Source organism: Halichondria panicea, chromosome 1, assembly GCF_963675165.1.
Source record: "Halichondria panicea chromosome 1, odHalPani1.1, whole genome shotgun sequence".
Lineage (NCBI taxonomy): Eukaryota > Metazoa > Porifera > Demospongiae > Suberitida > Halichondriidae > Halichondria > Halichondria panicea.
The window spans coordinates 14076501-14204150 of record NC_087377.1 but is presented as its reverse complement, the minus strand read 5'-3'; the positions used below and the strand labels follow the sequence as shown (position 1 = coordinate 14204150).

Sequence of the window (127650 nt, the reverse complement as noted above, 5' to 3'; positions counted from 1 at the left end):
GAATACAGTGAAGGCTGTTGCGTTCAGAATTGTTGTAGAATCAGTTCACCGACATAAAGTTTTGTATGAGTTAGCCCTTGCATAAAAGTACTAGCTATTTGGGAGCTACAAACGCAAAGAAAATGTACTGCCAGAGCAACAGCCTTCACTTGCACTTTAATTTTTACCTCTCGGTATTTTACTGATGAAAAATTATCATCATGCAGGGGAGAAAGCTATATAGCAGTAAGCACTCAGGTGCTTGTGGGGTTTTGTTATAATATTATTATATCCTGTTTTCATGCGGTTGCTAGGATATGGTCATGCCAGGGGATAACTAGGATAATTCCCTCTGATATTTCCCCAGACATGTTTGGATGATAGTGAGGCACTTGATAAGAGATTCTCAAACTAGAGAGCTAGTGCAGTCCAAGTGCTAGTGGAGCCTGAGAGCCTTGGCACCACTCTGCCTGCGCCTTGGCACTGTATGCACTGCACTGCGCACTGTCTGGCTCTAGCTCTGTGGGTATGGGTGGCTTTAGCAGTTTGTGAGGCTTTAGTCATGGAGGAGGAGTCAGGGCGGGGCTCAGAGTGTTAGCTGACAGCGTGGCAAGAACTTAGTCGGGCGCCGCCACCCTCTACCGTTGCCCGGAAGGAGGTCGGGAATCAAGCCTATCCACAGTTTTGTTCTGTTGTTGGAAATCCAACAATTCCACCAGCTCCAATCAGATTGCAGTATCTCAAGGGGATTGATCACACCCACTCAACTGTACCACGTGTGAATTTTGCACACGTTGGATTGACTGAGAAGCGTGGCCAACACCCACTTTAATAAATGATATTCATCGCTATTGGTTAGCACCCACATAGAATGAATGATATTCATGATACTATTGCGTAACAGGCCAGAACAAAACTGTGGATAGGCTTGATTCCCGACCTCCTTCAAGGAGGGCGGCGGCGCTCGACTAGCAAGAACTCTGGTGTCGAACGGTAAGCAATAGTACCTGTAGCTAGCTAGCTATTGACAGAGCAAGCTTCTTCTCAATGCTTTCTTTTTGCTTTCTGATAGTTTGAACGTGAGTTACAATGGTAGAGGAGTAAATGCGCAATTATAGCTAGCCAATCACATAGGATATGTAACACTCATACTATGGTTGCTAGGGATTTATGGCAACGTAAACCACACCTCGCCCTCGGGCTCCGCACTCGTGCTTGGTGGGTTTACTACCATAAATCCCTAGCAACCATAGTATAACTATAACTTTAACTATAAAACACATTTGAGCATGAATCACATAGTTATTTATTGGTTATCATGATACCTTAATTGTCATTATTTTTTGACACTGGATACTCTTCTTTAGGCTTCTGACTTTTGTTACAGTGCTATAGAAAAGGGTAAGCAATCGTGTTAAGGGCTAAGTAATAGAACTGACCATGCATTAATTGTAATTAATTTTATACAGAGTAACGGGGTGGCTGTAATTCAGAGTGAGTTTTAATCATTATAGCAATTCGTGCAAAACAAAATGGCTTGTCAATGAAGTGCAATTAAGTGCATGCATGGGTGACAGAGAGCCGGCCATAATAACAAGAGTCATAATAACAAGACTCTTGTTATTATGGCCGGCTCTCTTAACAGACACACTCAAAAGTATATGCGTTTTTACCTTAATTCCAACAACAAAAAGGCACATTATAATAATTGACACCGTCATCAACACCACAACAATAATTGATGTGAAAAGGACGACAAATATTGTATCGATATCAGCGTCATTCGTTTTTCTCTCACAGGTACCTGTATGTACATGTTACGAATGTCAATCATCATGCATGCACAAAGTTATTATGCATGCATGTTACCTGAAATACTCGTCTCTTTGATGACATTTATTCTTAAAATGTGATCAACCATCAACGAGAAAACGAATAAGTGTGACACTACAGCTGACTGAAGTTCATTTAAAACACGTAATTTTGTGTTTGTGTTAAGTAGAAAAGTGACAGTGCTGGCATTCATACCATATAACACAGAACATGTAGCATTGTTTAGACTTGTATCTGTTGACACACATCGAACAAATATTTCGCAGCTTGTAGAATTCAAGATTTCAGGAGTGAAGTATTGATCACTTTGTTGCTCTATGCAGTTACATAAACATGAAAATAATCACATCTATAAATTAAAGTAACTTACGTATTGTGTTTTGATATGTAGAGTCTTCGCTTAATCCCATGTCATTTCCAGCACTCAGTGACAGAATGTACTCCTCTACATTCTCTGAAATATTTGAAAATAGTCCAACGCACATTCCGCCTCTGCAACTAATTCGGTCAACCACAATGACAGTGGGTGGTAATAGTTGACTAGTTAGATTCAGCATGTATACAAACGAGGCCTTGAATTCCAGGCAAACTTCTTCCTGTAAAAGACTGTCATTGCATATAATTATGTGATAATGTACTAACCAACTCCATCCATGATACTTCAAGGGTCATCAAAAGGCCAAACTTATAGGTAGCAGTCACAGCAGTTATCGTGGGACTAGTGGGAACAGACGGTTGGAGAGTAATCACGTTAACTGGTTTGGAATCAATTGTTAAAGGGTCCCCACAATTGATACTTGCTATATTTTGAGCTTGAAGTTGAGCAATATCCACGATTAGAACTGAAGTAAACTGTCCGAATCTTGGATCATTTGGAGTTTGTGTGACATTAATTAACTCTACGGACACAAAAGCAGGACTAGACAGAATTGAGATCATTGGCAAGTCAGTGGTTGATGAGTAGATTTCATTTCCACCATTATATCTCCATCTTAAAATAGAGAGATCTACACCCTTACAGAAGAGTTTGACTTTTCCTGGACATTGTTCACCAACCAGACTCCCTCCTCCATCAACTGTGAGAGACACAAAAGGTGTTATACCTATACATGTATATATACACATAATTATCATGATGAGTATAACAATGTACATGCATACAACTATAGCCTGGTATCGATTGCTTGTGCATGCGCTAACCATCTGGCGGATCCGGATAACAACGTTTATGGTCAGTAAAACAATGACGTCATGCAGGAAGTAGATTGAAGGAAGTAGATAGAAAGTTCGATTGAAGGGTTTCTAGCCCATCCGATGGTAGTCTGACAGCTATATATATACCCTTAGCCTACTATGCTAAGAAAAGACTCACAGCCAGCAACAGTTTGTGAACGAAGCCGGTGAAAGCTGACAACTCTATTCAACAGGCCACCCCCATCAGACACTAACTTTGGGAAAAGTCTATCAGAGAAAATAGCTGTACAACAAACCTATACAGCTCTCTCTAGCTATATATAGCTAGCTAAAATAGCTCTGTGTATGACTTTCAATTGTCAGGATATTTCTGTGATAAATTCTGTATTACAGGACATTTTACAGGCAATAATTTTGCGCATGCGCAAGCAGTCAGTAGCAGGCATTTTATTCAGGGGAGGCTAGCATGCAACATGCATAGCAGCTGAGAGATAAGAATGAGGTAAAAACAGCGAGGTAATGAATTCCAAGCTTTACGTACACTCCCTCCTATATGTAAGTCAATTGTATAATGATTATAACTGACCTTCAACTATAAGAAGGCATAGGATCAGCAGGTGTAATACACTCTGGACGTGCACAGCAGTCTGTAAATGGCACATTAGTCAACAATTATGTATACTAATTGATCTATCTATATAATTATATATACTATCTAGAAAAAGCTCACACCGAAAATAGCCTCGATCCCAGGCCGAGTTTTCGCTTTTATAACGGTTAGGTGAACTAGGCCTGGTTGTCTGCGCATGCGTCAGTCGTTAGTCAGATTCTAACTAATGGATATTCTCATTCACTTTTGTGACATTTATATTTGTGTACTATATCCAGTATACATGCACGATAGTATAGTATCGTGTAATAGAAGTCTATATATAGTCAGTATCCCGTTTATCATTATTGGAATCGATTGGAATGGCTCTTAGCTGAAGCTTTTATCTTCCCTGAAGCTTTGAAAACGTTATTCTGAAGACAGAAGAACAAGTGAAGAGGCTATAGCTAGCTTTGTCAAGGTCAGATATTTTTGTGCGGTTCTATCATATCAAGTCATTTTTGTTTAGCAAGATCTAATCCACCATTGATATATCTAAGGGTGGATCAAGTGAAGAGTGTGAGCTATAGGACTTGCATGGTGCTGCCATTATCAGCTTGAACAGAGGGATCGAAAATGATACTATAACCTGTTTAATACGAGAAATGTAATGTACATTGTACACATAATTATTATAGAATGTCTACTTTTCTGCACATGCAGGAGCAATGGCTATTAAATATCTAGCTATCCCAACAGTTCTCCTCTTGGCTATACCAGGAGCCCATAAAAAAGAGAATGAGCGGCTAACTTCAACGTATACTCGGGGATCACGTTTCGTAATTGTCGGTGAAACCGCACTTCCTTGTATGGAATCGACTATAAGTGCTTGCAAACCGCAGCCCTGTGTTGCGTATAACACGTGTAGGGATTCAACCACTTAAGTGACTCTGGAAATGCGGTCATAACCACTTACGAAATGTGATCCCGTAGTCAGCCGCTCCTTATTATTTATGGGCTCCTGGCTATACTAACGGACAAGACTGGACAGTGTGAGGTAAGAGTTTAAACCTATCTTTTTGTCTTTTAATCTTTTCTTACTCACAGGACTGGAGTGTATATACCTGACTGTTCGAGCGTTGTTTCTGTTAGCTCAGAGGCATCAAGAGAATCTATGTTACTCAAACAAGATTTATCTGAGACGAATAAGGGCCTAGAATCAGAGGGGTCTAGCAGCCTACTAAACCTTCTTGAAAAGTAATTTGAGCCATTCAATCATCCTCAAGTTTCCCTGGGTCACTATAATCATGCTGCAGCACAACCGGCAACTCCCTTTGTGAAGCAGCTCCCTATGTGCATCTTTTGTACTCACTTTTAATGTCAATTATTGATTAAATATCTTTGCTGACCACACATACAATGAAAATTTGACGCATGCGCAGACAACTAGTAAACAGCGTGTGTACTTAGGCCGGTATGTTAAGCCATGCATAATTCATTACTCCGAGAAACATATGCTAAGTGCATGCCTTGCACTTTGCCCTAACTATATATATACACATAATTATACAAGAACATGACGCATAAAGTACAACTCTAAACATATACCCATTTAATACCGCAACGCTCCACGAGCCGGACCATATATAACTGATGACTTTAATGCAGTCTATTATAAAGAATAATTAGGCATTTCTAATATCTCCCTTAATTAAGTATACTTGGGAATAAAGATGTGGCCTATAGCCACCAGTCATAGCCTCGTCACAGTCTTGCCGTAACGATCGACAAAGAAATTTATAGAAACCAAGGGAGGGTTGGATTTTACTCAGGATAGCACAGGCAGATATCTCAGTACGAGGTAGTAAGCTGAGAGCACATGCGCATGCATATAAGATGGCGAGGTCTTTATGTAAATGATAATAGGCAGGGCTGCATGGGAGATACCTCGGTTAACCTTGTATTCTGAGAAAATAACAGTCATCAGTCATGGTACGGCATGCATAATAGCACCTTTATGAGAATAATAGGCAGGTTTTAGAAATACAAGTCAGTACGAATCATAGTAAAAACATTTGTAGGCGTGATCAAAGTATACTGGTGGTTGATTATCTCCTTGGAATTCTGTATAGTTTTGATATTACTTGTGCGACGAAATGGGATCTATATTTATATGTTGTGCTTTAGAGGAATAATAATAATAAAACGCGCCTCAGGTATAAAATAGTATAAAGGCTAATTATAGCTGTTAACTTGAGCATAAAAAATAGCATATTATAATAGGTAGCATAATCTACCATGCAACCCCTATATATATTATATATAATAATATATAATTATATCTCTCTCTCTCTCTCTCTCCCTCGACGCTTTTTGGTAGTTCCCACGGGCAATCCTCACATATTGCATGTATTATTTAAACATGTTTTTTTCATAGGAGTATATTGATTAAGTGGAAATTCAAGAAGTGATAAAGAGAAGACAGGATAGGAATGAGCCTGATAGTTTGCGAGTAAGTCGCGTGATAAAATGACAGCCATGCAGCTTACGTATACTACATTCAGGAGATCTAAATTGTGTAAATTGAAGGTCATCTGCCTCATGAAAGTATTCGCAAATCTGAGCAAAAAACCCTTAATCCAGGCTGTATAGTCATTTGGAAAGTGTGTGCAGAAAGTCCTGAAGATGTCTGCAAAAAGAATGATTTTCTATAGTCGAGAGAGAAACGCCTTATATATATACTTACACATCTTACATGTATAGCGAGCCGCGTGAAATGCCGGTATTAGTGAATGTTTCTGCATGCATGTGAACATTAATTTACATAGCACACAGGAACAACTAAACTATAGCTGTGCTGTCAGTTTCCAGATATTTTATGGACCGTCCCTGCATGCAAAGATATAAGTCAGTGACAGTTTGAAAGTTGCATGCTAAGCTCTGCTAATCTGAGTCTTGTGATAGTGGGTTCTCATTAGTAGTGCATGTGGGAGAGAGAGAACTGTCTGGTTACTCTGGGCATATTTAGTCTGCATGGCCACGCCATCCCCAATTCGTATTGGTGCTGCTGCAAATTGCGCCCCTCGAGAAAAATTTTGCACTCTCGAGGTGACCTCACACAAAGGTCGCTGCTCTGTCACGTCAAACTGACCTTTGACTTTTAGACCGTACTGTAGAGCAAATACCATATAGTGGGTAATTTTAGTGGGGTAAAATATTCGTGGTTTTCGTGGTTGGATGGAGGTCTAACCACGAATATTTTACCTGACGCAACCTTGTCTACCTTTACCTGCAGTGCAAGCAGCTACCACGAAAATATTACCCACGAAATATCTCAATATTGCTGAACTACGAATATTTTGTCCCCTGAAAATTACCCACTATACGGTATAATTATAGCTCAGCTATGTCATCATCTAAGTATAATTTTATACTCTTGTTCGGAAAAGGTGGCCAGATATATTCACTGGCCTTATACTGGCTAGAAAAGAGCTTGGTACAAGTAGGTTCAAGGTTCAAGTATTTCATAAAGATGACGTCATTATTAACTTTTTGGCTTCGTGACCAACCTCCTCTGAAATAGAACAGTCAGTCTGCCCTAAGACCCCTAGGTTTTCAGCATTTGCAAGACAAGACAGGAATTACATACCACAAGTATTTTAATGGTTTCATAAGGATAGATTTCCAAAGCTCATAACACAGACCATTAGAACTTGTTACTAGGATATAAATTAGTTCAATATATTGACTCAGCAAGTTTGGACTAGATTGAGATAGTGTGAACAGCTTGCGCAAAAAGTCAAAGTTAGCTAATTCTGAATAATCTCTGTGGTTAGTGGAACTCATGGCTGCATATATCTCCATGCAGATGTGAATGGAACCAGTGACTGTCTGAAGTATTAACTAGTGTATCTGATGGACGTACATGCTTTGCAGCAAGCTATAGAAGGCTTGAAGTCATTTTCCTGATGTATTCTATGCTAGGCCCTGATAAATTATTTTTTTTATCCATTATCCTATTTTATTCTCATAAAAAATCCGATTATTCTCTGATTATTCCCAAAAAATGTGAAATAATAATTATAAGACGTAGACATAAACACAGCACACAACTGACACAACATAATTAATAATCATATCACATGGTTCCAAGTGTTATCTTGCTGACTGATGCATAATATTCACCTTACAGCTATTTTGGAGAACATAGTTATGCAAAACTTAATGTAATGATCTTTACCAAAAATGAACATTGATGCCCAATTTATTCTTTAGACACCCATTATGCTAAAATTATTCCGAGCATAATTTATCAGGGCCTATTCTATGCTATTGCCAAGTTTTGTATTAATGTTAAAGTTTGTGTGACTGCTTTGCAAAAACCCTGTATGGCATTTATGTGGTTATTTAGTTAATTGTTCAACCAATGTTTAGCTTGCTACGTCGATGGTGAACAGCTTGCTCAAAAATTCAAACTTTTAGCAATCATTTTACACAACTTTATGCTAGTTTGACCTAAATTCATAATTTAAAGTGCTTATCATAAACTGTCTTCTTCAAAAAACCTTTATTTATCAGAAACAAATTTATTCATGAGGCAACTTGTAGCACTTCCTGTCTTACATTTGTGGAGTTTTAGGAGTTGGTTGTATTCTAGCCTCGAATCCTAGGTCGATTAAAATACGGCCTGGTATCTGTGTAATTAATCATAGGCGTGGCCGTCCACGCCCATGTACTATGTACTATTGCACTTGTCAATCTAATGCCCCACCCCCCCCCTACCGGGGATAGGTGGGGATTAGACCAATCACCTGATCTAATACCCCTACCTTTGGGCATGTTATTTGGTCTAATCCCCTGGTAGCCCCAAGTACAACATGGGGGTGATGTGGGGATTAGACCTGTATCACACTATAGGTATTTCTTTGTGGTTTCTAGCGAGAATGATAAACAGATTATTTGAAGTATCAGAATTACTATATAAATATTGACAGCTATACTCCTATAGCTAGTGAAGTCAAGAAGGCAGAGATTGCTCAGGGATTAAGGAACAGTAAATTTTGCTCTCACTGTACTCAGCATGTGTTGGAAGGACATCATGTGATCTTTAATTGACCTTTGACCCAATGTATGCATCAGGTGATCTGTCTAATTCCCCTAGGCAGATCACCAACTAATCCCCAACTAATCCCCACTTATCCCCGGTAGGGGGGAGGTGAGGCATTACTTTGACAAGTGCATATTATATGAAGCTTTTTATAGCCTAGCTAGCTAGCTAGCTGCATGTGGCCTTCTCTATATGGTGTTGTGTTGAGAATGCTTGCACACAAAGCCAGAAGAGGCTCTCATCTACCTCTAGTCTATGATGGTTGGATTGTCGTGATGTTTTGATTTGGGTTTTTGACAGACTATGGTAAGTCTTTGACTGTGCTTCCAACTGCAACCATAGGACCATCGTAGAGAGCCTCTTGTAAGCCTTCTTGACAACACAATAGAGGCCAGGCCGTATTTAATCGGCCTGGTCTCGAGGCTAGTTGTATTCTTGAAAGCAGGAGTACATTAAGAGGAGTATCCAACTCCCACACACAATCCATTCTACATCTAGGACTGAATATACGTCAGTAACACTTGTTTGTAAACTGTTAGCCCAGAGTTACAAGATGGTTCTCTCCCTTCCACACTGGCTGGTATCATGATACTAGAAAATAACTTTCACTTTCACTTTCACTTTCCACTGCTAATTAAATACAGTATAGATTTAGCTAATTGTTATAAGTGCACCACTGCACCTGAACCCACCCATGCACTTTCCACTTAATAGTGTGCTATGACCACTAATAGTCTTTAGCCAGAGGAGGTACGACATCCGCGTGTCTTAAACAAACACATTCCGAACTTTGACCTAAGGAATGTGTGTCTAAAACGTTTCCTTTGACACGCGGATGTCGTACCTCCTCTGGTCTTTAGTCCAAGGTTTATCACTTTATATGGATGTTGAATGTGATTCATGCGGGATTTTCCCAGGGAAGACCCCTTTTGCTACTTGCGTACTCAGTGTTATCACTATAATAAGCTAATAATCACAACATAAATACAACAATCACCTATATATAGGAATCTATATATATATAGATGCAGTTTCTCAGGTATAATTATGTCTAGCCTCGAGACCAGGCCGATTAAAATACGGCCTGGTCTCTATTGCATGGGTGATAGTGCACATGCGCAAACTGAGTTCCCCAGAATCTGGGGAATTCGTTCACGTTAGTAAACCTTTGTAAAATTATACCGTAAACTAGTTTGTTTACTAGTTTCTTTCCGTATTATTTTTAACAAATACTTGTCTCCTGTGGCTTTATGCCCTCTATTGTGTTGTCAAGAAGGCTTACACACTTGTCTAAAGCCAGAAGAGACTCTCTAAGATGGTCCTATGGTGACAGTAGGAAGCACAAAGTCAAGACTTGCCATAGTCTGTCAGAAACACTTTAAACTCTCTCTCCTGTGAAGCTGTTGCTTATATTCTCTATTGTGTTGTCGAGAAGGTTTGCACACTATTATGAAACCAGAAGAGGCTCACATCTACCTCTACGATGGTCCTATGGTTGCAGTTGGAAGCACAAAGTCAAAGACTTGTCATAGTCTGTCAGAAACCCAGTTCAAAACATCACGACCATCCAACCATCATAGAGGTAGATGAGAGCCTCTTCTGGCTTCGTGTGAAAGCCTTCTCAACACAACACCATAGAGAAGGCCACAGCTAGCTTGCTAGCTAGGCTATAAAAAGCTTCATTTAATAGTAGATAGTACATGGGCGTGGACGGCCACGCCTATAATTAATTAACTGCAATAGGCCGTATTTTAATCGGCCTGGATTCGAGGCTAAATTTTGTCATGAATTTATGACTAAATCAAATTTTACACTTTCGCTTATTGGGATGTGTTTTCAATTGAATATCATTATCATCAATATCATCAGGGGTGTAGCCAGGATTTTGAGAAAGGGGGTGCTATCGTAGAAGAAAGAGGGCCCAAAGCCCTCGAGTTTTAGCCGCGCAGCGCCGAAATTTGGTTAACCGGAAGCCACACCTCATATTAAAACGTTATAATTAATAGTTGGGCGTGTCCTAATCTTCTATTTGCATAGAGAAACCGCTATCGCAAGAGAACTAGTCTATAGATCTAAGCCAGAATAGCTCACAGTTTAAGACCAATTTATTTTGCCCGGCTTGCCTACTAGCTAGCTAACTGCAGCAAGATCTGGAAGAGAAGAGGGTGCTCAGCTAGACAATCAGGTACACTTTGTGTACAATCTCAGATAGAAAAAGGGGGTGCTTGAGCACCATGAGCCCCCCCTGGCTACGGCCCTGATCATTATAATTTTATCATTGCCTCATTCCGCTTGCTATTTTAGGAATATAGTATAGCCTGAAACTACAAATTGACTTTGCATATGATAATCATGTGATAATCATGTGATATATAGTTGCATGTGTATTAATATCTACACCATTAATTTGTTATTATTAAAGTGTCAGCTTACGAAAATAGATCTATAGATATCTATAGCTGTATATATAATTATTAATATAGCATTGACAATCTGAGTAACTGCATGTGCATGTGATAACTTTACCGGATTTAGCGCAGTATAAACAATGCATGCTGCCGGTCAGAGTGGTTGAGAATGGGCCCATGCAAGAATATATTTAATATACCGATGCTAGCCATACTAAATTATTATGCCTGGTATTTTCGCGAAAACAGCTGTCAAATAGGTCTCTTGAAGTGTGTCACTTAATTTATGACCATCAGTCTTCAATGCCTACTGTTGTTTTTATTAGGTAGTTTAAAGGCATCTTCATGTCTTGCTAGTATTGCAGTAGTCTCATTGTGGCTACAGAAATCAACAAAATGTACTAGATGTTTTCACCTTCAATGAACTGAAGTATAGCTAGCTATAGAGATTTTATGTTACAATGTCATGTTAGGCCACTCCAAATGAGACTGTAGTTTCCCGTCCTACTCGCGCTTCCTGCTTTAGCTACCGCATTAATAGTCATTATGGCCATTATTTCTCTAATTATCCAATGAAATATTGAAATTACTTCTTTTATTGATCTTTGTTTACTGTTTGTGGTTATATGTGTGCATGGTTACATTTTTGTGGATGATTAATTAAATTCATTGATGATGTAACACATTTATAATGAGATTCATAGTAATGAATAATGATAATACTGCTCACACCCGCATATAATTTACTAGAGTCTCTGACGGGAAACTACAGTCTCATTTGGAGTGGCCTAATATTGACTTTATTTATGTTTTCTTTTACAGCCAGACTACGCCTCACAAAAAGAAAAAAGTTGGCGATATTAAGAAAGAAAGATAACCATTCATTGACCGGCAAAAGAACGACATGAGAAAGTGATATCCACTGTCCATGTCGTTTGAGTTCAAAGCCTCTACTCCATATCAACAATCACGACAGCCAAGAATACTCGTTATTTATTCATGTATAATAAAATTAATAAATACTATATTAAATTCTGAGATCTAAAATGCATCCTTGTCATGGCTCAAGGCTATAAAATTATCTCAGACCCTCTATCATCATTATTACAGGGCGGTAAAAAAGGTGGCAACTCTTTACCGCTCGCGGTATTAGTTAATTGGCGGCAAGCGGAGGCAGGTGACCCCTATCGGCCATCGTATTTATCTGATTGGTCAGGTCGGAATTCCAACCTGGCCAAAAAAGTTCTGTAAAGTGCTTGGATGGTCTCTCCACACAGGTATATGTATCTATATTATAATATAGCTTCGATTATTAAGGATAAAACTGGACTTGTGTGTGAGTTTAGCGTTTAGCTTTAGAAAACTGACGGTAGGAAACAGTAACACTGATTGTAGATCGTATCATTGACTATGTAGTCTTCTATTTCAAGATTGTGTATATACCTTCATTTCCACAGTCAGATATCTTGTTGTGGTGATTCTGTGGTGGCTCACATGTAGATATAATATTATATCACTCAGCTCGATCTGAGCTCATATAATATAGTATATATAGTGCATGCACTGCAGGGAAATTACAGTTTTATCATCAGCCCGCGCTTGTAGGACCAGAAAGCCAGAAATCGGAAAAAGCGGAAGTGAAGAGTAAATGAGTGGGCGTAGCAGGGCAATGCATTCCAAGGTTAACCCTTGATTTTGCACAGAGATAATATCCTCTTGCCTGATCACTCTACTAGTCTATGTAAGTAAGTAGAAAGCTAGCCTCGATCCCAGGCCGATCCGTCTCTAATTGAACGCTAGGTCTCCTCCTCGGCCTGGTATTGATTGTATCTGGGCGTGTATCTGGGCATGTGCTGTGGTTGCTGTGGTTGCTCAGGTATTCGCTAAAAAAGAGCGAATACCTGAGCAAGGTGGAGCGAATAGAAACACTAATAGTGTATGTAAGCATACTTACTCCGTAAAATCACCGTTAAATCACAAAGAACTCCGTGTCATAGGTCTATTCTTTGCAAGTTTAGTTTGTCATAGATATAGGCTTAGCTAGCTAGAGTGTGAGGAGCTGTCTTGTGCGAAGGAAGAAGGAGCATCACTCTTGTGAAAGAACAGACCTAGGTTCTCAAGTTTCTGCTATCAGTGGCTACTTTTGATTGACTACACAATTTCATACAAGTAGACCATTGATCGCCAGATACACTTGATAGAGTCTATCCTCAGACTCTGGCCATCGATCTCTTGTATACTATGCTCAGGGGTGTCCACAAGTGGCTGGGCCTGGGATGTATTGTCAAGGTGAGCGATATAAATCAATAATACCCTTTCATCATTGGAAATTGTACACTATAGCCTATAGCCCAATCCTTGGTATCTGGATCAAGATATGACATTACGGCACTGGCACTGGTGTTGTGTTAGCCTCCTTCACCGGCCTTCAAGGAAGTGCGGCCTGGGATCGTGGCTAGTTTTGTGTCGACCATCACTGTGAGTTACAAAATGTATAGTGGAATGGTGAATTTAAGTTCATACTAATTTGTATACAGGAGCAAAATGGAACCTACCCCTCCAACCCCCGTCGTACTCCTCCTAGCTGATGGGTGTGAACTCATTGAAAGAGGATGCCCCAGTGCCACTCGTGTCCTTCCCAAGGGTCCGATCTTATAGAACTACCTGCACTAAAACTACTGACGTGGAATGGCTCTTTCAACACTTGTGGTTGCTATCCTGACCAGTGACGTCAGGATTCTACTGTCTGATTCTACTGTCTCTTGATGCACTGTGAACACACAATCTTTGTTATGCCACCTGAAGGCGCAGTAATTATTAAGTCTTTCTGGAAGCTCTTGTTTGAGATCTTCGCTTCTAAACATCTGCATTTATTATGGACGCAGTACTGCTGTGCACAGTATTAATTTCTAGTGTCATTATATCATTATATCGCTCTATTTTTAGCCAACTGATGAACTGAAGATTTTACAGTACATATAGCTGATACTTACCAGTTTCCGGTCACGCCCAGATACAATCAATACCAGGCCAAGGAGGCGACCTAGCGTTCAATTAGAGACGGATCGGCCTGGGATCGAGGCTAGTAGAAAGCTGGCCAACCTAGTTTTAAGTAGACTCTCCATTGTCTGCAGTATAGACTTGATATAATAGCTAGCTACTTGCACATGTCTGCAGTAGACTCTAGCTAGCTACATGCACAATGACTGAATTAATTATGTCTGTACACTGAGCTAGATTTAGTATGAATTTAACATTATCATTTTTAATTCATCCAGTCACCTAACTCCTACTTATACTCCCCAATTTATTGTCCAGAGGTTATTTGGCTCTATACTGAAACACGCCGAGCCACTTTTCTGACTTTCTGAGAGCCATGATTATAGAACGGGAACTGGAATAATTATGTTCAACCATGGTCTATATACAAGCAATTAAGTATATCAGCCAATAAGTTATGTTGATATACTCAAGTTACTACTTGCTGAGCAACTTTTCTGACTTTCCGAGAGCAGTGGTTCGTTAACGGGAACCCAGAAAAATAATATATTCAGTGCTGGTCTATAGACATGCATGCAGATATCAGCCAGTATGTTGATATAATTATACTCAAGTTTACAATTCCTAGGTTACTTTAATCGACTGGAACTTGCTGAGCAACTTTTCTGACTTTCCGAGAGCAGTGGTTCGTTAACGGGAATCCTGAAAAATAATATATTCAGTGCTGGTCTAGACATGCATGCAGATATCAGCCAGTATGTTGATATAATTATACTCTTCTGAGGTTATTTGAATCGACTGGAACTTGCTGAGCAACTTTTCTGACTTTCCGAGAGCAGTGGTTCGTTAACGGGAATCCAGAAAAATAACATATTCAGTGCTGGTCTAGACATGCATGCAGATATCAGCCAGTATGTTGATATATACTCAAGTTTACAATTCTGAGGTTACTTTAATCGACTGGAACTTGCTAAGCAACTTTTCTGACTTTCCGAGAGCAGTGGTTCGTTAACGGGAATCCAGAAAAATAACATATTCAGTGTTGGTCTATATAGACATGCATGCAGATATCAGCCAGTATGTTGATATATACTCAAGTTTACAATTCTGAGGTTACTTTAATCGACTGGAACTTGCTAAGCAACTTTTCTGACTTTCCGAGAGTAGTGGTTCGTTAACGGGAATCCAGAAAAATAACATATTCAGTGCTGGTCTATAGACTTGCATGCAGATATCAGCCAGTATGTTGATATATACTCAAGTTTACAATTCTGAGGTTACTTTAATCGACTGGAACTTGCTAAGCAACGTTTCTGACTTTCCGAGAGCAGTGGTTCGTTAACGGGAATCCAGAAAAATAACATATTCAGTGCTGGTCTATATAGACATGCATGCAGATATCAGCCAGTATGTTGATATATACTCAAGTTTACAATTCTGAGGTTACTTTAATCGACTGGAACTTGCTAAGCAACTTTTCTGACTTTCCGAGAGCTGTGCTTCGTAAACGGAAACCCAGAAAATATATTTAGTGCTGGTCTTATAGACAAGCAGGTAGCAGCCAATACGTTGATACACTCTTCTGAGGTTACTTTAATCGACTGGGAACTTGCTGAGAAACTTTTCTGACTTTCCGAGAGCAGTGCTTCGTAAACGGAACCCAGAAAATATGTTTAGTGCATGCTGGTCTTAGACAAGCAGGTAGCAGCCAATACGTTGATACACTCTTCTGAGGTTACTTTAATCGACTGGGAACTTGCTGAGAAGCTTTTCTGACTTTCCGAGAGCAGTGATTCGTAAACAGAAACCCAGAAAATATATTCAGTGCTGGTCCTATATAGACAAACAGGTATCAGCCAATAATTATGTTGATATACCTAAGTTTACAATTCTGAGGCTATACTTTAATCGACTGCATGGAACTTCCTGGAGCAACTTTTCAGACTTTCCGTGAGTAGTGATTCAACTGTAATTCATAAAAAGCATTTCTCGGACAAGCAATGCAGGCAGTCAGTCCATCCATACCTCCAGTTATTGTTACTTTACTCAACTATAGAACGACTCTTGACGTTCCATGGGCAGTAATTCAAATGTTAATTACAATTTCACTAGATGCAAGATTATTATTCACGGCTCAGTGCAAAGATAGCCTTTTGAGTAAGTTCTTGACAGAAGATTCAATCATGAGAAACTATATTGAGTTCTGACTATAGAGATTGAATCAAAGTGTACGGACTATACGTAGACTCTATATACTATATAATTTCATTTTGCTGGGCTGATAGACTGGTGTGTACCTGGTTTGTTGCATGACCATGCATGCATCTATATATAGTGTGTTGTCAGCAGCTAATTACTTAAACCCTTGGCTTTGCGCAGATGTAATGCATGAGATGCTTGCACGCTGTTGCCAGATCACCCTACTAGTATCAGTGTAAGTAAGTAGAAAGCTGGCCAGCCTAGTTTTAAGAGTCAGGTAAGTAGACTCTTCATTCTCTTCATTGTCTGCAGTATAGACTCTATAATATGGCTAGCTACTTGCACATGTCTGCAGTAGACTCTAGCTAGCTACATGCACAATGACTGAATGAATTATGTCTGTACACTGAGCTAGATTTTGTATGAATTTAACATTTTTTAAGGTGTGTTAATTCAGCCAGTCACCTAACTCCTACTTATACTCCCCAATTTATTGTCCTGAGGTTATTTGGCTCTACTGAAACACGCCGAGCCACTTTTCTGACTTTCTGAGAGCCATGATTCGAGAACGGGAACTGGAATAATTATGTTCAGTCCTGATATAATATAGACAAGCACGTATCAGCCAATAAGTTATGTTGAAATACTCAAGTTACTTTAATCGACTGGAACTTGCTAAGAAGCTTTTCTGACTTTCCGAGAGCAGTGATTCGTTAACGGGAACCCTGAAAAATAATATATTCAGTGCTGGTCTAGACATGCATGCATGCAGATATCAGCCAGTATGTTGATATATACTCTTCTGAGGTTACTTTAATCGACTGGGAGTTGCTGAGAAACTTTTCTGACTTTCTGAGAGCAGTGCTTAGTAAACAGAAACCCAGAAAATATATTTAGTGCTGGTCTTAGACAAGCAGGTAGCAGCCAATACGTTGATACACTCTTCTGAGGTTACTTTAATCGACTGGGAACTTGCTGAGCAACTTTTCTGACTTTCCGAGAGCTATGGTTCGTTAACGGGAACCCTGAAAAATAACATATTCAGTGCTGGTCTAGACATGCATGCAGATATCAGCCAGTATTTGATATAATTATACTCAAGTTTACAATTCTGAGGTTACTTTAATCGACTGGAACTTGCTGAGCAAGAACTAGCTGAGAAACTTTTCAGACTTTCCGAGAGCAGTGCTTCGTAAACGGAAACCCAGAAAGTATATTTAGTGCTGGTTTTAGACCAGCAGGTATCAACCAATACGTTGATACACTCTTCTCGGGTTAATTTAATCGACTGGGAACTTACTGAGCAACTTTTTAGACTTTCCGAGAGCATGCAGTGATTCGTAAACAGAACTTGACCCTGAAAATGTTCAGTACTGTTCTTAGACAAGCATGTATCAACTAATACCTATAATTATATACCAATTCTGAGGTTACTTTAATTGACTAGAACTTGTTGACTTTCCAAGAGCAGTGATTCGTAAATAGAAACCCTGAAAATTAATTTTGTTGAACACCCCATAATAACATTAAGGTAAATTCTATACCAGGATCCAACACAGTAATGATACACAAACAATCTTCATTATGCCTCGGTGCGCATGCGCAAGCGAGGTATACAGTAGTGTGTCTGTGTGTGTGTGTGTGTGTGTGTGTAGACCGCTACAGCTGCTCAAGGATGAATCAAGTGCAAGTAAGAGTTTCTATAGGCTTCTAGTCATGTTTACTTGGATTTAAATTCGTGGATTTGCAAAATAATGCTTCGTTCTCGAGTTATACCTAGTTTTGCTTACTTGGAATGCCATTGCAGCCTTTTCAGAAGAGCACGTAGCCAAACTTGTTTACCGAGTGTTACTACTCTACTTAGTAGTTAGCTCTGTACTAGAACGCTAGCTATATTGGTAGCTGCAAGAGTGAGGATGAGAGCTGCAAGGCTCTGCTGATGGCAGCCATTAATTTTAGAATTGAACTTTTGGCATCGATCGTTTTTAACAACAATCATGGTCGATCATTACCCATTCTTTGAGTTTGCATGCAGCAAAATAATTATTGCAAAAATGTTCATCAGCTATTAGTAGCTTTATGTTATGTAGCTTTGGCATCTCCACCGAGGCATCAGCACCTGCGGTGCTTTCATTATAATTATAGTCAAGTCCTGTTGTGTATAATTATATTATAGTCTACAGCTATACAATATAGATGTAGGTATATGGATAAGCAGGACGATATCATGAAGTAGGCAGATGATGCTGCAATACTAGAGATTGAAGAAGATATGAGAGTGAGTGAGGAATACTCAGAATGTGCTGAATCAGAGGTATATACAGGCATATATAGTTACAACATAAACTGTCGATGTGTACAATGTGTTAATTACGTAATGGTTTTATGCAATGTTTACTACGTTTATAGTTTTAGTTTTGTGGTAATACGTGCCAGGCCAGTTTCTTAAAATAATCGTCCCCATATTGGAAGGCAAGCATATCCCTATACCAACGATCAGAGCGCCCCAATGATAAAGGCTTACTACCATACACATATACCGTGAAATCTGTCAGTGGGTGAAATTGAAACCCATTAACCAACCAGAAAGAAAAGCGCATGTGTTACGTACAGAAGAAAAAGGATGCCATCAAAGGGAGATTAAAAAGAAATTCGAGCATTAGAGGTGCAAAAATAATTATATCAATAGTTCCTGACTCAACCAGAAAATCAAATTAAAGGAAGATTTGAGAAAACCATGCTTTAATAATTACGTCCAGTGCAATCCTTAGCATCAAGTTCTAATGAGCATGATAGACTATCCTGCATGTAGACATATAATTTAGGTACAATTGCAAGTGGATAATGTCTTGCGCATTGATGTCTTTTCGAAGTATCTCATTTTGCACAAAGCAACAAAGCAATCAGCAGTTGCGTCTCCAGATTTTTTTCGCTGATTTTCGATTTTTGTTGATTTTGGATTTCTGGTTCGGCTTGAGTGTGAAAGACGTTCTGAGTTGTGTGTGTCAGTATGACGCTGAAAGTGAAAATTATTCGAAGCAGTGCTATATAATTATACTGAGACATCTGAATCCCAGCTAGGGCAAGGTAACTGCATGCCTAAATTGTTTTATGCTGTAATAATTAACAATGTGCATTCTATATATATAATTATATAGATCTGCTATAACTGCAATGCTGTTTAATTTAGGAACCAATAGATTCTGTGAGTGTCAGTTGGTTGTATCTGTACACATTGATGGTGTCCTGCATGCATGCATGCATGTGTCCTATGAGCATTATTTATAGAAGAATGGAGTTTGATAATGTCTTCGTTCTTGATGTAATCTGCTGAAGATGTCATGATCAGGTCATTTATGCATATTATATGGGAACATGCAGATAAAAAATTCCAGTAGTTTTAAGCATCTAATAGTGTCACACAATTTGTCTCACTTTTTTCAAAACTCAGCTAGTGTATTTAAATAATTATATAGGGCATACTCTTTCAAACTGGAAAAGCTCTGTTACCTGTACTGTGTGCATGCATGTGAATAGCATTACACACTATTGGTGAACTGATAATTATATGAAAATTATGGCTGAGTGCATGTTATACATGTATACCCATGGCTATAACTATGCCATGGTATTATGTGAGATACCGTATATACGTATTGTGCTAGAAATAATATTGGTTACTATAGATATCATTAATATAGCACTATACGTTAACGGCAAGAGTATAAATAATAATTATAAGAAGAGAAGAGTGTCGAACTACCAATACCTCTATACACAAAACTGTGCACGATATCCTGTCAATTGCACAAGCTTGCGCACACATTACGCAACGCACAGAATTTGTTAGCAGTGAGTAAAGAGTGGAAGTGAAGAGGATCAACCCGACTATTGTCTCTATTTATGATTTTTGTGAAAAGATCGTCTTCTATCAGTGTGCAGTGAGCAGCTCTGAACGTTGAACGCAAACGAATATAGCTAGAATCAGATGTCATTGTACATGCACCCCTAAAAACGTCACGGTTAACATTTTCTAGGAGATTACTAGTAAGTTGACAGTATACTTCATCACGTGCGCGAGTCATGTTACTTTGTGTATGATGCCGCTGAGTATATAAAACACATAATTGTAATGGACAAACACATAACATTATAGGCAGATTGTTAACGCTAGCTATACAGTTCTGGTAAGTTCTTATGCATGCAGTTCACGATACATCTGTTACAAGGGCATGCATAGGTATAGTGGATTTAGAGAACAGCTTTTTGGGGTTGGCTGCTAGAGTTTGTGCTATAGATTTGTGTCATAATCAATTTTAGGATCAGGGATTGGTTTTGTAATTGCAGTTCCTCTAGTTTGCATAGCTTGATAGTACTGTATATTTCCTTAATCCATGCAAGTTTTTAACGTTATGTCTTATTCCTTGGTGAACCAGTTAAGGACGCTGTTGTGGCCGTTGCATGTCTGTATATACAATAGCTGATGTTGTCTGTTTTTAGTTCTATATAAATAGGCAGTTTTAACATAATTATTGGGAGGCTTAGGGAGATGATTGGGTGGAAGTACTGCTGAAGTTATAATTATAGCTTGAATTGTAAAAAAAAAGTTACTTGTGGATCAAATAGGTGGATTATAACTATATAGTTGGCTGTGAGAGAGAATAAAACTAAGAAGTGGTCGGAGTATAGTTATATATGATTGATCCACTATACCGGCCTCTCTTGGTGTATCTGTTAAAATATATAAATCTAGAATATTGCCCTATATATGTGTGAGGGAGGCTATCAGTTGGATAATTAAGTTTCAACGACACAACATTATTTTAACAGCCCCGGCCATATTAATTAAAGCCTGTCTGGTATGTACGTTATATTATTATCTTGCTTTGTATGTCTACGGGATAGTCCATGCATAATGCTTATTATGAACTTGATGCTATAATTATAATATAAGGATTGCTTGAATGCATTGGATGGTTTATTCTCAAATCTTCCTTTGATTTTCTGGTTGAGTCGAGAACTATTGATATAATTATTTTTGCACCTCATCTTCGCTAATGCCAGAACACTTCATGGAATCTCTTTCTTTGACAGACTTTTCGTCAATGGTTGAAACACCTGTGGCTTGGTGTATTTAATTATAATTATGGTGTAAAAAAATTATTGACATAATTATTCATTTTACATACTGACAGATTAATTGTCACGGTATGGTCACGGTATGGTCACGGTACGGCCACGACAGTAGTAAGTCTTTTTTATTGGGGCGCTCCAATCTTTGGTAGAGATATAATTACGCTTGCCTTCTATAAAATGTAAGCAACATAAATTATTGTGTCAGGAAGTGCTTTGGATGCACCAGAATCACCTGCATGGGGGGCTTCAGCCTCACCCCCATTTTCCTATCGCCTATATAATTATATAGGCTTTGCATTACAGCTATATAGGACATATATATCTAGAGACGATGGTGTACAATCTACAAGCTTAACTATAGCAATCATCATCTACTTGCAATGTAGTTTATGTTGTAACTATATATACGCCTGTATTTATCCAGTGAGAGTTTTCCTCACTCTCTCTCATAACTGTCTTTCAATCGCAGCATCATCACTGCCTACTTCATTGTCACTGCTCGTCTATATACCTATTGTATATAGGACTGGTGTAGACTACGTATATATACACTGCCAGGACTTGACTATAATGAGGATTGTTTGTGTATACTGCATGTGTTGCATGGATCCTGGTATAGAATTTAGTATACACCCATGACACACACTATATTATATCAAATTATCAAGACAATACACAGTAATACATCTATTCAAGCAAAATCTATAGTAATTAGCTGCTGACAACACACTATATATATAGATGCATGCATGGTCATGCAACAAACCAGGTACACACCAGTCTATCAGCCCAGCAAAATGAAATTATATAGTATATAGAGTCTACGTATAGTCCGTACACTTTGATTCAATCTCTATAGTCAGAACTCAATATAGTTTCTCATGATTGAATCTTCTGTCAAGAACTTACTCAAAAGGCTATCTTTGCACTGAGCCGTGAATAATAATCTTGCATCTAGTGAAATTGTAATCAACATTTGAATTACTGCCCATGGAACGTCAAGAGTCGTTCTATAGTTGAGTAAAGTAACAATAACTGAAGGTATGGATGGACTGACTGCCTGCATTGCTTGTCCGAGAAATGCTTTTTATCAATTACAGTTGAATCACTACTCATGCATGAAAAGTCTGAAAAGTTGCTCCAGGAAGTTCCATGCAGTCGATTAAAGTATAGCCTCAGAATTGTAAACTTAGGTATATCAACATAATTATTGGCTGATACCTGTTTGTCTATAGGACCAGCACTGAATATATTTTCTGGGTTTCCGTTTACGAATCACTGCTCTCGGAAAGTCAGAAAAGTTTCTCAGCAAGTTCCCAGTCGATTAAAGTAACCTCAGAAGAGTGTATCAACGTATTGGCTGCTACCTGCTTGTCTAAGACCAGCACTAAATATATTTTCTGGGTCCGTTTACGAAGCACAGCTCTCGGAAAGTCAGAAAAGTTGCTTAGCAAGTTCCAGTCGATTAAAGTAACCTCAGAATTGTAAACTTGAGTATATATCAACATACTGGCTGATATCTGCATGCATGTCTATATATAGACCAGCACTGAATATGTTATTTTTCTGGATTCCCGTTAACGAACCACTACTCTCGGAAAGTCAGAAAAGTTGCTTAGCAAGTTCCAGTCGATTAAAGTAACCTCATGCAGAATTGTAAACTTGAGTATATATCAACATACTGGCTGATATCTGCATGCATGTCTAGACCCAGCACTGAATATGTTATTTTTCTGGATTCCCGTTAACGAACCACTGCTCTCGGAAAGTCAGAAAAGTTGCTTAGCAAGTTCCAGTCGATTAAAGTAACCTCAGAATTGTAAACTTGAGTATAATTATATCAACATACTGGCTGATATCTGCATGCATGTCTAGACCAGCACTGAATATGTTATTTTTCTGGATTCCCGTTAAACGAACCACTGCTCTCGGAAAGTCAGAAAAGTTGCTTAGCAAGTTCCAGTCGATTAAAGTAACCTCAGAATTGTAAACTTGAGTATAATTATATCAACATACTGGCTGATATCTGCATGCATGTCTAGACCAGCACTGAATATGTTATTTTTCAGGGTTCCCGTTAACGAACCACTGCTCTCGGAAAGTCAGAAAAGTTGCTCAGCAAGTTCCAGTCGATTCAAAAAACCTCAGAAGAGTATAATTATATCAACATACTAGCTGATATCTGCATGCATGTCTAGACCAGCACTGAATATATTATTTTTCAGGGTTCCCGTTAACGAACCACTGCTCTCGGAAAGTCAGAAAAGTTGCTCAGCAAGTTCCAGTCGATTGAAGTAACCTCAGAATTGTAAACTTGAGTATAATTATATCAACATACTGGCTGATATCTGCATGCATGTCTATAGACCAGCACTGAATATATTATTTTTCTGGGTTCCCGTTAACGAACCACTGCTCTCGGAAAGTCAGAAAAGTTGCTCAGCAAGTAGTAACTTGAGTATATCAACATAACTTATTGGCTGATATACTTAATTGCTTGTATATAGACCATGGTTGAACATAATTATTCCAGTTCCCGTTCTATAATCATGGCTCTCAGAAAGTCAGAAAAGTGGCTCGGCGTGTTTCAGTATAGAGCCAAATAACCTCTGGACAATAAATTGGGGAGTATAAGTAGGAGTTAGGTGACTGGCTGAATTAAAAATGATAATGTTAAATTTATACTAAATCTAGCTCAGTGTACAGACATAATTAATTCAGTCATTGTGCATGTAGATCTAGCTAGCTAGAGTCTACTGCAGACATGTGCAAGTAGCTAGCTATTATATCAAGTCTATACTGCAGACAATGGAGAGGCTACTTAAATCTAGGCTGGCCAGCTTTCTACTTACTTAGATAGACTAGTGAAGTGATCAGGCAAGAGGATATGTCTGTGCAAAATCAAGGGTTAACCTTGGAATGCATTGCCCTGCTACGCCCACTCATTTACCTTTCACTTCCGCCTTTTCCGATTTCTGGCTTTCTGGTCCTACATGCGCGCAGACTGGTTAAAAGTTCATGTTGCAAGACTCTGCAAAACCCTGCAGTAGTGTGATAATGATTTCATTTGCAAAATAATGAGATTCATAAGGTGAAATTGGACATAATGAGAAAAGCCGCCTGCCCGCATGCAATTAGAAAAACTTCAGGACCAGAAACCAGAGTGTCACTTGGAGTGGCCTAATTATAAAAGCCTAGACCCATGTATAATATCAGGAGTAAACTCCTGATAATATACTAGTAGACGTATATAGCAGGGAAATTACAAAACATGATTAGTGTTGATCTAGTGACTCAATGCGCATGACTGAATGTGCCAGCTAGAGCTGTTTCCTTAAAACAGAGATCTAACAACTACTGTAGAATCTACTCACAGATTGAGAGCTAGGCCTAAACACTAAGAGCATATGATATGACACTGTACAAGCCAATTGCAAGTGCAATAGATCTGCTAGTCATACTATTTTCAATAATCAATGGAGAGGTGTACTCATCATCAGTGTCTCTGACTGTTGAGGGAGGAGTGAGTCTGGTTGGTGAACACTGTCCTGGAACTGTCAGACTGTTCTGTGAAGGAGTGGACCTCACACTGTTAGAATGGAGGTTCTACCATGATGACAATATGTATTTGCTCAAACGCTTTGATACTGATAGTGTGAATGAGACCACAAAAGTCTTTAATGACTCAACATTGGTGTCTGCATCTGTCGAACTTGTTGAGTTCTCCCAGGACAAAATTTTGAGAATCTTTGCAAATTTCTCATCAGTTCTTTCTTTAGACATTTCTCAAATAGCCATTGGGATACAGAAGGTTTTCAAGATCAGATGTGGTGATGCACGAAATTTCAATGAAACCTTAGTGAACATCTCATTAGTAAAAGAGACAGTACCCAATGTCTATAATTTCAGTGTGAGCATCAATACTTCTATACTGACAGTCACTTGGAATCAATACGTAAGCTCATAAAAATATGCCGCAAGTCAACTGCATTTTAATACTTTGTAGGCTGAATGTTCACAATACCAAGAGGAGATCCTTTACAATGTTTCCCTAATTCTCTTTGATGGTACAAATGACAATAAAATTGTGAACAGTAGAGTATGCACACCAACTTGCTCTGTATCCTTTGAAGTTTTGGAAACTGGGATCTATGTTGTAAAAACAACATAGGGACTAGTAATATCACTACATACAGTGGCATCATACCAGGTATATAATTATTAAATTATATATTTAATTGCATGGGTCCTCGTTTTCTCCCCAAACTGGTTCAGAATCTATTGTGTGTGATCCTTCTACTCTTATCAACGGGAGTCATAGAATTTTATCGACTGAGTCTGATTTCACGGAGGGGTCAGAAATAGTGCTCCAGTGTGACAATGGTCTACTTCCCAGTCACCCAAGAACAGCAATGTGTGTTAAAGTTTCAGGAAGAGGAGAGTGGGTGCCAAATCCTGCTGACCTACTTTGTGAAGAAGGTAATGTTAACTACATAACAGTAATAAAATTGAAGACATGCTGAGTGGCCAACACAAAATAAAATGCTGCACATAATCCTCCAAAAAATAATAGGAAAATAGTCTTTGAAATTATCCTCCTGTATATAATACTGGTTTTGTGGGTTGGATCACTCTCCCCTCAATTATAAATACATAGTATAGTGTTTTTTAAAATAACGTGTATGCTATATATACTTGTATAATTTATGCAGAGAAATGCAGTGCTCTTCCAAAAAAGCTAACCAACAACTTATTACTCAAATATTCCTACACAAGCACTGGTGAACATTTAACTATCAGATTTTGGTGTGAAGAAGGATACAAGCTCATTGGACAGAATATCTTTGCCTGTAATAGTACGTACCGGTGGAGTCTCGACCTTGAAGTGCTAAAGTGCTTACGACAAGGTAAATATTCCAAGTCAGTCACTGCATAGCATTGTTTTATAACGAATTAAGCACTAATTATTTGTATAATTATAGTTCAAAAACAGCGCTTTAATGATTTAGAACAAGCACGGTATTACTGCTGTTACATGGCCTAACATGCATGCATGGGGCTCTGCGATTCCCTAAAAGCCTGCTATAAATTATATGTGCCGGATTTTAAATCACCCAAAACAGCACTTATAGAGTATGAACCATTCATTGAGCCCTATACTGTTTACACAACAGTTGATTTAGCTATAAATAATAAATGCGCTTGTTTATCATTGCAGTTTACATCTACAGGATAATGATACTTATGTACATTGCTTGCTGTTTGTTTTCATGCAGGGAGCAATTAACTCATACTTATAAGATATATGTGCATGTAAGGGTTAGGGTTAGTACATATATGAATTGCTAGAATACTTTGCTGGTGAAAAACCTTTGCGAATGAGCCAAATCAGCAGAAAATTGACCCTTTGCGATTTAACTATTGTGTTTTGATCAACCCTTGCATATTTCACTTATTTGATTCTCGTAAAACATTCTAGTATACGGTATATTGACTGTAATGAGGTGATCTTAGTCTACATGTTTGACAATGTTTTGACATGATTTACAGATTCCAAAGAAGTTTCTCTGACCATCAATGAAGTTGCTGTGATTTCCACCATTGTAACATTTATTGTGGCAATGGTTTCTGGTTGTGCTTGTGGTGCTCTCTTGACATACTGGGTCATGCGGAAGAAGGCAGTGTTCTCCCCAGCAGCTGATGGACAAGCTATTAACGTAGGACCCACTATACCAGCTGGTCCTATTTATGAGGAGGTGTCACCCAAAGAGGAGATTGAACTCAACATTAACCAGGCGTATGGACCAGTATAGACTGTGTTAGTGCATGTACATGTAACAATCCAGCCATTATTATTATGGTTATAGCTAACGTTTTACATAACAATGCATGTGCATAAATTACAGATGAGAAGTATAACTGACCTTATTATATAATCATGGTGTCTTGACTGTTTTTGAGTTGATGGAAATCAGAAAGTTCATCTTATGGGGAGGTGTATAATTATAACAAGTCACTATAATATATATGCATGTGTGAGCTGCTAAGTGCAATTTCTCATAGCTTTCTTATTCTACGTTCAAGCATTGTGCTTAGGTACATTCATTCCGGATTATATATACGGTAACCGTATTAGCGGGTTGTTTTCGTATGGTATAAATATTCGATTGAAGAGCATCGTACAAAAGTTAAAACTATGAACACAAATAGATTCAACGTCTCTAATCCGAGCTGTAGGAATATTAAAAATACTAAATATTTAAATGACGAAAATTACCAACTAGAACACTTCACACACTTAGAACACTTCTTCTACACGGTATACAATATCCTGACCATTTGACAGGTCTGCCACGTTGAGTATAAGTATAATAGTGTCTCTCTGCATGGCTGTCGAGTTTGATTGTGAGTCTGGTTGGTGAACACTGCATGTCCTGGAACTATCAGACTGTTCTGTGACGGAGAGGACCTCACCATTTGACAAGTTATATACAATGGAGATGGCACTCAATGTGATCCATTTATTTGAACCAAATAATACTGTCCTATACATCTGAGCCTTGAGTCCCCTTTCCAATTTATCCACCTAATACATGTATCACAAAACTTGGCAGAACAGCAATTTGGTAACTTCTCTTCTGTTCTCGGAGTTATCACAGCTACAGGAACATGATGTAACTGTGGAGATCATTAAAGAACAAGAATTCCAGAAGAACTTCAATTGATAGTAAACATGATACAGTAAGGAGATCACACAGTGTGATGAACCAACGGACGTTACTGTATACGGTGAACATCCTGAATTAAGAGTATATAATTATAAGGCAGAAAAAGCAGTTTTGCTATAGCACATGCATTGCACATGTCACATTATACCCTCAATGATGATGAAGACATGTTTTCTTATCACCGTAATACTAATTCATATTCCTGCCATAATCAAAAATTGACCTCCCCCAATCTCAAAAAGTGGGTTCAGTTTTAGTGTGTTGCTGGAAACATACAAAACTGGTCACAAGGTCCACTTTACACCTAAGTTTACTGTTACTGCATGCACTTCCCAGTTAGTCAACCACGCTTAATTCGATTGACCAGTGAAATATCCCTCTTGCCTTAGTGGCTTTTCAAAACATCTATATTGTTGGCGAACAATATGCCAAAACCACAACCTTCTCAGACTAAGGGTATATATACCATGCAACTATAGTCTATAATTATTATGTATCATCAATTGATGATACATAATAATGATGTCTTGATGCAGTTGACTCAGTTCAAAATGAGATTGGGAAGGCTCCTATATAATTATATGATATCTTAAGCTTGCATGAAGTGCGTAGGACAAGAACAGCTTGTTAACTTGGTTATAGAAATATGAAACAGATGTGAGTTGCTCAACCATGCATGCATAAACGATAATTATGTACAGATAATTATACACATTCCATCAATATTCAGACTATATTGAGTGGGTCAGGTTGCATTCCAATTGAGCTCACTTTTGATGACATGCCAGTTTGAGACTGCGTCAGTCTGTATATACACAAGCATGGTATTTTGGTTCCCTCTTCTTCTGAGTAAATACCTTGCTATTAATTGGTATCCTTGAACCCATACCACAGCAGTTATCTAGATCACTGATCTCCCACTTGAATGGTAAATATCCACTGCTCTTCACCTGCGTTCATTAAAATTATAGATCTCTTGCTCCTCGCCCGATTCACGTGCAGATTGGTGCAACAAGCTTTTACCGTCTCAATTTTGGTTCCTTTTCCTCATTTGTACAACCAAACTCAGCCATACCCAATACCTTGTGAACCTCTTCCCTTTTGCAAATATCGATTGGAATGTGAAGGGGATCCTTGTTTTCGACAGCCTCGAAGTACTATCGTAACTGCAGGTAAAAAGTGTATAGCATATAGTTTATATAGCCTATGACAAATCACCTGATTTGAATCTGAAATGAATCTTTGTTGCCAAAAACTGCATGCAATTTACTAACATTAGTTTACCCAGGTTGTATAGAAAAGAATAATGGGCACTGTACATTACTTTGTTCTTCTTCTAATTTTCTCGACATTTACTGGTAAGATTACTGTTTAATGTATACTGTTATATTAGCTATGAACATAAGCTGACAAAATCATTATAGGCCTAGCGTTTACAAGTGTCTCTCTGACTGTTGAAGGAGGAGAGAGTCTGGTTGGTGAACACTGTCCTGGGACTGTCAGACTGTTCTGTGAGGGAGTGGACCTCACACTGCTACAGTGGAGGTTGTACTACAATGATAGCACATATTCTTCTGAGAAGTTTGTGTCGGATAGTGTGAATGGTACCAAAAAAGTTTTTATCAATTCATCATTGGGCTCTGCATCTGTCGAACTTGTTCAAGTATCACAGCACAGTTCTAAAGTTTTTGCAAATTTCTCATTAATTCTTATTTTAGAACTTTCTCAAATAGCCACTGAAATACACAGAATCAGCTGTGGTGATCCAGTAAACAACAATGACACTTCGGTGAACATCTCAATAGTAAAAGAAACACTGCCCGATGTCTCCAACTTCAGTGTAAGAATCAATACATCATCTGTCCCCTCTATGGTTATACTGGCTGTCACTTGGAAACAATACGTAAGTTTGTAATGCATTGGTTTTGTCGCAAGTCAACTGCATCATATTTGCTTTGCAGGCTGAATGTTCTCAATATCAGGAGGAGATCCTTTACAATCTTTCCCTTCTCTATGAAAATACAAGCTATAGCAAAAGTGTGAGCAGTAGTGTATGTACACCAACTTGCTTTGTCCCCTTTGAAGTATTGGTGACTGGAAATAACAGGATCTATGTTGCCACCCTTCAAGCTAGAAACAGCATAGGGACTAGTAATATCACTACATACAGTGGCGTCATACCAGGTATTAGATCTACTTTATAATTATAACCCATATTTAATTAGGTCCCCATACATTTATCCCCAAGCTGGTGCTATCGTGTGTGATACTCCTTCTACTCCTATCAACGAGAGCCTTAGAATTTTATCTGCTGAATCTGGTTTAATGGAGGGGTCAAAGATTGTGCTCCAGTGTGACGATAGTCTACTTCCCAGTCACCCAAGAACAGCAACTTGTGTTCAAGTTTTAGGAAGAGGAGAGTGGGTGCCTAATCTTGCTGACCTGCATTGCGAAGGTGTCTTACACAAGATAGCTTCTGAATTATTATAATTTTGTCCTCAATGTACAGCACCCATTACTAACGAATCAGTTCATATCAATACGTCTTGTGTATCAGAGAAAGATGGCCACTCGTTATCAATTGCTGAGATTACAGGAATGAGCACAGGAATAACATTCTTAATGGCAACACTCCTTGGATTCCTCTCTGGACTCTTAGTGATGCACCTTTCCTCTCGTAAGAAGGCAGTGTTTTCCCCGGCAGCTGAAGGACAAGCTAACGTAGGACCCATTGCATCAGCTGGTCCTGTTTATGAAGAGGTGTTACCTAAAGAGGAGATTGAACTGAACACTAACCAGGCGTATGGACCATTAGGAGTATGAAAAACATGACTGTGTTACACTAATATTCCAGCCAATTATTATTATTGTGATACATTTGACGAGTCAGATACAGGGGCGTAGCCAGGATTTGAGAGAGGGGGGTGCTGGATGAATGGATTGTCTGAATTACCAGTGCGCTCCAGCGGTGCAAAATACGCATAGAAAATTTTTGTTGTTACATGCTCTGAGATTGATTCTAACGCAATCTGGCTAAAAAAATGAGGGTACTGCTGCTTTGAGGGTACTGGTGGTTAAGCCACATCTTCATCTGAATTATGTCCTATAAAATGCATTGTTTTGAGTTGTGACAATTAATTAAATCATGCAGCTGCTAACCAGGTTCTGCTTGTGAATTAGCAGGACAGGGTGGCAAGCCACTTGCAGTTTTGCAGTGCTGCTCTGTGAACTGGGCTCAACTGAAAGAGTGACATGATGATGATGGTGATAGCTGCTGAATAGTCTGCAACTCTGTGGGGGACCTTGGTCTGCTCAGCCCACGTGGCTTTGCGCATGTGCACTGGCTGGAATGAAATTTGGAGGTGGAGCTAGCTAGTTGGAGGTGGAGTTTTGAGTTGATCGCGGCTCTAGTTTTCTCATATAACCCTTTCCTTGCCATTCGTGAAATCTGGAACAGGAGCGTCTTTAGGTCGATCAATTAGTGTGGATCCGGCCTCACCACGCCTCCATGTCATTCTATTAGTCTAGATCCGGCTAGCAATTCTAGCTGGGACTCCCAGTTCTAGCTCCTTTTGTTTAGCGTGTCAGAGACTGGGAGAAGATGATTGGCACTCCCTGGCTCCTTTGGATGTACAGCTGTCCAGATCCCTAGAACATACCCTCCATTCTGACGAGTTATCAGTGCATAGGGTGCTTACTAGATTCTTGCCAGCCAGTACAGTTCAAGCTACACACAGCACCGCTCAACTATTCTCTACCCCATTATCTAGCTAAATCTGGTCCAACTAGACAGCAGACACAGCTAGTTAATTCAGTAAAGCCAGGGGTAGCCCTACTTCTACGGTTGTTCAGTACCCACGGTAACAATTCCTCTGGGCTGGGCTAACTAGTTGAGCCACGCCTCACAATTCTCAAGGCTAGGTACATGTCTCTGTCTAGCTGCTTCTTCAGCTTCTTGCTCAGTTTTGTGGCTTAGAGAAAGGCCAGCTACTCAGGGGGAAGAGTCCAGATGAAAGTCTGGCAGCCAGGTGACGTCCAAACGGTCAGTTATTCTTTCCACCAACTTTTTAATCTAGTCTAGTCCTGCTTGCACTGCTACTACTGCTACTGCTACTCTTCCTACTACTACTGCTGCTACTCTTCCTAGCTAGTCAAAGGTTTCTTTTTTTTTTTTTTTTTTATAACTACATATGCACAAAGAGACATCAAAGCTTACATCAAAGGACACAGATTTTTAGCCTACTTGACTGATAAGGCGGTTACCTAGACTACAGTTTGTTTGTCAGGAGGAGCTCACATACAACTTCATCTAATTCATCATAACGATTCCTTACCCATTGTTGTAATTTCTACAACAGATTGCCAAGGAAAGAGATAAGCTAGCTAGCTACATGTAGCTTAGCTAAGGAACTTGTGGAGCAGAGTCTGAGGCCAGAGGGGGGTGCTGGAGCACCCTCTGCCCCCCTCTGGCTACGCCACTGAGATAGTATTCCATCCACTGATTTGAGCTGAATTGACCATTATCTGAATCACAGTGCAATCATGCACATACACTGAAACTAATTGTTGCCATTAACAAGAATTGTCACAAACTTTCCATACACTGAAACTAATTGTTGCCATTATTTATGAGAATTGTCACTAACTTTCAATAGCCAGAGATACCCCAATAGAAAACTTTGCTATGAGAGGCTGGCTTTACATGTGATACAGTGCAGGATTGGCTATTTATACCATTTATACTTTAGGATGTTATACACACAGAGGTTTTACATGGTTCTATACACATTATACACATGTTATATTGCATAGAGTGATGTATAAAGTCACAAATTACCACCATAATCTAGTATAAATAAGTATAATGTGAATCAGTTTCGTGCATTGTCTTACTATTTCAGTTATGATGTCATTGTTTTGATAGTCAGTATTCTTTCAATACCAGTATAATGTGCATAACATGCATAATTATACCACGTTATACACATGTTATACACATGTTAGACTTCGCTTTCTAAGACAGTAGTATTTACAAACAGTTCATACACTGAAACTAAATATATGTATATTATTGTTACGAGAATTGTCATCATAATTATTAAATAAGAATAATAATAGCAAGAGACAGTTTGAATAGAAAACTTATACTTTCATAGAATTAGGCAGCTGAAGGACAAGGACCCACTGTACCAGCTGTTCCTATTTATGAGGAGGTGTCACCCAAAGAAATAATTGAAATGAACTCTAACCAAGCTTATGGACCATGCAGTGTTAACTTATAAATACAAATCAAGGACATGCTGTGTGTTGTTGCTTACTAGTGTGTATACTTTATATATAATTCATCATAACCGTGTAGAAAGCAATTGAAGTTTGTGCAACTGTTATTTCTTCAGCTATTCACTCATAAATATAACTCACATCAGTAATTGATAGGTGCATGAATTAAAATAAACTGCATGCACCTGTGAATTGAATCACATGTTTTTGGGAAACTCTCATGAATTTTGGAACATCCAGTTAGCAAGTTAAGTATAGTCTACCTCAAGTAAGATGGGAGTACTTCAGTTGTTAATGCATATTGTTTTATTGTCCTTCACTGTTGGAAAAAGCAGAGCAATGAGTAAGATCCCTTGTTTATTGTGATCAGCTACATGCAATCATGTTGCAGGTGTTTCTCTGACTGTTGAGGGAGGAGCAAGTCTAATTGGTGAGCACTGTCCTGGAACTGTCAGACTGTTCTGTGAAGGAGTGCAGCTCACTACTTTGCGTTGGAGTTACAATGTCACTAACAAAGAAATTCATTCATTTTACCCTGACAGCGTGACCTCCACTCAAATTGAATTGAATTCAGCCTTCATTTCTGTTGCGTTGAGAGCAGTTTCACAAAATGGAGCTAACCCAATTTACGGAAACTTTTCTTCCACTCTTACTCTCGACATCTCACCGATTGTGGATCAGCACATTAATGAAATCAGATGCGGAGATCCAGCAAACTACCAGATGATCCCTATTGATATTCAGATAAGACAACAGTCACAACCAAAAGACCCTCAACAATTCAATATTCAAACATCTGTTGACTTTTCTGCTTATATTCTGCTACTAATTTCATGGGAACCACCAGTAAGCTATTGATTTTACTATGCATGCATTTCATTATAGCACTGAGTCACTGGCCAGGGCACTATACACATCCATATATTTCCTTGTAGGTTTCGGTATGCCCTCATTATGGACAGCAAATCCGCTATGAGATCACCTTAACTGGGAGTGATGATCGTCAAATCTTAACAACTAGTGGTGGTGACTGTACAATGGTGTGCAGGGTCACATTCACTGTCCCTCACTCCGGAGATGGTAACTACGTGTTGGAGCTATTAACGACGTGGGGAGAAGTGATCCTGTCACAGAAAATGTTTTTATTGGTGAGTTCTATTAATGCATGAGCCTTTAACATCAGTTGTACTTTCAGTGACAGACAGCAGTTCCAATGGAGTTGTATCTATCGGAGTGACCGTAGCAACTACAATTGTTGTATTCATATTCTCTTCTGTACTCGGTTTCGTCATGGGAGTTGGTGTATACTATATTCTGCTGAAAAAATTAAAATTGAAAACAAAAACGGAGACTGAAGTGCAACCGAGAGAGACTGCACCGGAAATACGAATACAAGAGTCAAGGGAAATTGATCAGGAGGTTGTCTATTCGAATCAAGAAACACAACAGCAAAATGAAGACCTGACTCACTCCTATTGTGAGGCCGATGATCCAATAAAACGAACTAGTGTTTTTACAAAACCGAGTGAAAAGTTATTTCCTAACGAGTCTTATGTAGAGTCAAAGAAGCAACGTTCACGACCAGATGAAGAGATGAAATTGAAAGCTAACTTGTCGTATGGTGAAGTGAGAAGTAGTGGAGCTACAAAGGTGAAAATGGAAACGAATCATTCGTATGGTTTGGCAAGAGAAACTTCTGACCTGGATAAGAGAGTGGAGTATGATTACGTTGACAATGAACTGTTCGGACATTGTAAATAGAGTCTCATAAGTAAACCTCTTAACACATAATTATCAGCACATGCATGCAGTGTCACAAACTCTCCAAGTTAACAATGAACCAGTTATATCAATAGTTATTGTATAGTACCTCACGCTTTGTCAATTTTGAACAACACACTTGCATACATAGTAACAATGCTTGTTCAATACACATCTCATAAGTTTTATACTCAAAATTCTCTTTTAAAATTTATTTAATGGTTTATAATTCATTAACAATCTTCTTCAATGCGAGCTCTTGAATTGATCCCAGACAGGCAGACACTATAATTATAGAGAAATAACAAAACGTAAGATTATGCTCACTGTTAACGTTATTTTAAATAATATACATGTACTCGAAAGTGTGATGAAACTGTTAGCGTCCAGCAGGATGTTTTCAAGCTTTAGATTCCAATAGATATTGAATGTGTGTATATATAGGTACCCGAGGGCAGAGGTGATCTTAGCAGCATAGAATCTAATGGGTAACACATGTTTAAGGAATGGTACGCGTATAGGGACATGGTCTATATAATCTGTATAATTATTTACAGCTTGAAGGACAGACTTAATTGTTCAAAGCCTTAATTTTAAGCTGATGAGAATAATACATAGGACCGGCTGCAAATGTGCCTTTTTATACTAATTAAGTCCGATTCAAATCCAATTTGGTTTGTGTATGCTGATGCTTAACCTTTACGGCATGAAGCTAGAGTATAGCTTATCAATAATCGACTGTCTCTAAAAATCAGACGCTCACAAAATAACCTGCACAGTCAACTTTTGTACATCATAATGAAGGCCTGCTTGTTCTACAGCTGTACACCAAAGTTGAATAAAAAAACAAAAACCAACTGCAGCAGAGATACCAGCTACTAAAATAGGTTTGACGATAATCCAGAATAATTATTGGCCATGAATTGTCAGACAGACTTCGGACGGTCATAATTATATATAGACACTAGTGTATATATATCGCTCTAGTAGCAAAAAAGTGATATAGGTAGCGGTATTGCTGCAGCTGGATCTTTTTCCATCAATTTTGGTGTAGCTGTATATATATATAGGACTGGTACAGACGTTCATCGTGTGATGTACATGGTGCAATGAAGGCCTGCACCAGAAAATTGAAAAGTCTGCAGTGCATTATTTTGTGAGGGACTGATGGCTGAATATTGATATAATCATACTCTGACTAACTAGCAGACAACAATATTCATTATTAAGTGAATATACAATATTTTCATGCATGCAGGGAACGGTGCAAAAGAGTGGGAAATGATGGGTTGTGACATTTCTCCTGGCCATAATGTATTTGACCTTCTTTTCGCAAGCCATTAATGCCTTAGAAAACAATATGCCACGTTTCCTTGGGTCGACATGTGAGGGTGTGTGTGTTGTCGTGTTTGTGTGGTGAAGGTATGGCAGGGGTGAGGGTATATGATGCATGTGGGTGTTTGAAACGGACAAATAATTACTGTACTGTATAATTAGTTAATTCTAGCTATTCTATAGTATTATTTTATGTGGCATATTCATAATCTAAAACTTATATCAACGTGATCGGAACTATACCCAATAATAATAATTATTATCATAAAACGCAATGCACTCAAATATGTTACAGTTTGCTACATGGCAGTTATTTAGGGAATTGTCTTGTGAGTTACTAGGGGTCCACGTATATATAGTCGTACTCGTGCAGTGGTTCACATCCCCCTATCTGACCAACAGCACTTGTTAGCTGACCATATGACTGATTAGACTTCAACTCTATCTGCTCTTGCTCAATAGTACTTTGCTTAGGATGCTCGTTCTTTGGTGTCACTTTGAGATCGCTGTACTGATGATTTAATGACAAATCTTGCTGGATTTTGCTGCCTGGAGACAAACATAGTGGACAAGCAGCCACGTTGCTCTTGGCAGTTGAAAACCTTTTGACTGTGTGCCCGTAAGACTCGTTAGCTTTCAACTCAACTTCTTTCATATCCGAGACATTGCCTTTGATTTTCGCTAAACCAACCTCATCGTACAAAACAGTGTTGGAATGCTGACCTGACTTTCTTTGTTTGGGAAGTGTAGAGGGTGGACATTTCCTACTAGGTGTCGTCATTAGCTGGCTGCCATTCGAAGGCTTCTTCTGCATTGGAACCATTTTCTCAACGACATCAGGATGCATATTTTCCAAATGCTGGCATTCTTGAGAACCAGGTGTCTTCTGAATAGCAAATGCAAATGTATAAATTAAATTCTGTCTAGATTATCACCTTGGATGACTCTTGACCGTTATATTGAACTGTTTTTGAATTGATGTTCAGGCTAAGAGCATAGTTACAATGAGATTTGTTTTCAAGCTTGTTTTTAGTTCCTATATACACAAAATAAAAAAGCATGAAAAATAAAACATTGGTCCATGATTTGCTCACTCTCCAAATTACCTTTAGTGCGCTGTTTATATACTTTGTATGTTATGAAGACCCAATAGAGGAGAAGGATTCCTATCCCAACACATGAAATTACTAACATTGCATCAAGCAAACTGTTGGGAACTTGTTGGTTTGTGAAACACACATCTGTAATGAAATAAACACAGAAAGTATTGCAAATGAGAGTTGATCTTCCATGCAATACGTACCATTTGAAATAATGGCAAAGGCTGTCAACAGAGTGCTACATCCAATAAACAGCATGAAGAGGATCAGTGTTATCGAGATTTGAATGCGTTTGTTAGTAATGATGAACACATTCAATCGGGATATTGTATGAACACCTGTGCATGAAGAGGGTGGCCTTAGCTTCATGTAGTGACGATATGTACTCACCGTTAGCATTCCAAGCTATTAACAGGCACAGTGTCATTGTAGTGTGCACAATAAAGCATCCTAAGAATGATGATACAATAGTAAGGATAGCACCCTCTCTTACACCCAGCTGGAATAACTCTGTAGGCCGGTAAGAGGTGAGAATTAATTCTCAATAGTAATCGGAATTTAGTATACAATTGCAAATAATTATTTGTCATTATAATTATACGACTCTTGCTCACAAAAGCAGTTGCTACTTTATATACTCATACCTCCCGATCCTGTAATCATGTACTCCATTCTTTCCACAATCAACAAGGTATCATTCATCAACACAGAGAACTCAAAGTAGTACACAGTACCAGGAGTAGTAAGTGAAAGTGAGACAGGTGCTGTGCCAACTAGAGTTGTGATAGGATTTGATAGATTACCATAATCCGGATCTGTAGTGTATCGAATGGTACACGTTTGATTCCCTCTAAAATATCTAATAGTTGAGCACTGAACACGAATTTGGCATCTTGAAGACTGATTAACAGCAGGTCGGAAATATTGATTATAGTAATCTGTAAAAACGGTTGAAATACATACTATACCAAGTTATAGCTCTCACCTACAGATGTGGAATAGACTACTTGTTTACTCTCAATGTCAGCGATCTTGGTTTGTAGTGTAATTTCTCTCACATACTTTGTGCAATTACTGAAAACTGATGAGCAAATAGTATCTTGACAGGTGCTGTGGTTGGTCCATGTCCACCCACATCCAGTGACATTCATGAGGTATTCTTGAGAATTTTCATATTCAGGACAATCTGGTTGCTATACAACCCATATAGTGCATGGAATGAACATCTATATTTATTAATTATCTATACCACCTACCTGAAATTTCCTCCATAATACATCTACACTAGATACAAGTCCAGACTCATAACGTATGATCACAGCTGTATAAACTTGGGAGCTAACAGAAGGAAATGTTGGCTGCAAGATGCTGATATTCACTGGTACTGCCTTATTTACAGCAGAACCACAAGAAAGTAATTTAATATTCTGGTTGTAGAGCTCTGAGAGATCAACAGTGAGAATAGTTGAAGCATTAATCTGCGACTTATTGTTTTGGTTTTTATATACATTGAACTGTGTTAGCTGGACAAGTGGAAATGCTAAAAAATCAGTCGTGATCGGGTCGAAAGTTACTTTATGATCAGGTTGAAAATCGAAAATTATCATGTCCACTTTACTGCCATTATTGTAACTCCATAGCAAATTAGCAACATTCGTAACATTGCAGATAAGTTTAACAGTTGTTGGACAGTACGGACCAGAAAGTGTATCTTTTCCATTGTCTGTAATTAAACTTACTGACGTTCCTATTAAGAATCCATAAATGCAAGTTATTTTAAGGAGCCAACAATACAGCATTTTACATACCTTGGCAGTAGTAGAGCCAATTTAGAAAACAGATTACAAAGCCTCTTGTACAGTATAGTTTCACCAGCATCATAAACTAATCTTCTGCTTGCAACAACGTTAGGGTAACTATACTTTTTGTGCTTCCTGTTATACTTATAGTGGATTGATTGTTTTCCCAAATTTCAGTTTCATAATCATTCACATAATTATTAGGTACATGTTCAAGTTTAGAGTTCAAATTTAGAGCAAAAATAATCTCCCATGCAATAATAGACGTACTACACGAAATTAATGGACTACTTAAAATACACAAACAATGACTGAAACTCGTAAACGTTAAGACTGATGATATATATACACAGTCGTTAGAACATACAAATACTTTCTAGTTTGTTACATTAAAAGTGTCGTCAGCAATTCTCACATTTGGCACCACCTCTGTCCCGCGTTTCTGTGCATTAAGCTCGGTGCCAAAATGTCCGAGTTGGAGGACATCTTTTACATGTATATCGATCGTTTTTACAGATTACTGTAATCAATATTTCCGACCTGCTGTTAATCAGTCTTCAAGATGCCAAGTTTGTGTTCAGTGCTCAACTATTAGATATTTTAGAGGGAATCAAACGTAATAATCCGGATCTGTAGTGTATCGAATGGTACACATTTGATGCTCACTAACATCTCCTCTCATGGGTAAACACTGCACATGAATTTGGCATCTAGATGACTGGTTAACAGCAGCTCTAAAGTAGCGATTATTGGAATCTGTAAAAAATGTAAAAACTACCAGATTGTTGCCCTCACCTACAGATGTGGGAAAAACTTCTTGTTCGCTCTCAATGTCAGCGATCTTGGCTTGGAGGGTAATTTTACTCACGTTCTCCGTACAATTACTGAAAACGAACGAGCAAATAGTATCTTGACAGGTACTGTGGTTGAGCCACGTCCACCCACATCCACTGACATTGATGAGGTATTCTTGGGAATTTTCATATTCAGGACAATCTGGTTGCTTATAGCAGCAATGCAGTGTGCATTCAAACATTTTGATTCGAAGTACAGTCTACTATAATAATTATACGTACCTGAAATTTTTTCCATGATACATCTACACTTGATATAAGTCCAGACTCATAGCGTACAATCACAGCTGAATAAACTTGGGGGCTAACAGAAGGAAATGTTGGCTGTAAAATGCTGATATTCACTGGCACTGTCTTGTCCAGAAAAGAAGAACCGCAAGAAATAATTTCAATATTTTGTTTGTTCAGATCTGACAGATCAACAGTGAGAATTGTTGAAGCATTAAGCAGAGTCCGATTCAATTGATTTTTGTATACATTAAACTGTGTTAACTGGTAAAATGGAAATGCTGCAATTGCATGGGTAGCGTCGTACTTTATCCGATTCAAAAATAACAATTATGTTTTTGCTGGCATTGTACGTCCATCGCAAATGAGGAACATTCGTAACATTGCAGATAAGCTTAACAGTAGTAGGACAGTAAGAACCAGAAAGTGTATCTTTTCCATTATCTGTAATTACACTTACTGAGGTTCCTATCATTGTTCACAAATTAATGGTATAATGTTTCTAGAATATCTCTATCACATACCTTGGCAGTAGTGTAACCAGCTTAGCAGAAAGAGTACAAAGCATCTTCCATAACATTGCATCATACCTCTTGTAAGTAATCCTCTTCTTTGCAGCAACAACTGTATGACTATTATAATCTCTCATGTTGTTCATTAATTGTTGGTGCATGTTTATAAAGTACATGCTTCCTGTTGCAATAATAATTTACTCTATCAAAACGTACATGCACATGTTTAGTAAATGGTGGTGAGACAAATAATTATGAGAAATCGCTATATATAATTATTGTGGTGCATAGAAATGCTCATTGTCCTGTGTTTCAATTGCATGGTAGCTAGATGTCAGGGTTAGCTGTAGCGATAAACTCGAAGTCAATTTCTCAGTGATGATTCGGATAAATGATGGGGAATTTAAGTGATCATTAATAAACTTTTAATTATAAAAATTTAGACGGTATGCCGGATTGATTACATGATCACTGTAATTATAACCAACTCCACAGTAACAAAGTGGGTCAATGGTACGACTTGCTCCATGAAGTGCATGCCAAACAGTAGTGGAGCTCCCGGTTTCAAGAGGAGAGACAAGTTGCTATTTCCTCACTATTAAGGGTATAAGAATTCAAAGGGAGACAGTATCTCTGTCTTCCACGATTACCTTTTATCAGGTGATGTCATGTTAAAATGAATGTAATACACATGAGGGTGCTTGCTAATCAGTTACAGAAGATTTGATGCTCTGTGATACTCCTGAGTCAACAACCAATGGCAGATTAATCGATTACGATAACTCTTCATCAAACTCTCTCAGGTTGGGTACTAACGTCAGATATCAGTGCAATGATGGACTGATTCCTAACGAGGAGAAAATAAGCACCTGTATAGCAATGTTCTGGGAGAAGCAAAGTGGACTCCAGATCCTTCCCAGTTTGTGTGTAGAAAAGGAGAAGGTATGTACTGCCCAGTATAATTATGTAACATGATAACTGTTTGTTTTACTGCATCCACAGATTCTGTAAAAGAATTTTCTCTTACTATCAATCAGGTTGCTGTGATATGTACAACTGTAACATTCATTGTGGCAATGGTTTCTGGTTGTGCTCTCTTGATGTACTGGGTCATGCGTAAAAAGACAGTATTCTCCCCAGCAGCTGTTGCAATTCAGGCAACCAAAAATGGGTTATTTCAACCCATTTGTTTTTACAGTGTGAAGGACAAGCAAATGTAGGACCCACTGTACCAGCTGTTCCTGTTTATGAGGAGGTGTCACCCAAAGAAGATATTGAAATGAACTCTAACCAAGCTTATGGACATGCAGTGTTAACTTATAAATACAAATCAAAGACATGCTGTGTGTTGTTTCTTACTATAGTGTGTATACTTATATAATTCATCATAACCTTGTAGAAGCAATTGAAGTTTGTGCAACTGTTATTTCTTCAGCTATTCACTCATAAATATAACTCACATCAGTTAATTGATAGGTGCATGAATTAAAATAAACTGCATGCACCTGTGAATTGTATCACATGTTTTTGGGAAACTCTCATAAAGTTTGGAATAACCAGTTAGCAAGTTAAGTATAGTCTACCTCAAGTAAGATGGGAGTACTTCAGTTGTTAATGAATATTGTTTTATTGTCCTTCACTGTCGGAAAAAGCAGAGCAATGAGTAAGATCCCTTGTTTTAATATTGTGATCAGCTACATGCAATCATGTTGCAGGTGTTTCTCTGACTGTTGAGGGAGGAGCGAGTCTGATTGGTGAACACTGTCTTGAAACTGTCAGACTGTTCTGTGAGGGAGTGCAGCTCACTACTTTGCGTTGGAGTTACAATGTCACAAACAAAGAAATTCATTCATTTTACCCTGACAGTGTGACCTCTACTCAAATTGAATTGAATTCAGCCTTCATTTCTGTTGCGTTGAGAGCAGTTTCACAAAATGGAGCTAACCCAATTTACGGAAACTTTTCTTCCACTCTTACTCTCGACATCTCACAGATTGTGGATCAGCACATCAGATGCGGAGATCCAGCAAACTACCAGATGATCCCTGTTGATATTCAGATAAGACAACAGTCACAACCAAAAGACCCTCAACAATTCAATATTCAAACATCTGTTGACTTTTCTGCTTATGAATCACTGGCCAGGGCACTATACACATCCTTATAGGTTTCGGTATGCCCTCATTATGGACAGCAAATCCGCTATGAGATCACCTTAACTGGGAGTGATGATCGTCAAATCTTAACAACTAGTGGTGGTGACTGTACAATGGTGTGCAGGGTCACATTTACTGTCCCTCACTCCGGAGATGTTAACTACGTGTTGGAGCTCCAAGCCATTAACGACGTGGGGAGAAGTGATCCTGTCACAGAAAATGTTAATGTTTTTATTGGTGAGTTCTATTAATGCATGAGCCTTTAACATCAGCTGTACTTTCAGTGACAGACAGCAGTTCCAATGGAGTTGTATCTATCAGAGTGACCCTAGCAACTACAATTGTTGTATTCATATTCTCTTCTGTACTCGGTTTCGTCATAGGAGTTAGTGTATACTATATTCTGCTGAAAAAATTAAAATTGAAAACAAAAACGGAGACTGGAGTGCAACCGAGAGAGACTGCACCGGAAATACGAATACAAGAGTCAAGGGAAATTGATCAGGAGGTTGTTTATTCGAATCAAGAAACATAACAGCGAAATGAAGACCTGACTCACTCCTATTGTGAGGCCGATGATCCAATAAAAGGAACTAGTGTTTTTACAAAGTTGAGTGGAAAGTTATTTCCTAACGAGTCTTATGTATAGAGTCAAAGAAGCAACGTTCACGACCAGATGAGGAAATGAGATTGAAAGCTAACTTGTCGTATGGTGAAGTGAGAAGTAGTGGGGCTACAAAGGTGAAAATGGAAACGAATCATTCGTATGGTTTGGCAAGAGAAACCGCTGACCTGGATAAGAGAGTGGAGTATGATTACGTTGACAATGAACTGTTCGGACATTACAAATAGAGTCTCATAATTAAACCTCTTAACACATAATTATCAGCACATGCATGCAGTGTCACAAACTCTCCAAGTTAACAATGAACCAGTTATATCAATAGTTATTATAGTACCTCACGCTTTGTCAATTTTGAACAATACATTTGCATACATAGTAACAATGCTTGTTCAATACACATCTCATAAGTTTTATACTCAAAATTCTCTTTTAAAATTTATTTAATGGTTTATAATTCATTAACAATCTTCTTCAATGCGAGCTCTTGAATTGATCCCAGACAGGCAGACACTATAATTATAGAGAAATAACAAAACGCAAGATTATGCTCACTGTTACGTTATTTTAAATAATAATACATGTACTCGAAAGTGTTATGAAACTGTTAGCGTCCAGCAGGATGTTTTCAAGCTTTAGACTCCAATAGATATTGAATGTGTGTATATATAGGTACCCGAGTGCAGAGGTGATCTCAGCAGCATAGAATCTAATGGGTAACACATGTTTAAGGAATGGTGCGCATATAGGGACATGGTCTATAATCTGTATAATTATTTACAGCTTGAAGGACAGACTTAATTGTTCAAAGCCTTAATTTTGAGCTGATCAGAATAATACATAGGACCGGCTGCAAATGTGCCTTTTTTTTACTAATCAAGTCCAATTCAAATCCAATTTGGTTTGTATATGCTGATGCTAAACCTTTACGGCATGAAGCTAGAGTATAGCTTATCAATAATCAACCGTCTCTAAAAATCAGACACTCACAAAACAACCTGCACAGTCAACTTTTGTACATCATAATGAAGGCCTGCTTGTTCTACAGCTATACACCAACGTTGAACAAAAAAACAAAAACCAACTGCAGCAGAGATACCAGCTACTAAAAGAGGTTTGACGATAATCCAGAATATTGGCCATGAATTGTCAGACAGACTTCGGACGGTTATGATTATATATAGACGCTAGTGTATATATATCGCTCTAGTAGCAAAAAAGTGACCCTTTATCAATTGAGTCGAGGTAAACGGCCGACATTCTGGATTATCAGTCAAACCTTTCAGTGGGTAGCGGTATTGCTGCAGCTGGATCTTTTTCCATTAATTTTGGTGTAGCTGTATATATATATAGGACTGGTACAGACGTTCATCGTATGATGTATACATGGTGCAATGAAGGCCTGCACCAGAAAATTGAAAAGTCTGCAGTGCATTATTTTGTGAGGGACTGATGGCTGAATATTGATATAATCATACTCTGACTAACTAGCAGACAACAATTATTATTATTAACGTGAATATATTTGCATGCATGCAGGGAACGGTGCAAAAGAGTGGGAAATGATGGGTTGTGACATTTCTCCTGGCCATGATGTATTTGACCTTCTTTTCGCAAGCCATTAATGCCTTAGAAAACAACATGCACGTTTCCTTGGGTCGACATGTGAGGGTGTGTGTGTTGTTGTGTTTGTGTGGTGAAGGTATATGGCAGGGTGAGGGTATATGATGCATGTGGGTGTTTAATTAGTTACTATTCTAGTATTATTTTATGTGGCATATTCATAATCTAAAACTTGTATCAACATGATCGAAACTATACCCAATAATAATAATTATTATGATAAAAACGCAATGCACTCAAATGTTACAGTTTGCTACATGGACATTCTTTAGGGAATTGTCTTGTGAGTTACTAGGGGTCCACATATATATGTCGTACTCGTGCAGTGGTTCACATCCCCCTATCTGACCAACAGCACTTGTTAGCTGACCATATGACTGATTAGACTTCAACTCTATCTGCTCTTGCTCAATAGTACTTTGCTTAGGATGCTCGTTCTTTGGTGTCACTTTGAGATCGCTGTACTGATGATTTAATGACAAATCTTGCTGGATTTTGCTGCCTGGAGACAAACATAGTGGACAAGCAGCCACGTTGCTCTTGGCAGTTGAAAACCTTTTGACTGTGTGCCCGTAAGACTCGTTAGCTTTCAACTCAACTTCTTTCATATCCGAGACATTGCCTTTGATTTTCGCTAAACCAACCTCATCGTACAAAACAGTGTTGGAATGCTGACCTGACTTTCTTTGTTTGGGAAGTGTAGAGGGTGGACATTTCCTACTAGGTGTCGTCATTAGCTGGCTGCCATTCGAAGGCTTCTTCTGCATTGGAACCATTTTCTCAACGACATCAGGATGCATATCTTCCAAATACTGGCATTTTTGAGAATCAGGTGGCTTCTGAATAGCAAATGCAAATGTATAAATTAAATTCTGTCTAGATTAAAACAATTTATCACCTCAGATGACTCTTGAGCGTTATATTGAACTGTTTTTGAATTAATGTTCATGCTAAGAGCATAGTCACAATGAGATTCGTTTTCAAGCTTGTTTTTAGTTCCTATATACACAAAATAAGAAAGCATGAAAAATAAAACATTGATCCATGATTTGTTCACTCTCCAAATAACCTTTAGTGCGCTGTTTATATACTTTATATGTTATGAAGACCCAATAGAGGAGAAGGATTCCTATCCCAACACATGAAATTACTAACATTGCATCAAGCAAACTGTTGGGAACTTGTTGGTTTGTGAAACACACATCTGTAATGAAATAAACACAGAAAGTATTGCAAATGAGAGTTGAATCTTCCATGCAATATGTACCGTTTGAAATAATGGCAAAGGCTGTCAACAGAGTGCTACATCCAATAAACAGCATGAAGAGGATCAGTGTTATCGAGATTTGAATGCGTTTGTTAGTAATGATGAACACATTCAATCGGGATATTGTATGAACACCTGTGCATGCATGAAGTGGGTGGCCTTTGCTTCATGTAGTGACGATAATATACTCACCGTTAGCATTCCGAGCTATTAACAGGTACAGTATCATTGTAATGTGCACAATAAAGCATCCTAAGAATGATGATACAATAGTAAGGTTAGCACCCTCTTTTACACCCAGCTGGAAAAACTCTGTAGGCCGGTGAGAGGTGAGAATTAATTCTCAATAGTAATCGGAGTTTAGTATACAATTGCAAATAATTATTTGTCATTATAATTATACGACTCTTGCTCACAAAAGCAGTTGCTACTTTATATACTCATACCTCCCGATCCTGTAATCATGTACTCCATTCTTTCCACAATCAACAAGGTATCATTCATCAACACAGAGAACTCAAAGTAGTACACAGTACCAGGAGTAGTAAGTGAAAGTGAGACAGGTGCTGTGCCAACTAGAGTTGTGATAGGATTTGATAGATTTCCATAATCCAGATCTGTAGTGTATAGAATGGTACACATTCGATGCTCACTAACATCTCCTTGAATGGGTAAACACTGAACATGAATTTGGCTCCCTGACGACTGGGTAACAATAGGTCAGAAGTAATGATTATTGTAATCTGTAAAAAATCAGGTTATTAATGAATTTATGTATCCTTAACAACACACACCAAAGCTCTCACCTACAGACGTAGGGTAGACTACTTGCTCACTCTCAATGTCAGCGATCTTGGCTTGTAACCTAATGTCTCTCACGTTCTCTGTACAACTGTTGAAAACTGACGAGCAAGTAGTATCTTGACAAGTTCTGTGGTTGATCCACGTCCACCCACATCCAGTGACATTAATCAGGTACTCATGTGAATTTTCATATTCAGGACACTCTGGTTGCTACATGCAAGCCGCGCCATGCGTGTAATGATTCAACTAACTTATTGCCTATACTTACTTGAAATTTCCTCCATGACACATCTATACTCGACAGAAGTCCAGACTCTTACCGTACAAGCACACTCGTATAAATGTTGGGACTAACAGAATGAAAAGATGGCTGCAAGATGCTGATATTCACTGAGATTGTCTTAATCACACTAACAGAACCACCACAAGAAATAATTTCAATGTTTTGCTTGTACAGCTCTGAGAGATTAGTATTCAGAATAGCTGAAGCATTAATCCGTTGCTGATTCTCCTGGTTTTGGTACACATTGAACTGTGTTAGCTGGACAAATGGAAATGCAGTATGATCAGTCATTATCAAGTCAACATTTTTTTCATTGTCGGTTTGAAAACTAGTTATGTAGATAGGGTTATTGTATGTCCACCGGAGAAAGTGAACATCCACAGCATTGCAGATTAGTTTAATAGTTGCAGGACAGTGTGAACCAGAAAGTTTATCTTTTCCATCCTCTGTAAATAAATTTACAGACATCCCTATAATTATAGAGTCCACCTAATGATTATAATTATCACAATACATCTCTCTTACCTTGGCAGCAGTGCAGCCAGCTTAGCAGACATACAAATCATGTTGTATAGTATTTCACCATCAGAAAATAGAGTGGCTATAATAGTGTAACAAACCTCTAATCTTGAGATTGTATAATACTTATGCTGATATAATTATAGCATGCTTCCTGTCAGATTTTACTTTTGTTGCAGTAAATCAATCAATGTGACAATTCCATAACTATAATTATAGCAAAACACACAATTTATAGTTTATAGTCAGAACTCAAAAAACATTCATAATAATTTATAAAAAATGGTCGTTGTTTGTGTTCTAATTGGAGAAACGGTTGATATTAATGCAACAATTAATAGTTAATATTATGACTTACTTCGAAATCAACAAGAAGAAAACCTTCTTCAACACAATATCTTGAATTGATCCCTGATGGTTTCAGCTTGATTATTCACCTAAATGGAACAAAAGCAGCATTGTACATAATAAATTATAATAATAGTTAACAAAATCCTCACTGTAACAGCGGATATTGAGTGAGCATAATTATAGAGCACTAAAGTGCTAACCCTCGACTGTTAACATAGTTTACTTGAATAATAAGAGTTAGAGGAGCGTTATACAATAAATGCAGTAGAATGTAATCATGGTGAGCATGCATGGTAGCTGACTAGAGGCATGCTGATACTTTTGAGAACAGAGTTTTAGTGGAGCGTGAGACATGTATGCAGGTGGACTATAGGATCACAGCAAAGTCAAGAAGCTTAGAAATATGGCTCCTGTGGGGCTATAGGATATAGCAAAGAAGCAACAAACCCCAATCATAATTTTTGACTATTTTCCACTGTTCCTACTTCAGCTGTAAATGTGCCTCGAATAAAGGCTGCATGCTGGTAGATCTAGCTAGCCAATGCAGCCAACGTGCAAGTTTAAGCTTCTTATAGCTTTTATTCGACAGCGGAAGCTTTAACATCAAAATCTGAAACTATATACTAGTGTCCATGCTGTAAACGTATAGTGCTATGAATCCAGGTGAGTAGACTCATGTGTGAAAAATAAACAAACCAGACGACTACTATACACGCTGGCCACGGCAAAGCGTCAGGTAACAATGCTAATATCATATTCTATACCTACCCTAATTGCACGCTATATACACATGCAGCAGCTATAATTATAGGCTTAATTCGAAATGGTAGTTTTGTCTCAAAATTAACTGTTCTGAGGCGCAAGCATGCCCCCCCATGCATGGCTTGAATGGTCAATATACAACAAAAGCAATATACGTCAGAGACTTGTCTTTATTCGTTGACAGCGTTGTCTGAGCTTGCACATGCGCTAATCTCACCCCAGCATCTGGTGGCTTTTTGGATATCAACCTTATAATTTTATACTCAGTAAACAATGCAGTGGCGTAGGAAGGTGGGAGGGGCATATTTCTAGGATATTAAGTAGAGATGACTTATCCAAGCTGCACTATATAGAGACAGCCTTACTCTTTTTTCCATTCAAAAAATTAGAGCCCCGGGGCCCCTCATTGAGAAATTGCTTCCTACGCCACTGCAATGACGTCACAAGGAACGGAAGTGGATTGGATAGAGAGTTCGATTGAAGGTTTCTAGCCCACTTGATAGCATTCTAATTATTAGAATGCTATCAAGTACAGGGCCATAGCCACCAACTTTAGAGTGGTCAGGTTGTTATGAAATCGGCGCGCGTAGAATTTTTAGGTCACGCCCATTTCCGGTATTGTTGGTAACGCCCCTTCTCTACTGGCTATCTGCTGGACTAGATTCTGTTCAGCTTTAAAGCTTAGCCCTAACACAAATGTTACAGAACACAACATCTTGATTCTTATCATGATGGAGAAACAGCAAAGTTGTAATGGCAAGACCACAGAACTGGTTTGGACTTTCCAAATGATCGCTTGGGGAACAAAAAATGGTTAGCTGGATGGTGAGCTTGATTTGAAAGACTTGGAAGGGATTCTCTCTCGCCATAGCAATGATAGCATGTAGACTAATAGTCTTGATCACTTATAGTTCTAGCATGCTTCAATGCTTTGCACTGCAGAAGAAGTTCACTGCATTTTTTTCCATTATGTGTTTATTGTAGTGACGACCATTGCCTATTCACCTCAGAAAAAGTGGTCAGGTTGAAACCTGACTAACCTGACTGGTGGCTACGGCCCTGATAATTAATAGCTACTTTTAGACTGCTGCTTGTGGATGACAATCATCTGAATGGAGTGAAAGCTGACAATAGCCTATATGGACAGGCCACGCCCATCCAAAATAATAACACATTAATTTTGATGAATACTAACATCTCCTCTCATGGGTAAACACTGCACATGAATTTGGCATCTAGATGACTGGTTAACAGCAGCTCTAAAGTAGCGATTATTGGAATCTGTAAAAAAGTCGATAAATGTAAAAACTACCAGATTGTTGCCCTCACCTACAGATGTGGGAAAAACTACTTGTTCGCTCTCAATGTCAGCGATCTTGGCTTGGAGGGTAATTTTACCACGTTCTCCGTACAATTACTGAAAACAGACGAGCAAATAGTATCTTGACAGGTACTGTGGTTGAGCCATGTCCACCCACATCCACTAACATTGATGAGGTATTCTTGGGAATTTTCATATTCAGGACAATCTGGTTGCTATAGCAGCAATGCAGTGTGCATTCAAACATTTTGATTCGAAGTACAGTACTATAATTATACGTACCTTAAATTTCTCCATGATACATCTACACTAGATACAAGCCCAGACTCATAACGTATGATCACAGCTGTATAAACTTGGGGGCTAACAAAAGGAAATGTTGGCTGCAAAATGCTGATATTCACTGGCACTGTCTTGTCAATAAAAGAAGAACCACACGAGATAATTTCAATATTCTGTTTGTTCAGATCTGACAGATCAACAGTGAGAATTGTTAAAGCATTAATCCGAGTCAGATTCATATGATTTTTGTATACATTAAAATGTTTGCAAAGGAGGCTACATCATTGTTCACAAATATAGTGTATAACGTCTCTAGAATAATTATCTCTATCACATACCTTGGCAGTAGTGTAACCAGCTTAGCAGAAAGAGTACAAAGCATCTTGCATAACATTGCATCATATAATTATCTCTTGTAAGTAATCCTCTTCTTTGCAGCAACAACTGTATATGACATAATAACCTCTCATGTTGTTCATTAATTGTTGGTGCATGTTTATAACTCTTTCCTTGGCAATCTGTTGTAGTGTAATGACTTTGCTAGTTAGTTATTCACTTAGTCATTTCCTGTTCTTAATGTTTCCTGTGTTGTAATGTTTACTGTTTAATTGTACATGCGCATGAGTTCTTATTACTAGTTAACACTTCTTTTGTATAGGTCTATCTTATTGCTTTGTGCTCTAGCCCGGCGGCCTGCTCCTAGCGGCGCCCTTTGTGTATGGGAGCCTCTGCTCCACTGTCTTTGTTGTCTTAGTATTTACCGTCTATGTTTTGTGCATACAGTTGATCCATGGTTGAATGTTTTAAATCTTATCTTGAACTGCCGCACGCTGCTCGGTGCACGAACTCAACATGTATAAATTACAACACAACGGTAACGAATCGTTATGATGAATTAGATGAAGTTGTATGTGAGCTCCTCCCTGACAAACAAACTGTAGTCTAGGTAACGGCCTTATCAGTCAAGTAGGCTAAAAATCTGTGTCCTTTGATGTAAGCTTTGATGTCTCTTTGTGCATATGTAGTTATAAAAAAAAAAAAAAAACCTTTGACTAGCTAGGAAGAGTAGCAGTAGTAGTAGTAGTAGGAAGAGTAGCAGTAGTAGTAGCAGTGCAAGCAGGACTAGACTAGATTAAAAAGTTGGTGGAAAGAATAACTGACCGTTTGGACGTCACCTGGCTGCCAGACTTTCATCTCGACTCTTCCCCCTGAGTAGCTGGCCTTTCTCTAAGCCACAAAACTGAGCAAGAAGCTGAAGAAGCAGCTAGACAGAGACATGTACCTAGCCTTGAGAATTGGGAGGCGTGGCTCAACTAGTTAGCCCCCAGCCCAGAGGAATTGTTACCGTGGGTACTGAACAACCGTAGAAGTAGGGCTACCCTAGTTGGGCGGAGCCCGACCGTCCCTGACGGGAGGTCGGGTTGCAAGCCTATCTGGGATTTGTTCTGCGCATTATGTAGTACTGCTATGAATATTATTATTCTCAAGTGGGTGTTAACCGACTTGATGACGTGTAAACCACAAGGATGGCACAGCAATACTGCATGCGGTTTTGCAACTAGATGCGTAACCAAGCCACGTGAAAAATGCTGCAATCTGATAGGGCGCCACTATAGTGGCGCTAGAACAAATCCCAGATAGGCTTGCAACCCGACCTCCCGTCAGGGACGGTCGGGCTCCGCCCAACTAGGGCTACCCCTGGCTTTACTGAATTAACTAGCTGTGTCTGCTGTCTAGTTGGACCAGATTTAGCTAGATAATGGGGTAGAGAATAGTTGAGCGGTGCTGTGTGTAGCTTGAACTGTACTGGCTGGCAAGAATCTAGTAAGCACCCTATGCACTGATAACTCATCAGAATGGAGGGTATGTTCTAGGGATCTGGACAGCTGTACATCCAAAGGAGCCAAGGAGTGCCAATCATCTTCTCCCAGTCTCTGACACGCTAAACAAAACGAGCTAGAACTGGGAGTCCCAGCTAGAATTGCTAGCCGGATCTAGACTAATAGAATGACATGGAGGCGTGGTGAGGCCGGATCCACACTAATTGATCGACCTAAAGACGCTCCTGTTCCAGATTTCACGAATGGCAAGGAAAGGGATAAAGTACATGCTTCCTGTTGCAATAATAATTGGTATTGTTTATAATTATGTGTAACCAGATTTAATTGTTATTACTCTATTCAGAATTTAGTACATGCGAATAGATCACTTAAACACAATCATAATAACTATTACACCAACAGTGAGAATTTTGAAAAATAAAATTAAGCGGATAGCTAGTCTACATTTTCGTTAGAACTGATTCTCGTCAATTACAATCAAATTATACACACAAATAATTTACTATATCAGAACGAACACACATGCAGGGAGTTTAGTAACTTGGTGGTGAGGCAAATAATTATGAGAAACCAGCAAAATCTATAATAATTATTGGGTGCATAGAAATGCTCATTGTCACGTGTTTAGATGTCAGGTGTTAGCTGCATGTAGCGATAAACTCGAAGTCAATTTCTCAGTGATGATTCAGATAAATGATAGGGAATATTTTACCAGTTGCTCTTATAGAGCAAATCATCTACCAGCAAAATGCTAAATAGGATTGGCCAGAAAAACCACCAAATATATCACTTCTGATCATGAGTATAATTATTATAATTATTTAATATACCTTGGTATATCCTTGAAATACAAACTCATACCACTCCACTAGAATGTGAAATGCTCCGGATAATAATTTTCGTAATCTCTACTATACCTCACCCGATTCACGTGCAAATTTCTTCAACAAGCTTACCCATGCACTGACCTCAATTTTGGTTCCTTTTCCTCATTTGTAATCCAACCCAGCCACACCCAATATCTCAGTGAAACCCCCCTTTTCTAAATATCGATCGGAATGTGCAGTAGATCCTGATGTTTTCGACAGCTTCAAAAGTACTTTTGTAAATACCAATATCTATACACGGTGAGTTTGGTACCAAACTGTTGCCTATTCACCATCAGCTATTCGCCAAATGAGGTCTCGGGGGTGCTTTGAAGTGTGAAAACAAAGTGAGGTTCGAACCCCGATTAAGGGGGACTTTCGCACCTCTCTTAAGATCCTCTCACATACACCTTTGGGCGAGCCAAAACACGGGAGAAAAATTACTACATACCTCAACTTTGTGCGCTCTCTGTGACATTTCTAGTAGACACAGTGCAGGGCACCAATGGCAGGTAACGGGTTAGCCTCGATCCCAGGCCGAGTTTTCGCTTTTATAACGGTTAGGCGAACAACTGGGCCTGGTACTAGTTGTCTGCGCATGCGTCAGTCGTTCGTCAGATTCTGACAAATGGATATTCTTGTTCACTTTCGTGACATTTATATTCGTGTACTATCGTGTACTAGAAGTCAGTTCCCGTTTTATCATTATTGGAATCGATTGGAATGGCTCTTAGCTGAAGCTTCTCTCTTCTCTGAAGCTTATTCTGAAGACTGAACAACAAGGGAAGAGGTATAAAGCTTTGTCAAGCTTGTTAAGGTCAGATATTTTTGTGTGGGCCCTATGGCAGGCTATGCTATCAAGTCTTGTTCATGTTTGGCAAGAATGTAGGTAGACTATAGTTTCATCATTAATATGGTGGATCAAGTGAAGAGTGTGAGCTAGAGAACTTGGTGCTGCCATCATCAGCTCGTCGACAATGACACTATAACCGAGAAATTTAATATGTATAGATCTACACGTATTTAAAATGTCTACTTCTCTGTACAGGAGCAATGGCTAATATCCAACTATCCCAACAGTGCTCCTCTTGGCTATACTAACGGACGAGACTGGACAGTTTGAGGTAAGGGTTTAACTGTCTTTGGTTTCTTTTAATATTGTCCTATACTCACAGACACAGGACTGGAGTATGACCTGCTCATTTGAGCGTTGCTGGGTAGCTCAGAGACATCAAGAGAATCTACGTTTTCTCAAGCAATGAGTTACGAGTTGGGGCCTAGAATCAGAGAAGTCCACCAGCCTGCTAAATCTTTTTGAAACGTAATTTGAAGGCATTCAATCATCCTGAAGTTGCCCTGGGTCACTGTAATTGTGCTGCAGCACAACTGGCAACTCCCCAGGCCTTTGTGAAGCAGCTCCCTATGTGCATCTTTTGTGTACTCACTCTGTGCATTTTCTGTGTACAAATTTCTATTATTGATTTATTAAATATTTTTGCCGACCACAAATATACAATGAAAATTTGACGCATGCGCAGACAACTAGTACCAGGCCCAGTTGTTCGCCTAACCGTTATAAAAGCGAAAACTCGGCCTGGGATCGAGGCTAGTAACGGGTTAAAGCTAAGAAGAGAGAATGCCTTTAGCTATAGTGTCAGCTATAAAATCATACTTTGACAACTGAAAGTGCTTTTGACTCTATTTTTAGTGTTTGTCGGATAATTTACTATTCACACACTTTCCCAATAATCTGTTTACAGATACGCATCAGATAATGTGAGAATCATCCCACAGTTTATTTATCGTGCAATTCAATGCAATGCATACGCATACGCTGTAAAACAATTACGAGCTTCTATAGTCGTTAAAAATAATGATAGGTGCAGTACTAATCATCTTATTTTCAATGATAAGTGAAGAGGTGTACTCATCATCAGTGTCTCTGACTGTTGAGGGAGGAGGGAATCTGGTTGGTGAACACTGTCCTAGCTGGAACTGTCAGACTGTTCTGTGAGGGAGTGGACCTCACACTGTTAGAGTGGAGGTTCTACCATGATGACGACATGTATATTTCCGAGCACTTCGATATCGATAATGCGAATGAGACCACAAAATGTTTTAACGACTCAACATTGGATCAGGTATCTGCATCTGTTCAACTTATTAATTTGTCCCGGGGCAACATCATGACTTTTTGCAAATTTCTCATCAGTTCTTATTTTAGACATTTCTCAAAAATCCATTGGGATACGGAATGTTTTCAGGATCAGTTGTGGTGATGCGCTAAACTTCAATGAAACCTCAGTAAACATCTCAATAGTACAAGAGACAGTACCCAATGTCTATAATTTCAGTGTGAGCATCAATACTTCTATGTCTGCTATATATATACTGACAGTCACTTGGAATCAATACGTAAGTTAATAACTTTGTAATGCTTGTCGCAAAGTTCACTGCATTAATTATTTCACTTTGTAGGTTAAATGTTCTCAATATCAGGAGAAGATCCTTTACAATCTCTCCCTTTTCTACGATGATGTTAACGACAACAAAACTGTAAACAGTAGTTTATGTACAACAACTTGCTCTGTCCACTTTGAAGTTTTGGAGAGACTGGCAATGACAAGATGTATGTTGCTACCCTTCAAGCTAGAAACAGCATAGGGACTTCACTAGTAATATCACTACATACAGTGGCATCATACCAGGTATTAATAATCCATTAATTAGTTCCTCATTTTCTCCCCAAGCTGGTTCTATTGTGTGTGATACACCTTCTACTCTTATCAACGAGAGCCTTAGAATTGTATCTACTGAATCTGGTTTCACGGAGGGGTCAGAAATTGTGCTCCAGTGTGACGATGGTCTACTTCCCAGTCACCCAAGAACAGCAACTTGTGTTAACGTTTCAGGAAGAGGAGAGTGGGTGCCTATTCCTACTGACCTACTTTGTGAAGGTGTCTTACACAGGACAGCTTCTGAATCGTGATATTATAATAATTGTCTCAATGTACAGCACCCATTACTAACGAATCAGTTCATATCAATACGTCTTGTGTATCAGAGAAAGATGGCCACTCGTTATCAATTGCCGAGATTACAGGAATGAGCACAGGCATAACGTTCTTAATGGCAACCCTCCTTGGATTTCTCTCTGGACTCGTAGTGATGTACCTTTTCTCTCGTAAGAAGGCAGTGTTCTCCCCGACAGCTGAAGGACAAGCTAACGTAGGACCCATTGCATCAGCTGGTCCTGTTTATGAGGAGGTGTTACCTAAAGAGGAGATTGAACTGAACACTAACCAGGCTTATGGACCAGTAGGAGTGTGAAAAACATGACTGTACGTGTTATGGTGTTCATCTAATATTCCAGCCAATTATTATTATTGTGGTACATTTGACGAGTCAGATAGTATTCCATCCACTGGTGAGAGCTGAATGAATTGATCATTATCTTAATCATCTGTTTACAGTCCAATCACATACACTGAAACTAATTGCCACCAATTACGAGAATTGTCACAATCTTTCAATAGCCAGAGATACCCCAATAGAAAACTTTACTATGGGGGGCTGGCTTTACATGTGATAGGATGATGTTTAAAACTATGATTATAGTATACTCAAATTAAGTTGACGAATCACTTATTCAAGAAAGTAATGAATCCTGCACATGTGTTTAACACGGTTATACAATAATGAAGATGGCGAAATACCATCACAGCTACTATACGTCTGATCATGAGCCTTGAGTTCCAAGCAAGACACGTTCATGCATGTATACATTCAGTTACTAATAATAACAATGCCAGCTTCAATGCACATCTCATACAAATTAGCTATAGTCACACTTCTCTTTTTAACTGTTTGAGATTTTGTGTACCCCAACTGACCAAAGAGCTAGCTTCTACCAGATATGGCACTTTTCTCCAATTCGAACAACACCTTAATCCTTAATCCACAGATCGTTGTAGAGTGATTCAACAAGTCTTTGAAGTGGAAAGCAGCCATTTTATATATAGGGGAAAGACTGGGAAAATTCTATAGCTTTTTGCGTTGGTGTACAGTTGGTAGTATTGGGTCCTACAGATGTCCTGATAAATCTCAGAAAAGACTTCAGAAAAGTGAGAGACCAGAAAAGATGAGTATACCAAACGACAGTAATGTATGGCCAGAGGGTGCAACCACAATTGCAAGAATTTTATATATACCCATGCACTGATACCAAGAAGCTGTTTGTTTTCAGTTATTGGCATATAGTATAATTCATTTATATAGGATTTGTCATGATACAGACTGTCCGGAAGAAGAGATTGATGTTTGAGAGACTACTATAATTATAGCTCACTTGCAAGCAAGGCACTTTTAGGTGCTGAACTGACAGATTCACAACGAGGAAATGTACAGAAAAGTATGGTGACATGTGCATGGATATAGAAGGACAGACGGGAGATCCAACACATGTTCAAGGCCGATGTCCTAGCAGAAGTACAGAAGATACGACAGGCAGGTGTGATTGAACCATCCACCAGTTAGTGGAGTTTCCCGATATTGTACCAGTTAAGAATGGCTCCTTTCGCATCTCTTTCAAATCTAAGAAGCTGAATATGTTGTTATTGGATCGAGATGCGTATCCGATACCACGTATCGATTAATTTGTTAGGAATGGCACACTTTGTCACACCTCTGATTTAGCGGAAAAGTTGTACACTGGCAAGTTCCACTTGCTCCCAAAGCTGCCTTTTCTTTTCCACTGGTTATATTTCAGTTCACAGTAATGCTGTTTGGTCTAAAAGGGTCCCAGCTACGTATGCACCTTCCAGCGGCTAATCATAGAGACTAATGGACTTGGTAAGTTCGTGTACAGTGAGACTTGGAACGACCACCTTGTTCACCTGGAACATGAACTCTCAGGCGGGCAGGCTAATTGACTGTCAATGCCAACAATTAAGAGTGCCAGATTTGCATGAAGGATCGAGTGTTTGTGCATGCAGTCGTGGTTTTACCTGTTACGAAGATTAAGAAAGATGAGAGATCATTCTTGGAGCTGCATGAGTGTTGTTTAATTCCAAACTATTCCTCCGTTGTCGGTTCAGATTTGACGAAGAAAAACTCTCTGCAAGTGTATATAATTATATGATGCCCTCACATGGTTGCATCATTGAAAGAGAACAACCTTCGATTGAGTCGTTGGATTCTAGTTCTAGCTCTTCAACCATACAATTTTAATCAGGAAGCCAATGGAATGGCCAAGTGTTAATTATGTGGCACACTACCCTTACTTGTTTCACGCTGGAGAAGGGTAGAGGTGTATGTGTTTAAATTACGACTTATTTTTTACTTTTGTTAGATACTACTTAATTGTTATGTGCTTCTTTTATGGGTTTTGTTTACCTCTTATGGTCATGGACAGCATAAGCCTGGTGATTAGGATTTATCTTGCTGTTAAAGCATATAGAGTCAAGCTACCAATGAATACCGTCCTATACCTACCCGCTCGGTGACAGCGCATAGCACATGGTTAACGTGCATATATCGGCTGAACTTCCCATGGATGCACTGTATACGCATATCTACCTAGATCAATGGAGGATAGAGACACTGTTACAGAATCTGCAGCTATATTAACTCTACCTAATATAATACTTTTACCTGAAAAATTGACTGTAAGTTGTGTCTATAAAGCCATGCATAATTACAGTGAAACAATTAATTACATAATTTTTGTTGCACCACCCATGCTTCAAAACACCTTTAAAGAATTCTCCGATTCTTTTTCTGCTGGCAAGGAAACAATGGTAGATCTATATCAGCTACAGCTCGCCCTGATTCTGCTCATGATTTTAAGTAACTTCAATTCAGCAGGTAAAAGTATATTATTAGGTAGTCTATAAGAGTCAATATAGATACTAGCTGCAGATTCTGCAACAGTGTCTCCATCTTCCATTGAGAATGCCTGTCCTCAAGAGAAGAGAAGCAGCATAATAATGACTACGGACCAGTAAACATGTGTTAGTATTCATGTACATTCCAGCCAGTATTATACTTCTATATAGCTAGCTTTTTATGGTGATGTTCAAAATCCTGTTTTTACAATAATCAGATGTTATAAGTATTACATCCATGGAGGTGTATAAAAAAAGGTCACTAAATTAAGTGTGAGCTGCAATCATTTTTCATCCACCTATTATTCTCAATTACCTTTTAGCTAGTCGCTTATTTTTCGAGATTTTCGAGGATCTACCCAGAAACACCAAAATGTAGTGCCTCGAAAATTAGATATTGAAACCTCTCTACTTGTGAGGGTGTGGTTATTTGAAATTCATCCTCAAAATCTTTACTTTGGGCAATCTGCGAAAATTTAGTGCCTCGAAAATAACCCGCTATATACAGTATACTATAATAACCCGCTATATACAGTATACTATAATAACCCGCTATATACAGTATACTACTGCTATAATGATTTGTAAACTGATTTTTAAGAGTCTAATCGACACACACGTAGAACAAATGCTAGCATAATCTGCCAAACAGTTCATCCTATAAATCGTACAGTACAGTGGAACCTCTGTTAGCAACGACCTCCAAACAAAGGCCAGTTGCTATATAACGGCCAGGTACCCATGCAGGTCCCAAATGAATAGTTTGTGTACAAAACAACCCCTCAACAAAGGCCACCTCTGTATAAAAGCCAAAACATTGATCCCCAAAGGTGTTCGTTATAGAGGGTTTCCTGGTCGAGTGTAAAGACGCCTTACAAAGAATTAAATGCATCACACAAAAGTACTTCGCTTTCTAAGTATTAATTTGAATGTTTACAAACAGTTCATAAAATATTATTCACACACTAGCCAGCTAGTACAATCACACAATCACACTGAAACTAAATACAGTCATGTATTATTGTTCCCACTAATTACGAGAATTGTCACAAACTTTCAATAGTATAAGATATATATAACCCAACAGTTTGAATAGAATTAGGATTGAGAGGGCTAGTTAAACATCAGCATGATTGTGTTTGTCAACAAACTGCATGCAATTCTCAATCACTTAACATTTCAGGAAAAAATAAGAGATGATGGGGATTGTATGTACATTTGATAAAATCATTATCACTGTTGAAGGAGTGAGTCTGGTTTGTGAACACTGTCCTGGAACTGTCAGACTGTGACTGAATAATGAATGACTATACGTCAGGTTGCTTTCCAATTGAGCTCAATTTTGACAACGTATACAGTATGTATATACATGCAAGCATGATACTTTCGTTCCCTCTTCTTCTGAGAGTAAATAATATTATACCTTGGTATCCTTGAAATACAAACACATACCACCCAAATCAATCATATAGTCTCCTATGCACTTGAATGCTCCTTAACTAATAAATTACCTGCCGAATGATTTTTAAAAATAATATTAATTTTTGCTACTTCGCCCGATTCACATGCACCCACTGACATCATTTTTGTCTTTTTTCCCCATTTGTAACCCAACCCAGCCACATTTAATACTTTTTGAACCCTCCCCTTTTGCAAATATCGATCGGAATGTGAAGGGGATCCTGATGTTTTCGACAGCCTCGAAGTACTCTTGGAAGTGCAGGACGACACCTATATCAATACATGTTGCCTATACATTCTCAGCTATCTGCCAAATGACGTCAGCCCACCCTCCACCCAGTAACCTGAAACGGTCCCTTTCATGACTTCCTGTATATTATTAAACATCATTTTTGTAGGCAGAAAACGTTTGTCATGCGTCTGGTGCATTCCACAGCCACCACAAGTAGTTGAAACTAGTTGTCCTATAAAAGGAATGATGTGTACACAGTTGTTCTGGTTGTTACACAGCTCACTTGTGCACACATGGGATATATTGGCTCAGTAGTGCCTTTTCCCTCGAGGCCTGCGGCCCTAGGGCCTAAGACTACTGAGCCAATGTGGGCCTAAGACTACTGAGCCAATGTGGCACTCATGCATGTGTCACAACTATAACATACAGTGGCATCATACCAGGTACTAGATTATAACTAGTACTATTTAATTAGTCCTCATTTCTCTCCAAGACGGTGCTATTGTGTGTCTACTCCTATCAACGGGAGCCTTAGAATTGTATCTACTGAATCTGGTTTTATGGAGGGGTCAGAAATTGTGCTCCAGTGTGACGATGGTCTACTTCCCAGTCACCTAAGAACAGCAACTTGTGTTAAAGTTTCAGGAAGAGGAGAGTGGGTGCCTAATCTTGCTGACCTACATTGCGAAGGTGTTTTACAAGATATAATCGTGACATCAATTATTTTTGTCTCAATGCGTTGCCATTAAGAACGTTATGCCTCTACTTATTCCTGTAATCTCAGCATTTGATAAAGAGTGACCATCTTTCTCTGATACACAAGACATATTGATGTGAACTGATTCGTTAGTAATGGGTGCTGCAACTTTGCTCTCGTAAGAAGGCAGTGTACTCCTTGGCAGCTGAACCCATTGCATCAGCTGGTCCTGTTTATGAAGAGGTGTTACCTAAAGAGGAGATTGAACTCCACACTAACCAGGCATACGGACCAGTAAGAGTGTGAAAACATGACTTTTCATGTAACATTCCAGCCAATAATTTATTAGTGTATTTTTGTGGTATAATTATTTGACGAGTCAGATAGTATTCCATCCACTGGTGTGAGCTGAATTGATCATTATATCTCAATCATCTGTTTACAGCGCAATCACGTACAAGAATTGTCACAAACTTTCTGTTTGAGCCCTTTCTTGGTATAGACAAATAGTTAGCTAAGTGATACTAGACAGGCTAGATCTAAATAGAAACAGGTTCTATTCCGCTATATGCAATTGAAATACTGTAGCTAAACTATAGCAAGCATTCATGCAAATTGACTTCACTATTGCTGTGCCAACAATTCTTAGATAGAGAGCAAAGTGAGTACAAAATGGCTGCAGGAGCACAAAGTACAATGATGGAGGCCCTGGGTGGGGCTCACAGAACAAAGAGAGGAAATGTTTAACAATAGTGAGGCTAAATGCTAGAGTCCAAAAGTACAACTTGACAGCAGGTTTAAATTGTAGTAAATATTACGTAATAAGGTATAACATGTATGCACCAACACTTTCCATACACTGAAAATAATTATTGCCACCAATTACGAGAATTGCCACAAACTTTCAATAGCCAGAGATACCCCAATAGAAAACACTTTGCTATAATTATGAGGGGGCTGGTTTTACTGGTTTTTAGGTTAAAGTTGACGAATCACCTGATTTGACAATGAATTTGACATGAATCCTGTGCTGCCAGAAAAACTTCAAGCAATTTGTTAACATTGTGATATAGGCTTATACTCAGAAGAGATGATGGACATTGTACATTTGAGATATACTTAGTTCTTCTTCTAATTTTCTTAACTACTGGTAAGATTTAATTTACTGTTATAGAGAACCTATAAGCTGACAAAATTCTTAGGGCTAGTGTTTACAAGTGCCTCTCTGACTGCTGAGGGAGGAGTGAGTTTGGTTGATGAACACTGTCCAGGAACTGTCAGACTGTTCTGTGAGGGAGTGGACCTCAGCATTTTGGCATGGTCGTACAATCGAGAGGACTATGTGATTCATTTATTTGTACCAGACGATACTATCACAGCTCCTATACGTCTGAGCCTTGAGTCCCCTTTCCAATTTGTCCAGCTAACACATGTATCACGAAGCTTGGCAGATCAGCGATTTAGTAACTTCTCTTCAGTTCTCACTGTTGAATTATCACAGCTACAGGAGCACAATGTAACTGACATCACATGTGGAGATCCAGAACTTCATCATAGTCTCGATGTGAATGTGACCATTAAAGAACCAAGAATTCCAGAAGAACCTCAGTTGATTACAGTAAACACAACTGATGATCCAAACGGCATTACAATTACATGGACACCATCTGTGAGTGAAGTCAGATCAGTATAATTAACAATGAACTTAAATTTCTATTAATTTAGACGGAATGCCAAACTGATTACATGATCACTGTGACTATAACCAACTCAACAGTAATAAAGTGGGTCAATAGTACGACTTGCTCCATGAAGTGCCAAACAGTAGTGGAGCTCCCGGTTTCAAGAGAAGAGACAAGTTGCTATTTATTCACTATTAAGGCTACATACAAAGGGAGACAGTTTTTCTGTCTTCCACGATTACCTTTTATCAGGTGATGTCATGCTAAATTGAATGTAATACACATGAGGGTGCTTGTTAATCAGTTACAGAAGATTTGATGCTCTGTGATACTCCCGAGTCAACAACCAATGGCAGATTAATCGATTACGATAACTCTTCACATTGATTTACGTGAATATCTAATTCTGACTGAGTTTACAATACGTGAGCAAATAGGAGTACTCCTAATTACTAGCATGCACCATTTAATTAATTGAAGCAGGTGTGGCTATAAACTATTTCTTGCACATGTGCAATGCAACTGATCAATAATCTACCACAGAGGTTGATTGAGAGCAGCAACTATGTCGCAGAAACATTATTTCTCAAGCGTGAGTCAAGGCCAAGATCTAGTGCCACTTGCCAAACTCTAGTGCCAGTTTGCCAAGCTCTAGTACTGCCAGCCTGAGTACTGATGAAGAGCCAGCAAAGTAACTGATCAGCTACATTATCATATACATTGTACATGTAGTTAGCACTGTAAATATTAGCATATATTGACAACAAAATTGTAACATCATAAATCATTACAAGTTAAGTACAACCAGACACGCCTGGTACAACAACTATTCCCGGAAATGAGTCATTAATTAGGAGGTGTGGTTTCCGGTAACCGAAAATTTTCAGCGCTCTGCGCAAAGCACCAGAAACCGGGTGCTTCGCACCCTTTCAGTTCAGCCCCCCCTTCCTCAAATTCCTGCCTACGCCCCTGCTGTGTGCCCGAAAGACTCATTAGCTTTCAACTCAACTTCTGTCATATCCGAAACATTGCCTTTGGTTTTCGCTAAACCAACCTCATCGTACAAAATAGTGTTGGAGTTAATGCTGACTTTCTTTGTTTGGGAAGTGTAGAGGGTGGACATTTCCTACTAGGTGTCGTCATTAGCTGGCTGCCATTCGAAGGCTTCTTCTGCATTGGAACCATTTTCTCAACGCCATCAGAATGCGCATCTTCCAAATGCTGGCACTCTTGAGAATCAGGTGGCTTCTGAATAGCAATTGCAAATGAATAATTCTGTCAAGATTAAAACAATTTATCACCTCAGATGACTCTTGAGCGTGAACTGTTTTTGACTTGATGTTCAGGCTATAAGAGCATAGTCACAATATGAGATTTGTTTCAAGCTTGTTTTTGGTTCCTATATAATTATACACAAAATAAGAAAGAATGAAAAAGAAAACCTGATTTGTTCACTCTCCAAATTACCTTTAGTGCGCTGTTTATATACTTTGAAGACCCAATAGAGGAGAAGGATTCCTATCCCAGCGCATGAAAGTACTAACATTGCATCAAGAAAACTGTTGGGAACTTGTTGGTTTGTGAAACACACATCTGTAATGAAATAAACACAGAAAGTATTGCAAATGAGAGTTGAATCTTCCATGCAATATGTACCATTTGAAATAATGGCAAATGCATGCTGTCAGCAGAGTGCTAGAGTAAGGCATCTATATTCAGACACAATGCATGTTCAGACACTCATTCTGAGGAAACAAGCAGTGATAAAAAATTTTCTTTTCACGCCCACTAAAACATATGACCTTTGATCCCAGTTGCGTGGGATGCCAAGAACATTTGACCTCATTTTCTGTCTGATCATTGATACGCAAGTGACTCAGCAGAAATAATTGCTGCATGGACATACAAGCGTTTTGCAACTCCAACTTTGCGGGTTTTATTGTTTAGTCATTGTCCTTAAATAATTATTATATGTGACTCTCAGCATATCCCCCTACAGAAGAAACGGTAGGTTGTGTCTGATGATCGATTTTTTTGTCTGTTCTTACCGTTTATCAGACACTAGCACATTTTCAGCTCTTGAAGACTTAGTAGTTGATATTTATCTATTTATCTTTTAGCAATAGTTTCTGGTTGTGTTTGTGGTGCTCTCTTGATGTACTGGCTCATGCGTAAGAAGACATTGTACTCCCCCGGCAGCTGAAGGACAAGCTAACGTAGCCTGCCAGGGATTCACTGCATCAGTCGATCCTGTTTATGAGGAGGTGTCACCCAAAGAGGAGATTGAACTGAATACTAACCAGGCATACGGACCAGTAATTGTAACCAGGTATATAGACGGACCAATAGAACGATAATTGTATGCATAATAGTTAGACACTGTTTTGAAGGTGCATGTCAATATATGGGATTTAGAAGCCCAAAGGCACTGATTTAGTATCTCGAGCGAATTTTCGGATATATGTAATTCAATTCTGTCAACAATTGCAATCAACAATAATAAGGTATGCTACAAGTGGCTGAGGACTTCTAAATCACCTGAACACCGATAAAATAGTGTCTATAACTCATTTTGATAGTGCACATGAGCAAACCTTGCCTCGAGGCTTGACTACAATACAACAAGTTTATTTTGCTCGACAACAAGATACTAAGGCAAATTGCAGCGAGGCATATTATAGCGATAGCAAGAATTTGTATATAAACAACTTGCTGAAATTGGTTCTGTTGTTTTGAACATGAACTATAATAATTATTATAGCTATAATTATGCAGCAAGAAAATAATCACACTGGAACTTGTACCCAGTATATATCACATCCGGTCCAGTAATTATTACACGTCGTCATTGACATTGTGCAATTACTTGTCGAGTAATTGCATGCATGCATGCTATCAAAATAACGGTCGGTCGCGGCAGAGAACTAGCTGCATCATATAAGCGATTAGAAATCAATAGTATGGTTACCCGTGTGATAAGAGATTAATATAATTATAGCACGCACTTAGTATTGAACTCACCATGGTAAATATATGATGTGCTGTAACATAAATTATTACCCCGTCAGGGCCGTATACATGCAGCGGGGGCAGTTATCCCCCCCTGGCATTCTAGGATGACCTGTTTTAGATAAAATTCAGAGCTCTACTGCGCCTCTGGGAAGCAGGAGCATCTTCTTAGTCATGAATAGCTAAGTTGGTGCCACAGCAAGTTACAAGTTGCCATACTCAGAGGATATGAAAAACTGTAAAACTGTTGACCTTTTTAAAATGTTCAGCTGTTATTTTGCCACCGCTATGCAAACCTAAGCTATCTCCAACGCACAGCAGGAGTATAGAGTGATTGGTGTGTGTGTGTCGGTTTGGGTGCTTGCGTGCATGTGTGTGGACACAAAAGTTAGCTGTTAGAGCGAACTAGACACTTTTATGGACTGCTCTGCTAATGAGACAGTGGTTAAAAAACAATAGGCTCAATTAAAACTTGTAGGCAATCTTCGAAGGCGACAAAAAAACACTGTTCTAATCGATCTAATCGTTGTTTTATAGATTCACGATCATAATTCCCCATAATTATACGGTTATACGGTAATCCATTTGCCGCTGTGCAATGAAGTTCAACGCACAGAGTGAATGCTCTATGAGCATCTTGTTATAATTATGCTATGCTGTCACATAATACAGGATGGAGCATGCATGGGTAGTATAATTTATAATATACATAACAAAGTCAGTGATCAGTGATGGTGGCAACTGAACATGTGCATGTGCTAAAGTGAATACACTTACATGCAATTCAGTTGTAGTTTTCACAGGGAAAATATTTAAATTTCCTGCTACAGTGCTGCTACAGTGCAGCCCATAAAATCTGCACATTTCCTGAAAAATGGCAGGTGTCCTGCAAGTGTCCTGCAACCTACTTACAAAGGATAGTGCAACGTTTCCTGTATAGTTTCCTTTACTATTCCTGAAGAAGTTCAGGACATGTGTAAGATTCATAAAGGAAAGTCTACAGGAAATTTTGTACTATCCTGAAAGTATAGGAAATTTAGATATTTTTCCTGTGTTTAACACATGCACCCAACCGAGATTCACTGCTCTTTTTAATTCGAGTACATTATAACACATGCATGAACTTGGCTAGGTGTGTTCTAACTTCTAAAGGATATCGTGATCTAGCCTTCTATATATATAGTCCTGTTAAACTGGTATTGATTGTCAGTATTGATAATAGTTTCCTGCATGGTAATGGTCATCAATATTGAAATGAATTAGTTAAACGAAGGGCCTTGCCCACACGTCGACACATAAACTATATACTGCTTGTAACTTAAAACTAGCTGAGTGTGATTATTATATAATTTCGATGTGCATATACAAGTCATAATTAGGGTGTGTAATTTCTGTCCACAAAAATTTAGGCGCTTCGCGCCCAGGAAGAAGCAAATAGGCCTCAGCTTGACCTGACCATGCACTGGTTGTTAGGCTATAATTATAATGTCATTATTATGACCGCTTTTACTTAAGCTAATTCCCACCATCTTTATATCGACTGTCTCACATGCAAGCACAGCCACGTCATGCACAAAGCCTCCTGGCCACTTATGAGATGGGTGTGAGGATTGACCCACTTTAATAGTGTTACTAAGAACCAAAGAGAGAACAATGCAGGCAAATAAGTCATATGTATATAGTAATTACTTAGTTTATGGTTGTGGTGGGACCAGGGACTCGCTTGTCACTAGGTCGATAGGGGGCTGTCTGGTTTATACGGAATTCCAGATAATCTACATGTACTCCGGATCCGTCTGTGTCATCCGTTGCAATGAGTGTTTCAGGACTTTTAGTAGTGAGCAGAAGTGTTTCACATCCACGAAGTGTACAGTATCTATGGAGTAATCAAAGGCTAATTACTTGAGCTGCACCGCGCCTGTCGGGATCGACTAAGTTCACCAAAGTTGATGAGGATCACGTGATACTGATGACCTTTGTCCTCCTCACAACATTAATTTATGCATAGATAAAGAAGAGAGGGATTGGCAACGGAAGTTAAAACGTAGACTTTTGTGCAGGGGGTGTGACTTAATCCTGAAACGATGCGTGTTGTCCCCCACCGTAACGCCGTGAAACACTTTTTTTATGTTTGAGGCCTTACACAAAGCTTTCTAAGACCCCCCCAAAACTTCATTTCCATGCTTCTTGATGATGTGTATTATGTGGAAATTCCCAAAAATTTTTCTAGATTGTTGAGAAAGAGCTAGCGGTACATAGCGCTTTTTTCACTTCTTTTCACCGGTTTTTTATGGCTATGTACCAATAGCACCTATAATATAGCTAAGATTGTCTAACTAAGTAGTGTCCTGGATCACATATAGCCTCAAGCATGGAAATGAAGTCTAAAATCAGCAGCAGGATTGTTATACTGACAGTAAGACAATCAGTTGTCTCCTCAACCGTTCCCAGCCTGTGCTTTACTCGAGGCTGTCTTCCTATGTTGAAGTAGACAGCCTCGAGTAACGCCGGGCAACACAGATAGTACGTTATTCGAGGTAGATTTTGTTGCCAATCCCTCTTTGCTCTATCTATGATTTATGCGAGGAAACTTTAGTGATTCAATAACTAATACTGCATTTGTGCCTATGATAATAATACTCCAATGTGAACAGAGTAAACAAGAATCAAGGTGAAGCCCACCCACCCACCACGTACGTGATGATCCTCATCAACTTCGGTGAACTTGGTCGATCCCGAGTCTATGCAATGCGCACGCCTAGACCATAGATAGGGGAATAATTGTTTCTCTGCATACAGATAATTATGACAGCCAAGACCACAATATCACTACCACATTCAAGAAAAACCAGGTAGAAAATTCGCTACATGTACATGTGTATCGAAATATAATATCGTTATTGTTTGCTTTCTCAGCTCACTGATCGTGAGCAACTCGCAATTGATGACGTTTACGCATAATTACGCAACGCACAGAAGTTGTTAATTAATAGTGAGTAAAGAGTGCAAGTGAAGAGGATCAACTTGACTATTGTCTCTATTTAGATGATTTTTGTGAAGATATCGTCTCCTATCAGTGTGCAGTGAGCAGCTCTACAAGCTCTGAACGTTAAACGAATTGTTCGAAAACCACACCCCTAAAAACGTCACGGTTAACATTTACTAGGAGATTACTAGTAAATTTACAATACTTTATCACGTGCGAGTCATGTTACTTTGTGCACAGCGTTTGTGTAGAAGTATCAGCAAGAGTGCATAAGAAGAGAAGAGTGTCAAACTACAGCGGTTTTCAGAGTTCTTGCATTAGCAATGTCTAGAGCGGAAGTACTTGTCACGTGAACCATTACATAACAAGATTGAATTTCTACCCCATTCCAAACCGATTTTTTTCCAATACATGATTTAGGAGAAAATCAACCTTTGGAAATGCAAGCCTTTTGCATCACCGCTGAAGCTATCCTTGAGATTGTAAGCAGTTCAAATAGTTTGGTGAGCTACACAAAACTGGATGTCTGGAGCTATTAGAGAGATTCTACTGTCTGTATGACTCATCAGCTTGCAGCAACACAAAATGAGTAGGCAGGCCGGGGCAAGCCACTTCAACCAGTTACTTATAATACTGGGAAGCTACACTCCTATTTCAGACTTCTCTGAATAACTAGTACATTTAGTAACGAGGAGTAATTTTGTCTATTAAAAACTCAAAACTTGTCTGACTCAGTAATATTTGTGGGAATATCACGTGACAAGTGACTTCCGCTCTAGACATTGGAGAACTGATGCAAGAACTCTGAAAACCGCTGTACTGATACTTTTACACAAAATTGCTAAGTTGCGTGATCCCCTAGTAACGTAGACAAGTTTGAACGAGCGTGGGCGAGAGAAAACCTCAATAACTGTCCTCCCACACAGTACAGTACTTGGAGCGCATTTACCAGGAACATAATCTGTTATGAACAGTACAGTACAGTACATTACATGCAGTAGAGTCAGCCTTCGTGAGACCTTTAGTCAGTAGAGGAAGTATGAAAGGCTAGAGTAGAGTATACCTTGGTTTTGCATAACAATTTCTTAAATAACAATAGACTATAATACTACTGTAATAACGAGTGTTGCAAGCGTGCGCTTGCTAATGCCTCTCGCCATGTTATGCTTTCGCTCAAACAGTATTAGTGTTATATAATGAATTTTACATTAAAGTTACAAAGCACTGGATTGCTTTGATCTGCCCACTCACTGGGCAACAAAGGTATTTGAATCGGCCTGGATTTGACGCTAGCCTACAGTCACTATGATTCGTATACTGCATGACTACTTCCAAAACCTGCCTACAATATGTATTATTACATGGCAATTTGTGCCACAAGCAGTTTATTGGCCGAATCGCCATGTAATAACTAATTTGTTGCCTTGAAAACATTTGCTGCATATAGAAACCAGCATAGAGACCACTTGCAGCGTAAAAAAATTGTTGTTCTGTTTTTGGTGGCTGGAATTACAATATTGAACTGCATTGAAACCTTGCATATTTATGATATAATTATAGCTACTGTACAACATTCACAAACAGGTAACTATACTTATGTAAATCCATCACAAGATCTTGAACTGCATGCCCCGTCATCATTCACCTATATAACAGACGAATGGCAGTTAAATTTGGTATGAATTAATGAAAGCACAGCAGGTAGTACTGATGCCTCTGAATGTATACAAAGCTATATGCAATCACACGTGCAGATTTCTGAACAATTAAGCTGTCACCCACTGACCTCCCCTTTTCCCCATGCATTATAGTAACCCAATCCAGCCACACCCAATACCCATTTTTACAAATGGTTTTGCTGCATGCAGCACGGGAAACGCTAGGAATGGGAAATGATGGACGTTGCATGATTGTTGCTAAAAAGGGCGCCAGGAGTTTAAAGTTTAAGGGAACAGTGTAGCTTTACAGTACTTTCTTTCCAGCTATATAGCTTTCTAGTCCAGAGCTAAAACTACAGTGGAACCCCTCTATAACGAACACCTTTGGGGAACAATGTTTTGGCCTTTATACAGACTCTGAGGTGGCGTTTGTTGAGAGGTTGTTTTGTACACAAACTGTTCACCTGGGACCTGGGTGCCTGGCCGTTATAATTATAGCAACTGGCCCTTATTTGGAGGTGGTTGTTATGCCTCGGTGCATGCGCATGCGTAAGCGAGGTATACGGTAGTGTGTTTGTGTGTGTGTGTGTGTGTGTGTGTGTGTGTGTGTGTGTGTGTGTGTGTGTGTGTGTGTGTGTGTGTGTAGACTGATTAATGAAGTGCAATTAAGAGTTTCTATGGGCTTTTAGTCATGTTTTCTTGGATTTTAATTCGTGGATTTGCAAAATAATACTTCATTCTCGAGTTATGCCTAGTTTTTGCTTGCCATTGCAGCCTTTTCAGAAGAGCATGTAGCCAACTTGTTACCGAGTGTCGCTACTCTACTTAGTGGTTAGCTCTGCACTAGAACGCTATAGCTATTGGTAGCTGCAAGAGTGAGAAGAGAGCTGCAAGGCTCTGCTGATGGCAGCCATTAAATAATAGTTATAGACTGAGTCCAAGGTCTCTATGGGGTTTTGAGACCTGAAGGCCCGAGGCTGTAGCATCTCGAGCGTAGCGAGGGTGCTACTAAGGGCCTGAGGGTCTCAAAACTCCATAGTGACCGTTGACGAGGCCTATAACTGGTTTAGAATAGTGCTAAGCAAGCTAGGCTATATTAACACAAAGAAGACTCTGAAACCAAGAGTTTCTACAAGCCTCAAGCAACGTTAAAGCTTTGCTCTGGCTAGTCTACATAAAAAAACTCACATTGATGAAGGCAGTTTCTGTTTCTTGAGAATCACGCATTGCAAATAAAAAGTTGCTATTGTCATAGTAGTTAGCTCTGCACTAGAGCACTAGCTATTGTAGCTGCAAGAGAGAGATAAAAGCTGCAAAGCGGCACTGCAGAACGCAAAACTTTAAAAAAAATTAATTTTTAATGATGCACTGTATCACCGTTACTATGACTTCAACATAAACTGTGTGATGTTGCCATGTTCTATACAAGTTAATCTTGACATCATCTTGCCTGTAGGCATAATCAGTATAATAGACCTACTTAGAAGACCTCAGGTCCATAAGTGAAATAATGGACCTCTCAGTGACCTATCAGATTGCAGTATTACTACAAGCATTTTCTAATTTTAGATTTGAAATTTGGTATCAATTGTTTTTAACAACAATCATGCATGGTCGATCATTATATACCCACTCTTTGAGTTTGCATGCAGCAAAATGAAATGTGTATAATTATATATATTCGAATAAATACTCGCCGTTCGCGATTAAACACCCAGTCCAATAATATAAGCTAAACTTATTGCAGAAAAGGGTGGGCGTATTTTCGCGAGGGTATACATGCAGTACAGGTAATTAGTTTGGCAATGCTTTGTATAATTATTGAACCACAGAGTCATTATGTATAGAAGAGGATCTTAATGGAAACAGAAGTCTATACCAGTGCCAACCTCCAAAGAAAAATTTCCGGGACAAAAAAATCGAGGGGTTTAGCCCCATTTTATTGACACTTGGAGTTTTATTATTAGCAGTTGCTTTCTGCGCATGCATGATCATGCTAGAGAGCCCCACCCACAAAAACGCAAAACAATGTTTGATCGTAGTGATAGATAGCCTCGATCCCAGGGCGAGTTTTCGCTTTTATAACGGTTAGGCGAACAACTAGGCCTGGTACTAGTTGTTTGCGCATGCGTCAGTCGTTAGTCAGATTCTGACTAATGGATATTCTCGTTCACTTTTGTGACATTTATTTTTGTGTACTAGCAATCAGTATCCTGTTGGAATCATTTGGAATGGCTCTTAGCTGAAGCTTTTATCTTCCCTGAAGCTTAGAAAACATTATTCTGAAGACAAGTGAAGAGGCTATAAAGCTTTGTCAAGCTTGTCAAGGTCAGATATTTCTGTGTGGTTCTATCATATCAAGTAATTTTTGTTTGGTAACATCTAGATCCACCATTGATATAATTATCTCATGGTGGATCAAGTGAAGAGTGTGAGCTAGAAGACTTGGTGCTATCATCATCAGCTCGAACAGAGAGATCGACAATGACACTATAACCTGTTTAATACGAGTAATTTAATGCGCATTGTACACATATTATATAATGTCTACTTCTCTGCACAGGAGCAATGGCTAATATCCAGCTATCCCAACAGTGCTCCTCTTGGCTACACTAACGGACGACACTGGACAGTGTGAGGTAAGAGTTTAAACCCTTTTTTTGTCTTTGTTTAATCTTTTCCTACTCACAAGACTGGAGTGTATATCTGCTCGTTCGAGCGTTGTTTCTGGTAGCTCAGAGGCATCAAGAGAATATTATACGTTTCTCAAATAAGCTTTACCTGAGTAACGAATAGGGGCCTAGAATCAGAGAGGTCCAGCAGCCTGCATGCTAAACCTTCTTGAAAAATAATTTGAGGCATTTAATCATCCTGAAGTTTCCCTGGGTCACAATAATCATGCTGCAGCACAAACTGCATGGCAACTCCCCTTGTAAAGCAGCTCCCTATATGTGCATATTTTGTATACTCACTCTTTTGAATTTTCTATAATTATGTCAATTATTGGTTATATTTTTGCCGAACACAAATACAATGAAAATTTGACGCATGAACAGACAACTAGTATATACCAGGCCTAGTTGTTTGCCTAACTGAATAAAAGCGAAAACTCGGCCTGGGATCGAGGCTAAGTGATAAGCATAGTGAATTCTGTTCATGATTTAAGCTTTCAAGACATAGCTTCAGTATTTTTGAGCTTCTTTGGACTCTGCTATCCCAGCTCAGGAGCAGCAACCTTGAAAATCCAGTGCTCACAGCCTAGAGAGTAATAGGGTGAGTAGTTGCATGTACTTAAATGTATCTCAAGATTGGAACATTTCTAAGAAATTGTGCTGATACCATTGTAAATTTGCAGGAATCTAAGACTAATAAGTCTAGTAATTTTAAACATGCACTTTATGCGGTGATAACTCGTCAGAATAGAGATGCATGGGAATAATTGCATGTCGGGGTAGCTTAAAGGAAGTCCAAAATAGTCAGCTCTCAGTCTCTGATATGCTAACATCACAAGCTCTACTATAGTTGTTCGTTGTTTTGAAGCTGTCTTCTTGTCTTTTTTCTGAACTAGCTAACTATAGGTATATAGAATGAGCAGAAAATAAGCTCTATCACTGTTTTGTTGGAGAAGAAGAGCAGGTAAATAGCAGTTTACTGCCATTTGCAGGCATTTCTACGCGATAATTAGTGGGTGTGGTTTCCGGTCAACCATTTTGCAGGGGTGTTGCCTCCTTTCCGTAAATTTCTAGTTACGCCCCTGCTAAGTGTGGTTTACTGTCATAAACCCCGAGGCACTGTGCATTAATTGATATATGTCCCATCTGATTGGCTGACAGGCTGCTATGTATCCAGCCTATATAAGCTTGCATGACTACCACATAGCAACACTATTCAAACAAGGCAACTAGGAAAAGAGAGCTCGTCCACACCAGGGCTCCTGTCCACACTCAAAGCCTTGCGCAGCCTGGACAAAATATGAGCAGCCAACCCCTCCCTCCAAGCGAACGGTACAGAGCCACTCCCCCTCTCTGTTCAATTAGTCAGCCTCTCCCTCTACTTACTGCGCAGCAACCGGTCAACATGACACAGCAAGCTCTAGACGTTATCTAGACCAGCTCTCTTCAGCTATGCCAGGCTAGTAGGCAAGCAAAGGTAAGCTTAAAATAGCCATTCCTATATTATAGGCTTGTTTTTTTTTTAATACAGAAGCTGAACAGGCCCAGTGTAGTGCGTGCAGTCAGTACTAGTGCTAAGTGAGCAAAAAGCTCAGCCTGAGCCCAAGCCCTCTCCCGGAGTGTCTCTAAGGCAGCTCCTTAATTCTCACACAGCAGAATTTTTGATGAACTCGTCCACAGACTACACCCCCTGTCTCTATATGTTTTCATTTATGACATTATGTTTCTCATGCAAGACATTTCACTCATCTTCATTCATGGAAAACACCATTATTTTAATTTTGCTGCATATGCCAATTTATGAGCCATAATTTCCCTTGTAGCCCTAAGGTGCCAACTTATGACAGTTAAACCCCATTAGACTACATGGCAAAAGTGTAGTATAGGAGGGAAATATTATAAAGCTTGTTGCCAATATAATTATGCTGCGATTTACCCCAGCTAATAGGTCTGTCTGTCCAGGGGTAATTACCGGTGAGGTCACAGGAGCACAACCAATTGGAGTAGTATCTTCACTCCATCCAAACTTGAGAGGCCCCAAAGAGAATCTGTACTTGGGTTCCAGCTTTGCGTCTTTATCTTGCACTGCCTCAGAGAATGGTGGTGCATTGCTGGTTTCAGAACTGTTGTAGGTTGCTTCACCAGTTTGTGGCTTCACAACTTCTGTTTGACCATTCTTCTCGTCAGGTCGGTTAATAGAATTCTGAAACAATAATAATTTACCAATCGCAAAATATTGGTTACTTACCCCAGCTGGCAGGTCCGTTTGTCCAGGAGGAACTACCGGTGAGGTCACAAGAGCACAACCAATTAGAGTTACTGTAGTATCTTCGCTCCTTCTGAACTTGAGAGGCCCCAAAGAAATCCTGTACTTGGGTTCCTGCTTTAGGTCTTCATCTGGCAATGCCATGGACAGTGGTGTTGCATCAGAAGTGCTGTAGGTAGTTTGTGGCTTCACAAATTCTGTTTGACGATTCTCCTCTTTAGGTCGGTTAGCAGAACTCTGAAACAATAATAGTAATTATATTGATCAATCGTTTATGTATGCTCTTTTTCTTCCAATTATGGTTTTGAGTATAATTATACTGCCTCAATTCAGCCTATAATTATGCTGGTCAAAAGAAGCATTATGCCTTGATCACATTGACATCACTTTTTCACAGTATTATTTCTCTTGTTGTATTGTAACAGAACATAAGGGAGGAAGCTAAAAGAGGTTCTGTAATCAGAAACAGCACTAACCAAGGTCGCAATTTCAATTTTAATCCTATAATTATTATGCCACAATTAGCCAGCATAATGACCCTTCATAATTACATTATTATACTATAAATAAAAGTTGCCGAATATGCTGCGATTTACCCCAGCTGATAGGTCTGTCTGTCCAGGGGTAACTACCGGTGAGGTAACAGAAGCACCACATATTGAAGTAGTGTCTTCGCTCCTTCCAAACTTGAGAGGCCCCAAAGAAAATCTGTACTTGGGTTCCTGCTTTGCGTCTTTATCCTGCACTCCCTTGGAGAGTGGTGGTGCATTGTTGGATTCAGAACTGTCGTACATTGCTTCGTCAGTTTGTGGCTTCACAAGATCTGTTTGACCATTCTCCTCGTCAAGTCGGTTACTCTAAAACGATAAAACAATCGACTCTGGAACACTATATAATTATGTTCTTTTTTCTTCCAATTATGCTTTTGAGTATACTGCCTCAAATTCAGTCTATTATTATGCTGGTCAAAAGAATTAACCCATGCAAGCATTATATGCCTCACATTGACATTAATATTTTTCACAGTATTATAGTTCTCTTGTTGTATTGTAACAGTCTAAATGTAAGGGAAGAAGTTAAGAGAATTGTACCAAACTAACCTTCCAGCATAATGAGGACCTACCAATCGCAGTATATTGGCCACTTACCCCAGCTGATAGGTCTGTCTGTCCAGGGGGAACTAGTACTACCGGTGAGGTAACAGGAGCACCACATGCACCAATTGGAGTAGTATCTTCACTCCTTCCAAACTTGAGAGGCCCCAAAGAGAACCAGTACTTGGGTTCCTGCTCTGCGTCTTTATCTTGCACTGCCTTGGAGAGTGGTGGTGCATAATTGCAGGTTTCAGTACTGTTGTAGGTTGCTTCGTCAGTTTGTAGCTTAACAAGTTCAGTTTGTGGCTTAACAAATTCTGTGTCCTCTTCAAATCGGTTAATAGAACTCTATAAAAAAAATAACAATAAATGTTATTGCTTTTGAGTATACTGCCGCAAATTCAGCATAATTATATGGTTTCATATCTAATGCATCGGGGGGGAGGGGGAGGGGTGGGTGGGACAGGGGTGACCCTTCTCCAAAATGCTCAGCTTCCCCCCTATGAATAATGACATCATCACATTGGGTATATGATGTGCATAACTACCGTATAACAGGACTATTATTGGCTAAACTTTTCGATTTATAGGTTCTAATAACGTTCAATGCCAGGAAATCACACCTATCAATAGCGAAATACCGGTGCGTGAGAGTTTATTCCGGTTTTAATTTTCGCATAAACTGCTCTGCCCTTGAAAAATACGAAATTTTGCACCTCACGAAAATTTCCAGCTACCGTAATACCTCGATTTAAAGCGACACTTTTTAATAATTACAAAGCCAGAGGTCGCTTATTTTGGAGGTTGAAAGATTATTCTAAAATATTCTGAAACGTGTGCTTTAAAAAAATCCGGTCATACAAATCTGTTATCCCCAAAAATGTGACATAACAAAGTTAAGACGTAGACATAAACACAGCACACAACTGATCTCAGTATTACCTCGCTGACTCGAACTGATCCATAATATTCACTAAAGCAAAGAAGGGCAGCTAATTTATGAATATTCACCTTCAGCCATTTTTTCCATGAGAACATCGTTATGCAAAACTTAATGTAATGATCTTTACCAAAAATGGACTTGATGCCCAATTATTCTTTAGACACCTATTATGCTAAATTATCGGGGTCTATTATACACATGCTATTATAGTATAATAATTATTATAGTGGTAATAAACGTCTTTCAACACAAATGCAGTCATAATTTAAATTATCATCTCACCTTATTTTTCTTTCGGTATTTTCTTACACAACAAAGTACAACTCCAATAATGAACAGCAGTATCATGATAATAAGAATTATCACAAGTACAGTTGCAATTGGTGCTACAATTGATGCAGTATTGGGCCCGTGCTCACATACATCTGCATGGATTACATGCATGCATGCATGAATTGTATAGTTTTTATGCTTGGCAATGCATGCATGTATAATTTCTGTAAGAGATGTTTGGTTTCTACGCAAAAAAAAGTGGACGTTTTCCACATGCAATAGCCATGCATTCATGCATTATAAAGTGAAAACCGCACATGCATCATTTTTATAGTGGTGTACTGTTTGTATTTATATTGGTATACATGGCGGATGATGGGTTAACCTGTAGTTAATGTTTCCCTTATGACTATTAGAATAATAGCATATCCTGGAACAGGTGTAGAATAGGCCAGAAAAAATGTAGTGTTAGAAGAAAGCCCAGCTGTTATCGGGAAAGGAATATCAAATGGAGAGTCCATATTGTAGGGGAGGTCCATAAATGTAGGATCAGTTCCATAGGACACAGAACAGGTGGCATTGCGTAGATTTGAATCTTCTGATACACACTGAGTACGCAGTGATGGGCAATTTGTGGCATTGATTTCGGTTGAGAAGTACTGATCGCTCTGCTGCTCTGTTGAATAATGAAGGCAGTGCATGCATGTTACTATATATAGCGAAACATTCTTGTGAGGTGCAAAATTTCGCTTTTTTCAAGGGCAGAGCAGTTAATTCGAAATTATAAAACCGGGAGAAACTTCCACACATGCACCAGTATTTCACTTGCAAACCTCTTACTAAGTGTGGTTTTCTGGCATTGAAATGCAAATAATACAACCCACAAACATTTCTTCTGATAATGAGGGCTCAGCCTCGTGAGCCGCAAATAGTGAAAATGTTCATGCGCAAAACTTTCCCGCCAAAAATTAGTACAGTATCCAAATTGCTCTATAGCACACACAACTTACTTAGTTGGTACATAAAAGCCTCACTAGAGCCGATGTTATTCCTTGCTCTTAATGAGAGGTTGTACCCAGTAACATTTACTCTTTTGCCAGAAACATTCAGTGAAAAAGATTCATCACACAATTCAGATCTGCAGCTAGTTTGGTTGGCAGTTAGTGACTGATGAGACTGATGAGACTGCACTCCAGTTAGACGCAGCTCGTACACGAGTGTAGCAGCAAATTCTGGGCAATCCTCCTCCTGAAAAATGAATACAGTAGACGCAAGTCTGTATTATATAGTTGCGATCATACCAGCTTTATCCATGAGACGTCAATTGTCTGCAATGCGCCAAAAAGGTAGGTAGCAACAACCGAAGATACTCTTGGTGTAATAGGAATAGATGGTTGCAATATCCTAATATTAACTGGTTCTGTGTCAATTGTTCCTGGGTCCCCACAGTTGATGTTTCCTACGTTTTGAGATTGGAGTTGGGCAATATCCGCTGTCAGAACTGAAACAAAGTTTCCAAATCTTTTGTCATTCGGGGTGGAAGCAACAAACTTTAATTCAACATTTATGAAAGCTGGATTAGTTGTTACAGAGTTCATTGGCAAATCAGTGGTCGAAAATGAATAAATAACATTGTCCCCATTGTATCGCCAACGTAAAGTAGTCAGATCCACTCCCTCACAGAGCAGTCTGATAGTTCCAGGACAGTGTTCACCAACCAGACTCACTCCTCTCTCAACAGTCAGGTTGACTGTTGGTGAAATCCCTATAAATGCACAGTTTTTAGATTAGAAAATTCCAAAGCTGAATAATTGTACTATATACCTTCAATCCCAGTTGATAGAAATGGTAAGATGCAAAGTCCCCCCAATACAATGTCAAGAAAGCGGTGTTTTATCTTCTGGATATTAATAATATTATTTGTGATCACAATCATTATTCATAAAAACAAGTCCTGTAAAATAGTAATGGTAAAAATAATGTCGTGCTAATAATATTCATTCAATGCATCCTAGTCTCTATACATTAGGCCTGTGCCAATTTTTCCACCTATTATTTATTCACACTTGATCAGCCTATTATTTGTGATGCAATCTGAGAAAACAGACCACTTGGCTTAGATTTTCAATTTGAGCTAGAGGCAAATTTGTGACCTTGAGTGCAAAGTGATGAATTTAGTTTTATAAGTTTACAAGTATCTATAGCCTTTCTACTATCTCTATGTGAAGTCTGGTGCTCTATATCCAAATATGTTCACCTCAGTGCTTCGTCAAAAAACGCAAAACATAGGCTTACTAATGGAGTAGGGCATCTTTGAATGGCGTTTTTTCAATAATGCAATTTCATAGCAACCAACTTCAAACGATTATAACTTAGTCATAGAATGAGGTATGTACAGACTAAGCATAGCATTGTGTAGGCATTTCTCTGCTCTATCAGTATGCATAGAGATCTCAACTTTTTTAGACCAAGCCAAGTGGTCTGTTTTCTCAAATTGCATCACATTTAGCCTCGATCCCAGGCCGATCCGTCTCTAATTGAACGCTAGGTCGCCTCTCCTAGGCCGATCTGTCTCTAATTGAACGCTAGGTCGAGGCGACCTAGCGTTCAATTAGAGACGGATCGGCCTGGGATCGAGGCTACCTATTATTCAACTTCATTTTCAAATTGATGACACCTAATTAAGATTACGGTAAACAAGTTTGCTCATGAATATTCATGATTTTCTTATAATGATTTTTGTGAAACTATAAATGCCATGAGAGAAGTTTAAAGCACATACATGATAAATATATCGTTGTATCCGTCTGTATGACAAGTATCAATCTTCAAAACATCTTTCAGTGGAAGCTCTGAGCGATCATCAAGTTACTAGAAACAACACAAACTAGTAGTCATTTTATACTTCCAAAAATACTTCTGGCTCCGTGTTCTTGCTCTTATAGGATACTTCTTACCATTCTGGAGGGCTACACAAAGCGTTTTTTCTTTCCAGGCCAGGAAACTCTCACAAAACAAAAATATGTACTTAAAATGGCTGACAGAGCCAAGGAAAACAGCCTCTTGTGAGCTTTCAGTAGCCTTTTTTAAAAATATCTCTTCGTGTGGCCCTGCATATACTTCAGCTACAGTAGACTGCACCTAAGCTATCTATTAAAAGTGTCTATTCGAGCCATGAAATTACTACTGCGTTTTAGCTGGACTTCAGCTTATTCCGACTAGAAAAGATCACTAGATCTAGCTCATGAATAATTAATGAGCAAACGGTTTACTGTAACCTCAACACATGCACACAGTAGGCTAGGAGTCGACCTAGCGTTCAATTGGAGGCGGATCGGCCTGGGAAAGAGGCTACATACACAGCAGGGACATAAAACACATAAATTATAGCACCAAAAAATGGGATTAAGTTATTACTCTAACTGTGTATTCTGAGGCAGAATCGAAGGGGCTGTGCATGAGAGCAAGGTTGCATGGGCTGTCTCAATGCATTGTTCAAACAATGGTTTTGCTGAATAAATAAGGCTACCACTATATAACCAATCGATGGGGCGTATAAGATCTACTAGTCAATCAGTCAATAACTAGTATGTACGATGTCAGGAACAAATGTTTAGCTTTCAAATTGTTACTCATCTAGCAGAGCCAGATCAACAAGTTGTTTTAAACAGTTTATACTACGGTACCCAGAGTTTGAGAGTTGCTAGGCCTTATGTAAACTCTCGGTTGTCTTAGGTTATCATTATTTAATAACTTACCAGCAAATATTTCATTTCATACTACTTCTCAAATCACGTCTTGAATAATTATGGGAGGGGCTGCAATGGGATAGTCACCTGAACCAGTGAATGCGCATGCGCATGTTTTGACACACCAACCATCCGAGTTGCAACACTTCCTCCTCCTGGGATCAGAGGTTTATGTGCATATAAAGTAGCTGAATCTTCATTGACTGTATCTCTAAAACTATCATCATCTACTTGAAACTTCTCAGACCAGGTCGTTCTTTCAGGCTATGTATAATCATGGATAGAGTTAGCCGGAAACGGAAGTACCCTCAAAGTACCATCCATGTATCTCCACGGTTTTAATCAAGGGTTACTTTTAACACGAGGGCTAAACATGAATAATTCATGAGAATTGTTTTGCTCTCTGTAAGAAGTCCACGATTGGCTTTTCCCAATTATGCTATAGCATAATTTTGGAATAATTATAATAGGCACTCCATTAAGCTCAATTAGCATCGAGCATTATTCTAGAATAATAGGCATATGATTTTGACATAGGGGTATGGTTTAGAACAAATGGGTGTAGTTGTTGTATGTATCCACATGGCGGCCTGCACATGCATACTATAATGGCATCATCAAGTGTTATGTAGTGACTCACTGCATGTTCTCAGAATTCATTTAATGACAGACAAACTCTCACTCTTCGCGATTACATTAATCGAGGCCTCAGTTATGTTACAGTACAATAAGATATATTCATTTTCATTCGTTGTATTGTCATACAAACTTCGAGAATAATGGGTAACAACAAAAGAATAATAGGTAGACTCTCTTGGCATAAAAGAATAGAAGAATAATAGGTAATTTTCTAGCATAATTGGGAAAAACCTAGTCTACGAGCAGTTTGCTGCTAACATCAACTTTTATCTCGTATACTTGAGGCCATTTGGGACACAGGACACTATTTATATAGTTACACAGCAGCCTCAGCTATAATTATCATAGTTGGCGGTACTATACATGTATAAGAACACAAGCATGAAAAAGCACTCTGCATGTGTACCTCTAGCTACTTCAAGACAATCAAGGTTATATTTCCAATTGATATCTACCATCAGGGGGCATAATTATGATTCAGTAATGGGGATAGCTCTGAGATGTATACATTGGAAGTTTCCCGGGCCTTTGCGGGAGTTATGAAAATATACAAGGATGGTCCCAGAGCCACTACGTAGACTTCATTGTAAAACATCACGTGAATCACTTAATTCTTGATTACGTTTCCAATCCCTCACTACCCTATCTATGGTTATTATTATATATACAGTAACCTGGGGGACAGTGCAGCTTAATTGGCCGATGTATGTGGCGGTACTTCGGGAAATAGCAGCGGCTTAAAAACGACCTTACCTCGAATCTAATGACTACTTTTGCGGCTCTTGTCTCGAGGATAATGAAGGGCAATGAGTCAAAACGTAACATTGAAATTACATTGAAAACCTGGTTTGGGACACTCCAGCACTGGCCATGCAGTATACGAAATAGCGAGTGGCCGTACTTCAGGGTGAGTTTTGTCGTATAGAGCTAGGGTATAATTTTCGTGGGGCAAAATATTCGTAGTTTTCGTGGTTGAGGGTCTGACCACAAATATTTTACTCACGAATGAAGCGACCTTGCCTACCTTTACCTGCAGTGCAAGCTCCAACCACGAAAATATTACCCACAAAATGTCTCAATATTGCTGAACCACGAATATTTTGTCCCCAGAAAATTACCCGCTATATACAGTATATAGCAATCCGTGCCAAACCAAATGGCGAGGTGGACCTACTTCAGAGAGCCGGAATAGCGAGAGTCTACCGTACATGTATAGCTGGAGGCTGATGTCAAATGGCCCAGTTCACACACTCCAGGATGAAGCAACCAAATAGCTGGGCATAGCCCGGCACCCGTTCTCAATGGGTGGCCGGGGGACATGTTTATATATGCACTGAGGAGTGCGCCTAATCAGATTGCAGTATTTCTAAGATAACGTTATTCATAACCGGACGTGTGATTTATAATTTTACTCGTAAGCAAACGGAGCAGCATTCTAATTTTATTCATAATGCTTACAGGGCAGATTGCATAACACAGCTGTACAAATCCTATATATTAAGCGTGTCACCCGGCCACCCGTTGGGAACGGGTGCCAGGCTACGCCCAGCTAACAACCAAACGCATTATTTGAATTATCTGTTCGAGGGAAATGTGGGTGTGGTCTCAGTGGGTGTGGGTGTGGTTTAATGTTGTTGCTTAATTGCAGGAGATGGACAAATAACTTTATGCCGCATGGTAGTGTGTTTGTCCATGTGTCTGTATGTGCTAAAGCTAGGGGCGTTTCTAGAAATTGAAGCTCAAGAGCACAGAAAAAATGGGGCCACGCGCATAGCGCGCAATTTTACGCCCCGCATTTATTGCGGCGCGTCTTTACATGCATAGCATGATAATGAGAGTATCAATTAACGAGGCAGCCAAAAAAAGAGAGTATGATCAAAGAGTTCAAAATGTAGAGTATAGTGTGTTTACACCTCTCGTCTTCTCAACTACAGGTAGCATGGGAAAGGAAGGAACAACGTTCTACAAAAGACTAGCAGACATGTTATCAAGAAAACAAGAAAAACCATACTCTGTTGTTATGGGCTCGATGAGATGTAGGCTAAGTTTTGCCATCACTCGATCTAGTGTCTTAATTAATGCGTGGGAGAATACACTACGTCACGATTGTAGGCTACATATCGCCCACGTTCATAAAAATGTATATGGATCACGCGACTTCGCATACAACGCAGGCTTTTCTTTTTTTTTCACAATGACGTCCATCATGTCCTTCTTTAGTGCCTCCCATCATCTCTAGCTCGAGAACAGACAAGAACAAGAAAGAGTAAAGCCTGGGAGCGACGCTAGTTAGGGCCACTGGTTTTGGGCAACTAGGAAACCATTCAGCTAAGGCCATAAATTATGTAGCCTCGGTAGGGGTTGGTAGCTAGATTAAGTATAATAATAGGTATACATTTATAATAATTATGAGAATAATAGGCAGGTTTCACAAAAATACAGATCAGTACGAGTCATAGTATAAACAATTGGAATTACTGGTGGTTAATTATCTTCTTGCAATTCTATATTATAGTGTTAATAGATAGAGCCACATGGCAATTATTTATAGTTTGATGTTACTTGTGTGACGACCTGGGGCCTATAATTATGTTGTGCTTTGGTGGAATAATGTGGTTGGAATGAGGCTAAAAAATTAATTGTTATACTTAGTGGTTCATCCTGTCCTCTCTCACTCGCCCAAATTACACGAAACATTTAACTTGGCGGTTCATACGAACATTTGAATCAACAAAAAAATAGCGGGTAATTTTCGTTGGTGCAAATGTTCGTATGAATCGCCCAATTAATCGTACAGCTCAGGATAGTGATGTTACATAATATTATTTATTGCATTACAATAATTGCGGAGTTTTATTTTTATTTTCGTATGATGGCTCTATACTATATTTTTATGAAAATATCCACTGACAGGGTTTCATCGATTTAGGATTTCATCGATTTTCAGTTTGCATGGGGGAAGATAAAACTTAAAGGCCTGTAAAAAAAAGTGAAAGCACGCCCACTTCCGGTTACCACACCCCTATATTGTTTGCTGGTGCCCAATGTTCATGTACTCCTCAATGTGCATTGACAGGCAACTTGGTACGCTGGTTTGTAATTGTAATTGCACCATATCTATATAGAACACTAGAAAATATAATTATTAGCAATGAATAGATTATTCGTGGTTAGACTATATAGATGATCTTCTAGTAAAACTCTCTCTCTCTCTCTCTCTCTCTCTCTCTCTGGTTGGTAGATTATGCGGGATACTATACCTATTATGCTATTCTTTTATGCTCAAGTAAACAGCCTATTATTTCTATTATTTCCACATTATTCCTCCAAAGCACAACATAATTATAGGCCCCATATCGTCGCATGAGTAACATCAAATTAATAATTGCCATGTGACTCTATCTATTAACACTATAATAGAATTGCAAGGAGATAATTAACCACTGGTAATACCAAATGTTTATACTATGACTCGTACTGACCTATAATAATTTCTGTGAAACCTGCATGCCTATTATTCTCATAATTGATAAATGTGCCTATTATGCCAGCATAATTCTCACCAACTGACAGAAGTGTTGAGGAGACATTTCAACCCAACCCCGTCTGTCGTTGTCGAACGGTTTCGTTTTCACAGTCGATTCAGGAAGCCTGGAGAGTCCGTAGCACAGTTTGTTTCAGAGCTACGTTGTTTATCATAGTTCTGTGAGTTTGGAGACACCCTCACATGCTGAGGGACCGGCTGGTTTGCGGCATTGACAATGATTCCCTACAGAGAAGGCTACTTGCCGAGCCAGGCCTGACGTATGCCAGGGCGGTAGATTTGGCACTGAGGAATGAGACTGCCTCGCAGCACGTGAAAGATCTCAGGGCTGGCCAGCAGCCGGTTCATCGAGTTGGAGACAATTCTAGGTTAAAGGACCTAACCTGTTTTTGTTGTGGAAAAAAGGACAAGTTTTTGCTAAATATCGAGTCAGCGCCGGTGCTGTTTGTCAAAATTCTTCAGCGAGCCTGTAAAGGAAGTAAGCCTCTTGCACCCAACAGAGGGAACGTCAGGAGAGTCAAAGAACAGAGTCCGGAGACCTCAGATCAGGGCAGCGAGAGCGAAGGGGACCTAATTGGTAATGTGAGTTTGCACGCTACTACTGCTAGTATAAAGGGTACCTCACCATTATGGTTGACCTAGTGTTGGATATGGAGAGCCACACCCCATGCACAAAACTGTGCAGCAGCCCAACCCTCTTTTCTTGTTTTGATCGTAGCGCGCAATAGAGATGGACAGCATAATAGTGCAAGAAACTGAATTCTGTTCATGATTTAAGCTTTCAAGCCATAGCTTCAGTATTTTTGAGCTTCTTTGGACTGTATTATCCCAGCTCAGGAGCAGCAACCTTGAAAATCTGGGACATTTCGCAATTTCCGGACGGGACACAGGACAGAAATACAATGGTGTTCATGAATGGACTCTATTATGCATTGCGCAGTGGAGGTGAGCACAGACAACTTTGCCATAATCCTTGCCAGATTGAACTTTGTGAGCCTTGAAATGAATGATCATTCCTCAGAAGACATATCGAAGAATTGTCCCGGAGGATTGAAAGGACGCAAGTTCAAGCCCAAAGTAGGTGTTCACTATTTAAATCCCGAAAATCCTCAGAGATGCTTTGTTGAGCTGTTTAAGATTAGCTTGTGTCCTCATGATCGCCCGAGCAATGCGTTCTACCTCTCTCCTCTGACAAAACCTAAACAAGATTTCTGGTTTTCCTGAGCACCTTTGGGACATAATACCTTCAGTTGAAGAACATAGTGAAGAACATGTGTAAAAAAGCAGGAATACAAGGATTCAAAACGAACCATTCGCTCAGAGCCACAACTGCAGCCAGGTTGTACTCAAGTGGTGTTGATGAACAACTCGTAATGGAGCGTACAGGCCATCGCAGTATCGAAGAGATCAGAAGCTACAAGCGAACCTCCTTAGAGCAGCAAGAAAACATTTCAGACATCCTACACGGTAAAAAGCCTTGTATGGACATTGTGCCTGTAGCCAGAAGCCGATTCACTGAGTCTTATCTGCCATCTCTGCCTCTTCCAATGGCCGCCACCACATTTCCTTGCTCACAAGTGTTGACAAACAACATTTGCGCACCTCGCACTTCATCCTCAAGTGATGATCATGCAGGAGTACTCTACATGCATAAGTTCATGCTCAAACATATCTATAAACATTAATCATTCCAACTAACTGTGAACTCTGAACGTCATTATCATTATTCTGTTATAAATAATAATATCGACATTATTTATTTTATTATACATGCAATGCATTATATAATTAGTCAAATTCAGTATAATTATGATTGTATGTATCATGTAAAAATGTTAAATGCATGTAGTGAACATAATTATAATGGACCTCCATAGAAGGCCTTGAATGTCTGAGAGGTCTCTATGAGAAATAAAGGGCCTTCAATCAGATTGTACCATTTGTGACAAGCATGTTCTAAAAAGAGTTATCAGAAAAGGTTGGTTTGTGGCTTATACCAGGACCTCAACAAAGAAGAAAATTTATTCTGCCAGGATCTAGGGTTCAAAATGGATCTTCTTACACGTGGTATTGAGCGCACATGCGCATTATATCCAGGAATAAGGGGTGTGTCTGCAAGTTCACAAAAATTAATAATAGCTACTAAAAATAATAGCTTCTTTAGCAGCTCTTTTTGACTCTTTTAGCTAACAAAAAGGTAGCGCTTTAGTGCAAGGCTATAACTCATAAGTTAAATAGAAAGTTTGTGCGAACAGATGATGCTATGAAAGATTCTAAAGAGACTGTAACAGCCTTCAATGTGAGTCAAACTAGTCATAACTCAAGAAAGAAGTTGTAATCCACGAATCAAAATCCATTGGCTAGAAGCCTATTATAGAAGCTGTTAGTTTTCGTCGCATTTCAACCGTTGAGCAGTTACAGTTGGAACACACACACAGACACACACACAGTCAGCTTTACCGTATCCCTCGTGCAGCTACGCCTCGAGGCATAATTACAACCACAACAATTTATAACCCGCATTTGATCTGGTGCAGCTGTTTACACAGCTGTTTACACGGCGCCTAACCCGGATACAATCTGGTCGAAACCACATCCTGATGTGGTTTCGCTAATTCAGATTAGAACTCAGATTAGGCCGGTTACACGAGCGCAGATTAGCAGATTCAACCCGGATTAAAGACCTGGTGTAAACGGGGTTTAGATTAATTCGTTCTACATAGTAATACCCACGTGTGGTGCTGTCAAAAATTGCCTATAGTTTGTCAGCAATAAGAGAAAAGCAAAAGGGGTTCATGGAACCTAACCCTTTTGGATCCGCCATTGACACTGTGCGCCTCAGGTAATCAACTAACTATCAGTTCCAGTGGCCACGGCCCCCTGCAGCTAGAGATATTTATACTGACAGTTTCAACATTGAAAATATGTGCTATGTGCACCTATGAACCCACCTACTTTATCCTCGCACTCGTAAATAATATAGTGTGATGTGGCTACTGATAACATTTAGCCCACACTGTTTATCAACTGGTATATGAATTCAACATGCCATGTCATCAATTCATGGGGTTTTCCCAGGGAAGCCACCTTTTGCTGCTTGGATACTCAGTATTTAAAGGAGTTGCACACACAATGTTGAAGTGTAGTAACCTATACATGTGTATATACCATTATCCATTATCAACAACAATCACCATTTATGTTATAATAATTATTATGTGTTGCATAATAACTATGTGCACCGATTATTATATTTGCTAACCTGCATATAGAGCGGTTTAAAAGGAAATGAAAGAGCAATAATTATATATACTACATGCAGGGGCGTAACTATAGCAATGAGGCAGAGGAGGCCCTTACCTCCTGAACTATATTGTGTCATGTGACTCGCCTCACTATTGCGTTAATAGCTCTAGCTCTATACTGCTGGCTGTAGGTATATATAAAAACTGCCAGAGAGCAGAAAGGAGCTCTTCTACACGTACTAATTAATTATAAGTGTGGTGTAATTTTTCGGGTGCAAGCACCCTGCCCTAGTCTGCCTCCTTCCTGTAATTGTACGCCCCTGTTTTATTGTGTATTGTGAGACTCAGCACACAAAAATCACCAATCTGTCCATTGCGAGTAACTGATTGAAACCACTTTACTTATAGACCAGGCCACAGTACACATGCAGTGACACGATGCAAGACTGACTATGCATGTCAAAGACAGGCTTGATGGGAGGGAGTGTGAAACAGTATATACCGTATAGCGCGAAATTTTCGAGGAACTTATATTTCGTGGAATGGCCTCTAAAAGCATTTCGTTGCACAATGTTCGCGGAATGACTGCTTACCGGAAGCCACGCCTTTAAATTTTGCACGTTATAGCAGGTAAAGAACGATTTTCGTGGACTTAATTTTCGTGTAGGATTGCTAATCAACGAAATCCACGAAAATTAAGCCCCTCGAAAATTTCGTGCTATACGGTATATAATGTATCGTAAGACAGTAAGAGCTGCAATATAACAAGACACACTATACCGCCACCATCCGATAGGTATATAAAAACATTATTTCAAGATTGTGTCTACATCGTTTATTTATACCTTCATTTCCACTGTCAGCGCAGCCTGAGATATTGAGTTCTATTGGTGGCTAACTGTACATGTAGATCATAGATAGAGATAAGGCCACTCCAAGTGATACTCTGGTTTCTGGCTTCTGGTTTTGCGGAGTTCTTGCATTAATCGGTCTGCACATGCGCAGAGATCTGCCTTTGATCTCACCGCAGACTATTAGCTAAGGGTCAGTGCATGTGTGTGTGGAAATGAGTAAGGCAGCCTCAAAACTCTCTTTTCACATAATTATAACAGTGGAGGGTGATGTGTACAGAAATGATATTAAGATGTAATTGGTGAGCCAGAGTACTCCAGCGTGGAAGTGTCTGAATCCCAAATTAATTTATTATAGTGATCTTGTGAGTGCAGTATGAGTTTAATACACCAGCAGGAGTTAAAATTTGCAGAGGTCGCCATAGCCTGGTGTATTAAACTTCGAGCTTTCAACCAGTGGTGCCAGCTCTAACTCGTGGATGTTGTAGAATGTAGCAGAGTTCACTGTAGTGGGATTGACATCGTGGTCAAAACAATACATCCATGCATGACCAATAGGAACTTGGTAGAAGAGGAAACTTTAATACCCTAGTTTTGTAGTCGGACATGTAATATATCTTGCAGCCTTCTTTTGTACACATTTTAAGTTGGCCGTATCCTTATAAAGACTTCAATCGAATGGCAGTGTTTCAGCCTTGTAGACAACACCATCCCAAGATAGACTTCTGGGCTGCCCACTTTTGATTTTACTACTTGCCTCAGCTAGCTACATAGTGATACAAGTCCTGGACTTCACTTTAGAATCCATTTTTACTGATCACATGGTGGCAGATCTCTACGCATGCGCGCAGACTGGTTAAAAGTTCATGTTGCAAGACTCTGCAAAATCCTGTAGCCCTTTCCTTGCCATTCGTGAAATCTGGAACAGGAGCGTCTTTAGGTCGATCAATTAGTGTGGATCCGGCCTCACCACGCCTCCATGTCATTCTATTAGTCTAGATCCGGCTAGCATTTCTAGCTGGGACTCCCAGTTCTAGCTCGTTTTGTTTAGCGTGTCAGAGACTGGGAGAAGATGATTGGCACTCCTTGGCTCCTTTGGATGTACAGCTGTCCAGATCCCTAGAACATACCCTCCATTCTGACGAGTTATCAGTGCATAGGGTGCTTACTAGATTCTTGCCAGCCAGTACAGTTCAAGCTACACACAGCACCGCTCAACTATTCTCTACCCCATTATCTAGCTAAATCTGGTCCAACTAGACAGCAGACACAGCTAGTTAATTCAGTAAAGCCAGGGGTAGCCCTACTTCTACGGTTGTTCAGTACCCACGGTAACAATTCCTCTGGGCTGGGCTAACTAGTTGAGCCACGCCTCCCAATTCTCAAGGCTAGGTACATGTCTCTGTCTAGCTGCTTCTTCAGCTTCTTGCTCAGTTTTGTGGCTTAGAGAAAGGCCAGCTACTCAGGGGGAAGAGTCGAGATGAAAGTCTGGCAGCCAGGTGACGTCCAAACGGTCAGTTAATTCTTTCCACCAACTTTTTAATCTAGTCTAGTCCTGCTTGCACTGCTACTACTACTGCTACTCTTCCTACTACTACTACTGCTACTCTTCCTAGCTAGTCAAAGGTTTCTTTTTTTTTTTTTTTTTTTTATAACTACATATGCACAAAGAGACATCAAAGCTTACATCAAAGGACACAGATTTTTAGCCTACTTGACTGATAAGGCCGTTACCTAGACTACAGTTTGTTTGTCAGGGAGGAGCTCACATACAACTTCATCTAATTCATCATAACGATTCGTTACCGTTGTTGTAATTTCTACAACAGATTGCCAAGGAAAGAGTTAGTAGTGTGATAATGATTTCATTTGCAAAATAATGAGATTCATAAGGTGAAATTGATAATGACATAATGAGAAAAGCCGCCCGCCCGCCCGCATGCAATTAGAAAAACTTCAGGACCAGAAACCAGAGTTTCACTTGGAGTGGCCTAATTATAAAAGCCTAGACCCATGTATAATATATCAGGAGTAAACTCCTGATAATATACTAGTAGAAGTATATAGCAGGGAAATTACAAAACATGATTAGTGTTGATCTAGTGACTCAATGCGCATGACTGCATGTGCCAGCTAGAGCTGTTTCCTTAAAACAGAGATCTAACAACTACTGTAGAATCTACTCACAGATTGAGAGCTAGGCCTAAAAACACTAAGAGCATATGATATGACACTGTACAAGCCAATTGCAAGTGCAATAGATCTGCTAGTCATACTATTTTCAATAATCAATGGAGAGGTGTATACTCATCATCAGTGTCTCTGACTGTTGAGGGAGGAGTGAGTCTAGTTGGTGAACACTGTCCTGGAACTGTCAGACTGTTCTGTGAAGGAGTGGACCTCACACTGTTAGAATGGAGGTTCTACCATGATGACAATATGTATTTGCTCAAACGCTTTGATACTGATAGTGTGAATGAGACCACAAAAGTCTTTAATGACTCAACATTGGTGTCTGCATCTGTCGAACTTGTTGAGTTCTCCCAGGACAAAATTTCGAGAATTTTTGCAAATTTCTCATCAGTTCTTTCTTTAGACATTTCTCAAATAGCCATTGGGATACAGAAGGTTTTCAAGATCAGATGTGGTGATGCACGACATTTCAATGAAACCTTAGTGAACATCTCATTAGTAAAAGAGACAGTACCCAATGTCTATAATTTCAGTGTGAGCATCAATACTTCTATACTGACAGTCACTTGGAATCAATACGTAAGTTCATAAAAATATGTCGCAAGTCAACTGCATTTTAATACTTTGTAGGCTGAATGTTCACAATACCAAGAGGAGATCCTTTACAATGTTTCCCTAATTCTCTTTGATGGTACAAATGACAATAAAATTGTGAACAGTAGAGTATGCATAGCCTCGTTCCCAGGCCTTACTTTTTCTTGCTGTTGTCACTGTTCATCCATGAAAGACATAGTGGAGGCAGCAAAGAAAGAAATGGGCGTACAGTTAAGAAAAAGTAAGGCCTGGTTTGGGAAATCGCGTGATCCACAAGGATTTTTATGAACGTGGGCGATATGTAGCCCACAATCGTGACGTAAGGTATTCTCCCACGCATTCAGAGTTTTAATTAATAAGACTGTACTGAGACAACCACCAAGCTGTGCTGCAAGTCAGATCAGAGAACCAGCGTGGCCAGCTCTGGTGGCAGTAGCTACCTGCTATATGATAATGATGACTAAGCTATTCTTGATCTATACTATAGACTATAGCATGTAGAAAGACACAAGAAAAGGTGATAGTAGTCTGACAGAATAGGATAGAATCTGAACACACAATCTAGACTAGTAGATCATCTAGCTAAGCCTAAGGTATAGCTAGCTCTAGTGCTTGCAAACTTCCAGTTCCAAGTCCATGTCCAGCTTGCTGCAGGCAAAGTTTAATTAGTCATAGATCTCTGCGTGGGCAGTCCAACATCTCTAGCTCAGCATGCCCACGCTCATTTTCACCCTTCTACCACCCTTCTACCCTCACGCGACTTCCCGATACAGGCTCTCCTTTTTCCTAACTTTACGTCTATTTCTTTCTTTATTCCTCCAATTAATACCGTATTTTATCTCATTGAACGATTAATACAGTATTTTATCTTATTGAACGATTGTGATAAAGAACAGAAAAAGGAGAGCCTGTGTAGAGGCTAGAGTATGCACACCAACTTGCTCTGTATCCTTTGAAGTTTTGGAAACTGGGATCTATGTTGTCGCCCTTCAAGCTAAAAACAACATAGGGACTAGTAATATCACTACATACAGTGGCATCATACCAGGTATATAATTATTAAATTATATATTTAATTGCATGGGTCCTCGTTTTCTCCCCAAACTGGTTCAGAATCTATTGTGTGTGATCCTTCTACTCTTATCAACGGGAGTCTTAGAATTTTATCGACTGAGTCTGATTTCACGGAGGGGTCAGAAATAGTGCTCCAGTGTGACAATGGTCTACTTCCCAGTCATCCAAGAACAGCAATGTGTGTTAAAGTTTCAGGAAGAGGAGAGTGGGTGCCTAATTTTGCTGACCTACTTTGTGAAGAAGGTATCTTACACATGCATGCAAAATATAGTTATACATAACGATAATAAAATTAAAGACATGCAGAGTGGCCTAACCCAAACTGTCTATTTTTCACATATCCTCCCAGAAATTTATGGGTTAGGTCTAGGAACTAAATCACTCTAGTTCGCAGCCCCTCAATTATAATAGCATATAATTATAGTGTTTCGTGATGCGCGCAGGGAAATGCAGTGCTCTTCCAAAAAGGCTAACCAACAGCTCGTTACTCAAATATTCCTACACAAGCACTGGTGAATATTTAACTATCAGGTTTTGGTGCGAAGAAGGATACAAGCTCATTGGACAGAATATCTTTGCCTGTAATAGTACATACCGGTGGAGTAGTCTCGACCTTGAAGTCCTAAAGTGTTTACGACAAGTCAGTCACTGCATAGCATTGTTTTATAACGAATTCAAGAGTATGGATACAATCGACACTCGGTGCTATAGTTACAGCACTAATTATTTGTATAATTATAGTTAGAAACAGTGCTTTAATGATTTAGAACAAGCACGGTATTACTGCTGTTACATGGCCTAACATGCATGCATGGGGCTCTAGGATTCCCTAAAAGCCTGCTAAATTATATGTGCTGGATTTTAAATCACCAAAAACAGCACTTATAGAGTATGAACCATTCATTGAGCCCTATACTGTTTACACAACAGTTGATTTAGCTAAATGCCCTTGTTTATCATTGCAGTTTACATCTATAGGATAATGATACTTATGTACATTGCTTGCTGTTTGTTTTCATGCAGGGAGCAATTAACTCGTACTTATAAGATCTGTGTGCATGTATAAGGGTTAGGGTTAGTACATATGAATTGCTAGAATACTTTGCGGGTGAAAAACCTTTGCGAATGAGCCAAATCAGCAGAAAATTGACCCTTAATTTGCGATTTAACTATTGCGTTTTGATCAACCCTTGCAAATTTCGCTTATTTGATTCTCGCAAAACATTCTAGTATACGGTATATTGACTGTAATGAGGTGTGATCTTAGTCTACATGTTTGACAATGTTTTGACATTATTTTACAGATTCCAAGGAAGTTTCTCTGACCATCAATGAAGTTGCTGTGATTTCCACCATTGTAACATTTATTGTGGCAATGGTTTCTGGTTGTGCTTGTGGTGCTCTCTTGACATACTGGGTCATGCGTAAGAAGGCAGTGTTCTCCCCAGCAGCTGATGGACAAGCTATTAACGTAGGACCCACTGTACCAGCTGGTCCTATTTATGAGGAGGTGTCACCCAAAGAGGAGATTGAACTCAACATTAACCAAGCGTATGGACCAGTATAGACGGTGTTAGTGTCCATGTAACATTCCAGCCATTATTATGGTTATAGTTAACGTTTTACATATTCATGCATGTGCATAGATTACAGAATGAGAAGTATAACTGAGCATCACCTTATTATAATTGTGGTGTCTTGAGTTTATGGTAATCAGAAAGTTCATCTTATGGAGGTGTATAATTATAACAGGTCATGCACTAGCCTCGAATCCACGCCGATTACAATTTTAATCGGCGTGGATTCAAGGCTAACAGGTCACTAGAATAATTATAATGTATGTGTGAGCTGCTAATTAATACTTTTTCCGTACAATTCCTCATTATAGCTTTCTTATTCTACGTTCAAGCATTGTGCTTAGGTACATTCATTCCGGATTATATACCGTATTAGCGGGTTATTTTCGTATGGTATAAATATTCGAATGAAGAGCATCGTACGAAAGTTAAAGCTATGAACACAAATAGATTCAACGTCTCTAATCCGAGCTGTAGGAATATTACGAAATATTTAAATGGGTTTTCACCAACGAAAATTATCCACTAGAACACTTCTCCTACACGGTATACAATATCCTGACCATTTGACAGGTATGCCACGTTGAGTATGAGTATATAATAGTGTCTCTCTGCATGGCTGTCGAGTGTTGAGGGAGGAGTGAGTCTGGTTGGTGAACACTGCATGTCCTGGAACTATCAGACTGTTCTGTGACGGAGAGGACCTCACCATTTTGACAAGTCATATACAATGGAGATGGCAATCAATGTGATCCATTCATTTGAACCAAATAACACTGTCCTATACATCTGAGCCTTGAGTCCCCTTTCCAATTTATCCACCTAACACATGTATCACGAAGCTTGGCAGATCAGCAATTTGGTAACTTTTCTTCTCTTCTCGGAGTTATCACAGCTACAGGAACATGCATGATGATAACTGTGGAGATCATTAAAGAACAAGAATTCCAGAAGAACTTCAATTGATGATACAGTAAGGAGATCCCACAGCGTGAAGAACCAACGGACGTAACTGTATACGGTGAACAGCTATGAATTAAGAGTATATAAAGGCTAAACTGCTTTCGAAAGAGATCTACCCGTTGAATCACACCACCGCCGCAGATTTTTCTATGGACATTGTTATGACTGTATATATGCAGTTAGTTAAGGCAAAAAGCAGTTTTGCTATAGCACATGCATTGCACATGTCACATTATACCCTCGATGATGATGAAGACATCTGCAACAAGCTTTTACCCTCTTAATTTTGGTCCCTTTTCCTCATTAAATTTGTATAACCAAACTCAGCCATACCCAATACCTTGTGAACCTCTTCCCTTTTGCAAATATCGATTGGAATGTGAAGGGGATCTTTGTTTTCGACAGCCTCGAAGTACTCTCGTAACTGCAGGTAAAAAGTGTGGCATATAGTTTATAATTATAGCCTATATGACAAATCACCTGATTTGAATCTGAATGAATCTTTGTTGCTAAAAAACTGCATGCAATTTACTAACATTAATTTACCCAGATTGTATAGAAAAGAATAATTAATGGGCACTGTACATTTGAGAATTTACTTTGTTCTTCTTCTAATGCTCTCGACATTTACTGGTAAGATTACTGTTTAAGGTATACTGTTATATTAGCTATGAACATAAGCTGACAAAATCATTATATAGGGCTAGCGTTTACAAGTGTCTCTCTGACTGTTGAAGGAGGAGAAAGTCTGGTTGGTGAACACTGTCCTGGGACTGTCAGACTGTTCTGTGAGGGAGTGGACCTCACACTGCTACAGTGGAGGTTGTACCATGCTGAAAACATGTATTTTTTCAAGACCTTTTTGTCTGATAGTGTGAATGAGACAAGAAATGTCTCAATTTTGACCTCCGCATCTGTTGAACTTGTTCGAGTATCACAAGACAGAATTTCAAAAGTTTTTGCGAATTTCTCATCAACTCTTACTTTAGAACTTTCTCAAACAGCCATTGAGATACAAAACATTACAAAGATCAGCTGTGGTGATGCAGAAAACAACAATGACATCTTGGTGAACATCTCAATAGTAAAAGAAACACTTCCCATGCAATGTCTCTAACTTCAGTGTAAGAATCAATACATCATCTATCCCGTCTATAGTTATACTGGTTGTCACTTGGAAACAATACGTAAGTTTGTCATAATTGGTTTTGCAACAAGTCAACTGCACACTTCGCAGGCTGAATGCTCGCAATATCAGGAGGAGATGTTTTACAATTTTTCCCTTCTCTATGAAGATACAAGCTATAGCAAAAGTGTGAGCAGTAATGTATGTACACCAACTTGCTTTGTCCCCTTTGAAGTTTTGGTGACTGGAAATGACAGGATCTATGTTGTCACCCTTCAAGCTAGCAGCATAGGGACTAGTAATATCACTACATACAGCGATATCATACCAGGTATTAGATCAAATAAATCATAATCCTAATTAGATCCCCATTTCTCCCCAAGCTGGTGCTATTATGTGTGATACACCTTCTGCTCCTATCAACGGGAGCCTTAGTATTTTATCTGCTGAATCTGGTTTCACGGAGGGATCAGAAATTGTGCTCCAGTGTGACGATGGTCTACTTCCCAGTCACCCAAGAACAGCAACTTGTGTTAAAGTTTCAGGAAGAGGAGAGTGGGTGCCAAATCCTGCTGACCTACTTTGTGAAGAAGGTAATGTTAACTACATAACAATAATAAAATTGAAGACATGCTGAGTGGCCTAACACAAAATAAAATGCTGCACATAATCCTACAAACAATAATAGAAAATAGTCTTTGAATTATCCTCCTGTATGTAATACTGGTTTTGTGGGTTGGGTCACTCTCTCCCCTTATTTATAAATATAAGAGTATAGTGTTTTTTTAAATAGTGCATGTGTATGCTATACTTGTATGCAGAGAAATGCAGTGCCCTTCCAGAAAAACTAACCAACAACCCATTACTCAAATATTCCTACACGAGCATTGGTGAGCATTTAACTATCAGGTTTTGGTGCGAAGAAGGATACGAGCTCATTGGACAGCCTGTAATAGTACGTACCGGTGGAGTCTCGACCTTGAAGACCTAAATGTTTAGGACAAGGTAAATTTTGCATGCATAGCATTGCATTGTTTTATAACGAATTCAAGAGTATGGATACAATCGACACTCGGTGCTATAGTTATAGCACTAATAATATTATTTGTATAACTATAGCTCAAAAACAGCGTTTTAATAAAGCACGGTATTACTGCTGTTACATGGCCTAACAGGCTCTGCGATTCCCTCAGTAAAAGCCTGCTATAAATTTAAAATTATATGTGCTGGATTTTAAATCACCCAAACAGCACTTATATAATTATTGTATGAACCATTCATTTAGATAAATAATTATTATACTCAACAGTTGATTTAGCTAAATGCCCTTGTTTATCATTGCAGTTTACATAGGATAATGATACTTATGTATATTGCTTACTGTTTGTTTCCATGCATGCATGTGTAAGGGTTAGGGTTAGTACATATGTGAATACTTTGCGGGTGAAAAATCTTTGCAAATAAGCCAAATCAGCAGAAAATTGACCCTTTGCGATTTAACTTTTGCGTTCTGGCAAGGATTGTGTGTATTAGTTTCGCGTTGCGAAGAATTGGTCAACTCTCGCAAATTTTGCTTTTTTGTTTTTTCTTGCAAAACATTCTAGTATACGGTACATTGACTGGAATGAGGTGATCTTAGTCTGCATGTTTGACAATGTTTGACATGATTTACACAGATTCCAAGGAAGTTTCTCTGACCATCAATGAAGTTGCTGTGATTTCCACCATTGTAACATTTATTGTGGCAATGGTTTCTGGTTGTGCTTGTGGTGCTCTCTTGATGTACTGGGTCATGCGGAAGAAGGCAGTGTCCTCCCCGGCAGCTGATGGACAAGCTATTAACATAGGACCCACTGTACCAGCTGGTCCTATTTATGAGGAGGTGTCACCCAAAGAGGAGATTGAACTCAACATTAACCAGGCGTATGGACCAATATAGACTGTGTTAGTGTCCATGTAACAATCCAGCCATTATTTATATGGTTATAGCTATAATGTTTTACATAACAATGCATATGCATAAATTACAGATGAGAAGTATAACTGACCTTATTATAATCATGGTGTCTTAACTATTTTTGAGTTGATGGAAATCAGAAAGTTCATCTTATGGGGAGGTGTATAATTGTAACAAATCACTAGAATATAATGCATGTGTGAGCTGCTAATTAATATTATTTCCGTGCAATTTCTCATACGTTCTTATTCTACGTTCAAGTATTGTGCTTAGGTATACATTCATTCCGGATTATATACCGTATTAGCGGGTTATTTTCATATGGTATAAATATTCGATTGAAGAGCATCGTACGAAAGTTAAAGCTATGAACACAAATAGATTCAACGTCTCTAATCCGAGCTGTAGGAATATTACGAAATATTTAAATGGGTTTTCCCCAACAAAAATTATCCACTAGAACACTTCACACACTTAGAACACTTCTCCTACACGGTATACAATATCCTGACCATTTGACAGGTCTGCCACGTTGAGTATGAGTATATAATAGTGTCTCTCTGCATGGCTGTCGAGTGTCACGGTTGAGGGAGGAGTGAGTCTGGTTGGTGAATACTGCATGTCCTGGAACTATCAGACTGTTCTGTGACGGAAAGGACCTCAGCATTTTGACAAGTCATATTATATGACTTATACAATGGAGATGGCAATCAATGTGATCCATTCAAATAATACCATCCTATACATCTGAGCCTTGAGTCCCCTTTCCAATTTATACACCTAACACATGTATCACAAAACTTGGCAGACCAGCAATTTGGTAACTTCTCTTCTGTTCTCGGAGTTATCACAGCTACAGGAACATGCATGATGATAACTGTAGAGATCATTAAAGAACAAGAATTCCAGAAGAACTTCAAACATGATACAGTAAGGAGATCACACAGCGTGAAGAACCAACGGACGTAACTGTATACGGTGCATGACAGCCTGAATTAAGAGTATATAATTATAAGGCAGAAAAAGCAGTTTTGCTATTATAGCACATGCATTGCACATGTCACATTATACCCTCGATGATGATGAAGACATGTTTTCTTATCACCGTAATACTAATTCATATTCCTGCCATAATCAAGAATTGACCTCCCCCGATCTCAAAAGTGGGTTCAGTTTTAGTGTGTTGCTGGAAACATACAAAACTGGGCACAAGGTCCACTTTACGCCTAAGTTTATTATTACTGCATGCACTTCCCAGTTAGTCAACCACGCTTAATTCGATTGACCAGTGAAATATCCCTCTTGCCTTAGTGGCTTTTCAAAACATCTATATTGTTGGCGAACAATATGCCAAAACCAAAACCTCTCAGACTAAGGGTATACATACCATGCAACTATAGTCTATATTACGTATCATCAAGTCTTGGTGCAGTTGACTCAGTTCAAAATGAGATTGGGAAGGCTCCTATATAATTATATGATATCTTAAGCTTGCATGAAGTGCGTAGGACAAGAACAGCTTGTTAACTTGGTTATAGAAATATGAAACAGATGTGAGTTGCTCAACCATGCATGCATAAACGATAATTATGTACAGATAATTATACACATTCCATCAATATTCAGACTATATTGAGTGGGTCAGGTTGCATTCCAATTGAGCTCACTTTTGATGACATGCCAGTTTGAGACTGCGTCAGTCTGTATATACACAAGCATGGTATTTTGGTTCCCTCTTCTTCTGAGTAAATACCTTGCTATTAATTGGTATCCTTGAACCCATACCACAGCAGTTATCTAGATCACTGATCTCCCACTTGAATGGTAAATATCCACTGCTCTTCACCTGCGTTCATTAAAATTATAGATCTCTTGCTCCTCGCCCGATTCACGTGCAGATTGGTGCAACAAGCTTTTACCGTCTCAATTTTGGTTCCTTTTCCTCATTTGTACAACCAAACTCAGCCATACCCAATACCTTGTGAACCTCTTCCCTTTTGCAAATATCGATTGGAATGTGAAGGGGATCCTTGTTTTCGACAGCCTCGAAGTACTATCGTAACTGCAGGTAAAAAGTGTATAGCATATACCGTATAGCGCGAAATTTTCGAGGGGCTTAATTTTCGCGGATTTCGTGGGTTGGAATTCTACACGAAAATTAAGTCCACGAAAAGTGTTCGTTAATAAGAATTACCTGCTACATGCAAATATTTAAAGGCGTGGCTTCCGGTAAACAGTCATTCCGCGAACATTGTGCAACGTCAGTATTCTTTCAATACCAGTATAATGTGCATAACATGCATAATTATACCACGTTATACACATGTTATACACAGTGTTATACACATGTTATACACATGTTATACACATGTTAGACTTCGCTTTCTAAGACAGTAGTATTTACAAACAGTTCATACACTGAAACTAAATATATGTATATTATTGTTACGAGAATTGTCATCATAATTATTAAATAAGAATAATAATAGCAAGAGACAGTTTGAATAGAAAACTTATACTTTCATAGAATTAGGCAGCTGAAGGACAAGGACCCACTGTACCAGCTGTTCCTGTTTATGAGGAGGTGTCACCCAAAGAAATAATTGAAATGAACTCTAACCAAGCTTATGGACCATGCAGTGTTAACTTATAAATACAAATCAAGGACATGCTGTGTGTTGTTGCTTACTAGTGTGTATACTTTATATATAATTCATCATAACCGTGTAGAAAGCAATTGAAGTTTGTGCAACTGTTATTTCTTCAGCTATTCACTCATAAATATAACTCACATCAGTAATTGATAGGTGCATGAATTAAAATAAACTGCATGCACCTGTGAATTGAATCACATGTTTTTGGGAAACTCTCATGAATTTTGGAACATCCAGTTAGCAAGTTAAGTATAGTCTACCTCAAGTAAGATGGGAGTACTTCAGTTGTTAATGCATATTGTTTTATTGTCCTTCACTGTTGGAAAAAGCAGAGCAATGAGTAAGATCCCTTGTTTATTGTGATCAGCTACATGCAATCATGTTGCAGGTGTTTCTCTGACTGTTGAGGGAGGAGCAAGTCTAATTGGTGAGCACTGTCCTGGAACTGTCAGACTGTTCTGTGAAGGAGTGCAGCTCACTACTTTGCGTTGGAGTTACAATGTCACTAACAAAGAAATTCATTCATTTTACCCTGACAGCGTGACCTCCACTCAAATTGAATTGAATTCAGCCTTCATTTCTGTTGCGTTGAGAGCAGTTTCACAAAATGGAGCTAACCCAATTTACGGAAACTTTTCTTCCACTCTTACTCTCGACATCTCACCGATTGTGGATCAGCACATTAATGAAATCAGATGCGGAGATCCAGCAAACTACCAGATGATCCCTATTGATATTCAGATAAGACAACAGTCACAACCAAAAGACCCTCAACAATTCAATATTCAAACATCTGTTGACTTTTCTGCTTATATTCTGCTACTAATTTCATGGGAACCACCAGTAAGCTATTGATTTTACTATGCATGCATTTCATTATAGCACTGAGTCACTGGCCAGGGCACTATACACATCCATATATTTCCTTGTAGGTTTTGGTATGCCCTCATTATGGACAGCAAATCCGCTATGAGATCACCTTAACTGGGAGTGATGATCGTCAAATCTTAACAACTAGTGGTGGTGACTGTACAATGGTGTGCAGGGTCACATTCACTGTCCCTCACTCCGGAGATGGTAACTACGTGTTGGAGCTCCAAGCCATTAACGACGTGGGGAGAAGCTAGTGATCCTGTCACAGAAAATGTTTTTATTGGTGAGTTCTATTAATGCATGAGCCTTTAACATCAGTTGTACTTTCAGTGACAGACAGCAGTTCCAATGGAGTTGTATCTATCGGAGTGACCGTAGCAACTACAATTGTTGTATTCATATTCTCTTCTGTACTCGGTTTCGTCATGGGAGTTGGTGTATACTATATTCTGCTGAAAAAATTAAAATTGAAAACAAAAACGGAGACTGAAGTGCAACCGAGAGAGACTGCACCGGAAATACGAATACAAGAGTCAAGGGAAATTGATCAGGAGGTTGTCTATTCGAATCAAGAAACACAACAGCAAAATGAAGACCTGACTCACTCCTATTGTGAGGCCGATGATCCAATAAAAGGAACTGGTGTTTTTACAAAGTTGAGTGGAAAGTTATTTCCTAACGAGTCTTGTGTAGAGTCAAAGAAGCAACGTTCACGACCAGATGAGGAAATGAGATTGAAAGCTAACTTGTCGTATGGTGAAGTGAGAAGTAGTGGAGCTACAAAGGTGAAAATGGAAACGAATCATTCGTATGGTTTGGCAAGAGAAACTTCTGACCTGGATAAGAGAGTGGAGTATGATTACGTTGACAATGAACTGTTCGGACATTGTAAATAGAGTCTCATAAGTAAACCTCTTAACACATAATTATCAGCACATGCATGCAGTGTCACAAACTCTCCAAGTTAACAATGAACCAGTTATATCAATAGTTATTGTATAGTACCTCACGCTTTGTCAATTTTGAACAACACACTTGCATACATAGTAACAATGCTTGTTCAATACACATCTCATAAGTTTTATACTCAAAATTCTCTTTTAAAATTTATTTAATGGTTTATAATTCATTAACAATCTTCTTCAATGCGAGCTCTTGAATTGATCCCAGACAGGCAGACACTATAATTATAGAGAAATAACAAAACGTAAGATTATGCTCACTGTTAACGTTATTTTAAATAATATACATGTACTCGAAAGTGTGATGAAACTGTTAGCGTCCAGCAGGATGTTTTCAAGCTTTAGATTCCAATAGATATTGAATGTGTGTATATATAGGTACCCGAGGGCAGAGGTGATCTTAGCAGCATAGAATCTAATGGGTAACACATGTTTAAGGAATGGTACGCGTATAGGGACATGGTCTATATAATCTGTATAATTATTTACAGCTTGAAGGACAGACTTAATTGTTCAAAGCCTTAATTTTAAGCTGATGAGAATAATACATAGGACCGGCTGCAAATGTGCCTTTTTATACTAATTAAGTCCGATTCAAATCCAATGGTTTGTGTATGCTGATGCTTAACCTTTACGGCATGAAGCTAGAGTATAGCTTATCAATAATTGACTGTCTCTAAAAATCAGACGCTCACAAAATAACCTGCACAGTCAACTTTTGCACATCATAATGAAGGCCTGCTTGTTCTACAGCTGTACACCAAAGTTGAATAAAAAAACAAAAACCAACTGCAGCAGAGATACCAGCTACTAAAATAGGTTTGACGATAATCCAGAATAATTATTGGCCATGAATTGTCAGACAGACTTCGGACGGTCATAATTATATATAGACACTAGTGTATATATATCGCTCTAGTAGCAAAAAAGTGATATAGGTAGCGGTATTGCTGCAGCTGGATCTTTTTCCATCAATTTTGGTGTAGCTGTATATATATATAGGACTGGTACAGACGTTCATCGTGTGATGTACATGGTGCAATGAAGGCCTGCACCAGAAAATTGAAAAGTCTGCAGTGCATTATTTTGTGAGGGACTGATGGCTGAATATTGATATAATCATACTCTGACTAACTAGCAGACAACAATATTCATTATTAAGTGAATATACAATATTTTCATGCATGCAGGGAACGGTGCAAAAGAGTGGGAAATGATGGGTTGTGACATTTTTCCTGGCCATGATGTATTTGACCTTCTTTTCGCAAGCCATTAATGCCTTAGAAAACAATATGCACGTTTCCTTGGGTCGACATGTGAGGGTGTGTGTGTTGTCGTGTTTGTGTGGTGAAGGTATGGCAGGGGTGAGGGTATATGATGCATGTGGGTGTTTGAAACTGACAAATAATTACTGTACTGTACAATTAGTTAATTCTATTATTTTATGTGGCATATTCATAATCTAAAACTTATATCAACGTGATCGGAACTATACCCAATAATAATAATATTATCGTAAAACGCAATGCACTCAAATATGTTACAGTTTGCTATATGGCAGTTATTTAATGAATTGTCTTGTGAGTTACTATAGGGGTCCACGTATATATAGTCGTACTCGTGCAGTGGTTCACATCCCCCTATCTGACCAACAGCACTTGTTAGCTGACCATATTATGACTGATTAGACTTCAACTCTATCTGCTCTTGCTCAATAGTATTTTGCTTAGGATGCTCGTTCTTTGGTGTCACTTTGAGATCGCTGTACTGATGATTTTAATGACAAATCTTGCTGGATTTTGCTGCCTGGAGACAAACATAGTGGACAAGCAGCCACGTTGCTCTTGGCAGTTGAAAACCTTTTGACTGTGTGCCCATAAGACTCGTTAGCTTTCAACTCAACTTCTTTCATATCCGAGACATTGCCTTTGATTTTCGCTAAACCAACCTCATCGTACAAAACAGTGTTGGAATGCTGACCTGACTTTCTTTGTTTGGGAAGTGTAGAGGGTGGACATTTCCTACTAGGTGTCGTCATTAGCTAGCTGCCATTCGAAGGCTTCTTCTGCATTGGAACCATTTTCTCAACGTCATCAGGATGCATATCTTCCAAATGCTGGCATTCTTGAGAATCAGGTGGCTTCTGAATAGCAAATGCAAATGTATAAATTAAATTCTGTCTAGATTATCACCTCGAATGACTCTTGAGCGTTATATTGAACTGTTTTTGAATTGATGTTCAGGCTAAGAGCATAGTCACAATGAGATTTGTTTTCAAGCTTGTTTCCTATAATTATACACAAAATAAGAAAGCATGAAAAATAAAACGTTGATCCACGATTTCTTCACTCTCCAAATTACCTTTAGTGCGCTGTTTATATACTTTGTATGTTATGAAGACCCAATAGAGGATGTTTTGAAGACCCAATAGAGGAGAAGGATTCCTATCCCAACACATGAAAGTACTAACATTGCATCAAGCAAACTGTTGGGAACTTGTTGGTTTGTGAAACACACATCTGTAATGAAATAAACACAGAAAGTATTGCAAATGAGAGTTGAATCTTCCATGCAATACGTACTGTTTGAAATAATGGCAAAGGCTGTCAACAGAGTGCTACATCCAATAAACAGCATGAAGAGGATCAGTGTTATCGAGATTTGAATGCGTTTGTTAGTAATGATGAACACATTCAATCGGGATATTGTGTGCATGCATGAAGTGGGTGGCCTTAGCTTCATGTAGTGACGATAATATACTCACCGTTAGCATTCCGAGCTATTAACAGGCACAGTATTATTGTAGTGTGCACTATAAAGCATCCTAAGAATGATGATACAATAGTAAGGATAGCACCCTCTCTTACACTCAGCTGGAATAACTCTGTAGGCCGGTGAGAGGTGAGAACTAATTCTCAATAGTAATCGGAGTTTAGTATACAATTGCAAATAATTATTTGTCATTATAATTATACGACTCTTGCTCACAAAAGCAGTTGTTACTTTATATACTCATACCTCCCGATCCTGTAATCATGTACTCCATTCTTTCCACAATCAACAAGGTATCATTCATCAACACAGAGAACTCAAAGTAGTACACAGTACCAGGAGTAGTAAGTGAAAGTGAGACAGGTGCTGTGCCAACTAGAGTTGTGATAGGATTTGATAGATTTCCATACTCTGGATCTGTAGTGTATCGAATGGTACACGTTTGATTCCCTCTAAAATATCTAATAGTTGAGCACTGAACATGAATTTGGCACTTCGACGACTGACAGCAGGTCGGAAATATTGATTATAGTAATCTGTAAAAACGGTCGATATATACATACTATACCAAGTTAAAGCTCTCACCTACAGATGTGGAATAGACTACTTGTTCACTCTCAATGTCAGCGATCTTGGCTTGTAGTGTAATTTCTCTCACATACTTTGTGCAATTACTGAAAAGTGATGAGCAAATAGTATCTTTACAGGTGCTATGGTTGGTCCATGTCCACCCACATCCAGTGATATTGATGAGGTATTCTTAAGAATTTTCATATTCAGGACAATCTGGTTGCTATACAACCCATATAGTGCATGGAATGAACATCTATTATTTATTAATTATCTATACCACCTACCTTAAATTTCCTCCATGATACATCTACACTAGATACAAGTCCAGACTCATAACGTACAATCACATGCAGCTGTATAAACTTGGGGGCTAACAGAAGGAAATGTTGGCTGCAAGATGCTGATATTCACTGGTACTGCCTTATTTACAGCAGAACCACAAGAAAATAATTTAATATTCTGGTTGTAGAGCTCTGAGAGATCAACAGTGAGAATAGTTGAAGCATTAATCCGAGTCTGATTGTTTTGGTTTTTATGTACATTGAACTGTGTTAGCTGGACAAGTGGAAATGCTAAAAAATCAGTCGTGATAGGGTCGAAAGTTACTTTATGATCAGGTTGAAAATCGAAAATTATCATGTCCACTTTACTGCCATTATTAGCAACATTCGTAACATTGCAGATAAGTTTAACAGTTATTGGACAGTACGGACCAGAAAGTGTATCTTTTCCATTGTCTGTAATTAAACTTACTGACGTTCCTATTAAGAATCCACAAATGCAAGTTATTTTAAGGAGCCAACAATACAGCATTTTACATACCTTGGCAGTAGTAGAGCCAATTTAGAAAACAGATTACAAAGCCTCTTGTACAGTATAGTTTCACCAACATCATAAACTAATCTTCTGCTTGCAACAATGTTAGGGTAACTATACTTTTTGTGCTTCCTGTTATATAGCGGATTGATTGTTTTCCCAAATTTCAGTTTCATAATCATTCACATAATTATTAGGTACATGTTCAAGTTTAGAGTTCAAATTTAGAGCAAAAATAATCTCCCATGCAATAATAGACGTACTACACGAAATTAATGTACTACTTAAAATACACAAACAATGACTGAAACTCGTAAACATTAAGACTCCAAATGCTGGTACTCTTTCATGAGAATTGTGTGGCTTCTAAATAGCAAATACAAATGTATAATTCTTAAAACAATTTATCACCTCAAATGACTCTTGAGCGTCATATTGAACTGTTTTTGAATTGATGTCAAGCTTGTTTTTGGTTCCTATACAAAATAAAAAAGTTTGAAAAAGATTTGTTCACTCTCCAAATTACCTTTAGTGCACTGTTTATACACTTTGTATATTATGAAGACCCTATAGAGGAGAAGGATTCCTATCCCAACGCATGAAAGTACTAACATTGCATCAAGCAAACTGTTGGAAACTTTTTGGTTTGATAAACACACATCTGTAATGAAATAAACAATGCCACAGAAAGTATCACAAATAAGAGTTAAATTTTCCAACCATTTGAAATAATGGCAAAGGTTGTCAACAGAGTGCCACATCTAATAAACAGCATAAAGATGATCAGTGTTATCGAGATTTGAATGCGTTTGTTATAGTAATGATGAATAGCTTCAATCGGGAAATTGTATGAACACCTGCATGCATGAAATGGGGTGGCCTATGCTTCATGTATAGTGATGATATGTACTCACCGTTAGCATTCCGAGCTATTAAAAGGCACGTATCATTGTAGTGTGCACAATAAAGCATCCTAAGAATGATGATACAATAGTAAGGATAGCACCTTCTCTTACACCCAGCTGGAACAACTCTGTAGGTGAGAATTCTCAATAGTAATCCGAGTTTAGTATACAAATGTGTATGAGTTCATTATAATTATACAACTCTTGCTCACAAAAGCAGTTGTTACTTTATATTCACATACCTCCTGATTCTGTAATCATGTACTCTATTTGTTCCACAATCAACAAGGTATCATTCATTCAACACAGAGAACTCAAAGTAGTACATGGTACCAGGAGTAGTAAGTGAAAGTGAGACAGGAGTTGTGATAGGATTTGATAGATTTCCATAATCCAGATCTGTAGTGTATCTAATGGTACACATTAATTTTGATGAATACTAACATCTCCTCTCATGGGTAAACACTGCACATGAATTTGGCATCTAGATGACTGGTTAACAGCAGCTCTAAAGTAGCGATTATTAGAATCTGTAAAAAGTCGATAAATGTAATAACTACTAGATTAATGCTCTCACCTACAGATGTGGGGAAAACTATTTTTTCACTCTCAATGTCAGCGATCTTGGCTTGTAGGGTAATTTTACTCACGTTCTCCGTACAATTACTGAAAACGGACGAGCAAATAGTATCATCCAACATCCACCCACATCCACTGACATTGATGAGGTATTCTTGGGAATTTTCATATTCAGGACAATCTGGTTGCTATAGCAGCAATGCAGTATGCATTCATGATTCGAAGTACAGTACTATAATTATACGTACCTGGAATTTTCTCCATGATACATCTACACTAGATACAAGTCCAGACTCATAACGTATGATCACAGCTGTATAAACTTGGGGGCTAACAGAAGGAAATGTTGGCTGCAAAATGCTGATATTCACTGGCACTGTCTTGTCCATAAAAGAAGAACCGCAAGAAATAATCTGTTTGTTCAGATCTGACAGATCAACAGTGAGAATCGTTGAAGCATTAATCCGAGTCAGATTCATATGATTTTTGTATACATGTTAACTGGTAAAATGGAAATGCTGCAACTGGGTAGCGTACTACACTACCCGAGTGAAAAAGAACGATTATGTTTCTGCTGGTATTGTACGTCCATCGCAAATGAGGAACATTCGTAACATTGCAGATAAGCTTAACAGTAGTAGGACAGTACAGACCAGAAAGTGTATCTTTTCCATCATCCGTAATTACACTTACTGAGGTTCCTATCATTGTTCACAAATGGAACGTCTCTAGAATATCTCTATATCACATACCTTGGCAGTAGTGTAACCAGCTTATAGCAGAAAGAGTACAAAGCATCTTGCATAACATTGCATCATATAATTATCTCTTGTAAGTAATCCTCTTCTTTGCAGCAACAACTGTTATGACTATTAGAATCTCTCATGTTGTTCATTAATTGTTGGTGCATGTTTATAAAGTACATGCTTCCTGTTGCAATAATAATTGGTAATGTTTATGTATAGTAACCAGATTTAATTGTTGTTACTCTATTCTGTAAATACGCACAATCATAATAACTATTACAGAAAAATAAAATTAGGCGGATAGCTAGTCTACATTTTCGTTAGAACTGATTCTCGTCAATCACAATCAAATTATATATACACACAAATAATTTACTCTATCAGAAAACGAACACACATGCATGCAGGGAGTTTAGTAAGTATAGGTGGTGAGGCAAATAATTATGAGAAACCAGTAAAAGCTATAATTATTGTGGTGCATAGAAAGGCTCATTGTCCTGTGTTTAGATGTCAGGGTTAGCTGTAGCGATAAACTTGGAGTCAATTTCTCAGTGATGATTCAGATAAATGATAGGGAATCTTTTACCAGTTGCTCTTATAGAGCAAATCATCTACCAGCAAAATGCTATTAGGATTGGCCAGAAAAACCATCAAATATATGAAGCCAAAAATGTAACAAAAAAGTCACAAGTGAGCAAGTAATTACATAATTAACTTTGTAGTTTTAGTGTTTTAGTCTGTGTGTTGCTGGAAACATTGCATGGGGAACAAGGTCCAGTTTACGCTGAAGTTATCACTTTTCCCATTGCAGTCAGTCACAACCACGCTTATTCGCTTGACCAAAAAAGAGTGAAGTATCCCTCTTGCTCTTGCCTTAGTGGCTTTTCAACTTCTATATTAATTGCTGGCAAACAATGCCAAAACCAAAATCTGCTCAGCTTTATAGTCTATAATTACATTGATCATCGAGTCTTGGTGCAGTTGCAAATGAATGGAGGAACTATCGCAATTTTCGCAAATGTTTGATGCTCGCAAAACGTTCTGTATAATTATATGATAATAATTATGTATTTCTCGGATATTTCTCTGATAAATAGTAGATCGCTATTCCGGACCCCTTCAGTCTGAAACCTTGCAAATCAGGACAAAATAGTAAACTGAAAGAGGAGGGGCTGTCAGTAGAATAGACTACGCACTCTTGCTTTGCTGAATCAGCAATCATTAATTTTGAACTGCTCAATACCTAGTCTCGCGAGCAAACGTTGGGGGAGGGGGGGCGGTCTGGTCACTATTGCAGTGATTCCGTGGCCGGCACTGGGGAATGTGGTCACGTGCAAGATATTCGTTCATTAACCAAAGTCAAATGTATAAGACAAACATCTTCATTCGCAGCAGATTGGGAAGGCTCTAAATGTTCCAGTGACTCACATTGAGCAAGTATAATAATTATAGAGCCTTACTGCATAATTATGTTGGCAATGACGTTCAGGGAATTAATGACTGCATGACTTGAGTGACTTCTGTACAAGGAATTGTGCATTGTGTTGACAGTTACGTGAGAGAATGACTGAAATAATGCCAATGGAGGGAGCTATAATTATGTGATGTCCTGAAGTATGTAGGACAAGAAATAACTTGCTTATAACAACAGATGTGAGCTGCTTAATAATTATATATGTGACATAATTATACACAATTTCAGTACATTCCAACAATATTAATTTTCCTTGAATATACTGTGGAGGTCAAGTTGCCTTAATTCCAAATGAGCTCCATTTTGACGACATACCAGACAGCTGTATGTATACAAACATGCTACTTTTGTCAGTTCAGTTCCCTCTTCTTTGAGTATAATTATTATATACTTAATACCTTGGTATATCCTTGAAATACAAACTCATACCACTCCACTAGAATGTGAAATGCTCCGGATAATAAGTTTCGTAATCTCTACTATACCTCGCCCGATTCACGTGCAAATTTCTTCAACAAGCTTACCCATGCACTGACCTCAATTTTGGTTCCTTTTCCTCATTTGTAATCCAACCCAGCCACACCCAATACCTCAGTGAACCCCCCCTTTTCCAAATATCGATCGAAATGTGAAGGAGATCCTGATGTTTTCGACAGCTTCAAAGTACTTTTGTAAATACCTATAATTCGCCAAATGAGGTCTCGGGGGTGCTTTGAAGTGTGAAAACAAAGTGAGGTTCGAACCCCGATTAAAGGGGACTTTCGCACCTCTCTTAAGATCCTCTCACATACACCTTTGGGCGAGAGGGCGAGCCAAAACACGGGAGAAAAATTACTACATGCCTCAACTTTGTGCGCTCTCTGTGACATTTCTAGTAGACACAGTGCAGGGCACCAATGGCAGGTAACGGGTTAAAGCTAAGAAGAGAGAATGCCTTTAGCTAGTGTCAGCTATAAAATCATACTTCGACAACTGAAAGTGCTTTTGACTCTTTCAAGTACTATTTTTAGTGTTTGTCGGATAATTTACTATTCACACACTTTCCCAATAATCTGTTTACAGATACGCATCGGATAATGTGAGAATCATCCCACAGTTTATTTATCGTGCAATTCAATGCAATGCATGCGCATACACTGAAAACAATTATATACGAGCTTCTATAGTCGTTAAACATGATGATAGGTGCAGTACTAATCATCTTATTTTCAATGATAAGTGAAGAGGTGTACTCATCATCAGTGTCTCTGACTGTTGAAGGAGGAGTGAGTCTGGTTGGTGAACACTGTCCTGGGACTATCAGGCTGTTCTGTGAAGGAGTGGACCTCACAGTGCTAGATTGGAGGTTGTACCATGATGACAACATGTATATTTCCGAGCACTTTGATGTCGATAATGCGTATGAGACCACAAAATATTTTAACGACTCAACATTGGATCAGGTATCTGCATCTGTTCAACTTATTAATTTGTCCCGGGGCAACATCATGACTTTTGCAAATTTCTCATCAGTTCTTATTTTAGACATTTCTCAAAAATCCATTGGGATACAGAATGTTTTCAGGATCAGTTGTGGTGATGCACTAAACTTCAATGAAACCTCAGTAAACATCTCAATAGTACAAGAGACAGTACCCAATGTCTATAATTTCAGTGTGAGCATCAATACTTCTATGTCTGCTATAGATATACTGACGGTCACTTGGAATCAATACGTAAGTTAATAACTTTGTAATGCTTGTCGCAAAGTTCACTGCATTAATTAATTATTTCACTTTGTAGGTTGAATGTTCGCAATATCAGGAGAAGATCTTTTACAATCTCTCCCTTTTCTACGATGATGTTAACGACAACAAAACTGTAAACAGTAGTTTATGTACAACAACTTGCTCTGTCCACTTTGAAGTTTTGGAGACTGGCAATGACAGGATCTATGTTGCCACCCTTCAAGCTAGAAACAGCATAGGGACTAGTAATATCACTACATACAGCGGCATCATACCCGGTAATACTAAGCTCGTTATAATTATCTTAATTAGGTCCCCATTTCTCCTCAAGCTGGTACTATTGTGTGTGATACACCTTCTACTCCTATCAACGGGAGCTTTACAATTTTATCTGCTGAATCTGATTTCACGGAGGGGACAGAAATAGTACTCCAGTGTGACGATGGTCTACTTCCCAGTCACCCAAGAACAGCAACTTGTGTTAAAGTTTCAGGAAGAGGAGAGTGGGTGCCTAATCCTGCTGACCTACTTTGTGAAGGTGTCTTACACAAGATAGCTTCTGAATCATGACATTATAAATAATTGTCTCAATGTACAGCACCCATTGCTAACAAATCAGTTCACATCAATACGTCTTGTGTATCAGAGAAAGATGGCCACTCTTTATCAAATGCTGAGATTACAGGAATGAGCACAGGCATAACGCTCTTAATGGCAACACTCCTTGGATTCCTCTCTGGACTCTTAGTGATGCACCTTTGCTCTCGTAAGAAGGCAGTGTTCTCCCTGACAGCTGAAGGACAAGCTAACGTAGGACCCATTGCATCAGCTGGTCCTGTTTATGAGGAGGTGTTACCTAAAGAGGAGATTGAACTGAACACTAATCAGGCGTATGGACCAGTAGGAGTGTGAAAAACGTGACTGTGTTACAGTGTTCATCTAATATTCCAGTCAATTATTATTATATTGTGGTACATTTGACGAGTCAGATAGTATTCCATCCACTGGTATGAGCTGAATTGACCATTATCTCAATCACCTGTTTACAATGCAATCACGTACACTGAAACTAATTGCCACCATTAACGAGAATTGTCACAAACTTTCCATATACACTGTAAATAATTGTTGCCACCAATTACGAGAATTGTCACAAACTTTCAATAGCCAGACTTTCAATACCCAATAGAAAACTTTACTATGAGGGGCTGCCTTTACATGTGATATATAGGATGATTAATTATAGCATACTCAAATTAAGTTGACGAATCACTTATTCAAGAAAGTAACGAATCCTGCATATATAATTATGTGTTGCCAAAAAACTTCATGCAATTCACAACTATGGCTTACTCAGGTTGTAATTAAGAGATGATGGGCTGTTCTGTGACAGAATGGACCTCACCATGCATTTTAACATGGTTATATAATAATGAAGATGGCGAAATACCATCACAGCTACTATAGGTCTGACTGATCATGAGCCTTGAGTTCCAAGCAAGACACGTTCATTTAACACAGCTAAATTACGATATATACACATGCATGTATACATTCAGTTACTAATAAGTAACAATGCCAGCTTCAATGCACATCTCATAAAAAATTAGCTATAGTCACACTTCTCTTTTTAACTGTTTGAGATTTTGCGTACCCCAACTGACCAAAGAGCTAGCTTCTACCAGATATATATGGCATGCACTTTTATCCAATTCGAACAACACCTTAATCCACAGATCGTTGTAGAGTGTCTTTGAAAGCCATTTCATAGGGGAAAGACTGGGAAAATTCTATGAGTTGGTGTACAGTTGGCCAGTTCGTCCACTTGATGTTCTCAAGGAAATCTGAGGCTAAAGAAAATTAGAATGATAGTATTGTGTCCTACGGATGTCCTGACAAATCAGAAAAGACTTTATAAAAGTGAGAGACCAGAAAAGATGAGTATACCAAACGACAGTAATGTATGGCCAGAGGGTGCAACCACAATTGCAAGAATTCATTAGTACTAGATACCATGCACTGATACCAAGAAGCTGTTTGCTCATTGGTATAAGGCCCGTATGTTATATAGTATAATTCATGTATAGGATTTGTGCACAATACAGACTGTCCGGAAAAAGAGATTGATGTTTGGGAGACTACTATATTATAGCCAACTTGCAAGCGAGGTACTTCTAGGTGCTAAACTGACAGATTCACAACGAGGATATGTACAATGGAAAAGTATAGTGACATGTGCATGGATATAGAAAAGGACAGACGGGAGATTCCACACATGTACAAGGCCGATGTCCTAGCAGAAGTACAGAAGATACGACAGGCAGGTGTGATTGAACCATCCACCAGTCAGTGGAGTTTCCCGATTGTACCAGTTAAGGATGACTCCTTTCGTGTATCTCTCGAATCTAAAAAGCTGTTATTGGATCGAGATGCGTATCCGATACCACGTATCGATTAACTGATTGATTTGTTAGGAATGGCACACTTTGTCACACCTCTGATTTAGCGAAGAGTGCCAGATTTGCATGAAGGATCGAGTGTTTGTGCTTCGTAACAGGTAAAACCACGACTGCATGCACTGCATGCAGTTGTGGTTTTACCTGTTACGAAGATTAAGAAAGATGAGAGATCATTCTTGGAGCTGCATGAGTGTTGTTTAATTCCAAACTATTCCTCCGTTGTCGGCTCAGATTTGACGAAGAAAACTCTCCCAAAGCATGCAAATGTATATAATATTATGATGCCCTCACAACCTTCGATTGAGTCGTTGGATTCTAGTTCTATACTGAGCTCTTCAACCATACACTTTTAAAGTGCTATATTAATCAGGAAGCCATTGGAATGGCCAAGTGCTAATTATGTGGCACACTACCACGCTGGAGAAGGGGAGAGGTATATTTATTACGAGATGTTTTTTCAATTTTGTTTACCTTATAATTATAGATACTACTTGTTATGTGCTTCTGGTGGGTTTTGTTATCTCTTACGGTCATGGACAGCATAAGCCTGGTGATTAGGATTTATCTTGCTGTTTAAGTCAAGCTACCAATGAATAGCATCCCACTCGGTGACAGCGCACAGCACATGGTTAACGTGCATATATCGGCTGAACTTCCTTGCATGCACTGTATACGCATATCTACCTAAATCAATGGAGGATGGAGACACTGTTACAGAATCTGCAGCTAGAGTATCTAGATATACTCTACCTAATTATGCTTTTACCTACTGAATTGACTGCAAGTTGTGTCTAAACCCATGCATGCATAATTACAGTGACACAATTTATTACATCATTTTTGTTGCACCACCCATGCATGCATGCTTCAAAACACCTTTAAAGAATTCTCCGATTCTTTTTCTGCTGGCAAGGAAACAATGGTATATCAGCTACAGCTCACCCTGATTCTGCTCATGATTTTAAGTAACTTCAATTCAGCAGGTAAAAGTTTATTATTAGGTATAGTATATATATAAGAGTCAGTATAATTATATCTAGATACTAGCTGCAGATTTTGCAACATTGTCTCCATCCTCCATTGAGAATGCCTGTCCCCAAGAGAAGAGAAGTCTGACATGTATAAGAGAAAGTGATGCACTGATATGGATTGTTCCAAATCCTTTTGGACGTCCAATGGAAACACTTCGTGTGGATTTTTCAAGTTTACTCTCACCTACACTTGGGAAACGCAACATTAGTGGAGACACACTTGGAGCCTACACAGTATCACTCAACTCAGTAACACCACATCTGAACTCCACACTGGAAGTAACCCTGTACAGTTCGATGGATGGTCGAGATATTGAGTGCTCGGGAGCGACTGTGCCAATTGATCTCTATGGTGAGTGTATATTCAACTACTGCATGCATGCTGTTCGGTACAATGCTCACTAATATTTTTATTTTATAGACTCTCCAGGATCCCCAGAGCTTCTTCACGTTTCTGATATTGTCAATAAATCACAGAATAGCACTGTCACTCTCCAATGGAACCCTTCTCTTTCTAGTGCAAAGGTTTACTACTCTGTAACAGTCACTCCCACAAACAACTCTGCTTATGCCACGCTAGTGGTAACAGAGTCACACATTGAGCTAATATTGCAGTACAATCAGGAATATACAGTGATGGTAGTATCTACAAATTGTGCTGGTTCCAGTCTTCCTGTAACACTCAACATAACATTAGGTAATAAAAATCTATAAAATATTGATAATTGAACTAACATGTAATTAAGTAAGGTGTAATGTCCTTCCTCTTCTGGCAAATGGAACGTTTGAAATCAGTAGCCGGGCAGAAGGAGCACGATCGTCACTCTCTTGTAATGAAGGACTTGTTCTTGTTGGGCCAACTACTACTACTTGCACAAATGATACGACATGGCAACCTGACGTGCTTGCATTCAGATGTCATTCCATCCTTGATGAAACTAATGGTATAATTATAAAATTAATTGCTCCAATTTTGCCAAAATAATAATTATTTGCAGCACCCAGTACAAGCCAGACAACGAAATTGACTCACATCGATACAAGTGTAGCAGAAAAAGCTGATGAGTTTTTATCAATTGCTGAAATTACAGGGATGACCGCAAGCATCACATTCTTGATGGCAATTTTGATTGGATTCCTTGCTGGACTCCTAGTGATGCATATTTGCTCTCGTAAGAAGGGAGTGTACTCCCCAGCAGTTGAAGGACAAGCTAACGGAGGATCCACTACCCAAGCTGGTCCTGTTTATGAGGAGGTGTCACCCAAAGAGGAGATAGAACTGAACAGTAACCAAGCGTATGGACCATTGAACATGTGTTAGTATTCATGTACACTCCAGCCAGTTATACTTCTATAAATAGCTAGCATTTAGTAACACGTGAATATTGCGCATCAACATTATTATTTTTATGGTGATGTTCAAAATCCTGTTTTTGTACAATAATCAGATAGATCTAGCTTACATCCGTGGAGGTGTATAAAAAGGTCACTAAATTAAGTGTGAGCTGTAATAGTTTTTTCATCCACCTACTGTTCTCAATTACCTTTTAGCTAGCCGGTTATTTTTCGAGATTTTCGAGGATCGACCCAGAAACACCAAAATGTAGATGTTGAAACCTCTCTACTGTAAGGGTGTAGTCATTTGAAATTCATCCTCAAAATCTTTACTTTGGGCAATCCACGAAAATTTAGTGCCTCGAAAATAACCCGCTATATACAGTATACTACTGCTATAATGATTTGCAAACTGATTTTTAAGAGTCTAATCGACACACACGTAGAACAAATGCTAGCATAATCTGCCAAAAAGTTCACCCTATAAATTATACAGTACAGTGGAACCTCTGTTAACAACTATATAACGGCCAGGCACCCAGGTCCCAAATGAACAGTTTGTGTACAAAACAACCCCTCAACAAAGGCTACCTCTGTATAAAAGCCAAAACATTGATCCCAATGTAAAGGTGTCCGTTATAGAGGGGTTCCACTGTATTTGATTTGAATTGAGTTTAAAAACGCGTTATATACAAAATGCATCACACAAAAAGTACTTCGCTTTCTAAGTATTAATTTTAGTGTTTACAAACAGTTCATAAAATAATTTATTATTCACACACTAGCCAATTAGTACAATCACACAATCGTACTGAAACTAAATACAGTCATGTATTATTGTTCCCACTAATTACGAGAATTGTCACAAACTTTCAATAGTATAAGATAACCCAACAGTTTGAATAGAAAACTTATTCTTTCATAGAATTAGGATTGAGAGGGCTAGTTAAACATGAGCATGATTGTGTTTGTCAACAAACTGCATGCAATTCACTTAACATTTCAGGAACAAATTTAAGAGATGGTGAGGATTGTATTGATAAAATCATTATCGCTGTTGAAGGAGTGAGTCTGGTTTGTGAACACTGTCCTGGAACTGTCAGACTGTGACTGAATATTGAATGACTATACGTCAGGTTGCTTGAGCTCAATTATGACAACGTATACATGCAAGCATGATACCTTCGTTCCCTCTTCTGAGAGTAAATAATAAATAATACCTTGAAATACAAGCCCATACCACCCAGATCAATTGTATACAATGCACTTGAATGCTCCTTAACTAATAAATTACCGAATGATTTTTTCAATCTTTGCTACTTCGCCCGATTCACGTGCACTCACTGACATCAATTTTGGTCCTTTTCCCCATCTGTAACCCAACCCAGCTACACCCAATACTCTTTGAACCTTCCCATTTTTCAAATATCGATCGGAATGTGAAAGGGATCCTTGGATGTTTTCGACAACCTCAAAGTATTCTTTTGGAAGTGCAGGACGATACCTATATCAATACATGTTGCCTATACATCCTCAGCTATCTGCCAAATGACGGACTCGTGTTTGTCAATATTTACTATTCATATAACCTTTTTACAGTCTATCACATGCACCTCGGATATCATGACTGAACTTTTAATCATCAAAGTTTATTTATCGTTCAATGCAAAGTTGTATTTGTTTGTAAACAAATACAACTTCTATAGTCGTTAAACATGATGACAGTGTGCTGCAGGCCAAGTGCAATACTAATCATCTTATTTTCAATGATAAGTGAAGAGGTGTACTTATCATCAGTTTCTTTGACTGTTGAGGGAGGAGTGAGTCTGGTTGGTGAACACTGTCCTGGAACTGTCAGACTGTTCTGTGAGGGAGTGGACCTCACACGGTTAGAGTGGAGGTTGTACCATCTGAAAACATGTATTTTTCAAGACGTTTTTGCCTGATAGTGTGAATGAGACAAGAAATGTCTCAATTTTGGCCTCCGCATCTGTTGAACTTGTTCGAGTGTCACAAGACAGAATTTCTACGAATTTCTCATCAATTCTTACATTAGAACTTTCTCAAACAGCCATTGAGATACGTAATATCATGAGGATCAGCTGTGGTGACGCAGAAACCAACAATGATACCTTGGTGAACATCTCAATAGTAAAAGAAACACTGCCCAATGTCTCTAACTTCAGTGTAAGAATCAATACATCATCTCTCCCCTCTATAGTTATACTGGCTGTCACTTGGAAGTAATAATTGGTTTTGCAACAAGTTAGTCAACTGCACTTTGCAGGCTGAATGCTCGCAATACCAGGAGATGTTTTACAATATTTCTCTTCTCTATGAAGATACAAGCTATAGCAAAAGTGTGAGCAGTAGTGTATGTACAAAAACTTTCTTCGTCCCCTTTAAAGTTTTGGTGACTGGAAATGACAGGATCTATGTTGCCACCCTTCAAGCTAGAAACAGCATAGGGACTATAGTAATATCACTACATACAGTGGCATCATACCAGGTAATACTAAAGCTCGTTATAATTATCCTTAATTAATTAGGTCCTTATTTTTTCCTAAGCTGGTACTATTGTGTGTGATACACCTTCTACTCCTATCAACGAGAGCCTTAGAAATTTATATGCTGAATCTGGTTTCACGGAGGGGTCAGAAATTGTGCTCCAGTGTGACGATGGTCTACTTCCTAGTCACCCAAAAACAGCAACTTGTGTTAAAGTTTCAGGAAGAGGAGAGTGGGTGCCTAATCTTGCTGACCTACTTTGTGAAGGTGTCTTACACAAGATAATAGCTGAATCATGACATTATAAAATAATTGTCTCAATGTACAGCACCCATTACTAACGAATCAGTTCACATCAATATGTCTTGTGTATCAAAGAAAGATGGCTACTCTTTATCAATTGCTGAGATCACAGGAATAACGCTCTTAATGGCAACACTCCTTGGATTCCTCACTGGACTCGTAGTGATGCACTTTTGCCCTCGTAAGAAGGCAGTGTACTCCTCGGCAGCTGAAGGACAAGCTAACGTAGGACCCATTGCATCAACTGGTCCTGTTTATGAGGAGGTGTTGCCTAAAGAAGAGATTGAACTGAACACTAACCAAGCTTATGGACCAGTAGGAGTGTGAAAAACATGACTGTGTTAGTAAATTTCCAGCCAATATTATTGTGGTATATTTGACAAGTCAGATAGTATTCCCTCCACTGGTGTGATGAGCTGAATTGATCATTATCTCAATCACCTGTTTACAGTGCAATCACATACACTGAACTAATTGCCACCATTAACGAGAATTGTCACAAACTTTCCATACACTGAAACTAATTGTTGTCACCAATTACGAGAATTGTCACAATCTTTCAATAGCCAGAGATACTCCAATAGAAAACACTTTGCTATGAGGGGCTGGCTTTACATTTGATACAGTGTTATAGGATGATTATAGTATACTCAAAATTGATGAATCACCTGATTTGACAATCTTAATTGTTCAAGAAAGTAATGAATCCTGTACTGTGTTGCCAAAAAACTTCATGCAATTCACTAACATTGATAGGCTTATACTCAGCTAGAAGAGATGATGGGCACTGTACATCTGAGAAATTATTACGTTCTTCTTCTAATTTTCTTTACTAGATCTACTGATAAGATTATTATGTTATAGCTATAATTAGAACCTACATAAGCTGACAAAATTCTTAGGGCTAGTACCTCACCATTTTGACATGGTCATACAATCAAGAGGACTATGTGATCATTCATTTGCACCAGACAATACCATCACAGCTCCTATACATCTGAGCCTTGAGTCCCCTTTCCAATTAGTCCAGCTAAAACATGTATCACAGAGCTTGGCTGACCAGCGATTTGGTAACTTCTCTTCAGTTCTCACTGTTGAATTATCACAGCTACAGGAACACAATGTAACTGACATCACATGTGGAGACCCAGTACTTCATCATAGTCTCGATGTGAATGTGACCATTAAAGAACCAAGAATTCCAGAAGAACCTCAGTTGATTACAGTAAACACAACTGATGATCCAAACGGCATTACAATTACATGGACACCATCTGTGAGTGAAGTCAGATCAGCATAACAATTAACTTATTAATTTAGACGGAATGCCGGACTGATTACTTGATCACTGTAATCATAAGTAACTCAACAGTAATAAATAGTACGACTTGCTCCATGAAGTGCCAAACAGTAGTGGAGCTCCCGGTTTCAAGAGGAGAGACAAGTTGCTATTTCCTCACTATTAAGGCTAGGAATACAAAGGGAGACAGTTTTTCTGTCTTCCACGATTACCTTTTATCAGGTGATGTCATGTTAAAATGAATGTAATACACATGAGGGTGCTTGTTAATCAGTTACAGAAGATTTAATGCTCTGTGATAATCCCGAGTCAACAACTAATGGCAGATTAATCAATTACGATAACTCTTCATCAAACTCTCTCATGTTGGGTACTAACGTCAGCTATCAGTGCAATGATGGACTGATTCCTAACGAGGAGAAAATAAGCACCTGTAGCAATGTTTTGGGAGAAGCAAAGTGGATTCCAGATCCTTCCCAGTTTATGTGCAGAAAAAGAGAAGGTATGTACTGCCCAATATAATTATGTAAAATGATAACTGTTCGTTTTACTGCATCCACAGATTCTGTAAAAGAATTTTCCCTTACTATCAATCAAGTTGCTGTGATATGTACAACTGTAACATTCATTGTGGCAATGGTTTCTGGTTGTGCTAGTGGTGCTCTCTTGACATACTGGGTCATGCGTAAGAAGACAGTGCACTCCCCGGCAGCTGAAGGACAAGGACCCACTGTACCAGCTGTTCCTGTTTATGAGGAGGTGTCACCCAAAGAAGAGATTGAAATGAACTCTAACCAAGCTTATGGACCATGCAGTGTTAACTTATAAATACAAATCGAGGACATGCTGTGTGTTGTTGCTTACTAGTGTGTATACTTTATATATTCATCATAACCGTGTAGAAAGCAATTGAAGTTTGTGCAACTGTTATTTCTTCAGCTATTCACTCATATAAATATAACTCACATCAGTAATTGATAGGTGCATGAATTAAAAATAAACTGCATGCACCTGTGAATTGTATCACATGTTTTTGGGAAACTCTCATGAAGTTTGGAATAACCAGTTAGCAAGTTAAGTATAGTCTACCTCAAGTAAGATGGGAGTACTTCAGTTGTTAATGAATATTGTTTTATTGTCCTTCACTGTTGGAAAAAGCAGAGCAATGAGTAAGATCCCTTGTTTATTGTGATCAGCTACATGCAATCATGTTGCAGGTGTTTCTCTGACTGTTGAGGGAGGAGCGAGTCTGATTGGTGAACACTGTCCTGGAACTGTCAGACTGTTCTGTGAGGGAGTGCAGCTCACTACTTTGCGTTGGAGTTACAATGTCACTAACAAAGAAATTCATTCATTTTACCCTGACAGCGTGACCTCCACTCAAATTGAATTGAATTCAGCCTTCATTTCTGTTGCGTTGAGAGCAGTTTCACAAAATAGAGCTAACCCAATATACGGAAACTTTTCTTCCACTCTTACTCTCGACATCTCACAGATTGTGGATCAGCACATTAATGAAATCAGATGCGGAGATCCAGCAAACTACCAGATGATCCCTATTGATATTCAGATAAGACAACAGTCACAACCAAAAGACCCTCAACAATTCAATATTCAAACATCTGTTGACTTTTCTGCTTATATTCTGCTACTAATTTCATGGGAACCACCAGTAAGCTATTGATTTTACTATGCATGCATTTCATGATAGCACTGAGTCACTGTCCAGGGCACTATACACATCCATATATTTCCTTGTAGGTTTTGGTATGCCCTCATTATGGACAGCAAATCCGCTATGAGATCACCTTAACTGGGAGTGATGATCGTCAAATCTTAACAACTAGTGGTGGTGACTGTACAATGGTGTGCAGGGTCACATTTACTGTCCCTCACTCTGGAGATGGTAACTACGTGTTGGAGCTCCAAGCCATTAACGACGTGGGGAGAAGTGATCCTGTCACAGAAAATGTTTTTATTGGTGAGTTTTATTAACGCATGAGCCTTTAACATCAGCTGTAATTTCAGTGACAGACAGCAGTTCCAATGGTGTATCTATCGGAGTGACTGTAGCAACTACAATTATTGTATTCATATTCTCTTCGGTACTCGGTTTCGTCATGGGAGTTGGTGTATACCATATTCTGCTGAAAAAATTGAAATTGAAAACAAAAACGGAGACTAGAGTGCAACCGAGAGAGACTGCACCGGAAATACAAATACAAGAGTCAAGGGAAGTTGATCAGGAGGTTGTCCATTCGAATCAAGAAACACAACAGCAAAATGAAGACCTGTCTCACTCCTATTGTGAGGCTGATGATCCAATAAAAGGAACTAGTGTTTTTACAAAGCCGAGTGGAAAGTTATTTCCTAACGAGTCTTATGTAGAGTCAAAGAAGCAACGTTCACGACCAGATGAGGAAATGAAATTGAAAGCTAACTTGTCGTATGGTGAAGTGAGAAGTAGTGGAGCTACAAATGTGAAAATGGAAGCGAATCATTCGTATGGTTTGGCAAGGGAAACCACTGACTTGGATAAGAGAGTGGAGTATGATTACGTTGACAATAAACTGTTCGGACATTGTAAATAGATTAAACCTCTTAACACATAATTATCAGCACATGCATGCAGTGTCACAAACTCTCCAAGTTAACAATGAACCAGTTATATCAATAGTTATTGTATAGTACCTCACGCTTTGTCAATTTTGAACAACACACTTGCATACAACATAGTAACAATGCTTGATTCAATACACTGTAGTGTTGTGTTCTGGACAATGACAATGAAACTATACTGTGTATTGAATCAAGTAATAGTGCAGCTCCTATATCTACAGAGCATGCGCAGTATTATGATCTTGCATCTTAAACACATGTTGAACTTAAAAGAGTAGTTTACTGTAGCTACTTATTCTCTCACAATCATAGCTGTGCATAACGCTACATACACATCTCATAAGTTTTATACTCAAAATTTTTAAATTTATTTAATGGTTTATAATTAATTAACAATCTTCTTCAATGCGAGCTCTTGAATTGACCCCAGACAGGCAGACACTATAATTATACACTGTAAAAAAAAAAGTGCGGTGAGCACACTAAAACCGTCGCATATAGCACACTTTTTCAGTGCTATATGCGACGGTTTTAGTGTGTCCACCGCACTTTTTTTCAATCATTTTTTACAGTGATAGAGAAATAACAAAACGCAAGATTATGCTCACTGTTAACGTTATTTTAAATAATATACATGTACTCGAAAGTGTGATGAAACTGTTAGCGTCCAGCAAGATGTTTTCAAGCTTTAGATTCCAATAGATATTGAATGTGTGTATATATAGGTACCCGAGGGTAGAGGTGATCTCAGCAGCATAGAATCTAATGGGTAACACATGTTTAAGGAATGGTGCGCGTATAGGGACATGGTCTATAATCTGTATAATTATTTACAGCTTGAAGGACAGACTTAATTGTTCAAAGCCTTAATTTTGAGCTGATGAGAATAATACATAGGACCGGCTGCAAATGTGCCTTTTTTTTACTAATCAAGTCCGATTCAAATCCAATTTGGTTTGTATATGCTGATGCTAAACCTTTACGGCATGAAGCTAGAGTATAGCTTATCAATAATCGACCGTCTCTAAAAATCAGACGCTCACAAAACAACCTGCACAGTCAACTTTTGTACATCATAATGAAGGCCTGCTTGTTCTACAGATATATATATACACCAAAGTTGAACAAAAAAACAAAAACCAACTGCAGCAGAGATACCAGCTACTAAAATAGGTTTGACGATAATCCAGAATATTTGCCATGAATTGTCAGACAGATCGACTTCGGACGGTCATAATTATATATAGACGCTACACAGTAAAAACAGATTCGTTATAATAACATAAAACATCTCAAATAAAATGCATCATTTGAAATTTAATGTAGAAATGACGTAAATTTCTGTCATTTCTACATTAAATTTCAAATGATGCATTTTATTTGAGATGTTTTATGTTATTATAACGAATCTGTTTTTACTGTGTAGTGTATATATATCGCTCTAGTAGCAAAAAAGTGACTTTATCAATTGAGTCGAGGTAAACAGCCGACATTCTGGATTATCAGTCAAACCTTTCAGTAGGTAGCGGTATTGCTGCAGCTGGATCTTTTTCCATCAATTTTGGTGTAGCTGTATATATATAGGACTGGTATATACAGACGTTCATCGTGTGATGTACATGGTGCAATGAAGGCCTGCACCAGAAAATTGAAAAGTCTGCAGTGCATTATTTTGTGAGGGACTGATGGCTGAATATTGATATAATCATACTCTGACTAACTAGCAGACAACAATAATTATTATTAACGTGAATATACAATATTTGCATGCATGCAGGGAACGGTGCAAAAGAGTGGGAAATGATGGGTTGTGACATTTCTCCTGGCCATGATGTATTTGACCTTCTTTTCACAAGCCATTAATGCCTTAGAAAACAACATGCAGTTTCCTTGGGTCGACATGTG

General features: G+C 38.8%; 9 protein-coding genes and 5 long non-coding RNA genes across 21 annotated transcripts; 8 read left to right on the top strand and 6 right to left on the bottom strand.

Annotated features, from left to right (window-relative positions):
- Positions 1-14: 14 nt before the first annotated feature.
- LOC135351494 (uncharacterized) lies at positions 15-12711 on the bottom strand. Of its 2 annotated transcripts, none has more exons than XM_064550510.1 (7): positions 12554-12711; positions 3593-3653; positions 2455-2888; positions 2183-2408; positions 1849-2127; positions 1653-1783; positions 15-1368 (listed from the first exon to the last, which is right to left on the bottom strand). In XM_064550510.1, the coding sequence occupies exons 1-7, from the start codon at positions 12557-12559 to the stop codon at positions 1306-1308; spliced, it is 1200 nt and encodes a 399-aa protein (XP_064406580.1). In that variant the 5' UTR covers positions 12560-12711; the 3' UTR covers positions 15-1305. The 2 variants fall into 2 exon arrangements, with proteins under 2 accessions (XP_064406580.1, XP_064406571.1); XM_064550501.1 differs by having other exon boundaries at positions 16-1368; positions 2455-2915.
- LOC135351686 (uncharacterized) lies at positions 10723-14064 on the top strand. Its single transcript, XR_010399481.1, has 4 exons — positions 10723-10887; positions 11933-13399; positions 13454-13588; positions 13648-14064. It is a non-coding gene; the product is annotated as an uncharacterized LOC135351686 (long non-coding RNA).
- A 15415-nt stretch (positions 14065-29479) lies between these two features.
- On the top strand, positions 29480-31060 carry LOC135342985 (uncharacterized). Its single transcript, XM_064539888.1, has 4 exons — positions 29480-29531; positions 29598-30076; positions 30135-30357; positions 30422-31060. The coding sequence occupies exons 1-4, from the start codon at positions 29480-29482 to the stop codon at positions 30661-30663; spliced, it is 996 nt and encodes a 331-aa protein (XP_064395958.1). The 3' UTR covers positions 30664-31060.
- A 2639-nt stretch (positions 31061-33699) lies between these two features.
- LOC135351622 (uncharacterized) lies at positions 33700-35488 on the top strand. Its single transcript, XM_064550682.1, has 4 exons — positions 33700-33796; positions 33845-34299; positions 34389-34601; positions 34649-35488. The coding sequence occupies exons 1-4, from the start codon at positions 33727-33729 to the stop codon at positions 34649-34651; spliced, it is 741 nt and encodes a 246-aa protein (XP_064406752.1). The 5' UTR covers positions 33700-33726; the 3' UTR covers positions 34652-35488.
- A 1298-nt stretch (positions 35489-36786) lies between these two features.
- LOC135351166 (uncharacterized) lies at positions 36787-39963 on the bottom strand. Its single transcript, XM_064550110.1, has 9 exons — positions 39458-39963; positions 38906-39396; positions 38635-38842; positions 38294-38587; positions 38040-38159; positions 37853-37987; positions 37656-37790; positions 37485-37585; positions 36787-37435 (listed from the first exon to the last, which is right to left on the bottom strand). The coding sequence occupies exons 1-9, from the start codon at positions 39528-39530 to the stop codon at positions 36887-36889; spliced, it is 2106 nt and encodes a 701-aa protein (XP_064406180.1). The 5' UTR covers positions 39531-39963; the 3' UTR covers positions 36787-36886.
- A 5716-nt stretch (positions 39964-45679) lies between these two features.
- On the bottom strand, positions 45680-48428 carry LOC135332353 (uncharacterized). The gene is made up of 8 exons (XM_064527718.1): positions 48323-48428; positions 47517-48267; positions 47157-47453; positions 46903-47022; positions 46711-46845; positions 46513-46647; positions 46342-46442; positions 45680-46282 (listed from the first exon to the last, which is right to left on the bottom strand). The coding sequence occupies exons 3-8, from the start codon at positions 47350-47352 to the stop codon at positions 45680-45682; spliced, it is 1290 nt and encodes a 429-aa protein (XP_064383788.1). The 5' UTR covers positions 47353-47453; positions 47517-48267; positions 48323-48428.
- A 5835-nt stretch (positions 48429-54263) lies between these two features.
- Positions 54264-74179, top strand: LOC135351665 (uncharacterized). 2 transcript variants are annotated; one of them, XR_010399477.1, is made up of 3 exons: positions 54288-54863; positions 54915-55030; positions 74164-74179. It is a non-coding gene; the product is annotated as an uncharacterized LOC135351665 (long non-coding RNA). The 2 variants fall into 2 exon arrangements; XR_010399474.1 differs by lacking the exon at positions 74164-74179 and having other exon boundaries at positions 54264-54863; positions 54915-55248.
- Positions 63892-65277, bottom strand: LOC135351719 (uncharacterized). The gene is made up of 3 exons (XR_010399497.1): positions 65164-65277; positions 64998-65095; positions 63892-64944 (listed from the first exon to the last, which is right to left on the bottom strand). It is a non-coding gene; the product is annotated as an uncharacterized LOC135351719 (long non-coding RNA).
- LOC135351132 (uncharacterized) lies at positions 71145-82642 on the bottom strand. The gene is made up of 11 exons (XM_064550069.1): positions 82356-82642; positions 80422-80497; positions 79899-80362; positions 79608-79845; positions 78983-79273; positions 78607-78749; positions 77388-77729; positions 76884-77144; positions 76270-76524; positions 75958-76224; positions 71145-71336 (listed from the first exon to the last, which is right to left on the bottom strand). Exons 1-11 carry the CDS (start codon positions 82368-82370, stop codon positions 71286-71288), a joined length of 2403 nt encoding a protein of 800 aa, XP_064406139.1. The 5' UTR covers positions 82371-82642; the 3' UTR covers positions 71145-71285.
- Positions 82643-92997: 10355 nt separating this feature from the next.
- Positions 92998-96145, top strand: LOC135351709 (uncharacterized). Of its 2 annotated transcripts, XR_010399496.1 has the most exons (4): positions 92998-93397; positions 93449-94460; positions 94526-94729; positions 95791-96145. It is a non-coding gene; the product is annotated as an uncharacterized LOC135351709 (long non-coding RNA). The 2 variants fall into 2 exon arrangements; XR_010399495.1 differs by lacking the exon at positions 95791-96145 and having other exon boundaries at positions 94526-94743.
- A 6861-nt stretch (positions 96146-103006) lies between these two features.
- LOC135330757 (uncharacterized) lies at positions 103007-104806 on the top strand. Its single transcript, XM_064525703.1, has 4 exons — positions 103007-103103; positions 103152-103606; positions 103696-103919; positions 103967-104806. Exons 1-3 carry the CDS (start codon positions 103034-103036, stop codon positions 103888-103890), a joined length of 720 nt encoding a protein of 239 aa, XP_064381773.1. The 5' UTR covers positions 103007-103033; the 3' UTR covers positions 103891-103919; positions 103967-104806.
- Positions 104807-106109: 1303 nt separating this feature from the next.
- Positions 106110-109081, bottom strand: LOC135341578 (uncharacterized). Of its 5 annotated transcripts, XR_010396597.1 has the most exons (8): positions 108766-109081; positions 108228-108704; positions 107956-108163; positions 107617-107906; positions 107363-107482; positions 107181-107215; positions 106960-107117; positions 106110-106885 (listed from the first exon to the last, which is right to left on the bottom strand). It is a non-coding gene; the product is annotated as an uncharacterized LOC135341578 (long non-coding RNA). The 5 variants fall into 5 exon arrangements; XR_010396589.1 differs by having other exon boundaries at positions 106110-106741; positions 106791-106885; positions 107181-107906; XR_010396591.1 differs by having other exon boundaries at positions 107363-107906.
- A 4539-nt stretch (positions 109082-113620) lies between these two features.
- LOC135351477 (uncharacterized) lies at positions 113621-115149 on the top strand. The gene is made up of 4 exons (XM_064550479.1): positions 113621-114178; positions 114246-114468; positions 114522-114728; positions 114789-115149. Exons 1-4 carry the CDS (start codon positions 113639-113641, stop codon positions 115100-115102), a joined length of 1284 nt encoding a protein of 427 aa, XP_064406549.1. The 5' UTR covers positions 113621-113638; the 3' UTR covers positions 115103-115149.
- Positions 115150-124118: 8969 nt separating this feature from the next.
- On the top strand, positions 124119-125876 carry LOC135338743 (uncharacterized). Its single transcript, XM_064534858.1, has 4 exons — positions 124119-124295; positions 124344-124798; positions 124888-125107; positions 125155-125876. The coding sequence occupies exons 1-4, from the start codon at positions 124226-124228 to the stop codon at positions 125715-125717; spliced, it is 1308 nt and encodes a 435-aa protein (XP_064390928.1). The 5' UTR covers positions 124119-124225; the 3' UTR covers positions 125718-125876.
- The last annotated feature ends 1774 nt before the right edge of the window (positions 125877-127650 follow it).

What these genes read in the sequence shown, in the direction of transcription:
- LOC135351494 (XM_064550501.1), bottom strand. An exon ending in AAGTATCATGGATGGAGTTG is followed by an intron (nt 2,409 to 2,454) that starts GTTAGTACATTA and finishes AGTCTTTTACAG; the next exon opens with GAAGAAGTTTGCCTGGAATT. An exon ending in TACATATCAAAACACAATAC is followed by an intron (nt 2,128 to 2,182) that starts GTAAGTTACTTT and finishes GTAACTGCATAG; the next exon opens with AGCAACAAAGTGATCAATAC.
- LOC135330757 (XM_064525703.1), top strand. Translation starts at nt 103,034, where the DNA reads ATGGGAGTACTTCAGTTGTTAATGCATATTGTTTTATTGTCCTTCACT. An exon ending in TGGAAAAAGCAGAGCAATGA is followed by an intron (nt 103,104 to 103,151) that starts GTAAGATCCCTT and finishes ATCATGTTGCAG; the next exon opens with GTGTTTCTCTGACTGTTGAG. An exon ending in TAATTTCATGGGAACCACCA is followed by an intron (nt 103,607 to 103,695) that starts GTAAGCTATTGA and finishes ATTTCCTTGTAG; the next exon opens with GTTTTGGTATGCCCTCATTA.
- LOC135351132 (XM_064550069.1), bottom strand. An exon ending in TCTATCAACTGGGATTGAAG is followed by an intron (nt 80,363 to 80,421) that starts GTATATAGTACA and finishes GTGCATTTATAG; the next exon opens with GGATTTCACCAACAGTCAAC. An exon ending in AATACCGAAAGAAAAATAAG is followed by an intron (nt 77,730 to 78,606) that starts GTGAGATGATAA and finishes TTTTTTTTATAG; the next exon opens with AGTTCTATTAACCGATTTGA.
- LOC135338743 (XM_064534858.1), top strand. Translation starts at nt 124,226, where the DNA reads ATGGGAGTACTTCAGTTGTTAATGAATATTGTTTTATTGTCCTTCACT. An exon ending in TGGAAAAAGCAGAGCAATGA is followed by an intron (nt 124,296 to 124,343) that starts GTAAGATCCCTT and finishes ATCATGTTGCAG; the next exon opens with GTGTTTCTCTGACTGTTGAG. An exon ending in TAATTTCATGGGAACCACCA is followed by an intron (nt 124,799 to 124,887) that starts GTAAGCTATTGA and finishes ATTTCCTTGTAG; the next exon opens with GTTTTGGTATGCCCTCATTA.
- LOC135351166 (XM_064550110.1), bottom strand. Translation starts at nt 39,530, where the DNA reads ATGATGCTGGTGAAACTATACTGTACAAGAGGCTTTGTAATCTGTTTT. An exon ending in TTGGCTCTACTACTGCCAAG is followed by an intron (nt 39,397 to 39,457) that starts GTATGTAAAATG and finishes GATTCTTAATAG; the next exon opens with GAACGTCAGTAAGTTTAATT. An exon ending in AGTCTATTCCACATCTGTAG is followed by an intron (nt 38,588 to 38,634) that starts GTGAGAGCTATA and finishes CCGTTTTTACAG; the next exon opens with ATTACTATAATCAATATTTC.
- LOC135351477 (XM_064550479.1), top strand. Translation starts at nt 113,639, where the DNA reads ATGATGATAGGTGCAGTACTAATCATCTTATTTTCAATGATAAGTGAA. An exon ending in CGGTCACTTGGAATCAATAC is followed by an intron (nt 114,179 to 114,245) that starts GTAAGTTAATAA and finishes TTCACTTTGTAG; the next exon opens with GTTGAATGTTCGCAATATCA. An exon ending in ATACAGCGGCATCATACCCG is followed by an intron (nt 114,469 to 114,521) that starts GTAATACTAAGC and finishes TTTCTCCTCAAG; the next exon opens with CTGGTACTATTGTGTGTGAT.
- LOC135351622 (XM_064550682.1), top strand. Translation starts at nt 33,727, where the DNA reads ATGGGAGTACTTCAGTTGTTAATGCATATTGTTTTATTGTCCTTCACT. An exon ending in TGGAAAAAGCAGAGCAATGA is followed by an intron (nt 33,797 to 33,844) that starts GTAAGATCCCTT and finishes ATCATGTTGCAG; the next exon opens with GTGTTTCTCTGACTGTTGAG. An exon ending in TAATTTCATGGGAACCACCA is followed by an intron (nt 34,300 to 34,388) that starts GTAAGCTATTGA and finishes ATTTCCTTGTAG; the next exon opens with GTTTCGGTATGCCCTCATTA.
- LOC135332353 (XM_064527718.1), bottom strand. Translation starts at nt 47,352, where the DNA reads ATGTGTACCATTCTATACACTACAGATCTGGATTATGGAAATCTATCA. An exon ending in CATGATTACAGGATCGGGAG is followed by an intron (nt 47,023 to 47,156) that starts GTATGAGTATAT and finishes ACCGGCCTACAG; the next exon opens with AGTTTTTCCAGCTGGGTGTA. An exon ending in CTTTGCCATTATTTCAAACG is followed by an intron (nt 46,648 to 46,710) that starts GTACATATTGCA and finishes ATTTCATTACAG; the next exon opens with ATGTGTGTTTCACAAACCAA.
- LOC135342985 (XM_064539888.1), top strand. Translation starts at nt 29,480, where the DNA reads ATGGGCACTGTACATTACTTTGTTCTTCTTCTAATTTTCTCGACATTT. An exon ending in CTGTCACTTGGAAACAATAC is followed by an intron (nt 30,077 to 30,134) that starts GTAAGTTTGTAA and finishes TTTGCTTTGCAG; the next exon opens with GCTGAATGTTCTCAATATCA. An exon ending in ATACAGTGGCGTCATACCAG is followed by an intron (nt 30,358 to 30,421) that starts GTATTAGATCTA and finishes TTTATCCCCAAG; the next exon opens with CTGGTGCTATCGTGTGTGAT.